The 121,361-nt window shown below is 40.7% G+C and overlaps 1 protein-coding gene across 1 annotated transcript; it reads left to right on the top strand.

Annotated features, from left to right (window-relative positions):
• Nucleotides 1-7,379: 7,379 nt before the first annotated feature.
• On the top strand, nt 7,380-117,723 carry COL6A5 (collagen type VI alpha 5 chain). The gene is made up of 42 exons (XM_036030635.1): nt 7,380-7,756; nt 26,579-26,674; nt 28,012-28,598; nt 28,635-28,647; nt 33,500-34,126; nt 39,166-39,726; nt 43,014-43,568; nt 46,114-46,689; nt 49,495-50,070; nt 51,978-52,318; nt 52,431-52,512; nt 54,479-54,621; nt 55,203-55,295; nt 57,385-57,438; nt 59,173-59,244; nt 59,588-59,614; nt 59,719-59,763; nt 59,844-59,897; nt 61,806-61,868; nt 62,508-62,573; nt 62,983-63,036; nt 66,743-66,778; nt 67,199-67,261; nt 68,715-68,777; nt 69,844-69,906; nt 71,509-71,571; nt 73,572-73,622; nt 73,744-73,779; nt 75,148-75,210; nt 76,434-76,496; nt 79,550-79,585; nt 79,698-79,734; nt 82,972-82,983; nt 83,934-84,421; nt 86,570-86,663; nt 87,208-87,867; nt 90,488-90,575; nt 93,332-93,540; nt 103,416-104,105; nt 106,017-106,113; nt 106,832-107,055; nt 116,650-117,723. The coding sequence occupies exons 2-42, from the start codon at nt 26,608-26,610 to the stop codon at nt 116,667-116,669; spliced, it is 7,812 nt and encodes a 2,603-aa protein (XP_035886528.1). The 5' UTR covers nt 7,380-7,756; nt 26,579-26,607; the 3' UTR covers nt 116,670-117,723.
• Nucleotides 117,724-121,361: the final 3,638 nt, after the last annotated feature.

Here is a 121,361-nt window from a genome sequence, read left to right on the forward strand (position 1 = left end):
TTTGTTCATCATCTACCCAATGCTGCACACCTAATGCTGCTGCATACCTAATGCTGCTACCCAATGTGGTATTAGACATAGGTGACATATCTAGTCTTCACAACAACCTGTAGCATAAACATCATTCATGAGTAGTAGATGGGGAATCTGAAACTTAGAGATTAAGTAACTTGCCCAAATCACACAGCTAATAAAAAACAGAGCTGGGTTTCAACCTAGGTTGATTACATTCCAAAGATTATATTCTCAGCCACAATGTTAAAGCACAGAAATATTTTATTTCTTTTTTTCTAATCCTCACCTGAGGGTGTTTTAAAATTGCTTTTAGAGAGAGAGGAAGGGAAAGAAAGAGAGGGAAGGAGCAGCATTGATGTGAGAGAGAAACATCAACTTGGTTGCCCTCCCATATGTGCCCCAACCGGGGATCAAACCCGTAACCTGATTATGTGCCCTGACTGGGAATTGAACCTACCACACCAGCCAGGGCTTATTTAATTCTTAGGACATTGTTGTGTGGCAAATACAATTTTCTCTCCACTCTTTTAAGTCATCGAAATTCACATTATGGTTCAGATGATGTTGCATTAACAGAAGTAGCACTTTCCCCTCAATGGCTTCGAAATATGTAATGGAATCGTTATTCATGTTCCAGATGGGCTTTAAAAAGATATTTTACCATGTTTTTAATACCTTTACAGTTAAAGCAGAGAAACGAAACTGAAATTAGCATTGGGCTGTTAGAAAGTCTCAGAGCTATTATCCTTGCAGGATAAATCAAGGGAACTCCTGTCTGAGGTTTTAGGCTTCTGCCCACCCTGGGGGCTCTCTTGTTATCTTCACACTCACTTTCCCATCCAGGATACATGACGTTTTTTCTCATATTTTTTGAATATCTGAGCTTTTCTTAACCACTTAGGAAGGTGCTCGGGGGAGGTGAGTTGACATTTTTTCACCAGGAACTCTTGGGATTTCTCCTTCTAATTGTTATTCTCAGAGATGAAGTGTTTCTCCTAATGAGACATGGCTCCCCAGTGTTCCAGAGGTAGACTCGGGACACTTGAAGACCCATTTCTCACACTCTTCTTAAGCTTTTATTGATTCTACTGCCCTCAACCCTCCTGCCCCTGACTGCTGGCTTTGTTTTCCGCTGCGATGCAGTAACATGAAACAAATCTTGATTACAGTGTGCTTGTCAGCTGTTGAGTCCCCCACCCCAAAGACCACCAGAAAAACCTGTTGACCAATCAAAGCTAATTAATCAGATTTATTACAGTAATGATGAATACCGTATTGACAGTCTTAGTAGTATCTCAGAAGGGAAGTCAGGGTGGAATGTTGATGGTTTTTAGGTCCTGGGCTGGGTGAATTGCAGGTAGATTTGCCAATCAGAGAACTTGTTAGGCTTGGCAGAATTTATGATGTAGTAGCTTTGGATTGCTGAACAGTGGGAGATGAAAGAGTCGAAGTAGGTCTTGTTGAGCAAGTTGGTTAGTACTGATAAGTAGGCTGTTTTGGTTAGTCAGTTTCAGCTTTTAGGAGCAAGTAGCTAAGTCATTTTTGCTTGTTCTCTGTATGGCTAACATTAAGAAAGGAAAGTATAGCAGACTCCAATATTGTTTAATACCGGGAGAGGAAAGTGTGTTGGCTTTAGTTAACAATGTTACATTTTACATATTAATTTTTTGACCTACTGCTGTACAGGCATGCCATGCATAATTGAGTTACTTGGTGAGAGAAGTGTTTCCTTTCCCCCCCTTCTTTTGATAATTCTGATTGCATCAAGGAGAAAGTCTATCATGTTCATTTAAATCATCTCCCATCCAAAATCATCTTGCATATTTCTGCTAGTATGTGTTTCACCTTTGGAAATACCATCAATTTTTCCCAGTGGGAACTAGGGAGTGCAGAGTGGAGCACAATTTAATGTTGCTCGCTCTAATGTAGTGATAGTCAACTTTTCTCATCCCATAGTATGTGTAAACTAACTACTAAAATTCTGCAGCACGCCAAAAAATATATTTTTTGCCAACCTGACAGAAGATAGGTACAATTTTGATTCATTCATACTGGATAGCTATTGTTGTGTTGGCTGTTGTCATTTTTTTTTCTTTGACAGTCTAAGGGAAAAGAGGTCAGTGCCCCTGACTAAATAGTCAGGTATTGCAGATTCTAAAAACTTTTGCAGCATACCAATTACAAATTGCTGCTCTAATGTTATCTCCTTATTTAAAACAGTTGCAGAAAACCCAGGCTGTAGGAGCTGGGCTAGAGAAAAGCAAATATAACTAGTAGTGAATTCTGGGAGAACAAGAGCCACAATTTTGAAATTCTGGATTTCTTTTCTTTTATTCAATACCTTTTCCTTTTCTAGAAAAAAATGGCAAGTGAAGTCAAAGTCAGATAAGTGTGATGAAATTCAATCAGGTTATTTTCTGTGTTAGGAAATTGAAAACCTGGTAATTTTAGTGCCTGAATTCCTTCAAATGTTGAGCTTAAAACTGCTACTTTTGGAAACATACTAAATTAGATTAATAGATCCTTATTAGAATAAGTGTACTTTTCAATGAAGGATAAATTTTACATTATAATATCTTAAGGGGAAAAAAACCTGTTTCAAATTTATAAGCAGAAGATAGGAAAAGGAAATATTGAATTCTGTGGAAAAGATCGTAAATTCCCAAAACCACTCTTTCATTGTATTGTGATTGTGAAACCTAAATTGTAATTGTGTTACAAGTATAATAATCTCTACCATAATGTTTTCCAGAAAAGTTACTCAAAGAAGCCAACTTCCATTTGACCCCAATGGCCTTCTGACTGCTACTTCATTAAATTGTGAGGAAAGAGCCCCACCCTTCTCCTGAAGTGCATTAGGTCTCCTTCCTTCCCTTGGGGGAAGGAATTTTACTCTGAGTTGGGGAAGAATGTTTCAATTAATAAATCTTTGCACAGCGTGCTATTTGGACACAGTATGAATAAACTTTCCCCTGAGGCCAAGCACAGAAGTGAACTGAAGTTATGTTCTGTGCCCAAGACTCCAGCTTCCCGAACTTCTGGCTGTCGGCATCACTCAGTATGTCGTCTGATGGTCAATGGCACATTTTCCATGAAAAGCCTGGACAGGATCTGAGACTCACTGATAGTACAAGATGAGTCTTGGGTGGGTGGGAGTGCATCTCAACCAGGGAAACCATTCTTTGGCACCTTGAGGTTTTTTTTTCAAGGTATAAATATATCACATTATGTTTATGGGTATCTATCACAAATATATGAATTGTGTCAATTTTTACAATGAAATTCTAATAAAAATTCCAGCACAGCTGATTTTAGAATTTATATGAAAGAGATAGTAGCCAAGAATAGCCAAGATAATTCTTATGGAGAAGAACTTCATAGAAGGACTCACTTCACCAGGTGTCAAGACTTATTATGAAGGTACAGAAATTAAGACAATGGGACATTCGGACAATATTAGATGAATGAATTACAGAACCTAGAATCATACCCACACAAATGTGGAAATCTTTTCTTTGACAGGGGTGGTATTACAAATCAATGGAGAATAATTAAAATATTCAAAAAATGGTCCTAGGAAAAGATATGCATATAGAGGAAAATGGAAAATAGATCCCTATGTCATACCATAGCAAAAATCAATCACACATAAATTAAGCATTTGAAAGTGAAATACAAATTCTTAAACTTATTAGAAGAAACTAGAGAAGAATATCTTTATTACCCCACAGGTAGGAAAGGAAGCTCTTAAATAAGTTATAAAGAACACAAGACATAGAAAGATTAATATATTTTACTATATAGAAATTCCGAATATTAACCATCAAGTGCATTATTTTTTTTCCATTTTCTTCTTTTAACTACCTAATGAGTTCTAGGCCCATGGTAGGCACTGGGGATTGAATAGTGAAGAAAACAGTGTGGGGAGCAAAAGATATATTTGGTAAGTTTCAGTAGTGCAGTGTTAAAGGTGGACGGCAGAGGGCCTTCACTTGCCTGGAGCACCAGGAAAGGCTTGTGGATAGAAAGGACTGAGAAGGACTGAGCAGGACTGAGAAAGAGGGAGCTACGGGCATTGAAGCAGGAGGAACAGAATGCTCCCCGCCAAGGGGAGAGAAAACTCACAGGTTCTGACACTCTACGATATGGCCAATGAGTTTGAAGTGAGGAGAGCTAAGGGGTGGATGGCACAGAATGAAAGAGAAGTGGCAAGGCCAGATCATGCAGAGACTTGGGGCCATGGATAACATTTTGAATTTCACTTAAGAACCACAGGAGCCACTTAAGAAAAAATTAGGACATTGGTGATCACACTGGCATTGTCAAAGAGCAAACAGAGAAAGCAAGGGTGGATATGAAAAAAGCACACATCCCTTCCCCTTAGATGCTATTTCTCAATTGTGTTTTAGAAACTAGGGCAGTAAGGAAGCTTTAAAAAGAACAACATATCACATAAACAACATAATAGTATTGTTAATGACTAATAATAATAATTAATCATCACAATAATAGTTAATATTTCCAGAATACTTAACCCAGACCAGAAGTAGTTCTAAAGACTTTACATATATTAATTCTTTTAATTATTTTATGAAGTGGGTATTATCCTGGTTTTTGTTACAGAAGGAAGTTCATTAGCTTGCCCAAGGTTACCCAAGAGCTTGGAATCGAATCTGGGTATTTTGGTTGTAGAGTCCATGCTCTTAACCACTACACAATTTTGGCCAGAAATTAGGAGAAATAATAGAGCAACTGTTTGTATGCACTCTACTGAAAATTGCTTTCAAACTAAGACCGAATGGACATACAGTGCTGCTTCTGGTATAACCACAGAGGTCGGTTATGGGCATGACGGGGCCAAGTGCTTGCCTAGCCAGAATGGCTGACCTAGCACTGAGATGCTCCCAAAATCGATGAACAGTCTCATTAGTGTACTCAAATAAAATCTGAGGCACACTTGGGCAGAAGTTCTGTTCGTGAGCCTAGTTACAACTAAGAAAATCAAATTTATCATCTTCGCTTGACTGTACCAAATGCTGCTCTGGCCTAGAATGTTGCCCATCCACTTCCTTCAGCAACTGAGGCGATGCTGAGATTGTGTGGATAATTTCCACGACAGCCATGCTTTAGATGTGAACCAAATTGCACACCTGCAAATGCAGTAGTACCCAGGTGTGCACATATTTACTCACAGAAATGCTCACGTTCCTGTGAACAAGATTGCCCTATGGCTTGGGAAGACCTTGCCCTTCCAGAGTCCTATCGCAAGCCACCTCTCAGGAACAGTTAGGGTCTGTGTTCATAGCCACTGCCACAGTCCACAGACCTGCTGGGCATCTGCACAGGATCTGTGAGGTTACAGGAGACTAGGAGGGTTTGTTGTGAGGAACTGTAGACTGAGGTGGCTGCAGGAGGAGAAAGCACATTGTAAATGTGGAAGTGGGGGGCACTTGTGGTGGCTGTTGTTTCAACGTGTTCCTTGATAGCACTGCTCCTTTTCATTCACTGTTACTTTTTACTTCTCTCTATCCATGGTTAGCTGGGTTGCAGCCAGGAGTCCTTTCTATGAACTGCCTCTGATTGGCATTGGCTCAGATGTCCTTTGTCTGTTGAGATTCCAACTAGATGTGATTTCTGATGGGAGGCCAATGGTTTAGATGTGGATGGCCAGGAAAAACAATTACAAACATGGTTGGCAACACTGGTTCATTCCTCTGCATGGGGCTGTGAGCACACAGGTGTGCACACTGCACACTGCCTTTCTCTGAATGCCCTATAGTACCTATTATAGAAGTGTGATCACTGCTTCTATTTTGACTAGGACTTTCCACTTAGCCATTTCACTCAGTCCAATAAGCAGTCATCTCAGCTGTGACAAATAAAGCATCACATTATCACATTGCCTTCCAAAGAAGCCACTGTTTACTCCTAGGAATGAAGCAAGCAAGTCACTGATGCCCAGCAATAGGTCTCTCACAGCTGAATCGCATCAACAAGAACTCAGCCTGAGAAATTTTTCGTTTCCAGTAGGCCTGCTCTTTGTACTCACAGGCTCTATCTATGCTCCAGAGGCTAGGGGCAGAAAGGCACCCAGTACTTCCAGGAAGGAACTGCATTGTCTGGCTTTGGGGCAAGAGCTGGTGGAACAGCTTTCTCCTAGATAAAAAGCTTGAGTTGATGATGATGATGATGATAGTGATCATGTCCCAGAAACAGCACTACGTGGTCTTATACAAAGAGCACAGCCTCCCATCTTCTCCCTCCCCCTATACCATGCTGCTTCCATTGGGTTGAATTTATGTTTCTTATTCCATCTCTTTGGGGACTGTTGAGGGGGGTCATGTTTGACAGCTAGAATTGGCCTGGAGGATGCTGCCAGGGGCAGTGAATACTCATCTCCCTACACAAAAGAGAAACCTTGTGAGAGAGGAGCCAGGTTTTAGGGCTCTGGTTCAGGCCGAGACCACCTCACAGAATTGAACATAACTGTGTTCTATTCTACGCAGCAAATAAAATAGTGGGTTCCAGACGTCCAGAACACTTTGGCTTAGAGCAAATACACTTGTCTTCTGAGGAAAATCATTTCCCCCTTAATTTAAAAAAAACACACACACAAAAGAAGGGTTTTTTTTTTTACACATTTGTGTGTTCCTTGTGAAAAAACAATAATGAAAGGCAGAAGTCCTGACCGCCTCATTCAACTTCTCTCCATCCTTCCAACCCTATTCCTTCTGAAAGAAACATGGAAACTTTCTAATTACCTCGGGGAGCAGCCCCTGAATCAAGAGGCTTGGTGCCTGAGAAGTCCTTGCTGAGCAAGGGGGAGCCCTACGACATTTCTTAGTGGTCTTTTAATAAACTTTCACGAGCGTAAGCAACTGTAGCTGGTCTCCTCGTGGCCAGTCCGATGAAGCCGGCAGACTGATTTCAATGGCACAAGCCGGGACCACATTTACTCATAAAACCTCAACTGTGAGACATGTTCATGAGAAACAAACACGCCAACAAGCAAACAAAAAACAAGCCTTTCATCTAAGAACAGACAATGCTTTCCAAGTTTTTCTTGCGATCTCTGCTAAATCCTTATGTTCATTTCTGTTGCCCGCTCCATCTCCCAACCTGGCCCGTCTTGGAAGCTGCCGGAGAGAACTGCTGCCGCCCTGAGCAGGGGTGCTCACTCCCTCTCCTTCCAACCCCGGCTTCTCCCGACCTTGCTCCTGTGGGAATTTTCTCTGGTTCTCTGCAGGCTGGCTCTCAGGAAACCTCCGAGTAAATAGCGAGACCTCAGCCCAAGCAGCAGCAGTGACCTCAGCTCCGTGTCTGGCAGATAAAGGCTGCCCCCGGTTTCTGAAGAACTCTGCGGTATCAAGTTCTTTTGGCAGCCCGCGGCTTCCCTCAAACGGCCGCAAGCCGCTGTGGACAAAGCCAACAGGCAGCTGGAGCGTCTTTGCACACTCACTGGAAAACTCTCAAAGGGTTAAAAGGTCCAGCCCGCAAGGGAGAGCCAGGGCAAGGTCAAGGGTCAGTGCCGGCTTTAAAGAGCGGCTCCGCAAAGGCGGCGTGTGCTCGGTACTCACGTGCCGCTGTGCAGCGTGGACCCCGGGTTCCCGGGCGCTCCCTGCTGCCTGCTGCGCCCTGGGCGCGGAGAGGTTTACAGCACCCAGGCGAGCTGTGCAGCCCTCTGGAGAGCTGGGGGCCGCCTCTGGGGTTCTGAGTATCCCCAGACACTGGGGAGAGTTCGGTGAGTGTGGGGAGCGGGGGCTGGGGGCCTCAGGTGAACGGAGAAGGGCGCTGAGGACAGGTATGCAGGTGTGCTTCTGCCGTATCCCTTTCGGTGATTTTGCACCTGCATAAAATCCCGGACTGTAGAGAGTTTTGCCAGTTGTGAGACTAGGTTTTTAAAGGATAGACTTAAAGTTGGAAAGTACTGTAGAGCAGTGCTGTTCAAAGTGGGATCTAAGGACTAGTGGCATCTCTATCCCCTGGGACCTTGTTAGACATGCAAATCCATATGCCCCATCCTAGACATGCTGAAACAGAATCTCTGGGTATGGAGCCCAGGAATGTGTTTTAATGAACACTCCGGAAGATTCTCCTGCAGCTAAAGTTTGGTAACCACTGACTTAATTAGAGGCTAATTAGGCTAACACTTGGGCCCATCCCTCAACCCATGCAGGAAACCTCAAATAAACAGCAATGGGTGCACAGACAGTGAGCAAAAGGCATTAGACTTTGGGGTCTGTTCTGAGATAATAAAAGCTTAGAGATGCCCGTGGCTTGTGGAAATTGCTATTCTGTTTCTAACTATGAACTGCGATTTTGAAATGTCCTCAAAAACAGCACTCATGGCTTCAACAAACATTTCTGAGGTTCTGCTATGTAGAAAGCTCCAAGTAAGGTTCTTTCAAAGTGAAGGAGGGAGTTATGTACTCTTAAATCTCCAAGCTAGTGGCATATTTTTTTCTTTAATTAGGATCTTTGTAACTTGGTGTAGTTAACTCAGAATGTCAGATGTGATATTTTGGAAGAGATGTATTTATTTTGTGAGCTCTGAACAAAATTCCTTGAGAAAAATTCACATTGGCAAGATATATATATTTTTATCTTTGTATTGATGTTTACATGATGCATTTTACAAGTATAATAAAAGGGATCTTGAGATTTCGTATTAATCATAGTGACAGACCATTTGTCACCTTCCCTGAAGAGTTCATTGCCAGAGTTGAACCTCATACAAACTCTGAGAAGGTATCAGTTGCTACAGACCCAAATTATGCTGGTCATTCCCTGTTCTCCAAGGTTCTGAACGATTCTTGCAACTGAGGCAGGCTCTTCACTGCTGGGAGTAACTTACTCATGAAATATTTGATGATGAAGGTTCTATGACTGGCTTGCTGTCGGTTGTGTCGTTTTGGTTATTCTCCTTTGGTGGCTTATCTTAAATATTAAATCTAAATCCACTGTTGAATCTTCTGAGACTCTGGAGCAAATCTTTGCAGGTATTTCTCGGTTTTCTCCTCTCTTCAGTGAGCGGAGGCAGGATGCATGATTTTGATGTGACACCTGCTAGCATTATTCCAACGTTTCTACCCAGAATTCCCTACCTGCTGTATGGTTACAGTGATGAATCTTTATTAACATGTTAAAGGAGAAAAAATCCTTAATAAAGTGATCATATATTTAACTATGTATGCATGTGTTAAGTTAAAACATCTAAAAGGTTTTGTTCACAGATTTTGACCGCTAACTTCTGTTTGAAAACAACTTTGGAAATGTTGGTAAAATTGACAGGAATGTCATGCACCTTTGAAAATAAAGTTTGCTGCTGCAGATAGTCCCTATCCTGACTCACAGCTGCACACAGATCTTGTTCATGAGCAATGAAAGTACATGTATATACTCAGCATTCTTCTATAGTGAAGTATAAGGTTTACAAATATGTCTTGTTTTTATGGTTATTTTTTGTTGCATTATGGCCTCCTTCAAGTTCAAATCACTTTCCAAATGGAATGATTTTTAACTCTGTAATGTTTACCCAGAACTCGCTTGCTCTGACAGTGGAGAATAGAAATTCACCGAAGATGTGACCCTTTCTTGGCATTACAATTTGCTTTAAGGACGCCCCTGTCAATCTTGTAAGATCTCAGATCCAGGTCCTCTCCAAGCAGGTACAGAATAGGAGGAGGTGGGCACTGGCCAAAGCAGGGACCTGACATACAATGAAATGCATGCCTACCTTATAAGGAAGGGCTAGCTGGTGGAGCATTGGCATTTACCTACATTTTTGTCACCTCTGTCAGCCCTCAGTACCCTGTGGTACTGCCTTACATTCCTCTGACCTGTTTCAATTCTGATCCTTCAAGCCACTTTTTGGGGGCTACTGTCATTCAATACTTGGTCTCTGAGAGGCCACTGTAAAATTCCACATTACTTGATGGGCCTGGGTGACACTTTGAGATGCCTCCCTTAGCATGATTAACTAGTAATTATCTCGGAAGATAATAAGACACACGAAGAGAGCAGAATAATGGGATGAAAGCTTTATAAGGCAGTAGTACAGTGGAAATAACATCAATTTTGCAGTAAAGAGACTGCAAGCTCTTGGGCAAGCTATGCTACCTCTCTGAGCCTCAGTTTCTTCATCAGTAGTATGACATAAAAAGACTTACTTTTTTTGCTGGATCATCCACCTTCTGAGTATATTTCATTGGCCAACCTTAGCTACAAAGAAAGTTTGGAGATGCGTTTTCATAGCTGATCACATTGCCCCATCCATCAATATAAAGGTTCTATTAATTTTTTAAAAAGAGGGAATATCGGGTAATAGATGAGTAACTGGAAGTCTCTGTAATATGAATGAAGAACAAGAATGGTTCTTTGGAGAATGGCAGGTGACAATGATTGTGGTGGGTAATGGTGTGTATGTGTGTGTGCATTGGGTAATAGAAAATGGTAGAGAAAATGTGACAATCACGAGTTTCTGGGCAACTGGATGGCTTGAGGATATTCAAGTCAAGCAGATAGGCTCCTGAAATAGACAGATACCTGGCTGCGAAATTGTAGTAATAACTGCATCTCTGTCTAGGTCTTGAAGCACTTTGTATACACAGTTATATTTAAATATGACACTAATTCTGAGAGGTAAAAAAAAGATGTATTTATTACCACTTCATTGATGAGAAAGTTGAAGCTCAGAATTATTGAACCCTTGCCCAAGAGTACAAGCCCTGTTAGTACTGAGCTACCCTAGACCTTAGCTTTCCTGACACCCAGCCAATGGCCTTCATGGATCAGGGGAAGGTTGAAGAAGAAATGAAAGGATAAAGATAACTTTGCATACTTTATCTTAACCATTGCAATTATGTAAGAAACATAATTTGGAAAGAGGGAAATAACAATCAAATTTTGCAAACTGTATTATGACTTAAGAGCCACCTACCTGGATTTACGTCAGCACGTTATCACTTACTAGCTTGTGTGAACTTGGGTAAGATACTCAACGTTACTTTTTTCTTCTATGTCATGGGCTAGTAGTACTCACCTCATAGAGACTTTTTAAAGATAAAGAACAAGGAATAGTGGTGGGCACATAATAAGAATTATGTAAGCGTTTGTTGTTTCAGATAGGCCATAGCTAAAAGAAACAATTGAAAATGCAGTTGAAATCGCTGACTGCAAAATAAATCCAGAAAAAAACAATAGCTTTTCTATAAAGTAGTAACAAGCAGCTAAAAGTATAATGAAAGGAAAATGTCATTCTCGATAGCAATAAAGTACAAAATAGCTGAAAACTGTAAATGTGAAATGTGTAGAACCAACTTCTGCTGCATAGCGGTGCCTGAACGTTGTTCTCCCCACTGCCCCAAACACACATTCAACAGCTGCACAGAAAACCCAAGCACCATTATAGCTCTTATGCAAAAAATACTTTCAATAAAAAGGGAAACATTTGTTGAATACTAGAGGTTAAGAATTATTCCAGGAAGCAGAAAAAATTACACTAAATTCTAAAGCATTAGAGAACACATGTTTTATAAAGCAAGGCTCAAAGAAATGCAAGGGATAATGAAAGACAAAGCCAATGAAAACTCAGAAGAAAAATAAAGATTTTAGAAAATGAAAACCCAAATTAAAAGCAGCTGGTTACAAGTCAACCTTGTAGAAAATTGAGTTTTGACTTAGAGGACAGCTTTGGAAAAAAAGTTCATAGAATGCAGAAGATAAGGACAAAGAGACAAAAATGGTTAGGGAGAATAGTAGTGATGGAACACAGAAAAGACGTAGGACTAGGTGGACTCTGGGAAAAGAAAAGAACATAAGGAATGAATAATGTGGTATTTCTTTGACCTCAAATTATTATTAATTTCAAGATTGCACCACTGATTTAAAAATATCTCTTCAGGAATAAATAGGCATGATAATAAATATATTAAATGCATGTGTCACTTACAAGACATTTGTTAGTTTGAGAAAGATTAAAATATGAAAAAGAAATATTTTAGTAGAAGAAATGTAGAACTAAATGAAAAACTTTCCAAAGTAAAAGAACATCAGAATTGGCAGATCAAAAGTCTCATCATGTTTCAGAAACAAAAACAAAAAAATAAATGAAGAGTAACACGGTGTTATTTAAGAACAAAAGATAAACTATTGAGGCAGAAAAATAAGAAATTAATTAGGCTGGCCATGCACATTAGCTCAGCAACATCAGATTCCAAAAGACAATGATAAAGGACTTAGAGGGAAAATGAAAGGAACGAGCCCCGGCTGGTGTGGCTCAGTGGATTGAGTGCTGGCCTGTGAACCAAAGGGTCCCTTCCCAGTCAGGGCACATGCCTGGGTTGCATACCAGGTCCTCATGGTTTGGGGCACATGAGAGGCAACCGCACATTAATGTTTCTCTCCCTCTCTCACTCCTTTCCCTTCTCTATAAAAATAAATAAATAAAATCTTTTAAAAAATTAAAAAGAAAATGAAAGGAACAAGACCCAAGAATTTTATAGCCACATTCTATATATGGCTTGTGTTATATTTCTATTAGGCAGCATTGATTTAGATTGCTCTAGATGTCAAGTTGAAAAGTATCAGAAAGACATTTTCAGTTATGCCAGAGCACAGTAAATATAGCCTAATCTATTGCCACCTAAGTATTTTCAGAGGACCAGCATCTTCTAGGAGCTTGTTAAAATGCAGAAACTCAGGAGCCATTGCAGAGCAATGTATCAGAGCCTGCATTTTAACAAGATGCCCAGGTAATTTTTGTGCATATTAAAGCTTGAGAAACACTCTCTTAATTTACCACTTCCTAAAAGTCATCCAGCCCAGGGCTTTCTAACTGGTGTATATTTCATGGACCATAGATGTGCTGAGACATTGATCTTCTTAGCCTGAGCTGTAGGGTGGAAGACCTTGGGCTGAAGAGCTAAAAAACATCGCCACTTTCTGTGCGTACACTGATCTATAGTTTTGCTGTGCAGCGTGGTAGCCACTCACCATCTGTGGCTATTGAGCAACTAAAATGTGACGAGTCTGAGTTGAAATGTGCTATAGGAGTAAAATATATACCAGCTTTTAAGAACTTAGTAAGAAAGAAGAATGCAAAATATCTTAATTTTTTTAATTGGTTACACATTGAAATTATAACATTTTGTATATATTGAGTTAAGTAAAATGTATTATTTAATTTCATCTATTTCTTTGCTAATGTGGCCACTAAAACTTTTCAAATTACATATGTGTTTTGCATTCTATTTCTATTGGACAGTGCTGATCTGGTTGCTTTAGATGGCAAAAGAAAGAATGACAATAAAGAACCTAAGAATGTATATGGACTTATAGGGCACATTAATTCCATAAACTTAAAGAATTCTACAGTTCTTCAAAGTTAGAAATAAAATATAAATAGCTGTGGTACTTTGGTCACAAAGCAAGAAAAGTGTATTCTTGAGAAAAAAACCCCATAGAATAAAACATGTAAAGTTTATAAGATAATTTTATCATAATAGATTGGGAGGCTTCCCTTGCCCCTATAAAACGCAAACAAAAAAATTAAAGAAGAGGAACGAAATGTAAGCAGACTAATTTTCTTATCTTTCATATGTGGGGGTCATAAATACCATTGTTTTATTTCTACAGTTGATGTATTTAGAAATTTAAAATATTTTATTTACAAATAATTTTATTTAGTTTGCTCTAAGTACAAATCTGGTATATATTATTCCAAATTAATGATTACTGAAAAATAAATAAAAATAAAAGAAAATAGATGACAAGCCAAAAAAGTTAAACAAACGAAAAAACAGGGAAAAGTAAAGGATAATAATATAAAATAAAAATGACACAGGGAAACCCAAACATATATTGTATAATATAAAATGAAGTGTTTTAACTCTCCTCTTTTAAAAAAAAGAGTTACAGATTGACTCAAAAGGCTGAATCCAGCCAAATGTTCTATACCAGAGATACATTTAAAATAAAGAAATTTAATAGTTGTCCTTAATGATTCGCTATCCAAGAGAAAGCAGGGATCACAATGTTACATCAGATAATGTTGTGATCAATAAAATATATTAAGTGGAACATTGTGCATGCTTTTCTACCTCCTTCTCTTCCTTCCTAATTTTTTTTAACCAATATATATTATGTTAGCTATTGACCAGGCACCAGTAAAGGCTGGGAGAGACAACATTGAGCCAAGGCAGATGGCCTTCTCTGATGGAGCTTATGACCCAGAGGCAGCCCAAACTATAGTCAAAGGTCACGTAATAATGGTAAACAAATGACGAGTATAGTCCATGATGAAGATACAACTGTCATTAACCTTATGAAATAACTGGCATGGTGTAGAAAAATATAAAGCAAAAACTGTAGGAAATAAGGGAGAGTTGATAAAAATACAGTGTAGGGGAAATGTCGATGCACTTAGATCAGTCCTTGAGAGATTTGATAGGTAAAAATAAATACTGATGACCCAATAGATAAATAAAGAACTCTATGTTATCTGTAAAAAAAAGTATCTCCAAATAATATACCCTTCCCCAGACATCAGTTGTGAATAAGCATCTGCTCAGTGTGGCAGGAACGTAAGTGGCCTCAGGAATAATCCAGCAGGTGACAGTGCTGAGAGCATTGTTCCTGGAGTCTAATACCTGTTGTTCATAATTCTGCTGTTCAAGTTTTAAGAAAAGAATAATAGCTTACAAGTTTGGCATATAATTTTGGATTTATTCTTGGATTCCCTCAAATTTGCACTGTGATGGGGCTGTTTTAGCTTTGTCCTCAGTTTTAATGTATTTTAATTTTAATATTCAGACAGTTGGCTAATATAACGATTCATTGATCCATAGGAAAACTTCTAGAAGAATATATGTAAACAAACTGGTATGAGTTTTATCTCTAGGGAATGAGTCCCATACAGGGTCTGGCACAAACAACGCCTGTTTTAATTACAAAATCATAAGCATGTAATTCTGTAACATGACAATATGGCACTCAAGCACATCATGTGACATTTTAGGTGAATGTTCAAATTGCCGTCCATCTCATGTGAGGCATTCACATACCCTACCAACCACACCCAAGCAAGCCTTACCTCTGCCAGACACTGTGTATTGGTTGATGTACCAACGTGGAGGTATGGTGGAAGGAGTTCATGCAACTGGGAAGGAATAGACTGTTAATGACATTGATTAGAATTGCCAGTTTATTGGGGTAATAAAAAACAGGTCAAGTTGGTTTTATTACTGTGTTTAAAGTCCTTATGAACCTCTTCATGCCTAACTCTTGTCCATCTACTCCCACCACCTTCCCTGGTACACCACTCTATGACTGCATAATATATCATTCAAACTGGGTACTTAAAGATTATACATTTATTGAGGTATAATTTATATGCAGTATAATGCATCCATTTTAAGTGTACTTAGGAGTCGTTTTGGCAAATGTGTTCTTCCATGTAAACATAATCAATCTACAGAGTATTTCCATCATCCTTAAAAGGTCCCTAATGCCCAATCTAAGGGCATGTTTCTAGGTTCACAGCAAAATTGAGCAGGAGGTCATTCCCATATGCTTCCTGCCCCCCCCCCACACACATACAGCTTCCACCACTCTCTACATCCCCCACCAAAGTGATACATTGGTTACAGTTGGTCAACATACACTGACATATAATTATTATGCAAAGTCCATTGGGCACATAGGGTTCACGCTCTGGGGTGTGCTTTCTGTGGGTTTGACAAAGGTGTCATGTAGAACAGTTTCACTGCCTTAAAATCCTCTGTGCTCCGCCTATTCATTTCTCTTCCCCCACAAACTTTGGTGCCTGCTGTTCTCTTTATTATTTATACAATTTCCTTTGCCAGAATTTCATATAATTGTAATCATACAGTATGTAGCCTTTTCAAATGGGCTTCTTTCACTTATTAATATGCATTTAAGTTTCCTCCATGATGTTTCCAATTTGGCTTGATAGCTCATTTCTTTTTAGTTCGGAATAATATGCCATTGTCTAGCTGTACCACAGTTTATTTATCCATTCACCAACTGGAGGACGTCTTGGTTGCTTCAAAGTTTGGTAATTATGAGTAAAGCTGCCATAAATATCTGTGTGCAGGTGTGTGTGTGTGTGTGTGTGTGTGTGTGTTGACATACGTTTTCAACTCATTTAGGTAAATACTAAAGTGCACGATTGCTGGATTGTATGGTAACAGTATGTATTGTTTTGTAAGAAACTGCCCAACTGTCTTCAAAAATGGCTATACCGTTTTGCATTCCCACCGGCAATGAATGAGAGCACCTATTGCTTCATATCTTGGCCAGCGTTTTGATTGTCAGTGTTTCGGATTTTCACCTTTCCAATAGATGTGCAGTGGTAGCTCATTGTTTTAATCTGCAGTTCCTTGAGAACACATGATGTGGAGTATTTTTCATATGCTTATTTTCCTTCTCATACATCTCCTTTGATAAGGTGTTTGTTTAGACTTTTGGCCCATTTTTAAATTGGGTTATTCATTTTCTTATTGTGGAGTTTTAAGAGTTTGTTGTATGTATTGGATAACAGTCCTTTAGCAGGTATATCTTTTGCAAATATTTTTTCCCAGCCTGTGGCTTGTCTTTTCATCCTCTTGACAGTGTCTTTAGCAGAACAGAAGTTTTAAGTTTAATGAAGTACAGTTTATCCATTATTTCTTTTATGTACTTTGCCTTTACTGTTCCATCTAAAAAGGCATTGTGAAACCCAAGGTTATATAGATTTTTTTCTGTTACCTTCCAGGAGTTTCATAGTTTTACATTTCACATTTAGGGGTGTGATCCATTTTGATTTAATTTTAGCAAAAGGGTATAAGATCTGTGTCTAGATTCACTTTTTCTTTTTCTTTGTTGCATGTGGATGTCAAACTGTTCCAGCACAACTTGTTGAAAGGACTATTATTTCTCCATTATATTGCCCTTGCTCCTTTGTCAAAGATTGGTTGACTCTATTCGTGTGGGTATACTTTCCTATTCTGTTGCATTGATCTATTTGCTTACCCTTTCATCAGTACTACACTGTCATGATTATTATAGTTCTATAGGAAGTCTTGAAGTCAGGAATGTCAGGGCTCTGACTTGGCTCCTCACCTTCAGTATTGTGTTATCTATTCTGGGCCCTTTGCCTCTCTGTACGCATTTTATAATCAGCTTTTCAATACCCACAGGTAACTTGCTGGAATTTTTATTGGGTTGTGTTGGATCTCTACATGAAGTTGGAAGAACTGACATTTTGACAGTATTGAGTCTTTCCCTTCCCCCAGTTTGGTTAGGCTCTGGTAAAAGAGTTTCACCTGAGGGCAGGTCTTGTTAAGAACAGAGTCTCTTTGGATTTCAAGAGGGTTCTTTTCTCCTCCCCCTACTGGAAACACTAGGGGCTTTTCTCAGATCTCTGCTGTGAAACCTGGGAAGGTAAAACTTACAAAAGTGTAGGTGCCACCCTATGCCCTATCACGGGGCCATGGCTTAGAGTTTTTAACTCTAAGATCTATCCACACCCAACATCCAGCAATTTTCAGTTACAGTTCATATTTTTCTGCCCAGCACTGGTTCCCACAGAGGTTTTTGCTCCTTTATATTGTGATTTTCCATGTCTGCAGGTCTGTCTCCAATTTTGGGACAGTAGTTTAGCCTGTGGCCTCACTCCTGATGGACATAAGAAGAGCTGATGATTTTCAGTTTCTTCCACTTTTTACATGCTGTTAGGAGGACAGAGGAAGTCAAGGAGCTACTTCCAAGCTCCTTACATGCCAGACCAGAAACTGGAAGTCCTAGGACAGTGTTAAGAGAGAAAAAAGGTACTGTTAATCATTACACTGGGACAAAAGTCATATAGTGGCATTGTCCTGGGAAACCACATCCTATATTTGAGATGTTTTTTCTCCTCAATTTTATTTTGCTTTACTCAGGAAAATGTAATTTTTTATTTAAGAATAAACTAAAAATATCCTTAATGCTGCATCCTAGAAATAAACACACTTGACAGTTTTTAAAAATTGGAATCATACTTTATATACTCAACTGTATATTTACCCCCTGAGTTACTGTATGCATTTAACTAAATTTAGCAAGCATTTACTGGCTTGGGATTTTATTTAGGAGAATCCTAAATAGAAGAAAACATTGTCCATTCTCTTAAAACTCACTCTAAAGATGGATGACAAAACACATACACAGACATAAAAGAATACAGCTGAATAGAATATGTAACTCAGCTTAAAAAAATAATGGTATAGACTGAGTGCTGGGGGCAGATGGGAACATGGAAGGTGGGTGTGGCTACAGTAGTCAGGGAGTAGGCTGGGTGGGTCTTAAAGCATAGCTGGAATTTGAATTTGTTCATGCAGAGGGAAAAACAGTGTGGATACCGTGGTGTTCGGTCAGCTCCAGAGCGATAGAAACTTTGAGAGCTTTCCAGCGAGTTCTGGGAAATTGCAACAGGGAGGAACCATCATAGAAGCCCCACTCTTGGATTGCCCAGCAGGTCTGGTATTGAAGCACCATCAAAGGTGACCAAGTGTATACTAGACAGGACTCTTTCACATGGAAATTATCAAACTAGGTGAACACAAATAGATACCTAAAAAAGTCCAGGGATTGTTTTGACTGATCAAGATTTTGATGCCATCATACATCTCTCTCTTGATCTTAAGGTTCTCCTTCATGATGGCAAGATGACTCCAGAAACTGTAGGTTTTTGTGGAGCACAGATGGGGAGATGACTGGCCCTTTAGTTCTTACCGTCTTTCAGGACCTCTTGCTCCTTTGGCTGCAAAAGGAGAGAAAGAGAAATTAAACTTCATGCTTTTAGTGTGCTATTCATGCCATGTTTGATTTAGGATTTAGCAGTATAAACCTCCAATAAACTGTTTACATACTTATTTCCAATCCAGCAGGCTCAAGACTTAGCACCAGTGCCTTTGGTGTGTTATTATAACTTACTAAAAAATCACCATTTTCTTTTGGTGTTTGAACCTGTCAGAAGGTTGCAAGCTTTTTATTTCACTAAATTAAGCTTTTTTGTTTTCTTGTTTTACCAAGTCACTTTTAGAACTCATGCCTTATATTATATAAAACAGACCGCCCCATACCAAATGCAGTTTACCATTCGGAATGAACACAATTTGTCTTCACAGACATTTACAATCAGAGGAATATAATCAAAAGAAAGAAGATAATTAATCATTATCTCATTATTACTCTCTTATTTTGTCTCCTGGCAATGGCTGTGGAATTTTGTTCCCTGTCTCTGCGTGGCTGGCCTGCATGTGTTGAACATCCCACAGGAAATAGCAAGGCCAGCTGGTTGCTGCCCAGTATTCAGCATGCAGAGCCTTCTCTCCAGATGTGCACTTTGGCTGTTGATCCCCCCTGCAATGGGTTTGGGGTGCCCTTCCCTCATCAGGGATGATGCTAGCTTTGAATTCCAATCAGCCTCTGAGATTCTGAGCATTTGAAAATGTAAGAATGGGCAGCTTAGTTCACATGGCAGCTGCTTGATCTTGGAGCTTCTCTGTGCCCTAAGTCTGGTTTGGGGTATATATCCTCCAAAATGGCCCATTAACTTCCTGGACATATCACTTGTTCATGCCACTGTCTGCTTCAGGACCTTCCATCATTACATCAAGAGATGAGGGACTTTGGGGCTAGGAGGAAGCTTACAGATGTGTTTCAACCCTCTCATAAGTGCTAGCCCCTCCCACTCTGATGTCTTGGGACCACTACTTTCCAATCTTTTCTTCACTTTTTCTTTTTTTAAAATATTTTATTGATTATGCTATTACAGTTGTCCCATTTCACCCCCTTTACTCCCCTCCACCCTGCACACCCCCTCCCACCCACATTTCCCCCTTTAGTTCATGTCTATGTATCATACTTATAAGTTCTTTAGCTTCTACATTTCTCATACTATTCTTACCCTCCCCCTGTCTATTTTCTACCTACCATCTGTGATACTTATTCTCTATATCTTTCCCCCCCTCTCCTCCTTCCACTCCCCTGTTGCTAACCTTCCATGTGATCTCCATTTCTGTGGTTCTGTTCCTGTTCTAGTTGTTTGCTTAGTTTCTTTTTGTTTTAGGTGTGGTTGTTAATAATTGTAAGTTTGCTGTCATTTTACTATACATGTTTTTTGTCTTCTTTTTCTTAGATAAGTCCCTTTAGCATTTCATAAAATAAGGGCTTGGTGATGATGAACTATTTTAACTTGACCTTATCTGAGAAGCACTTTATCTCCTCTTCCATTCTAAATGAGAGCTTTGCTGGATAGAGCAATCTTGGATGTTTAATGGATGTTGCCTTTCATGACTTGGGATACTTCTTTCCAGCCCCTTCTTGCCTGTAAGGTCTCTTTCGAGAAATCAGCTGACAGTCTGATGGGAATTCCTTTGTAGGTTACTGTCTCCTTATCTCTTGCTACTTCTAGGATTCTCTCCTTCATTTTTACCTTGGCTAGTGTAATTATGATGTGCCTTGATGTGTTCCTCCTTGGGTCCAACTTCTTTGGGACTCTCTGAGCTTCCTGCACTTCCTGGAAGTCTATTTCCTTTGCCAGATTGGAGAAGTTCTCCTTTATTTGTTCAAATAGGTTTTCCACTTGTTGCTCTTCCTCTTCTCTTTCTGGTATCCCTATAATTTGGATGTTGGAACGTTTAAAGATGTCCTGGAGGTTCCTAAGCCTCTCCTCATTTTTTGAATTCTTGTTTCTTCATTCTGTTCTGGTTGGATGTTTCTTTCTTCCTTCTGGTCCATTCCGTTGATTTGAGTCCCAGTATCCTTCCCATCATTATTGGTTCCCTGTACATTTTCCTTTATTTCACTTAGCATAGCCTTCATTTTTTCATCTAATTTGTGACCAAATTCAACCAATTCTGTGAACATCCCGATTACCAGTGTTTTGTACTGTGTGTCTGATAGGTTGGCTATCTCTTCATCACTTAGTTGTATTTGCTATGGAGCTTGGATCTGTTCTTTCTTTCATTTGGGCCTTTTTTTTTTTTGTCTAGGCACGCCTGTTATATAGTGAGGGGCGGAGCCTTAGGTATTCACCAGGGCGGGGCAAGCCAGTTGCTCTGTTATGATGCTCTATTGTGGGGCAGGGGTCTGAGAGGGAACAATGGCACTTGTTCCACTCTCTGCCGGATATCAGTCACCCCCCCCCATACCCCCAAGCAAATTGGGCCCTTCTGGTGCTGATACCTGTGAGGGTGGGTTTGTGTACATTCTAGGACCCTGTGGATCTCTCCAATGAACTCTCCTGTGAGGCTGTAAGTTTCTCCCAGCACCTCAACCCCATAGGTGTTTTCAATTGGTGTTTTGAGGCTTTATTTCCTTGAGCTGGGAGCCTGGGTTGCTTGGTCTGTCTCACTCCCCAGTTTCACCTAGTTTATCTATGTGCAAATGTAGGACTGCTCGGTCCACCAGATGCCTTGTGTGCCACACCCCTCATCTCCTTCACTTTTTCTTTATTTTTGAAAAGTTGGTGATTCAGTACTGGTTGCTAGCTTCCTGTACCAAGTGTCAAGAAGCCACAGGAAAGAACAGTAAGTTGAGCCATCAAGAACCAAGAGCCATAGATAATTAACCAAGGATGGCTGACCAAAAATAACAACAGGGCCTGGGGTAGAAGTACTTAGATAAGAGGTAGGCTGGAAGGGCATTGGGAATGGTGAGCTTACATTACAGCAAAAGAGGGAGGCTACCCTCTTTTATCCCAATCTTATCCAGAAGAACACAAGCATTCACCCTATCTTCAGGGGTACATTACTAGCCAAGGAAATGGAAGATGACTTTGAACACACTCAAAATTCAGATTTCTCTTTAAGGCACAAGCAATATGAAGGATAAACCAATAAGAACCATTTATACTAAGGAAGCAGAAGTAATGGAAAAGGCAAAATAAGAAGGTAAAGTGAGAGACGTTGATTGGTAAGATGGCCCAATAAAACATCTCTCACTCATTGCCCTCTTCAAAAACAATAACTTGGCATCCCTCTCTGAAGGAAAGTCTTTGTGGGAGCTTTGAGAACCAGGTAGGAGTCTATGAAATCAGGTGCAGTTCAAGGCTGAGGAGACCCATTTTGAAAAGGCAGAGGTCACATCCAGATAGTTGACTCTTTGACTGTGGTCTATATCCCTGAGGGCTCAGGTACATCCCCTTTTGTCTTTGGTTCTCTCAGCAGCACCATATGCCAAGGGACATGGGAGGAGTGAGTCCCACCTGTAGACCATGAAATGGCCTGTGAACCAGCTCTAGCTCCTCTTGGACACAATCCAGGAACCCCTGGAGGTGACCTCATTAAGATGGCAACATGGGTTGTTCCTGATTTCAGTCCCCCTCACAAGAAGATCAACTATGGTAGCAACTAGTCATAGGCAAGACAACACTGTGAAAATTCCAGAACCTGAGGGTGAGGCAGAAACAATCCCTGGATCACGGAGACCAGGAAGGACCATATTTGAAGGGTAAGAGGAACAGCACCCACACAGAGGGGGCTGGTTCCTCCAGTGGGAAAAGAGCCTAAGGGGACACCCAGCTTTCCCAGCATTGTGGGGCATTTCCCAGGAGGCCCATTCAAAATTCACCTCATGGGGCTCACTGGGGAATCTGCAGGGCTTGACCACTGGGGATCAGATAGAGATTGAGAAGGGGAATGGGGCTTATAGCAACCAGTGCTCAGATCTTGATGCGCCACATTCTTCTTGCAGCAGTATCTGGGCAGAGATCCCAGCCAGGAGCTCTGCCTATCTACAGAGCCAACTCCATAGCCTGTATGGCCAGGGTGCTTGGTTGGCCATTATGCCCGATTTGAGTCCCCAGCCAATAAGCTACACTGGCTGTGGAGACCATTCTATTGCCCCATCCCAGCAAGGAAGCAAACTGCAGCTCCATCTAACTACTGAGCAAAGCCTCTAGTCCTGCATACAAGAAGCCTGGACAGAGAACCTGGGAAGCTGTGGAACCCATCCTATAGCTCTTCTCAGGCAGGGAACTAAGGCAGCATCCCTGCCCAGGTGGTGAGCATAGTCTCTGGACTCACATAACCAGGGAACCTGAACAGTGGCCCTGGGTAGTCTTGGAGCACAGCCCATGGTACCACCCAGCAGGGAAGCCTCACCTACAGCTTTGCCTGATTGCCAAACACAGCCTGCCCAGGCAGGAAGACCAGCCAGGGACCCTGACCTACTATAGGGTAGAGTCTGCAGATCCAACTGACCAGGGAGCCTAGACAGTGACCCTGACCAACCACAGAGCACAGTCTCCAGTATATTCCCCACAACCCCAATTGCAGGATACAGTGGAGGTCTTGCCTAACTAGAGGGCCTGAGCAGCAACATCACTAAGCAGTGGAGCACAGTTAGCAGACTACCTGATTGTGAAGCCTGCAACCTCACAACTTTGAGGTACAGCCCATGTCCTGGCTTGACTGCAGAGCATAGCCCTGTTGTACTGTGAAGCCCAGACTGTGGCCATGCTTAAACATGAAGTCTAGGTGGTTGAATCATTCACTTGGAAAACACAGCCTGAGATTTCACCAGACCAAGGGCAGTTGCAGAGCCCAGACCATAGACCTGCCCAGCTGTGCAGTCCAACCATTGGCATTGCCCTGCTAGGGAACATAGCCCGTGACCTTGCCAGAATGGAGGTGATAATGGAGTCCAGCTAGTGGCTCCAGAAAAAATGTAAACAACATACCCAAACTTCTGGAATATAGCAAAAATAGTTCTAAGAGGAAAGTTGTGTATTAATAAAAATGCATGCATTAAGAAAAAAATCTCAAATAAACAGCCTAACTTAATATGTCAGGTAACCAGAAAAGGAGAACAAATTTAGCCCAAAGTTAGTGGGAAGGAAATCATAAGGGCTAGAGCAGAAATAAATGAAACAGAATAGGAAAACAATAGAAATGATTACCAAGATAAGAGTTGGTTCTTTGAAAGATAAACAAAATTGGCAAACTTTTAGGTAGACTCACAATAAAAAAGGACTCAAATAAATGAAATTATAAATGAAAGAGGAGACATCACTATTAATACCACAGAAATACAAAGGATCATGAGATTACTGTGAAAGATTATGCCAATAACTTGGATAACTAGGAAGAAATGGATAATTTCCTAGAAACAAATAACCTACCAAGACTTGATCTATTTCCTGGAGGAAATAGAAAGTCTGAATAGACCAATGATGGGGAAAATATCAAATCAGTAATCAAAAATGGCAAAGCCCAGGAAGAGATGTCTTCATTGGTGAATTGTACCGAACATTTAGAGAAAGATTAACAATAAATCCTCAAATTCTTCTAAAGAATTCAAGATGAGGGAACATTCCCAAACTCATTTACAAGGCTGGCATTACCTTGATACTAAAGCCAGACAAGGACACTGCAAGAAAAGGAAACTATCAGCCAATACGCCTAAATAATATATATGCAAAATTCTCAACAAAATACTAGGAAACCAAATTCAACAGCACATCATTTGGGTGCCAAGACAATTCAGTACCCAAAGTATGTAAAGATCTCTTACAACACATCAGTACAAAGGCAAATAAATTGTCAAATTATTTAATATATATTTCTCCAAAGAAGATATACAAATGACCAACAAATACATGAAAAGATGCTCAACATCATAATCATTAGGGAAATGTAAATCAAAACCACAGTAAGATACCCATTTACCTACTAGAATTAGTATAATAAAAAAAAAGGCAGTAATGAGTGTTGGTGAGAATATCAACAAGTTAGAACATTTATACATTGCTGGTGGAAATACAAAATGTTGCAGACAATTTGGTAGGATCTCAACATCTTAAACAAAAAGTTACTATAAAACTAAAAATTCCACTCTTAAGTATTTACTCAAGAGAAACAAAAACATGTATCTACAAAATACTTGTACATGAATATTCATAGCAGCATTATTCATAACAGCCAAAAAGTAGAAACAAACTCAATGTTTATCAACTGATCAACAGATTTTTTAAATATATATCCATACAATAAAATGTTACTCAGTGATCAAAAGGACTGAAATTCTGGTTTATGTTACAACATGAATAAGTGCTAAAAACAGCATGTTAACTGAAAAGTTCCAAACACAAAAGGCCATATATTATGTGATTTCATTTATATTAATGTCCAAAATAGGCAAATCCATAGAGAAGAATGTAGATCAGTGGTTGATGGGCCTGTGGTAAGGGGAGAATGAGAAGTTACTGCTAACTGGTATGGGTTTTGTTTTGGGGGGGGTCATAAAAATGTTCTGGAATTAGTGATAATGGAGAAAATTCCTGTGGCTATAATAAAACACATTGAATTATATACTTTACTGGAACAGGGGTTGTGGGTGGGGCAGGGAAGAGCAATGGGCAAATATTGGGACAACTGTAATAGAACAACAGTAAGCCCCCCCACCAAAGAAATAAATTCTAGGGTGAAATTTGGTACCTTTAACAAAAAAGAGGTTAAGATTTATAGTATGTGAATTATATCTCAATAAAATTAATGACTAAAATACATGGTATATTACAATATGGTGAATATAGATTTGAAAGTCATTGTTGACATGATTCAGGCACTAACTACTGGGGCACCTAGTTGGTGGATCCCCCTTAGCAAATTAAAGTTTAGCCTAAACGATCTATAGGATCTATAGGGTCTCTTCCAAGTCTAGCTTCCAATGATTTCTCTCAGTTTCCTGGCTGATCAGCAGCTTTAAAGAAAGGAACTGCTGGAAAATTCAATTCTAGAGTGAAAACCTGCCCTTATACCTTTGGTATCTCATTTAAAGCAGCTGTATTTTTTAGTATTGCTCATTTGATCTATTTCCCTTTTTATAAAGAACAACTCAGATTTGGTAGGGTTTCTGTAAGATTATAATTTCCCATGGAGATTTCTTATGGACTATAAACTATGTGGAGAGAAATGCTAAAGGTAATTTGTAAAACTGATTATAACCATAAATGAGAGAACAGTTTCGCAAATGTTCAATAAAGGAAACACATGGATAGCTGTTGGCTTTCTTTGGGCCAAGTTGTGAACACATACAATAGTCAGTGTTGGCATAAAAATAGAGGGCAAAGAATAGTGACCATGTGCATTTGGTGAGGACACAGATTTTACATAAAGTTTATTGCACAGTGGTTAAGAACTCGGGCTCTGCAACCACCTTGCCAGGGTTAGGATCCTGGCTCTACCACTTAGCAAGACACTCCTCCCCTATTTTCCTATCTGTCACATAGCTATAGTAATTATACCTCCATGGAAGGCTGTTGTGAGGATTAAATCCGATGAGAGCTGTAAAGCACTGAGAAAGTCTCTGAGCTATGGTAAGGGTTCAGCAAACATTAGCATTATCAATTTTCGACTAATACTCTGAATGCTTGGGGAGTGTTTTAAATATACTTGGTATTGCTTGCCAAATACTTGTTTTGTGTACAGTGCATTGTGTTCTAATCCAAGTTTCCCAATAGTTATTTCTTATTATACATTGAAAGTTTTTCATATTGTAAATAACTTTTTTTTTACAGAAGAAAAGCAGGAGACCTTCACTAACAAAATGAAGAACCTGCTAATTACATTTGTCCTAATCCTTTGGACTGAAACACTGGCTGATCAGAGCCCAGGTACCAGTATGTTTTATGCTTATTATTATTATTTAGGAAAGTAAACAATTTTATCTCTCAAAAAACCTTTAGTAAATAGAGAAACAAGGTATTTATTTACTAAAACATCAAAGTACATAGCACTTAGTTGTAGTTGGAGGTACGCAATATCAAACTAACTTAATCTCTTAGGAGATGACAGAAAACCATGGGCAAAAGTCATGAATTATGCTACACCTGGCTAGGAAAGCTTTAATTATTCACTGATTTGCTTACATCTCAGTGTTTACTGTCCCTATGAATAGAGTCTACTCATTTGTTTTATAGGTCAGTTTCCATCTTGGCCTAAATAAATAAATAAGATGGATAGAAAGGAAGGAAGGAAGGATATAAGAAGGAAGGAAGGAAAGAGAAAGAAAATAAAAGCTAGGTTTTTCTACTTTCCTGATACCCTAGAATTTCCTGGTGAATTTCTAAGTTACTTTGAAAGGAGGTTGTTAGACATTTACCAGAACCTCCCTAATTTTGAGAGTGCAGTTAGCTGACCATGACTGCTCAAGCAGGTGCTAGTGCTGCCTCCCCTGGCCCAGACTCTTTTTTTCAGGCTGGGTCATCGGCCCCCACCCCACCCTCACCCCCACACTACCAACCACTGTGAATATTGCCATGTTGCCTGCAGTGGCTCTTCCCCACTGTCTCAGGAGGATTGTTCTCAGCTTTCCCAGAGCCACTTTACTCAGGAGGTTATGTCCCTGACCTTCTGCTCCTTCCCTCCAGTTCCCTGTGATGGTTTACAGCCAACATGACTGATAAGAGAATACAAAAAAACTATCTCTCTTGTCTCAAAGTATAATTGATACTCTAGTATAAGTGATACCCCAGAGTCCCCTTCAATCAAGCCAAGGGAAGACATCTTCCTTGGCCCATCTCCTGCTTCCTTTACCCTGCTTTCCCCCAGTCAAGACCTTGGCCAACTCCCTGTCTCCTATCTGCTTCTAATCTTCCAACCCAAGACAGCTGATTACTTGATACTATTTTTAAAAGCGGCTGTTACTCCACAGATGACTTGGAAACTTTCTGGTATCATGTTTATTCTTTAGTACAATATCAGTTTGGGGGGTCAACAACCAAAAAGACAAAAAAATGTTGATTCCTTCTGGCATAGAATTCAGAAAGAAAAATTTATTGCCTAATTTACTAAAGTCCTTTTATTTGGCATTTTAGTAAAAACAAGTACAGTTTCTTTTGTTTGACTTCCAGAAGACACTTTCCTTGGGGGCTCTAAGTTGCCCTTAACATGAACTAGGACATAGTCTGAAATATAACAGCTGAGTAACCACTGCTTTTGGGTTTGATAGACCCAGGACCTCAGTATGCAGATGTTGTGTTCCTGCTGGACAGCTCGGATCACCTGGGAATTAAGTCCTTCCCTTTTGTGAGAACATTCATCAACAAGATGGTCAACAGTCTCCCCATAGAGGCCAACAAATACCGCGTGGCCCTGGCCCAGTACAGCGACAGGCTCCACAGTGAGTTCCAGCTGAACACCTTCAAGAGCAAGAACCCCATGCTGAACCACCTCAAGAAGAACTTCGCGTTCATGGGCGGCTCCCTGCGGGTAGGGAACGCTCTCCAGGAGGCTCACAGGACCTACTTCTCCAGCCAGGCCAACGGGAGAGATAAGAAACTGTTTCCGCCGATTCTGGTGGTCCTGTCTTCAGCCGAATCCGAGGATGACGTGAAAGAGGCTTCCAAGGCTCTGCAACAAGACGGGGTGAGAATCATCTCGGTGGGGCTGCAGACAGCGCCTGAGGAGGACCTGAAGGCCATGGCCACGGCCCAGTTTCATTTCCGCCTCCGGACAGTCAGGGACCTCAGCGCCTTCTCCCAGAACCTGACACAGATCATCAAGGACGCGGTTCAATACAAGGAAGGGGCCACTGACACCGACATTGACATTGACGTTGACATTGATGCTGATGCTGAAGTAAAAGGTAAGAAAGCCCTTTGGTTTGAGTGGCACCCAATCCCCATGTGATCAGATCTGCATCTCACCTCCCTCATCTCTTCCAGCTCCTCTTCCAGGCTTCATAATTAACCAGAGTGAAGTGCTGGAAATTTCTATACAACACAGGATACTCTTACTCGTGTCCACCTTTTGCTTGTGCCATTTTCTCTGGCAGGAATTCTCTTGTACCCCTTAGGTTTCTTGGAGCTTGAATTGCTTCTGTCATCATTTAAATCTCAACCATACTGTCATATCCTCTTGAAGGGCTTTCCATTCAAATATCTTTTGGGGTCTCACAGTTCCTTGTGCACATGACGACAGCAGCACTTCCCATGCTGCATGATTACCCATTTCTGTGTTTGTCCCCCTCCCCATACCAATGAGCTGGTAGCACCTTGAAGGATGAATTGGCAACTTATATTTATTTATCTCTGAGTTCTTTGGGCTCACACAGTGCCTGACAAGGAGCTGGTGTTCTATTTCTTAATGAGTGAATGTGTGCAAGTCTTACAGGTAAGGAAGTAAGATCCTCGTCTGTCCTCTTTTCCTCACAGTTCTAGCACTGTGTGAGCCACACAGTAAATATGCAATAAATGCCTGTCGATGAATAAGTAGTGACACTAACTGGGAACAATATCCTTAGAATGAGGCCAGGGGGAGAAGAGGATACCTTCAGTTACACAGTAATGCCAGGCAGGAAGCTGCCTTCCTGAGCCCAACGTATGTTGTATTGGCTCATTCCCTCCTTCACTGTTATCTTTTCCTTCGTGAGAATCAGGATCTGCTGAAGCCAGATGTTTTGTTCATTCTCACTCCCAGCCCTAGAGTCATTTTTTAAAAATATGGTATTTATTTGTTTTTAGACAGAGGGGAAGGGAGGGAAAAAGAGAGGGAGAGAAACATTTATGTGTGGTTGCCTCTCACATGCCTCCTACTGGGGACCTGGCCTGCAACCCAAGTATGTGCCCTGACTGGGAATCGAACTGGCAACATTTGGTTGGCAGGCCAGTGCTTAATACACTGAGCCATACCAGCCAAGGCTGGAGTCATTTTTTGCTTATATTTTTCACATCAAAGAAAGCATTTTAACATTTTTTATATTAGAATATGCCTTTCAGTTGTGCTTAAAAAAATCCTGAAGAGCTGCAATTCAATAACAATGTATCTTATAGTAGACAGGATCTTGGAATTGAATTATTGAAAGTATTTCTAACAAGCCTATGGATGAATGAGATCAATTAAAAGCAGCTCAAATGGAACCGACTCAGTGCACTCACCTATATAAGTCATGCCCTCAGCTATCATATCCCCTGATGTAAAATTCTCCCTGACTTCCTTTTGGAGTACCATTAAGAATGTCTCCAGTGACAGCAGAGACCTGTCCTCTCAGGTGCCATTATGCATGTTGATGTCTTTGTGTGCAAAGCTGCTTGAGAGCAGCACCTCATCCCAGTCATTGTAGCTGGTGTCCTTTGGGGAAATGCTGATTCCAAGGCCAGGTAGCCATCTATTATCTCTGCAGTTCCACCCACCAGAACTGCCAGTTGCCACAACTGCCTTCCTTTCTGCCCCTGGGCAACCGCTGTATTTCGTGCAGGAAAGTAGATGGCCCCCTCATCCACTTTCATTCTTGATTCCTGAGGCTGACAGAACTACTTTTTCCTCCATGACTCACACCTTCTCACTTGAAAAATGCTTTATTTGTGTCTTAAGCAAGTTTTCTATGAAGGCTCCGAACCAGAAGACTCTTGAATACAAATAGTTTGGTTGGAAAAGTGATCCCAGGAAGCCTTAGTAAGGAAAAGGCAAAATGAGACAGGAATCTCTGCATGTGGTATTGATGAGCAGGTAAAACAGGCCAGTATAGCTGAAAGGAGGTCCTTAGTGAGTGTGCTGTACTGGCGAGAGCCTCCAGTCATTTTCTCCAGAGTAAGGTAGAAAGAGTCCCCAGCATAATGGATTTTCCTGGCTGCTTCTGTATTCAGTTTGCCATGGTGGGCTATTCTGAGTAGGTACTATCTACTTCTAAGACCCAAAGAAGTCACCTGGCATGGTACAAAGTACCCTGAACACAAGGTCAGAAGACCCACACAATGCCACTTGCTAGCTGTGTGAACTGGAAGAGGCAATGTCATCTCTCTGAGCCTTGCATCAGCATCATATGTAAAGTGTGGGAGTGGGGGTGAGCTTGGAACTCCCTTCCTGCTCTACCATTCATTAATTCTATGGCTATAGCTATGGGCTGATTTTGTAGTCAGACCAGGTTAGGTCTTAATAACAAATAGACTTCCTGAATGATAAGAAGCTTATTTATTTCCCTTGTAATACCATAGGGCCAGTGCTCCAGGTGACCAGTTGTGTTTCTTCTATTTGGATACTTAGGTTGGTGGTGGCTCTTCTGTATTGAAATAAGACTTCCAAGGAGTCCTGGGAATTGGTATAGAGCTTGTTGAAGGGAAGGAAGATGGAAGATGGTTTTATGGGCTAAGCTTTGAAGTGATTCACCTTTCATTAGCCAGATCTTAGTCCCATGGCCCTCCCTAACTCCAGGTGAGGCTAGGAAATCAGGTCTAGCTCTAAGCCCAAGAAGAGGAAGTGGATTTTAGTGGGCATCTAGAAGGCTCTACCACAGTTAGTATGATCCCTGAGGTGCCAGAGAGTCCCTTCCCCTCCACTCTCCTCATCCCTCACTCTTCCTGTCTTGGGGGAAATAGAAAATTCTTATGGCAGGTGTGTATCTTCTCCCAGAGCAAAAGCCTTCCTGTTACCCTCCACCTCAGGGACCTAGGAGATGCTTCAACCCCGTAGGAGGCTGCTTAGCATGAGTTCTCTGGGACAAAAGGGCTTTTCCACTTTCTTAGAGGGTTCTGTGTGCTGAATGTGCTTCTCTCACTCCTCCTAATTCACTTCACAGCAGTATGGTACAAGGTTATCCTTGCTTTAGAGGTTAGGAATGAGGGCTTTACTTTGGAGCCAGGAAGGCCTGGGTCAGACCCTGGCTTGACCTTCAGGGCCTTGAGTAGGTTATTTAACCTCTAAGCTTCAGTTTCCTTACCTATAAAGTGAGGATAAAAGTGATTACCTTATGATATGGGGAAGGTTGTTTGTATGGCATTTGACAGAGGTTACTACTATTAATAATTTACAAATAAACACTAACCTAGATGATCATGCTGAGGGTATGTTTTAGCCAACTGTGTAGGGTTCAGAGTACACTGGCAGATTATTGAGAATTATTTTTAATTCCACAAATATTTTTGGACTCCCACAAGGCACCAGTAGGTAGGGACTGAGATAAGTAAGATGTGCCATTTGGCTTCTAGAGTTCATAATCCTACTGGGTAGTTCTTGGCAACACTGAGCTTATCTCTTGGCTACACTTTCCTCAGTTGTGGTTTCTCCACCTGTGCTTGGAACAGGAGTTTTATGTGCATATGGTGTACTCTCCCCTCGATTCCAGATTCATATAACCAACTGTTTACCCAGTATCTGCAATAGTATTCCATTCTTAGTGTGTCTGAAATGGAATTCTTGAATTCTCCTTGCAACTTTTCTTCCCACCATCTTCCCTATCTTGAGAAAAGACACCATCAACATCTCTTCAGCTGTTCAAGTAAAAAAAAAAAAACTAGGAGTTTTCACCACTTCCTCTTTGTCTCTCAATACTTACATTCAATTCATCATCAGATCTTCTGTGTTCTACCTCTAATTCATGTGTCAAAACTACCCTTGTTTCATCTTATCTACTCTTATCCTTGTCCAAGAACCATTATCTCTTGTCTGGACTAGGAGAGCTAGTTCTTAATTGAGATTTCTGAATTCATTAATTCCCCTCAGTGACTGGGATGACATTTAAAAGACTTAATTAAGATCATATGACATCCTTACAGTTTGGTCCCCACCTCCCCCTGACCTCATTCATCACTGTTCCCCTCACTCACTGGCTCCAGCCACTCTGGGTTTCTCACTTGTTCTCACCGCCTACTGTTCATTTGCCAGAATTCCTCTTCCCTCAAAACAACATGTGGCTGAATCCTTCTCTTCATTCATAACTCCACCCAAATGTGATCCTCTCAGGGAGGCCTTCCTTGACTTCTATCTCAGAGAAGTTAGTTCCCATCCTATATCCCCTGCATAGTAACTCATTTGAGTCACTTTTACTTCCTTGCTAGCACTTACTACTGTCTGAAATAATATAATCTGCTTATCTGTCCTCCCCCTAGAATGTGAGCTCCCCAAGGTCAGAAATATTTCTAACTCATCCCTGTATCACTGTACTTGAGAATGGTGGTGGTGGATGTAGAAGTGGTGGTAAAAGAGGTGGTGGCGGCGATGGTTTTGGTGGTGGTGGCAGTGGTGTTTGGTTGGTTGTTATTGTCGATGGTAGTTGCTGGTGGTTGTTAGTTGGTGGTAATAGAGGTGGTGGTGGTGGTAGCAGAGGTGGAAGTGGTGGTGGCAATCATGAAGATCATGGTGGTGGTGGGTGCGGTAGGAAAACTGGTAAGAAGCATTCTTCAGATAGAGGGAACAGCAATGCAAAGCATCTAAAGTCAATGACCTTGTATGTCTTATTCATAATTTTTATCTTTTGCTTATTTTATTTAAAAATTTTTTATTGTTCTATTACAGTTGTCCCCATTTTCCCCTGTTCCTCTCCCCTGCCCTGCTCACCCCCACCAACAATGAAATACCTTTTGTTTATTAAAAGGAAACAATGCTAATCTCATCTGCCTTGAGTACCTATATTTTCACTAAAGCCTTTTGGCAATCTGTAAAGTGCTTTTCTCACCCTGGGCTGGTGGTTTGTGCTGATTCTCATACTTTTTCTCTTTTCATAGTTCCCTTGCCATGTGAAAAAGATTCACTGGCTGACCTTGTGTTCCTGGTGGATGAGGCAGTTGGGACAAGACAAAATCTAAGGAACCTGCAGAGATTCCTGGAGAACATTACCTCCTCCCTGGATGTGAGGGACAACTGTGTGCGGCTTGGACTTATGAGTTACAGCAATAAAGCTGAGACTATCTCTCTTCTGAGATCAAGTACAAGTCAATCTGCATTTCAGGAGCAAATCCAGAAGCTTGCTCTCCGGACTGGGAAATCCAATGCTGGGGCTGCCCTTGATAAGCTGAGAAGAGAAGGCTTCTTAGAGTCAAGTGGCAGCAGAAGGGCCCAGGGAGTGCCTCAGATCGCAGTTCTGGTCACTCAGAGACCCTCAGACGATGATGTGCGTGAGACCGCGATGAAACTTCGTCGGGAGGGCGTAACCATATTTGCTGTGGGCATCCAAGGGGCTAACTATACCCAGTTAGAAGAAATAGTATCTTACCCTCCAGGACAGACAGCTTCCCTACTGCAGTCCTATGCAGACTTGGAAACTTACAGTAGGAACTTCCTGAAAAAGGTCCAGAATGAAGTATGGTCCAAAGTTGATATTCGTGCTGAACAAATGGATCTTGACAAAACTGGTATGTTTTAAAATAGACTTTTCTTATTCTAAAAGTAACATGAGTAATTGCCTAGGGCTGGGGCAGGAGCGAGGACTGACCTGAATCAGATAGAGAACTGCAGAAGTTATGAAAGTGTTCTGAAAGACTGGACTAGATTTTGGTGATGGCTGCAAAGCTTTATAGAAAGACTTACTAAAAACCATTCAATGATTACAATGGGTGAATTTTTTTAGCATGTAAATAAATTATAACTCAATAAGATGTAAAAAATCCTGAAATGTGTCAATTATAAAATAGTTCAATAGTATTGATGAACATGAAGAAGAAAATAAAATAGTCTGGAGTCCAGTCTTTCAGATAAAACCATTCTTAACATTTATTTCCCTTGTCTTTTAGATTAGTCGTTATATCAATTACAATTACATTCAGGTGTGCCTAACAAAAGAAAAAATAATGATTTTTTAAAAAATTATTTATTTATTTTAGGGAGAAGGAGAGAGGGAGGAAGATTTATTGTTCCACTTACTTATGCATTTATTGGTTGCTTCTTGTATGTGCCTTGACAGGGGATCAAACCTGCAACCTTGATATATTGGGACAATGCTCTAACTGAGCTACCCAGCCAGGACCAAAATTAACAAGGATTTAAACAAAATAAAACTAGTTTCCTGTTTTATAAATAAGTCTTGAGTTAAGCAGACTGAGCTGGTGTGCTACACCACAGTGTCAGGGACCCTGTCTCTTTTTTTGTGCTATTTGTGGCCTTTATTCCCAGGATCATAGTCCAGGTTAACTGTGCCAAGCATCACATTCACACCCAGCACGCAAGTAAGGGAAAGGCAGCCCCCTACCTCCTTTTCTTCAAGAATAGTCTCAGAAATTATATATACCATTTCTGTTTATATTCCATTGGTTAGAACTTTGTCACATGTCACCCTCAGGGATAAAAATGGAAGCCTAAAAAATACAGTCTTCATTTGGGACAGCCAAGGTAAAATTTTTACCTAGGTAAAAATTGGGGGTCCAATTAGTTTAGAAGAAGGAGAGCATGGATATTGGAAATAATGACTATTATCTGCCTTACCCAATTTCCTATCAACCTGTGTCATGAACTTTTGTACCATTCCTTAAATATTCTTTTGCAATACTTCTTTTAATATTGGGAGCACTATTCCATCATATGGATATAACATAAGTTGTTTAACATATCCTAAATTGTTGGATTATATATATAGGTCATTGGCAATATTTTGCTCTCATAAAAGTCTTGCAGGGATTATCCTTATATGCAACCATGATAATTTTTTTTTTGCTTTTTAATATTTTTAATTTTTTCCCTTCCATCATTCTAGTCAAGATACTTTGTGAATCTGCTATAGTTTTACTGAGCACTTTTCAAAGGTACACACCAAGAGATACTTGATGTGACTTTGAGTTTATCTAATTCTGAGATACCTACTGTCTTCACACATTTACTGTGCAGATAAAGTGCTTCCAGACAATTGGAACTAAAATTTGGCAGCACTCAAGTGGAAAATAATGATCTTCCAATGATATTAAAGGCTAATTTTAAACTTAGACCAGTCTGTTGAAGGTTTAAGGAATGCATCCTGAGCCATCCTGGATTTCCTCTGGCACGTACACATTATCAGGCAGTGGCAAGAAACAAGGTTGCTATTACCTCCTGAGTGATACATAGAGGACACCCTCAGAGTGACAGCCACCTTGGTCTAGTACCAACCATTGGGGCATAGGAGGAATGTGTAGTGTGGTCTCAGGGAGTTTCCAGTGATGTGACAAAAAACTGTTATTGTCATTATAGAATTTCTAAATGGGAAAATATGGGACCAAGCCTAGGTCAAGGGCCACCCAAGGGGATGGCTATGTTTTATAAAATCTCAGTAGGTGACTTCTTATTAATTCAGTGGCTCTTAATATCAATACCTAACTTAGATTGGGTTCCTCAGAAACCAAACAGAAATTTTTGTGAAACTGATGTATTAGAAAATATACCTAGGAAAAACTGGAGATTGGTAGGGAAGGGAGGAAGTTGGGGGCAGGAAGGAAGGATAATAAGCAAAGCTCTGTAGAGGGTCAATTCCATGGTGCTAGAGACAACGTGGGTTCAACTTTAGGGTTGTGCCAGTCAGGGTCAATGTAGCTTAGAGAATTTATATCCTAGCACACATGAGGGAGTATAAATTTCAAACACTTCTAGTTCAAGTACCAAGAGCAGCCTACCCACAAACAGACATTGGTGCTACCTGTTGGAACAAAAACACTGGAAACCAGTGTGCATGACAATGGTAAAGAATTTGAGGGGTTACAGGCAGAACACCAACAGTATCTGCTGTAAACTTAGCAGAGTTTCCCAATGAGATTGTAAATAATTTAGTGGCCCAAGCCCTACCCTAAACCAATGACTCAGTCCCTGAGGGTAGGTTCTGGGTGCCCTGCATTTTAGTAAGCTCCCCAACAAGTTCATGATAGCATGTTTGAGAACCACTGCTCTAGTGAATTTGCCATGGTCTAAGAGGGTGGTGGCCAACTTTATAATTTCCGAATGGTCAAACCCAAAGAAGCAATCCGTGTTGACTTAGTCACTGCCGTATCTGCTACTTCTGGCACACAGTCACATTCAACTTATTAAAAAGAACTCCATTAAATCAAGGGGAGACTCACATTAGCAAAACCAAGGGACTACTGTATAGGAAAAGGATGATAAATATCTTTATAGTGAAAAGGATCAATGCCCAGGGCCTGGACATTCCTGTCTTCTGACAAGTTCATTCTCTCCCTGTAGGCCTGCCAAGTGAGAAGCTGACTTGTAATCAAGACTGTCAGGGGTTGTGGCATTGAAACAAGGGATTTAGGTTTATCACCAAAATGTCTAGTGGCATCCAATTGAGTGGATGACTCTATTTCAAAATCAAATATATAGATCGATATTTCCATTTCTCTGTACAGCTATATGTCTCCATCTCTTTATATAACTGTATATAACCCCTGGGGCCAGGGGACACGTTCTTCTTCAACTCTGTCCAATTGAACATTTCATGAGGATGGAAATGTTCTATAATTGCCCTGTCCGATGTGATAGCCACTAGCCACATGAGGCTGTTTGAGGCTGTTTGGCACCTGAAATGTGGCTAGTGTGACCAAAGAGCCGATTTTTAAATTTCATTGCTTTTTAAAATGGTTTCATTTTGAGTTTACATTTTCATAGCAACACGTGACTAGTGGCTAGTGTGTTGGCCAGCCCGCACTAGGTTGGTGGGATGGGTGTTGCCACAGTTACCCACAGTGACTCACAGTTTACTCTCCTCCACTGATGAGCACCCCTGTCGTGTTTCTGAAAACACCGAATTCTTCTTTATCATGAATACAAAACAACTAATTCTGGTTGCTGTCAGGTTTTGCTGGCCTGGGATCAAATCTGTATTTTGCAAGTAATTGCTTATCTTTGCCCTGATGCTTTATATGTTGATTTCATAGTTTAATTCTCAATGTCAAACTTAAGATATTTCCAGTATTTTGATTTCTTAAACACCAACTCCTCGTAGCTTGAAGTACTGTCAGTAGCTTATAAATTCCCAAAAAGCTGTCAAGAAAGAAAATATTTCTGAAATGACTAAATCGTCTTATGTTTTAAAGATCTTTGCATGTACTCAACCAGATAATTGCATAAATAACTTAAATTTTATTTTATTTTTTTAAAAGATTTTATTTATTTATTTTTGGACAGAGGGGAAGGGAAAGAGAAAGGGAGGGAAAGAAACATCAGTGTGTGGTTGCCTCTCATGTGGCCTTCACTGGGGATCTGGCCCACAACCCAGGCATGTGCCCTGACTGGGAATTGAATTGGCAACCCTTTGATTTGCAGCCCGTGCTCAATTCACTGAGCTACACCAGCTGGGGCAATAACTTAAATTTTAAAAGTATGCTCTTTCTCATACTCAATTGCAATGAATGACTAGATAGAGTTGTAAATAGACAATTAGAAAAGTTAAAGCACTTTTTTCATAGTGTCTGCTCTCAACAAAGGAAGGAACATTGAGAGCACTTCCATTTAAAAATTTTTATTGAAATCTTGTGATGTCAGCCCTACTGGGCAGAGAAGCAGAGAGCTAGGCCAGTCTCTGCCTTGATGGAGCTGATGTTCTGTGGCAGGAAACAGGCTGTGTTCGTAAACAAATTAATAAGAAAATTCCACAAAGTAATGGGTATCATAAAGAAGATAGGGTAATAGGAGAGACAATGATTGATGTACTTTGGCTGGAGAGAAAGAGGAGGTCTTTTTGAGGAGCAGCCATCTGAGTTGGCACATTCACGACGACATGAGAAGGAATCACCCATGTGAACCCTTGGGGGGAAGAGTATTCCAGGAAGAGAGGAGGGCAAGTGCAGAAGCCCTATGGTGCATTCGAAGCCTAGAAAGAAGCCCAGTGTGGATGGAGCACAGTGAGTAAGATGAGGAATTGCTGGAAATAGAGTCAGAGAGGAAAGCAGGGGGAAAGATCAGGCCAGTTTTTAATTTTTAAATTCTAAATGCAATGATAAATCATTTAAATAGAAATGTAATGTGATCTGGTTGTAGTTTTAAATATACTGTCCTAGTTGCTCTGGGAAGAGGAGGTTGGTTATCAGGGAAGTAAGAACAGGAGGTCATCTGTCCCACTGTCTTTCTTAAGAAATGATTACGCTTAATTGTCTAAAAAGGCGGGTGTCAATACTAGAAAAACTATTTGACATACAGCCTGGAGACTTGGGAATCTGGTTCCTACTCTGTAATTTACAGGCTGTGTGTCCTTGGTCTTAGACAAAGCACTGGGCCTCACTCTGTTTCAATGTCCTCACAAGGTCATTGCAAATTTCACAGGAGAAAATGGGCTCGATGAAATGTATAGGCTCTAGGACAACCTGAAGTGCCCTTTTTCTTTAGAAACTTCACAGCCTCCTGTTCTTCTACAAACCCACTTGCACATTTCTCTTCAGGTTCTCTACAATTAATGAAGGATTCATTTTCATTTTTTTATTTTCCTTTTTTTTTCTTGCAGGCTGTGTGGATACAAAAGAGGCTGATTTATATTTCCTCATTGATGGCTCAGGCAGTATCCAGCAAGAGGATTTTGGTCAAGTCAAGGCATTTATGTTGGGGGTAATAGACATGTTTAGCATTGGCCCAGACAAAGTCAGAGTTGGGGCTGTGCAGTATTCAGATAAGAGGCAAGTAGAATTTGATATCCATATTTATACCAATGAAGTGGACTTAAGACAGGCTGTTTTAAACATCAATCAACTCGGAGGTGGAACTAAATCTGGGACAGCGCTGGATTTCATTCTGCCAATAATAAGGGAGGGAAGGAAGCATAGGTCAAGCGAGGTTCCCTGTCACCTCATTGTGCTGACTGATGGGATGTCTGAGGATGGAGTCCTGGAGCCTGCTGAGAGAATCAGGGCTGAACAAATCACCATCCATGCCGTTGGCATTGGGAAGGCTAACAAAACACAACTGCTACAGATTGCTGGGAAAGAAGAAAGAGTTAGCTTTGGGCAAAACTTTGATTCTTTAGAAAGCATCAAAAAGGAAGTCATTCACAGCATCTGCACCGAAAAAGGTAAGCAAAACAAAAAGGGCTTTATTTTCTGCCCTTCCTTAGTTGCTTTAGACTGATGATAGTCAGGTTGAAGATGGGGTGATGTGACCAGCTGTCTAGTTAACACTGTGCTAACTTCCCTTATCACCATGGAAGGGTTCAGCCCCACACTTTTAAACCAGTGGACAAGACTGGAGAATCTCTCTATAATAGACAGCTGCCCTGGGGCCATCTTGAAAGTCAGGAGTAAGGAAGTTGCTAAGAATGCTGTGGCCTTGACAAAGCCCACTGCTGTGGAGTGTAAGAGACTGTTCTCTGTGTGTGTGTGCACATGCACTAGCTGAGGCAGATAAATAACAGTGGAAAGAAAATGGGCTCTGGCTTTAGGCAGATTAGGGTTCCACTCACTTTTCTACTAGAGCTTCAAACTTCCTTCTCTATGGAGATAACACCTACACCAGGGAATTCCTATAGGTTTAACATATTACACACCAACCATTATTTCTCTATTATGAATATATATCCTCATATATGTGGAACTATTATTATTTATTGTTATATATAACACATATTTACATTTTTGTTCAGACTAAAAAGTAACAAAAGTTAGGAAGAAGAAATCCTCAAATTCCTGTGCCTGATTATCATTTATCTTCATAATAGCTGCTTACTCACTGAAGATAGTATGTGTTGATTGCTAGTATTAGCACATGAAAATACTGTCTACTGAGAAGCATAGGAGAAGGGATGCTGGAGCGAAAGCATTCAAATTAAGATCCCAGCTTTATTAGTTAGTTGTGGGCCCGGAATAGGTTACTTACTGTCTACTTGCCTTGCTCTCTTGCGTGTAGTCTTATTGTGAAGCTTAAAGGTAATTGTGCATTTGGAGCACTCACAGAAGTACCTGGCACATAGCAAGTGCCACATAAAAGTTAGCTGTTACAGAAGTTGGTTAAGGTGTTCACAAATGAGGAAAGGAAAAGAATTCTCACTTATTTGAATTTACAAAAGTGAAAACTATGTTGCAATTTACTCTACTCTGAGTCACTCAAATCAAAACTAAATGTATAAGCAAATAAATAGCATTCATGACAATATTCTAAGTCAAAATTTTGTTCATTGTTTTTTCTGTTATGGGTAGTAATGTTATGGACAGAGTTAAGTCTTAGAGTACAAGAGTAAAAGGCCCCCAACGTTTTGGGGGGTTGATGTCAAGAGAAGTAAAAGGGTATTAGATAACATAACGTAAAATAAAGGGTGTTAGATAACATAAAGTAAATTGTGTCTCAGGTCCTCTTGAGGGAGAAGGTTCTAGACCAATATGAGGAGCTGCAGTGCATCTTGTGCAGGTCAGGTAGTTGCAGTTCAGGTGCCTGAACACTGGTACACCTGTAGGAGGAGACAAGCTATAGACAAGGAAATGAGCCATAAGATGGCAGGCAGAGAGGCAGAAAAACTAAGGGGTCTAAGCCCAAGGGCCTAGAAAAACACTGACTAGTCTCAGAGCAGATATGGATGGAGCAAGACACAGTGTATTGGTTAGGGAGCTGGTGAAGCAGCTGTAACAAAAGGCCCCAAACTGCACAACACAGAATATTTCTTTCTTGCACAGCAGTCCAAGGTGAGCAGTCCAGGTCTAGTAGAGAGGCTGTTCCATATTCAGTACATAACTTCCATCTTTAAGTCGAAGTGAAGTCCAAGTTCTCATGACCTTCCATTTGTGAAAAGGGGGAAAGGGCGAAGGGAGCCCACCATGCTTGTTTTAATGTTAAGACTCTTTCTTATGTCTATTGGCCAAGACTTAGTTACAGCATCACTCTAGCTTCAAAGAAGGTTGGGAAATATTGTCTTTAACTGGGCAACCATCTACCTAGCTGAATTGTCACAGATGAGCAGAACAGATGTTAGAGGACAAGAAATAGTCTCCATTACAGATAGATACAAGGAGTTAGAGACTGTGAATACTAAACTGCATGTAAAAGTTCTTAGAAAGTGGTGAGAGAGCCTCTATACTTCACAGCAGTGGGGCTTTGCCAAGGCCACAGACATCTTCATCTACCTCCCTGTTTATGACTTTCAAGTTGGCCCCAGGGAAGTTTGGGTCTCAAATGATAGTTATAATTTCTTGTGGTGGGCCTCACACAACAACACAAGTGATGGAAAAATTCTTAGCATCTTTTCATTCTTCTATGGCTGATGGTAATTGTTCATTTTCAAATAGTATGGTGTAGACTCTGAGTGTTGAGAGAGGGGCTGGTAAGAGAATGGCAGTGATATGAGATAGACAAAAGGGATGAGACTAAATAAATACATGCTAAAGACAATATATTAATTAATTAATTAATTAATACACACATACAGTTTTTTGTGCCATGAATTAATAACACTGTTTTTTTTCTATGGCTTTATAGAAATTGGTCTTCCATGGGTATGTATGTGTATATATGCATATGTATGCCAATTCCCATCAGGGTATCTACAAATTTTTGTATGAATTAAAAAAAAAACCCATGTTGAATTTGGTATGTGCTTACTAAAGCACTTGCCTCTAGTAAAAGCTTTTTACCCCAATCTCTTTCTTTTTTTAAAAGATTTAATTTATTTATTTTTAGAGAGAGGGAAGGGAGGGAGAAAGAAAGGGAGAGAAACGTCAGTGTGTGGTGGCCTCTCATGTGCCCCCTATAACCTGGCCTGCAGCCCAGGCATGTGCCCTGACTGGGAATCAAACCAGCGACCCTTTGGTTCACAGGCCAGCATTCATTCCACTGAGCTACACCAGCTGGGCTCACCATGATTTTTAATGTTGACTTATAGTGTTTCTCAAGTTACTTTAAGTTATTCCAGAAAATAATTCTATGTTAAGATTACTTAAAATTTTATTTTAAAAAATGTGCATAAAACATTGGAGTATTTGTCATGTGAGTGCAAGGAATTGATTACTTATTCTCTGATTTCTTCTTTTATTTTTTTTGATTGTTGTTGCATCTTTAACAAGTAGCTTTATCATTGGCATTTCATGGACTTAAACAATTATAAATGAATAAATGAATGAAGCATGCATGCATGAATGAATGAATACACACTTTGGAAGTTACATCTCTTCTTCAAAAATTCTTGGATAATCTTCAGTAGATTTCTGATCTAGGGTTCCAATCAGCAAACTTTTACTTAAGAAGTGAATAAAATTTTCAAATGCAATAGCAGTTACTTGAGCTAATTTTCCATGTTTTCTAATTAATGCATTTATTTCTACATATTCTGAGACCTTGCCAACCTAATTTGTTTCTGATCTTTTTGATAACATGCAGGATGTAAAGACATGAAGACTGACATCATGTTTCTGGTGGACAGTTCTGGCAGTATAGGAGCTACTAACTTTGAGAAAATGAAAACCTTCATGAAAAATGTGTTAGCTAAGATTCAAATTGGCCCAGACAAAAGTCACATTGGTGTTGTTCAGTTCAGTGGTTATGCTAAGGAAGAGTTCCGACTTAATCAATATTTCACGCAAAAAGAAATTTCTGGTGCAATAGACAGAATGTCTCTCATTGGTCAAAACACTTTAACTGGAAGTGCACTGACCTTTGTAGAGAAATATTTCACCGATCCCAAGGAAGCCCGTCCTCGGGTCAGACAGTTTCTTATTCTCATCACGGATGGAGAAGCACAGGATGATGTGAGAGATCCTGCCAAAGCTCTTCGGAACAAGGATGTGATTGTCATCGCTGTGGGGGTGTATGGCTCCAACCGGACTCAGCTCGAGGAGATCAGTGGGGATGGCAACCTGGTCTTCCATGTTGAGAAGTTCGATCATCTAAAGGCATTAGAAAGTAAACTCATCTTTCATGTGTGTGCTCTTCATGGTAAGTGACCCAGCTACCCTCCAGGACTCAAGGATGTGAGCTGTTGGCTTCATAGTTGGGGGAACAGTGGGTTGTACTCTGGGCTTGGCCTCTAACTGGACTTTGGTGCTAAGTTTTAGTCTTATCTATGTTATATGTTGAAACACCCATGACCTCCAAGGGTATTCCAGACGAACAATTTTGTCAGCTAGTTTGGTAAAAAAATCATATGGCTTTGGTGACTTCAAATACATTCCAAGAAAGGTGGCAGAATTTTACATTACACTTCCAACTTCTTAGTACCTGCACGGCTAGATTTTCCACAGCCAATTTTTACTACTAAGTGATTCCCCTGAATTATTTCTATAACCATTTTTTAAAAGATTTTATTTATTTATTTTTAGAGAGGGAAGGGAGGGAGATAGAGAAACATCAATGTGCGGTTGCTGGGGGTCATGGCCTGCAACCCAGGCATGTACCCTGACTGGGAATCGAACCTGCAACACTTTGGTTCGCAGCTCATGCTCAATCCACTGAGCTACACCAGCCAGGGCTCTATAACCATTTTAAAGCAGGAATTAATTAGAAATAGAGATTTATCTTCCTCCTAGTTGTTAAATTCAGTACCCTAAACACCCTCCTCCCTCCAAAACCCCTCTGTATTTTAAAGGTATAATATGTATTTTCAATACCTCATATTATTATTCTTAACCTTTATCAGCTAGGTATTTTTCTTTTGCCTATTCATGTATCTATCTCTTTGGAAATTTTAATGTGTTACTTTTTTATGATTGCTTGGGGGAATCATCATTTTCATTTTACAAATTGTAGTCCTTTTCAAATTTTATCCAGCAACCTTCAGTGTCAGCCTGTCAACTTGAATGACTCTTGAATGAGAACTTAACATAAATCCACAACTAAGACTAAAAACACCTGTGCTTTTAAATCTATTATGTGCTTTGGATACAAGAGAACAGACCAAAGTATTCATAACTTTGCTGTATATTGTTCCCTTGACAGCACAGAGACCTCCTTTGGGCTTCATTCTTCATAATTATGTGTGTGAAATTTTTAGGAAGATAACAGGTAAAATGTCTCAGTATAAACTCTGAGTTTTAGACACTGGTACTCAGATTTCCTTTCATAACTTAAGTTTTTTCTTCTTCTAAGAATGGCAGTGATTTTAAAACTTGTGTTTGAGACGTTCTAGGAAAGGCTTACCTTAACACCACAGCCCCACCTTTGAAATCCACAAGGCTCTTCCTGGCATTTCTTCATTTTGATAAATATAATGTTAGTTGAGGCCTTGTCTATACATAAGGTGAAATTTCAGCTAACTCACACATTAGATAGACTCATAAAATATTATCAAGTCATGAGATTACCAATCCCATTGTTGACTAGATATGACTTGATAAATATTTATGTTCAGTTTGTATATCTGTGGGAACCTGGGTCATTACCCCGGGTTCCTACATAGGTAGGCTTGGATCATCCACAGCATCTTAGACTTGAAAATGCACGACCTCGTTGCCAGAAATAAGGATTGGAGGTCCGATGGGCAGGTGGGAAGTGGAGAAAGCCAACCTTGGGAAGGCATGTGCTTACATTACTGAGGGAGGGAAAAGAGAGGTAAGGAAGTCCACACTTTGGAGACCCAGCCTGAATAGTCACTTGGCTTTTTAAAAAAGATTTTATTTATTTACTTTTTTGAGAGAGAAGTGTAGGGAGAGAGAAAGAGAGGGAAAGAAACATCGATGTGAGAGAGAAATATTAATCGGTTGTCTCTCCTATGAGCCCCAATCGGTGACCAAAACCACAACCCAAGTATGTGCTCTGACCATGAATCGAACCAGTGACCTTTTGCTCTGTGGGATGATGCTCAATGAACTGAGCCATACCAGTCAAAGCCATTTGGCTTTTAATGTACAGGAAGGAGGGTTTGGGCTAGGGGTGAGGTGATAGGAGCCTTAGATATAACCCAACTTGGGACCACTCCATTTCTGAGTTGTAATTCGGGTTGTCAGGGAAAGGAGCACAAATAAATGTGGAGTGGCATGGTGCACATGGGAAGGTTTGCCTATCAGAAGCTGAGAAGGTAGCTGGAGCCAGAGGAGTAGGCTAAAACCCCAGATTTTGCAGTGAGCCCCTGAGCTGTATAAAACGGTAGGGCCAATTTGGCCACTGTCAGTCATGTTTCACCCTTATACTGACTTTGAACGAACTACCTCCTGACATTTCCTTCCAACTGACAGTCTACTTAGCAAAAGGCATTTCAGGTCCTCATGAGATTTAGCAGAGCAGAGTGGTGTGGCATAAGCACCCCCTGCTAGTGGAGTAGCCTAGGTAAGGATACAAATGTCCTTGGCATCATAAGCTGGGCAAGTTGTATATCTCTGAGTCACAGCTTCTTCCTCTGTAAGATGGCAACAGCCACCTCTAAGAACTGAGATGCAGTGTTTGGCACATAGTAGGCTCATAACAAATGTTAGTGTGCTCCCTTCCTGGCGGTCTGTGTAGAGTGCTCTGTGCAAAGTTTGTGATGCTCACTTCCTTCTTCTTTCAGATTGTAAAAGCACCAGACAGTTAGACATTGTATTCGTGCTGGATCATTCTGGCAGCATAAGTGCAGACCAGCAAGAAAGCATGATTAACCTGACTGTCCACCTGGTGAATAAAGCAGAAGTTGGCAGGGACCGAGTTCAGTTTGGAGCAGTCAGATACTCGGACCAGCCAGAGGTCCTCTTCTACCTCAATACGTACCCGAACCGATCAGGGATCATTGAGAATCTGAGGAGGCGCAGGAGCCCTGGAGGGAGGACCTACACTGCCAGGGCTCTCAGGCACACAGACACCCTGTTTACAGAGGAATACGGCAGCCGCATCAGGCAAGACGTGAAGCAGATGCTGATCATCATCACTGATGGAGAGTCCGATGACCGAAATATGCTCGGTGACACAGCATTGAAATTAAGAGAGAAAGGCATTGTCATCTTTGCAGTGGGTGTGGATAAGGCCAAACAAGAGGAGCTTGAGACTATGGCAGGGAATAAAAACAATACTATCCACGTAAGCGATTTTGACAAACTGAAAGATATTTACCTGCCTGTACAAGAAAGTATGTGTACCAATGCACAAGAGCGTAAGTTGTAATTTTTAAACTTTTGATTGGGGTAGCAATACAAGTTTAAGCAAAACATAATTTACGTTTTGCCTTCCAATTACTTTCTCGGCTGAGGCTACATGTTTTTCTCATCTCTAAAAGAAATGTGCTGACTGAGCAAGATCCTAAAGATCCCTTCCCACCTCAGTATGTATGGAAGAGATGCTAGGAGGTTTCAGAGCTGCCTTGCTGCCTTGCCACCTTGCTGCCTTTTACTTGGTGGAAAGGAGCTCTCCTTTAGATCATATTGACCTTACTCCCTTTTCTGGCTTTTGTGTGCTGCTCTGTTTGCTTAATGGTCTCAATGCAGCCCCTGGGCATCCTTGTCAGGCCAGACTTAACTGGAGAGTTTCATGGTTTAAAACAGGTAAACTTTTGTCTTCAAAGATCTGGGGCCATCTAAATGAGATTATAGGCATTCTGTGGGGCCATAGGAAGTTCGAGGGGTTAAATGTCCTTTTTTGGATGAGAGTCACTAATGCAGAGAGAAGAATATGGGAATTCAACGTGAGATAATGAAGACTGGCTGCTAGGAACAAGGAGGGAAAGGGGTCTGAGCTGATTTCATGAGATACCATTGGGTCAGGGTAGGCTGCGAGCATCACTGCCAAGTGGAGAGAGGGTGAGATTTGCCCTCTGCTGCTCAAAGCAGCAGAGATGGAAAAGTCATCTAGGGAGGTCTCCCTGGAAGATGAGACTCCTTGCTGAGTGCTGACCCAGTCCTTTAAACCTGGCAAATGAATCAATCAAATGATTTTTTTTTCTTCTTTCCTTCTTCACTCCCTTCCCACAGACACCCTTCTCTTCTTCCTTGTCTCCTTTCTTCTTTACTCTCTACCAGTTTGAAATCTACTTTTGAATCCAACACAAATCATATTTCTAAGACTGGCATGAACCCACCTCCCATCTCTGGAAGCAGTCCAACCCCAAACAAAACCTTTCCCCCAATCCCCTGTCAGATCAGCATGTACTGTGCAAATGAAACTGTGTCTGACCACCCTAGCTCTACCTTACCTAAGTAAGCAATAAATTCATCTTTGTGATGCCAGACACTGATGGTGGTATCATCTTTAACTAAGAAAAAAGTATGACTTTTTCCAAGATACCAGGACTACTTGATTCTTCCACCTGCTCTGGTCTGTCTCAGGACTCACACCCTCAAACCTGGTCTCCCTACAGTCCCCATTGCCACCTTCCAGCTCACTCTCAACACCAAGTGGTCTTTGTAATAGACCCTGGACCATCACTGCTCTGCTTACCATTTACAATTTTTAAACTCCTGAGTTCCATCTGGCACCTGCCCACCTCTCTAATTCATTTATTGTCCTTCCCCTCTTCAGAATCTCTCCTGTCATTTTGAAATTCCTTTGGAGCTTTGCAAGTACCATTCTACTCACCATGAACATGCCAGCCCACCACTTCTTCGGGCTACATTTAGCTTGTCTGATATATTCCAGCCTTTGTTTGCTAGTTTCCTGATCCAACACTTGACAGTGTCCCCACTGTGTCCCCCAACTCCCATACCTTCTATTTCTCCTGATGGTAGCACATAACACACTGTTACTATTTCCTTATCTGTATCTATCAAAAGACTATGAGCTCCTTGGACAGGCTTGGGCTCTTGTTTATCATTGGGTCCCAACCAAAGCTAGTATACTGCAAAGACTACAGCCTTTTCCTAGCAATGTGGGGGCTGGTTTATTATTCTCATCTCCCATGCCTACCTTTAGGAGGTAGGTGCTAAGGTTGAGATTGGGATGCAGGAAGCTTATTAGGGATCCACACCTGTGAAAGAAAGGGGGCAAGCAGGATGGGCAGAAGTCAAACAGTGATACATGCTTAACAAAGCTTCAAAATGTGGCAGGAAGCTCTGGAGTGAGTATTGTTCATCAGAGTTGCATCAGACTAAAACAATGAGGTCTTTATATGCCCTCCTCACTTAGTCCCCTGATGTGGGATGCCCTGGTAAGGGCATGGCCTTTGGCAAGTCTTCACTCTGCAATGAGACTGACCCTGAAGGAGCTGACAGCTAGAGGCTGTCTGGGCAGCAGGTCCTTCCTTGAAGATCTATCTGGGTTACCTGTCACTTCGTCTACTATTCTGTCCTCACAAGGAATTGTGTGACAGTAGGCATTTCATTGTCTCAATTACCTTTACTAATCCCTTTAGTGCTGCCCCCTACCCCAGCCGTGGCATTTGATTAGAACTGAGTATGGAAGATTATTCCTTGGGGCATTTCACAGTGAACTTCGGGAAGATGAACCCCTGCCCTGTTGACAAGCCATTAGCACTTGTTCCATGAAGTTTTAATATTTGGGTGATGATAATTACTTTTAAAAATTTACAATAGGAAAAAGTGCTGGATTTAAGGATAAAAAGGACTGAGAGGTCCAGGTACTAGCTATACCGCTTAGTAATTGTGTATTCTTAGGAAAATTACTTATTCTCTGAATTCCATTTCTGTATCTTTCAGATTAGAATAATTCTTCATAAGGTGGTCACAAATATTAACTGTTATTGTATGCCAAAACATTTAACTTTCTTTCTCTGAGTAGTTTTTATTGTTAAATGAGTCATATAAATAAAATCTGAAACAAAGGCTATTACCTTTCTCCTTCCTGCTATTTTTCCTTCTCTTTGGGGGCCAGTGATTCTCTGTTTTGTTAACTTATCTCAGTTTGCTACTAATGTGGGTGTTTAGTAAAACAATTTGAGTGTTTGTGTAAAGGGAAAAGTTAGAATGATTCATGACGGAAATAATTGATATGTTTTTTCCAATTGCAGCCTGTGGCATTCGAGAAGCTGATGTGATTTTCCTTTGTGATAGCTCTAGCATGATATCTGATTCAGATTTTGTTATCCTGACAAAATTCTTGTCAGACTTAATTGATAATTTTGACATTGAGTCACAAAGAATGAAAATTGGGATGGCTCAGTTTGGGAACCTCTACAATGAAATTGTTGGTTTGGGAAACCCTCTGACTAAAACCCAGTGGAAGACTCAAATTCAAAATATCACCAAGGGCAAAGGGCCTCCACAAATCAATTTTGCCCTTAGGAAAGTCAACTTAATGTTTCATCCACACGCTGGTGGAAGAGGAAATGCTGGTGTCCCTCAAACTTTGGTTGTGATCACATCTGGGGATCCCCAAGAAAATGTGGCAGATGCAGTAGAAATCCTGAAAAAAAGTGGAATTTGTGTCCTGGTTTTTGGCATAGGACATGTTCATAAGGCACAGCTCCTGCCGTTAACAGGCAACTCTGAAAAAATAATCACCTTTCAAGACTTTAATAAATTAAAAGATGTGGACGTGAAAAAAAGAATTGTCCGGGAAATCTGCCAGAGCTGCGGGAAAACCAGTAAGTGTTCCCTTGCTTTTTACTTGTTTTCATTTAATTGCATCTTCCCAGTTCTCCATTTCTTAGGGTGTCTTGTGGGCCAGCTTTAAGCAAAACATATTTTTAGAATAGTGTGCAGTGAGGATAGACCTCTCTGCTTCCAGGGAATTTGGGATCAGTCAGGCTCCCTGACAGACAAGGAACAGGATGCAGAGGCTGGAGGAGGGCCTGGGTTGTCCTTTGGTCAGCCCTGTCCCCTCACTGCAATGCAGTATGTATGTGCCTTCTTAGCACTTGGAATTTGGTCTAATTCTGTCTCCCCACTTCTGGAAGTCCTAGAGCAATGCCTTGCATCCAGTAGGAACCAAGTAAGATAAATACTTGCTGATGGGAAATTTTACTATTTTAACCTGGTTAAACTGTCTTGTAAGGGATTCTATGTACGTGTGTGTGTGAACATAACACACATTTTCTTCTTTTTTTTAATAAACTCAGTCTTTTTTTTAAAGATTTTTATTTATTTATTTATTTATTTATTTTTAGAGAGGGAAGGGAGGGAGAAAGAGAGAGAGAGAGAAACATCAATGTGCAGTTGCTGGGGGCCATGGCCTGCAACCCAGGTATGTGGCCTGACTGGGAATTGAACCTGCGACATTTTGGTTCGCAGCCCACGCTCAATCCACTGAGCTATGCCAGCCAGGACATTTTCTTCTTTAAATGATAGCATTCATATAATCCTAACAGAGTAAAGATTTGCATTGTCCTTAGTCATAATTTCATTTCTAGAGGTCACAAACACAAATGGCTACAGAGGCCAGGTGGATAATGTGAATGAGTCAAGGGGGCAGGGAGTGAAAAAAATGAATGGAGAGCAATGGAGACCCATGTGGTGGGAATGTTGCTGTTCAGCTCCACCTGAGAGTAGCCGTGTGGGACTCCGGTTCTGTACTCAGGGCTGGGCATTGGGAGAATGGCACATCCAGAAGCAGCAGTGGGTGACATTTTGTAGAATTTGCACAACATGCAGATAGTCCTCAGAGTGCTCCTATTTGTAGAGTTGTTATGCTTGCAGCAACTTCTTTCTCATAATGTGCTGTCTTCCCAAGCTCTCTAAATCTTTTACTTCTGGTCTGGATGCTGAGCTGGAGGCAGGTTACAATGGTAGACAGAGCCTTAGCCCCAGAATTGGAAAGCCAGAGTTTTAACTCCGTTTATTTGCAGCAACCTTCATAAATTGCTCTCTCCTCACATGTAAAAGGAACAAGTGGACAGGGTCAGAGGTGACCAAATGGCAACTTGCATCTGAATCATGTCTGTCCTTCCAGTGTTGACAACTTGTTAAATTAGTTTACAGCTCTTAAAAGCTGGAGATTTCACATTAAAAATATAGATTTCAGGTTTTTCTTTGAAAAGTCCATTGATCTGACAAACACTGAGCCTCCTTTTTCACATGGCTACTCACAGCTGGAGCTGTACAGTGAACAGATGGGTCACTGGTCTCCATTCATTGTATTCACTCTCTGCCCACTTAGCTCATTTACATTATATTACCTGCTTGGCCTTTGAGTTTGTGACATCTGTTATAAATAATCCCTAAGGACAATTCAAATATTAATTTTATGATTACATGAACCATAATATGTCATCATTAAAAGAAGAAAAGACACACAAACACACACACAGAGAAAGCCAGACACTGAGAATGAGGCTAAACCATGACTGGAACTTCAAGTAGCTATTGGACCTTGTGTTAGAGGAAACACTGGTGTCACGTGTTGATCGAGCAGCCAGTGTCTTCCTTCTTGGGTACTTTTTGGGTACTAGAGACCCCTCAGCCCCGGGCCATGACCACTCTCCTTTTCCTGCCCTATCTGCCCTCCTTGCTTCTATCTACTCATTAATCTGGCCTCATTCCCCTTGGTCTACAGGTTGCTTTGTGAATGTAGTGGTCGGGTTCGATATTTCCACTCACCTGCCAGGGCAGCTGTTGTTCCATGGCCACCCCCGGCTGGAATCATACCTCCCAGACATCTTACAGGACATCACCTCCATCAGGGGAGTGAGCTGTGGAGCAGGTGCAGATACACATGTGAATGTGGCCTTTAAGGTGAACAATGACCAACAATTCCCTGCCAAGTTCCAAATCTACCAGGAAACAGTATTTGATAGCCTGCTGCAAGTCACCGTCAATGGGCCAACCCACCTGAATGCACAGTTCTTGCAGCAGCTGTGGGATACATTTGAGAATAAACCTGCATCCCAAGGACAGGTATCCTCGTCACATTCTATCTCCCATCTCCACATGCTTTCATGTGTTTCTCCCTCCCAGTTATATATTTCACTTTCACATTCACCCCTTCTCTGCTTTCTCCTTTCTCTAGGTGTTACTCATCTTTTCAGATGGTCTTGGGAGTGAAAGCCTCATGATGCTTGAAAATCAATCAGACAGGCTCAGAGAGGCAGGTATGTACCGAGTTGAAAATTTAAATGATGAAGCATGAAATGTGCTGAACAAATCCTTACCCTATTTATGTGCCCTAGATCTTGGGATCTGTCTGGCCACTGGTAGTAGATGCTATTGTGTTGGTGCCTTGCCCAACCCCCCTTGACCAGCCTGCACACTTACCTCCCAAGTGCTGCGGATACTATGGCCAAGTGCTTACAACAGTGACCTTCCACAGACATGGGCCCCTGACTGACCTGCTGCTTTGAGGGCGGGGGGCAAGGTTGTACCACATCCCATCTAAGGGTCGAAGCGGGGCAACCATTAATATAGGGATACAAAAGCCTGGGGTTAACTCTGATACAATTTATTCAACTCATGAATGAGGTTAAGGTGAGGACTTCACTTGAGACACATTCCTGTTGATCACTTCCCCTTCCTTCTCTTCATTCTCTTTCTCTCCCCCTCAGTAAACCACATGCACACAAATTCCTCTCTCAAATTCTGCTTTTTGAGAATGTGACCTAAGACATTTTCTATTATTTTTTATTTTTCATGTGAAGGATGGCCACATGGATTTTGGAAAGCACGTCTCACTGTATACTCCCTGTTCATGTCATAGTTTCAGGCTGAGCCAGCAGATAAATGTGGAAGTTGAGAGTCATGTGCAGTGACAAGAGGCTCCACTGACTGTCAGATGGGGGTACATTGTTGGGAACTTCCTGGGTGTAGGCCCATACTGGCTTCTGGGGTTCAGCTTTCATGAGCAACCTCCCTAGAGGCCACAAAATGCCCTGCTTCACTTCTGGGTTATGTCACCCCGTCTTCTCAGATTGCTTCAACACTTTACCACTGAAATTGGGATATCAAATTCCTTAGTATGGACCATGATGCTTGGCAGGATCTGGCCCTGCTCCCTACTCCAGCTTTACATCATTCCTTACATACATTGTTCCAGGTGTACAGAACTTTTTCCATCTTTCCTCCAATGTACCCCACAACTCCACCCTCCCAGTCCTTGCATACACTCTTCTCCTTTGCCTAGAACTCTTCCCACTCTGACCAACACCCCCCCCTCCCCGCCCCCTGCCATCTTCTCTCTACCTTGAATCCCTGGTTCATTTTCTTGACCAACTTCCATTCATTTTTTAGGAGCAGCTTAGACATCAGTTTTTTTGTAGAAATTTCCATGACCTTCCAAAACTGAGATAGGAGTTTCTTGTTTAAATTTTCATAGCACCCTGATGTTCCCTCTCAGGACACTTAGCACTTCTCAGAGCAACTATCTGATTCCTGTTCACCTCCTCCACTAAGCCATACCTCTGAGAAGGGAAGGAGCATGCCTATCCTATTCATCTTGTATCCCTGGTACAATGATGAATACATAATAGGCTCCTAATAAGCAAGAATTTGGTTAATGAAAGGATGGACAGAGTAAATGAACTAGTGAATGGATTAATAAGTAATTGAGTGAATGAGTGAATAAATGAATAAATGAACCCCTGGGTATGGCCAAGAGTTCAGCCGAGACTGAAATTACCCTGGGCTTTCCACAGGCTCTCAAGGCCTGGGCTCCCAGGGGTCTTTGGCATTAGAGAGGACTTGAGAACTATCATTAACTCACATTCAGTCAAATTCAGAAAAACTCGGAAGATAAGCAAGAACAATGCAGTTTCTTAAAAACTGCTTTTAAATGCCTAAGAATTGCATTAAAATTTGTGGTGAGGTATTCAACAATTTTTATTAGAATATTTGTAAATACTTTTTGTTGGGTGGTTTCATGCTATAGTCGGGGATCAATGAGTAACTAGTGTACATATTGACAACACAGGCAAACCTGCATTTGGGTTCTTCATGTGTCAGGAGTACTGCTTCCACTTACGTTTTCTTCCTTCTTTCTGATTCTTTGAATAATGTTCACTGAGTGGCTTTTCTTTTCTTGTGAACACCTCCTTTGGTTTTGCATCTGTCATTTTTACTGCATAGGACTTGATGCCCTGCTGGTAGTGTCCCTAAACCCGACTGCTCATGACGAGTTCTCCAGCTTTGAATTTGGAAAAGGATTTGATTACAGGACTCACCTGAACATTGGAAAGAGAGACCTGGGCAAAACACTATCTCAGTATCTGGTGAGTTTTTGAACAGAAAAATCCAGTTATTCAAAATGCCATGGGAACGAAATTGGAATCTTGCCGACTATTTCCAAAGACTTCCTTGTTTGCACTAAATTCAGTACATGGACTTCAGTATATAAAAAAGTGGGCAAGACCAGAGCACCGAATTTTTGTTTTTGCATGCCCTTTCATCCTTTGTTATTTCACCAAATGAATGCACAGGGAACCGGAAAGCCAACCAATCCTAATCAAATAAGAAAAGCCACCAATAGTTAATGCTACGGAAATCCTAGGAAACAGGAAACTGTCAACTAGGAACCAACTAGTCTTGTGTAAACTTGGTCTGTGGCCATCTGTGTGGCAGGCATCCTTCCTATAAACAGAAGTCGTTTTTTTGGAGAGGATTTGTTGCCAACACAATTGCTAACCTGGTACCCTCTCTAAGGTGTTTGGTCAAAAGCACCTCTTACGCTAAGTAGCCCCTCACCCACAGAGAGAGCATGAGCTTGTGGGTGGTAGATTATGATTAGTGTGAATCCACTTCATACATATGAAGTTCCTGACAACTGTTCCTCACTCAAGTCTGCTTTTTCCAGGGAAACATTGCAGAGAGGACGTGCTGCTGTACACTCTGCAAGTGTCCAGGGACTCCAGGACCTCATGGAACCCAAGGATTACAAGGCCCGAAGGTGTCTTTCAGTTGAAACTATTTTACTTAACCGGCCTTGGGTTCGTGTGGGTGGGGCTGTAGCTGCATTTGCCACCTTCATTTGATGCTGATGCAATTGCCTGGGATGTTTTGTTTGACTTCTGTGGTGTAGGAGCAGTGCAAAGGGGCTCACTTTTGATGCTGCTGTTAAGACTACCTCCATTTTATCTTCGATCTCCTTGGTGATATTGCTTCTTGATTTTGCAATTTATACTTTTTACCCACTTTAGACAGTTTGAAAGGTAGCCATTTGTACATCTTGTTGGGAGAAATGTCTGTTCAGTCCTTTGCCCATTTTTTAGATCAGGTTGTCTGATTTTTGTTGTTGTTGAGTTACATGAATTCTCTCTATATTTTGAATTTTAACCACTTAACAGAGGTATTTGCAAATATCTTTTCCCATTCAGTTACATGAACCATATGATTTGATTTATATGTGGGATATAAAAGAGAAAGCAACAAGTGGCCAAGCAAAAACAGCTCATAAAAACAGGCAACACAGTATGGTGGTTACCAGAAGGGAAGGGAGATGAGGGGGGATGAAGCAGGCAAAGGGGGTCAAATACATGATGAAGGAGACTGGGGTGGTGAACACACAATGCAATATACAGATGACATATCATAGAATTGTACATTTGAAACTTATATAATCTTATTAACCAGTGTCACCCCAATAAATTTAATAAAATTTTAAAAGGTGGCAAGGAGTGTTTGAAATAGTGAGGAAAGTTGTACTTCATCAGCAATGGAATGTGACTGAACTGCAAAAAGAGCATAGCATGGCGGATTAATAACCCTCCAGAAAAAGAATTATAGAAGATCAACTGCACAACAATAGCGTAGATAAGTATATCACGGTATTTCCATTCAATAGAATGCTCTAATGGGTTGAAAATGAATGGACTGCAGCTACTCACACATGAATAAATTTTATAGACACAGTAACGGCCCCCCCAAAAAAAGCAAAACACAGAAGAATATATACAGCATGATTCCATTTATATAATTTTTGAAAACAGGCAAAATTAACCTGTAGTGTCTAATGATGAATATTTAAATAACATAATACTTAAAAAGGAAAGAAGTAGTCTCATGAAAGTCAGGAGCCGCCTCCCTGGGGTGGGAGTGGGAGTGGCCTGTGGCTGGGATGGGCACTGCTTCTGGGAACCAGTGTTGTCTTCTTTCTTGGCCTGACAGTGGTTACACAGATGTAACTTTATAATATTAAGCTGTACTTTCATATTTTATTTACTTCTTTGTACTCTTTCAAATGGGTTTTCAAGGTGACAATTAAAAAAGTCTAGTTTGCTTTATTTGAAGAGATCAATTACAGTGCTTGCTCCTGAGCCCAGACTGTCCACACTTGTGCAATGGTAATTTATCTTGGACATTTTATTGAGTTACGATATTTTGTTTAGCACAGTTTCCTCTCTCATTACTTTGCTCAGGTCAGAATTAGAGTTATATTCCAAGAGCACAGCTCCTTCTGTATACTGAGCAGACAGCTAGGTAGGGCCTGTGTTAGAGGAGGAAAGAAAACCTCATCTGAAATCCCTGCCACACATAAGCCGTGAGGCAGTTAAGCCACATGTGGCAGAGAGAGAGAGAGAGAGAGAGAGAGAGACGGTCACCATTTAAACACAGGTAACCTCGTTGTTGGGAGAAGTGCTTATTCTTCCTTGAGCTCTTAAAAGAGCAGAAGAAAATAAAATGGTCTGTGTGGACATGTTATTGATTGGCCTGCTAAAAGAGTTGTGGTGGCCACCGTTGTCCTTGGAGCAAATCTCCAAGTCACAGGACCGGGCCTGACACTCCGAGTTGCAAGGAGGATTCCCAAGGCCAGTCTCCTGCAGGTATCCGGAGGGCCGCCTTTTGCAGAGGCCTGCAGGGATGGGTGCGAGGACTGAAGCCATCTGCAGAGGTTGCCAGACTCTCCCCAAACTCACAGTCACACCTGCAAAGACTATAACCAAGGTGGAGGGAAGGACTTACTTAAAATGCCCAATGATTTTGCAAGTTTGAATGGATGGAAGATGGCTAAAATTTATTTATTTTTTCTTTCCTCCCAGGGTTTTCGGGGTCTGAAAGGCACCAGAGGACACAGGGGAGAGGACGGAGACCCTGTAAGTTTTTGTGACTCACCCCCTCCCCCCACACACATACACACACTTACTGATTGTGTTTTTTATAGAGAGCTTTATTTTCTTATAGGAGAGGCGGTTGTGTTTTGTTTATATATTTTGGGGGGAAAATGAGTGGTTGCTTTTCTCTTCCTTTTTCCTTGTCTGATTCATAAGGCACTTGCTAAACCTATTTGCGGGGAAGGGGAGGGAGCAAGCTTATCTACCTGTTTCCTGGCACACTTGTATCAGTGGCAGGGGGCCAGGTATGCCCCTCTCTATCCTGACCCAGTGCTCAGTACATGGAAAGGGAAGCAGGCAGAGCACTCCAAAGTGTGGGACCATGGTGGCGTGGTTCACAAAGGTTTTAATATCTCAGTTTTTGACCCTAAAACCAGAATTCTCATTTGACTCATCAAATGTTGGAAATGGATTTGGAGGAACTGAAACCACATGGGTGGCTCCAATGAGGGTGGGCAAAGTTCAGAAAGCATCCAGCCTGCCTCTCTGTCCCCTTAGACTAAAGGCCAGCTCCTCATCTGGGAAGCAAGTTATGATTAAAAGCACAGTCTCCTGATCAAACAGTCCAGGGCTGACCTAGATGTGAAACCATAGCTAGAAACTGAACTTCTTGACCTTCCGTCTCCTCATCTGTAAACATGTAGAAAGTCCTCTAAGACTGTAGTTTACAAAACGAGCACTTAGGGGAGTGCTGTAAGCCACCCACGCTGTACCTGCAGAGAGGTCTTGGAGCCCACCCTGCTAGCGTGGAGGGACTTGGGTGTGGGGACTCGTGTCCTGCTGCTGCCTGGCTGTGAGCCCATAGCTGGCCGAGAGTCCAGTCAATGGGAAGCCAGAGTGTGTAAGCACTTCTCAGCAACCTGTGGCCACAGGCCAGGCCTACTTTTCTGGGAGTACTCCTCAGAATACAGAAAGCAAAATGGGAAAGTAAAATCATTTCTCTTCTCACCTACCAGGAAGGAGAGAATTAAGTTCATTGCTTAAAGTTATTTATCCATAGAGTAAACGTTTAGCAACTGCTCTGTGCCCAGGTTTGAACCAGGCATAAGGGACTCCATGGAGAAAGAGACAGTCAGGGGTTCTGCTCCCAAGGAGAACAACAGTGTTCTTCTTGAGATTCGTTGTACTCTAGCCTTATGTGTATTTAAGTATTTCCTGGGAGAAGCAGGATTGGGGGAAGATGCATACGCTGAGTGTTCTTCCTGTGTGGCTGGTCAGACTCTGGGGATCTTTAATCTGGTGCGCCTCTGGTGAGCACTGGATTAGAGTAGTGTCACTTCCCATCAACTGCTTTTATCAGCCCCAGTTCCCCAGCATGGACCTGCTTCTGTACCATAGCCATGCTGACTTTTCCAGGGCAGCACTGAGGCCTTAGACAAGAGGTCAGGGCCAGATGTCTTACCAGAGTGTTTGGAATGCGGCTGGCAAGTGGGGCGGCTTCCGAACCCTTGGCTGTGCTATGTGATGAGGCTGTGAAGTAGCTGAGCTCACCCTGCACCTTGGCATGATCTTGGATCTGAAAGGAAGCTCCGAGGTTGACAGGGAGAATGTTTGACTAGAGGGGCACAACAGAGCTAAATGAATGAACTGTGGGAGGATTTGTTTGTCTAAAGCTCAGAGTGCCCATGTGCTTGAGCTTCACTCTCAAGAAGTAAACTGCTGGCAGCTTTTGGCAAAAAAGTCACCTGGGATACCTGTTTGGGTGCCTCCTTTTAGGGAACTCGAGGAGAAATCGGACTCCCAGGAGATAAAGGGATTACAGGATGTCCAGGGCAGTTGGGTCAAAAGGTAAGACTCTGTTGGAAATGTTATTTTAAATTCTCCACAACGCCCTCGCCCTCTGTCCTTCATTCCTTCCCTCCCTCGTTTTCTGTCTTCATTTCCCCCACTCTTCTTCTTTCTCCAAGTACATGTTAGTTTGATCATCTTCAGATTATTTTAATTACTCATCTCAAGTAGTTTTGAGCATTAATTATATTCTATCTATAACCTTTTTGTGGTTGTAGAGCCAAAAGCCACTAAAGATATACACAATCACTGTCTTGAGGGAGGCAGCCCCTTCCTGCTCCAACAGACCAGGATGCACAGTCTGTCTCTGACATGTCATTGAGAAATGTTTACTCTTTTGCAGGGAGTCAGAGGAATTCCTGGAAATAAGGTACTGTAGTTTCTTCTCAAATTGCATGTCCTTGTGGAATGAGTTTCCAGTAAGCATGAGGCAGAGACCTCTTTCCCTGATTGCTGCCTATGGTTGTCTCTCAGGGAGAAGAGGGAGAAGATGGCATTGATGGACTCGATGGGGAAGAGGTAAGCCATTTTTCTTCAAGGACCGGAAAATCAGCATGTGGCTGATATTTTTTTGTAATGCGAATTTTGTTTTCCTTTAGGGCTTTCATGGGTTGCCTGGGAAAAAGGGAGAAAAAGGTGATCCAGGATCTCAGGTAACACTTTTCAATATATCAGAGCAGGAGAACTTGGTGACAGAGACAGTCTCCACTGTTGTGTGTCAGTGGTTATTAGGGATAAAGCTGACAGCTGACTTAACTACATAAGGAGAGCCTATTAACACTGAATAGGTGCTGCACCCAGTTTGGAGCAAGTGGGTGACTGTAATTTTCAAGAATTTCCAGCTAAAAATGTCAAGGCATGTAAGAATCCTCTACAGGCATGTTTTTCAGAAGTCTGAAAAGGAATGCTTTCACCCATCAGCAGCTTTCATGTTGTCTTTATTGCATGAGAAAAAAAAAGGACAAGAGAAAGAAACAAAATTATTTTGGTGGCCTTGGTACAGCAAATCATAGTGAAACATTTTTTAATTTTAAGTCCATTTCAGTAGTACTCATTAATACGTGCTTACTTGGTTCCAAGCAGCTCTGCTTTTATGTTCTGATAATATTATTTATTAAATAGTTTTGAATACCTGGCGTGTTCCAGGCATTGAGTTGTACACCAGAGAATCAGAAATGAACCACACTGTCCTTGTCCTCAAGGCTTCTACCGTGTAGCCGGGGAGACGGACACATCAACAGCTAACGGCAACACAGAATGGGAGTGGGACCATATTGCAGACATCTACATGGGAGTCCAGAGAATGGTCCTAACTCAGCAGGCAGGGAAGGAGTTCAGGAAATCTCCCTGGAAGAAATGGTCCCTGAGCTGAAGATGAACAGGAATTAGCAAGACATGAAGGAATGGCACTGCAGATAGAGGGAACCACATAAACAAAGACAAAGAGGCTTGGAGACACTATAGTTGTTCTGCCTGGTGGGAGTATTGGAGTAAAGGTAGGGGGAGGTCAGGTTTCAGAAGTGGTGGGAAGAGACCAGGAAGGCATTGGTAAGCCATGCGGATGAGCTGAGCTTTTAACCATTAGGGAATAGGGAGCCTTTGAAAGATTTTAAGCAAGGGATCACAATTGATTTGCAAGTTAGAAATATTACTCGGCAGTAGTGTAGAGAATGTGTTGGAGATGATATAGAAGCAAGGCAAAGATGAGAGGGGAAGCTGTAAGAACCAAGGTGAGAAGCGAGGAAGCCTTCAAGGAAAGCAATGGCAGTAAGAACAGAAACAGGACACATTAAGGGCATGGCAGAACCCGGACTGGAGTTCTGCCATGCCCTTTGCACCTCGTGTGCAAAATTTAGGGAAGCCCTCATTATGCACAGAGTATGTGTTTTGCTAGATTTTGCACCAGAGGTGACTTGCTTACTTCATCCTAGTTCTGGCTTTGGGAGATAGGAGCTCCAGGTCTAGGTGACTAGAAGAGAAGGAAATTAGGAGTCCATCCAAATGCCTGTAAAGATGCTGGCATGGGCAAGTTCAGTTGGAAAAAAAAAATGAGTTTGAGGTAAGAATGGAACATCTCTGTAGAGGTTTCCAGCTGGTAGTTTAATTATAGGTGCCAGAAGTTGCTAGACACAGTCCCCAGTCAGATCAAATACAGTACCCAGTAGCAATATGTGAGTATTAAGTTCAAATGAATTAAAGTGATAAATGCTGCCCTTTGGTTGCACTAGCCACATTTCCTGCATATGACTAGCAGCTACCATACTGGACAGTGCAGATCAAGAACATCTCCGTCACTGCCAAAAGTTCTGTTGGACATCACTGTGCTACACTATGAGAATGTTTCCCATTTCTCAGCCTCGCTATGGATCATTCCAGCCATTGGCCTAAAACTAGGCTTAGTTCTGCTTGCGAAATCTGAGGGAACCTGGCTGGGATAAAAGAATGTGGATCATTTTATCTGATTGTTTTCCTCCCCTCCAAACACACACAACACTTGACATTTTAATATCGTTATAAAACCCTCCTACAAGCTTACTCAGAAACTCGTTTTATTTTCTCAGGGCAGCCCAGGTTCCAGAGGCCCCCCTGGGGAATACGGGGCGAAGGGCTTCCCAGGGGACCCTGTAAGTTACTAGAGTCTAGCTGGCTCTGAACTTCTTGTTGCTCGTTTTTTTTTTCTTTCCCTTGTGTCTCCTGCTAATTTTCAGGCAAAGACTTGTCTTGAGAGTGGGGGAGGTAGATTGACCGAGGCTTATTTGTTCGGAAAAAATTTGCATCTGATTTGGGCTGATTACGTACAAAATTCAGAACTGAAAACTGAAGTTCCATCTTATTCATTCTTGTGGTGTGACTTTCAAGTTCATTTGGAGGGGAAATTCCAGTAGTTTTGCTTGTTGGGCTTCCAATCCTGCAGCTTCCCTTCTTGTAGATGTGACTACAGGGGAATCTTACTGCATGATTGAGGAAGTAGCACAGGCGGGTTTGGACAAGTGCATCAGTGAAGCTGCCAACCCAGAGAAAGATAATCACCATGGCTTCGGCAGGCACTCTGTGATTCATCATTCATCACCAAGACCCTTCAAACTTGGAGAACTGTTACTTTCATTTTTTCAAAAATCTACGAGTTTCAAATATGGAGGATTTTCTCACAACCCTTATCACTCAATCCAAGTTACCTTAGCACTTGAAAATTGTACCGATTTACAAAAAAAGAAATCTGATATTTTTTTTTATTCTGAAATACTTTTTAAATCTTCCTCTAGGGTAATCCCGGACAAAACAATAACATCAAAGGACCGAAGGGCTCCGAAGGAGAACAAGGAAGACAAGTAATTGGATCCGCTTTACATACGAGTTGTTTAATTCTGTTACTGAGCTGAGGCTTTCATAAAGTCTAAATTAGTTATGTAGTAAAATATGTAATCCACCTAAATTGAGCAAACACCCTTAAGTTCATATTGAAAAGGGCTTTATGTCTGTAGTAGGTTACACCTCTATGTGCAAAATTTTTATGATTCTGGCAGGTGATATATAGGGAAACTGGGAGTTGCCATGCATGCTGCTATACCATTTTCCTCTTGAATGGATATATACCCAATATTGTTAATAGGCAGAAAGATTCTAGTATGACCCTTTAGTGCTGCTGTTTTAATAGTGCTTGAGGTTTTGATGCTAATGCCTTTGTGATTTATTTAGAATCTTTTGCTTTACGATCTTGGGAAAATGTTGTGTTTCTAGGGTAGAACTGGACGGAAAGGGACACAGGGCAGCCCTAGTTCCAGAGGAAGCAGGGTGAGTATTTTTGTGGACATTTATTTTCCCTCCTTACCTCCTGAAGATGCCACAGAGGCATTCAGAATATTTGTTGCTGCAGAATCAGCTGATCCAGGGCTGATACATGGTACTATTGACATTTGGGGCCAGATAATTTGTTATGAGGAGCTATCCTGTACATGAAAGAATATTTTACAGCACCCCTGGTCTTCACCCACTAGATGCCAGTAGCACCTCCTCCCCCCGGTTATGACATCCAAGAATGTCTGCAGATATTGCCAAATGTCAGTGGGAGATGGGGGAGTGTAGGGGGAGGGCAACATCACCCCTGTTTGAGAATCACTGTGATACAATTTGCTTGTCCTTTTCTGCTTTGCAAAAGCTTTTGAATGTCTTTGAAGAGAGTCAATGAGTTTAACACGAAAGCCTTCCTCTAGTAGCTTAGCATGTTTGAGCTTATATAAGAATAGTCCAGACTGGGTAGATGCTCTTCATATGTGACAAGGGGAAAGGAGAAACACAGATAAATTCTTCCCAAAGGAACCCGACCACTGACAATTAGCGGCAAACTCAAGATCCTAGTGTAACTGGATAGCAGCTCCTCATGTGATATCAAGCCTGAAACAATGATGCTAGATTTTCCTTTCTTCCTAAAGAACAACCAAGAAATCACTTTTCTGTTTGTGGTCTACCAAAGTTAGAGGTGATATTTATACCCCTTTATCACATGCTCAGCATGGAGATCATAAAAAGAGAAAAATGTACAACATCCTAGAGGTAGCCCTGAATTTTGTTCAAGAGGGAATGGAAAATGCTTGGCTTTCTTTTCTGTTACAATCTTGGAATCTTCTTATCACTTAGAAGGCTGTGACTGATTGTCTTTCTCTCTGGGGTAGATAGTGGATAAATGTGTTTTAATTTTCTCTTGCCTTTGTTTATCTTGAGTCATAGTTCTTAAGGGGAATGAGCTACGGTAGGATGGTTCAGTCTTCCCAGTGCTTCTAGTAAAATTCTTTGGGACTTTGCCCTCTTTTACACACAAGAGAATTAAATTAACCAGAAGAAGCAAGAGAGCAGTGAGATGAGCCAAATGCTATAAATCGTAAAGCTAATAATATATTTTTGTTAGTTTAAGAGAAAATACTTTGAGTTTCAAATAAACTTATAATGATCACTAGCAGGCATTGTTTTCAAGGCTATATTTATTTTTTATTTTAAAATTTAACTTTATTTTTATTGTTGACACTATTACAGATTACTTTTTAAAAAGAGATGCTAGGGCTGGGGCAGGGGGTTACAACTTGGATGCACCAGCCAGTTACTCTAAGTCAGCAATTTTCAACTGGTGTGCTGCAAGAGCTTTTAAAATATGCAATGCCTGACTATTTAGTTAGGGGCACTGACCTATTTTGCCTTACATTGTCAAATTAAAAAATGACAACAGCCAACACAACAGTAGCCATCTTGTGTGAGTGCCCTGTCTTGTACCATAAATATATAGGTCATATAGTAGAGTCACATCTTACGGGTCACATTGCATAATAAGGTTGCATCTGATTGGTTAACTTTTGGTACCAGAAATCCTTATATACAGATATAGGCATCTGATGTTATAAAAAGGCACTTTGGAGCAAAAAGGGTAGGTAACTGCTATTATTATTTTTTTTGTGAAGTCAGTCAAAATTATACCTATATTTTGTCAGATGGGCAAAATATATAATATACAGGGCACGGTAGAAGTAATTCCTGCTTGATTGTGATTGGTAGGGTAATGATATGGGTGTAATAATTTATAGTTTTAATTTGAACATTTCACCTAAAATGTCATATGATGTGCTTGAATATATTATGTACAGAATCACGTGCTTATGATTTTGTAATGAAAGAGGGGTGTTACTTGTGCCAGACCCTTTATTTTTGGTATTCTGCAGAACGTTAGTAATTAGTTTATGCATGCCAGGAGACAAGAAAGGCTGGGAATCACTGCTCTCAGTTGCTCCAAGGACAGGAAGTTCTCTGCCTCCCTCCCCCATCTTCATCTACTTCCCCACCCATCTATCTCCTCCTTGTAACCTCTTTTCTCCACAGTCTGGGCTCCTAGCCACCCTGACAAAAGTTGATTGTGCAAATGCTCTGTGCCACAAAGGCTATAATGGGCAGGGTTGAGTTCAAGACTGCCTGACTCCTAGAGACATGCCCCTCACCATTGGGCAACACTGTCTGAGCACAGAGCAAATTCTATTTAGTCCTTCCTTTTTAATGGGGGCAGAATTATGACATCACGCAAACAGTGGCCTCAACCTTTCTTTACCGTTTCTTCTTTGCTTTCATGCTCCAAGAGCTCTATTAGTCAGTCACATCTAGGTACAAACAGCTGACAACAATGGGGAACTTCTCCCAAAGTGTATTTTCATGTTAAAAGCAAACAGTACCAAAATAGAACCAGAGGCACAGAAATAAGTGATGGCCTGGAGGGGAGGAGGCGGGGGATAGTGGTGGAAAGAAGGGGAAGGGGCTAGACAAAGAACATGTGTGAATGACCCACGGACATGGACAACGGTGTGGAGATTGACTGTGAGAGTTGGGAGTGGGAGTGGTGGACTGGGCAGAGGAGGACAAAGGGGAAAAATTAGGACAACTGTAATAGAATAACAATAAAAGAATGGAACTTGAATGAATACAAAAACAAAACAAAACAGAGTACCTGAATTAAGGGACACAACCTCAACAGAGGAATTCTAATCATCAGCCACCCTGGTGGAGGTGATATTTGGTCAGGTAGTTTATTCTAAGGAACTTCAGAAGGTAGTCAGCCCTTTGAAATGACAATTTCCATGGCTACCTTTATGAATGAATGAATGAATGAAAGAATTTTAAAAAATATTGTTTTGTACCTGATGTAATCATAGTTGTTTATCACAACAGGAAGTAAATTGGTAGCTGAGATGTCCCATGGCTCTCTCAGAGAGGCAGGGGTGGTAGGTGGGGAGGTGAGGCCGTGGCCCTTATTATTGCTGCTCAGGAAAAAAGAAGTTGGGAGCTGGGGCCTGCATCTCCTCCCAGCTTGTCTACCTTCTGGAAAGGAGATGGTGTGGCAAGGACAGCCACTAGGTGGAGAGCCTGAGCCAGCAATGTGAAATCGCTTCTGGGTAAATGCAGACTGATTTCAGCTTCAGAGATCAGCCCAGCTTTTCTCAGATGAACCTGGAGGTGTCGTTTGGATGACAATATGATTGAACAAACCCCATCAGCCATTTCCTCCTTGTAGAATTCCACAGGAAGCACTGTATCTAACAACTTTTTTATTCTCCCCCACGAGACAATCAGGGGCACAAGACGGAGAGATGGGCGTGGCATGAGTTGTTCTCACACAGGAAGCCTCTGATTAGCAGACAGCACTCTGTGGGATTTGCCAGAGAGGAAACGGAGAAGACAGGTTCTTCAGGATGGTTTGATTCTCCAAACAGCCTCCTGGATGATCATCAGAGGTTGTCAGACTAAAGCTGGGTCAATGATGATTGTTAGTTTGCATTCAGTCCCCCTGAATGTTAATTCATAATTAAGTGCCTCATGTGAAATCTCATCTTTGGGAAGTGTCCGAAGGAAGCCACGACTTTGAGCTGCTTGTTACTTATGTGTCTATCAGAATGAGACAGGCTGATTTGCCTGTAAGGAACCTCCCCCCTGGCGCCTATACACTAACACTTTGGTTCTTCTCTTCCAGGGAAGAGAAGGTCAAAGGGGGCACTATGGTCCCCCGGTGAGTGTCTTCTGTTTCCTCTTCTGTCTGGTAGTTGAGGCCAAAGAGATTCTCACATGCAAATGCACTGGCAATGGGCAAGCATTTGACAAAGATGTTGTAGGAAGCTCAAGCATTGGACGTGATCCCCACTGGCAGGGAACAGGGAGGGGGATGGGTTCGACTGCCAGGAACAGGATGGGTGTGATGTAGGCTTTGCCTTCTTCACAGACACTTCGCAGCAAAGAGGATCCACACAATCCCAAATGCGTTGCATGAGAGGGCTTTTTACATGCCCTGGGAATGCACTGCAGTGGAGTAAAATTCTTTCCTAGAATAGGAAACAACCTTTGTGTACTGTAGTACTAGGTACTATAAAGAGAAGTTCTATATGGGAACTGTGTGGAGAAAACCTTTACACTGAAAACTCTCATTCATCAGGGGCAGCCGGGCGACGCTGGGCTTGAAGGTACACAGGGAGCTGAAGGATTACAAGGCCCACAGGTGTGTTGGAATATTTCATAAATGTTGACAAATAATGCTGAGCTGTTCTGACGGGAAGATGGCAAGTCGTTCTGTATACAAAGAAATGACTAAGAAATCTGTACTCTGCCCCCACGGTACGTGTCCCTGGAGTTCTCCATTTCCCATCGTGGTGGGGGGTTTGCTCCATCTAAGCGACTCCCACGTTGGCAGTGAACTGCCACAAGAGCCCAGGCGGGTTCTTGTGCCCACCTGGTGTTCTGTCTGTGCGTTAGTAATATTGAATTGTTAAGACCCTAGTATTCTATTAGTAACCAATATGAGGATCAACAAATTGGTTTTCCTTAACTGAGGTCCTGCAGTCTAACTCTCATGAAAGCACATTGGGAACTGGAAGCTGTTATTCAGCTCACGTAAAGCTAGCTCCGCAGGGGGTGACCGTGCTTTATGTGAGCCATTTGTATTTTTTCTGAGTCATGTCATTAGTTAAAGGGGCATCTGAGTCTGTGTTTCTTCCATGTCAGAAAGGTGCTAGGATCATTCCGAGAGAATGGCTTTGTAACATGGAGGTATTTAGTCACCGTATGGAGTCCACTTGAAGCCAGAACTTGTCTGGAAGGGCCTGTGTAGATGGGTCTATTCTAAGCCCTTCCCAAGAGTTCATTTTTTCTTCTAGAAAGTTCCAGATTATTAATGCTAAACTGGAATTTGGGATTCTCTTGTGTGGTTCTGCGGTCCCTGAACCAAGCCATCAGGTAGCAGATCCTCTAAATAACCATGGGACCAGTGTAGATCCCTTCCCAGGCCTTGTGAGGAGAGGGGTGACACTCCCTCGGCTACTCCAGGGTCCTCTGATACTTAGGCAGGGAGCCACAGCTAGCCCACTGGCTCCAACCACCATTTGCATGGGGCAGCCAGGGCCATTTTATAGCTGGTGCTTTCATAGTGAGAAACATTACCAGCACCTCTGGTTTTCTTTCTGACAGACCAGTGTGAGAACCATGCATTGGATGGTAACTATGGCAGAAAATGTGCCTTCATTCCTCTGATGGGGTCTCTATTACAATGTCCTTTTGTGCTAACCTGAAATAACTTTGCTTTCTATTTGACACATTGAAAGCACTTTGGGCCAGGGAACCTGCCCCATGAAAGGAGCCATTTGACCATCATTCGTGTCTCACTTCCTTCTTCTGTGGGTTTAGTTCCCCTCTTCAGTGTCTTCCCCATGTCTGCCTCTCAGAGGGATGAAGGTTTTATACTGGAGCTGGGAGGCCCTCAGTAAAATCCGTACTCCTGAGGCTGGCTGTCTCCTTAATTCCTTTTAAAGTAATGCTTCACCTGAGAGGTAAAAGGCTGTGCGAAGGGTTAGACCATTGCTTTTCCATGCCTTAACATGGGGTATTTCAACAGCACACTTGAAGAAAGCAAGTTCTCATTGACTTCCTTGCACTGTGTTTCTTCTGTTACCACACAGGGGCTACCCGGAGCTCCCGGCAGGAGAGGAGAGAGTGGAGGCCAGGGGTACAAAGGACCTCAGGTGAGTGACTCAGAAACAACAGTCCTTTCTCTCCAATCTTTATTTTCTCCTTAGTTCAGAAGCACCTTCGTATATAGTTTATTCTATATTATCTACATAGGGAGTATTTCATTTCTGAATTACCTTGGGGCAAATGTGGAACAAATGTTCAACATAACTCAGAATCCTTGTGTATAATGAGGAGCTTAAGCATACCTCACTCTCCTTCACCGGGGTTTCCCTGCAGAAAGCGCAGGCCCCTTGTATCCACCTGCAGAAAGCCTCTGGAAGAGTACGAATCATGCTGACTCGTGGACATTTCAAAACCTAATACATTATTCTGGTCTTTCTAACTTTTAAAAATTCTCTGGGCCATGCATGTTTTCATTGACTGTAGATATTTGAAATTGCCTCTAAAAACATCCCTTACTACTGAAATTTATTTAATTCCCAAGTTCAGCTTTGAATTCACCCTCTAAATCTATTTGGTTCCTGAGTTTCTGACAGTGAGTAATGAGACTTTGGATGGTGAGGAATTTGTATGAAAAATGCTCAGAATCTGTTTAGCTCTCCCGCTCAGCTAGTGAGAGTTCAGAAGGCTAAGGACGCCAGCCCTTGCTCAGTTCTCTCCCGAGCACATTTGTAAAAGGCCTTTTTGTCCATTTTCGGACTGGGAAACCGAAACTCATTCAACACACTGTTTCGTGTGTGCGCACGGTGCAATGCACATGTGTGCCAATGACAGCACAGTATGTTGTTTTAACAAAGTCGGTGCATTACAACAAACGTGTCACATTCATAAACAATGTGTGTTGAATCCAAGGCGCCTTTTCTGTTTCTCCTAAGGCCCCACGTGGCCAGTGTGCCCTTGAAGATGAGGGCTTGTGGTCCTCCTACCAGGACTGTAGCCTGAGGCGTCGGGCTGTAGCCTGCAGCCCCAATCTCTCTCTACCTTGGGTGGCTGGGTTCCTTCTTAAGAAAGCATCAAGGAGTTGTGGGAAGTGACATGAAGAAAAGCAGGACTGATCTAATGGGCTTTCTAAGAATTGCTGCAGCACCAGCATCTCCATTTTCCATTGTCTTTCAGGGCACTCCTGGGCCAACGGGAGCTAAAGGGAGTGTTGGCAGACCGGGGCCTTCAGGGAAAATGGTATGTGTTATTCTCAAAGATTTCAAATAGTGAGAGGAAAATTATCTACATTCTTGTCTTGATTTTTATGTTAATTCGTCACGTGTTTGAATCCAGGCACCATTAACCACCCATGAGTTTTCTGCTCATAGATTGATGGGACTTTAAACATTTATTTATTTATTTATTAACTTATTTATGTCTAACTTTATTGGGGTGATATTGGTTAATAAGATTATAATTAAGTGTCAAGTTTACAGTTCTACAATACATCATCTGTATATTGCTTTGTGTGCTCACCAAAGTTTAGTCTCTTTCCATCACCATGCATTTGACCCCTTATCCCTCGTCTCCTCTGGTAACAAACAAGCAAACAAAATAACTCATTGACACGAACAACAGTGTGGTGCTAATACATTCTTTTCCTCCCATTGAGAGGCAGCCGCTTACCTCTCCATGAAGCTGTCCCATTTCACTAGGAGAGACACAATGATCTCACTCATCATAAAATGACTCTGAAAAATCTTTTCAGCATCCCAATTTCCTGAATGCATGAATGCACATGGTGACAGAGTTGGGCCAAGGGTGGGGGAGGATCAGAGCTCAAATCTACTTGTGCGAATAGTTCTCTGTTCAGCTCAGCCCACCTCCTCTGAGGTGGCTTTGTTGGAGATTATCTGAGAGCACACACTTGGCCTATTTAGAATCTCACCAATCTGCTTGCAACCCCTCAGGAGTTCCCTGCCCCGGGCCAGCTGAGGGATCCAGAACCTGTGCAGTCACACAACGGGCCTAGCTTGGAAGGGCCCCATGCTTGGTTGAACGCTGTGCTGTCACTATCTTGAAAGTCTTAATATTTGAACAAGAGGCCTGTGCTTTCACTTTGCACAGAGCCCCACAAATTATGTAGCCAACCTTAACTTCCCCAGGACCCTTAGGAAAATCTCCAGACTATAAAATAGCTGAGCAGACCCTTTGCTGATGGACTGTATTTAATTCTAGGACCCTGTAGCTCCTCGCCCTCCTGCGTGCCTGGCCCAGGCTTCTCACCAATGTCTTCCCTCTACCTGGATATTCTCACTCATCTTTCAGTCCTTCTTCCAGCTCATATGATTCATCCTTCAATCCTCAGCATCCACACCCCTTTTCTCCAGGCAGCCAGCCTCCCAGCCCAACCAGATCTAACTCAGATTCCCCTTCTCTTTGCTGCCATAGCACCCTGAAATTTATCACACAGGTTTAGAATTGTCTGCTGCCTCTTTCCAACCAGGACCACACCTATCTTGTTCAGTGGTTTATTTTCTACAACAATAAATAGTTATTGGTTGGGAACAGTTTTCTCTAGAGTATATTTTCTGCTCTTTGCCTTCTCCTTCACTGCTTCTACAACACTGGGGATCAGTCCTTGAGTCCAGCTGGTATTTCCTGCTTGAGTCCAGTTCTGATGATGTTTTCTGCTTGTTTTGGGGGGGAAGACCATGATTTGTTTTCCACACCCCATCTCCTAATACATGTTGATTCCTCACTGAGAACCCTGTCTTCCCTTCTAGTAGACAGAGCTCCCTATGGTGGGAGCTAGGTTTGATTTTACCAGTCTGACACTTTTCTTGTCCCATTTGCTAGGGAGAACCTGGACTTCCTGGGGATCCTGGGCCAGTGGGGCAACCTGGACAGCGAGGAAAACAGGTATGAGGTTTTAGGAACCTTACCCTTTCCCAGCTCCAAGTGCTTAGTTTGAGGCAAAGAAAAGGAGGCGTACACTGTCTGGGGCAGTGAAGGCATTTCAGTACCTCCTAGGAAGATGTGGGGACTTTTCTCCCCTCCCTGCAGCTGTCATTATCTAGCCAGTCTGTTCAAGTGAGGGCGAACCCCAGAGGGAAAGGGGGCATGCAGAGGGGATAATGGGTAAGTTAGAACAGGCCTTTTCAATATTTTAACAACCAACATGGCCATATAGACACCTTCCCCCATTGTGATACTCTAGGGTGACAACAAGAAGAGGGCGATGGGGCCAAGAAGTGGGCATCTGTTCTAGTGGCTCTGGCTGTACGAGGGTGATGTGGACTCCAGCCAGCGGGGTCCGTGTGTTGTGGCTGCAACAAACAAATTTACACAGACTACAGAAATCCTGTGGAGAAAAACGGACAGCACGGGTGCTTTCTAAGTGAGAGAAAGGGCCCCGACCCCTACCTGGACAAACTTTTATTGCTTTTCTGGGCACATTACATCAAGGATGGTCCTCATTTACTATGCACAGGTCTGCTGCAGGTGATTACCATTTACAGATAACAAAGGAAAGAATTTTGCTAATTACTTCAAAGAAAAGGATGTTGCAGACGCAAGGGGGAAAGTGGTTGAACCAGTCACACTCCATACTTGGGAGGTTTAGGTCAGATTTTAGGAAGTTACAGTAAGCACTTGTTGCCTCAATCCAGGCTGAGGGAGTCTCATAGCAAGTCTCATTGCAAAAGCAAGTCTCATAGCAGCCTAGGTACGATGCAGGCCTGATTCCCCATGGGAGAATCCATCCGTGGGCTCGGTTCCTGTGTGCTGACTCACTCCCCATCGGTTTTCTGAATCAGGGGCTAGGCTGCATTCACCACTGCCATGTGGATAGGTTCCCTATACAAGGGTCTCAGTCCATGGAGCATCCAACATAGGAACAACTTTTTTTATACCTTTTTAAAAGCAACATTTATTACAATTGTTATGCAAGATATTATTAAAAAAAACTTCCCAAGCATAAAAGGTGGGAAATAGGGAACAAAAAAAATTACTTATAATTCCAGCATTTTGAGATAGCTATCATTAACATCCTATAGAGATACTTCCCCCACCCCAAATCCCTTTTTCTTTCTGTTAACAACATATTAGGAGCGTATTTCTATGTCATTACATTACCCCTCAACATCACTTTTAATAACTTCAAAATATTCTACTGAATGTGTACGTACCTTAGTTTATTTGGCCAGTCTCTTATTGGATATTTCATTTGTTTTTAGTTTTTCACGGCCATAAACAGCAACAGAAATGAGCATTCTTGTACCTAACTAAATTGTTTTTGAACAAAACTGTAATTCATCTCTACATAGAAATTTTGAGATGTAGCACAGTGGGGTCAAAGGTTAGGTGCACATCTAAATAAGGCTTGACCTCTATTGCAGAGTGCCCTTCGGAAAATCCCAGTGATACATGCACCCATGTGTTACTCAGCAGCATGCTTGCCTCAGGGCATTTGTACCAACAATGGCTATTGTCACTTTCTTATTTTTATCTTTATCAATTTTATTGACAAAAAATATGGTACCTCATTATTGTTTCAAATTGAATTTTTTGGTTACCAGTGAGTTTGACATTTTTCCATATGTCTAATGGGCCATTTATAATTTTATTTTGGGGGAATTCTTTACCTCTGTTTTTTGGACCAGCTCCAAATTCTCTAGGCAAGTAACAGCCACTGACTCCCTAAGTCCTAAATGACTACCCCTCTGTCTCCTGCAAATTTGCAGAGTGGAGCTGGCCAGGAAGTGAGGAAAACCTGACAACGAGCATGTTGCCAGAGTTCAAGGTCACTGATTAGGTCCCCTCTACCCAGAAGTCCCCAGTGCTTCTCTCCTAACATTATGACCTCCCCAGTATAGATTACAATTTCAGTTTTGAGAAATTGAAATGAACTGTGTTCACAGGGAGATTATGGCATCCCAGGCTATGGTCATATGGGACAGAAAGGAGTAAAGGTAAATATGGAAAACAATTATTTCTTTCATTGATGGATCAAACCTAAATAATATGAGAAAAAAATGATCATATTACAGAAATGTTATGTTGATTCATTTATGTTTCTGCTGAAAATTATAGGGCCCAAGAGGATTACCTGGAGATATGGGGCAAAAGGTATTATGCACATGACCTTCTTTTGAAATTACCATGATCTTAACCTTTTATTTGAGAATTTAGATAAGCTGGTAGACCTCAATGAAGCAAACAAAAAGCAGGGCATTTGTCTTACCTGAGCTTCATGAAAAAAGGACCACACTTAACTCTATGAATCTTTACATTGGAAAAGATTGTCCTGTTCTTCATTGCCTGATGTCACGTGTCTTGAAACCCTAACTCTAGGCATCCTCTCAAGTGTAGTCCTTTGTCCCCTTCTTGACTGTTCTGCCTCGGTGATCGCATTCAAAGCTTTTGGCTTTAGCTCTTGTTATTTGTCCTTCATTTCTGTGGCCTTTATTGCTTCTTGCTGGAAAGATTACAGTATTCTTCTCACTGGTCTCCTACTTCTCACTTCCTTCTGCATCAGTTAATCCCAAACACTACTGTCACTTGATTTTTTCTCCCAAAGCATAGCCTTAATTTTGTTACCCTTCTGATTAACTATCTTCCAGAATTCCTCATCACCTAGTAGCTTGAAACCCACCTCCATGCTGTAGAACTGGATGCACCTGCCCATGTCAACCAGAGTAGATCACGTTGTATCTGTTTTATACACTGAAATTATGCAATCAGGTTTTCTTTTTTTAAAAGTATCCTGTCTAGAAGAGTATCTTCCACTTTTTTAATGTGATACTCAAACTGAGGCTTAAAATATGGATTTAAAAACTGTCTAAAGAAATCAAATCAACTATAGGAAAAGAGACAAGGTTTAAATCCTTTTAAAAGTACTTTTAATTGATCAATTAACAAAAGAGATTCTTTCCTTAGGTGGAGAAAGGTAAAGAAGGGACCATATAAATAACTGTTAGTACAAGGGTTCTCATTGCAGAAGACCAATTTTTTGATTTACAGATAAAGGGAGAAAAACAGCATATTTCATTGTAGGGTTAAATGTGAAATCAACATATTTTTGGCATAAATAAATGCCAAAACTAGTCTTACCAATGCCAGAATAAATTTTTTTAACCTTCCACTTCTTCAGAAATGATACGTAAATTTAGGAAGTAATTCACTATTTAATATTTTATGTAGTTAATATTCTATATGTTTTCTCTGATTTTTGAAGCATTTTTCTTAGGTATTTTTATTAGATAGCAATTATACATACTTATAAATAAATTTAGAAAATTTAAAATCATTTATAGAATATCTAAGTATATCAATGACTTAGTTCCAAATGATAGGAGAAGATAACTTTTAGTGTTTAATATCTGGTATAGTTATAAAATCAATTAGGTTTTGGGTTAGAGAGAAATATTTTTATTCTTTCATGGCAAATATTTTAACATTTGATTAAAGATTGATTTCTTACATCTGAATCCTCAGGGTGAAATTGGCAATCCTGGAATTCCTGGGGCACCTGGACCCAAAGGATTTCGGGGACTACGAGTAAGTGACATATAATTCCAGGAATAAAACATGTTTCTTTGAAAGACTCTGGCTTTTCTGTTGCAATAATAAATGTGGGTTATTGTTCCATCCCAAGGACACCTGCAATGCCACTTCCTGGCTCTGTTCTCAGGGTCTCTATTTGTACAACTTGAGAGTTGAACTTAATGACATGAAAGGTCAATTTCAGCTCTGAAAGCCTGTGGTCCCATGACTCTGAACCATTATAGAGATTTACAGAGGGGTAACTGGCTGTTCCAAGGGCTGTCAGTGCCTTCCGGTCTTTTTCTGCAGCACTCGTGACAGCCCAGAATATCGATCCTGTGAGTGGAAACAAAGCTGACATCTTTCTGCTGTGTTCCTGCGGGTTTTCTGACAGTCCCACTACCCACAACCAAGGTCATCTGGGGTAGCCATTGACATGACTTAAAAGGAAGGCTGTTGAGATGTTCTAATTAGTGAAGTGCAGAACAGAATGTTATATTTATTTAAAAACAAAATGCTGAGACAAGCATCCTTTCATTTTAAACTTTGAGTGTAATAGCTGTGTCATTATCAGCGTGAAAGAATTGCAATTCAACAGCTACTTTTCGTCTGGCTGTATATATTTCATTAGCACCCGTATCCATCACCTTCAGATGTGGGAATGACACAGGCCTCCCAGGCCCTCTCATGTATGTGGGTGATGATATTTTGTATTTGACCCTTTGCAATTGGGAGGGTTTTTATTAGATGTCTGTGTGCCCTAGCATATTGGCTGGCTTTCTTTCTCTCTTTCTCTCACTCTTTCTTTTCCTTTCTTTCTTTCTTTCTTTCTTTCTTTCTTTCTTTCTTTCTTTCTTTCTTTCTTTCTTTCTTTCTCTTTCTTTCTCTCTCTCTCTCTTTCTTTCTCTTTCTCTCACCCTTCCTTCCTTCCTTCCTTCCTTCCTTCCTTCCTTCCTTCCTTCCTTCCTTCCTTCCTTCCAATCCTAGTTTATAACTATTTTAGATTTAAATGCATGGCCAGTGCCAGAGCTAAGTATGTTACCAAATGAAGAGGCTCAGAGGGAAATGGATGTTTCCTAGTGATTAAGATGGCTATTTATATTACAAGTAAGGAACTGACTTGAATGAATAGTTGTTTTCTTTAACAAAGACATTTTTAATTGTAAGGTTGAAATAGTGAAACAGTGATAGCCCCATGGCTAGATGATGTGGAAAGTAACCCGTATTTCTGTTTGCAGCTCACTAGAGGTTTGAGAGGTGGGAAGGGATCTCGAGGACCTCATGGACCTCCTGGACAGAGAGTAAGTATACCCATGTGATCTAAGTCCCATATATTACCCTGGCTTCTAGGATGTTCAGTGGAATAGGCACAGAATTTAAAATCAGAAGCACTGGATTCAAGTCCAGATTCTGCTCCCTACTGACTGTGTCCTTGGACCAGTCGCTGAGTCTCTCAGCTTATCTCTAAAATGGAGATGACGTGTCTTGTGATAACAACCTCAAAATGCAGCTGAGAGGATCACATTGTTACAAGTGAGCACGCTTCGTAAACTGTCCAGTTCAATGCAACTATTAGTTATTACTGTTATTTTTTACTGAAGTTTAAAAAATAGAGATGGAATTGCATAAAAGCATCCTGGCAACATTCCATCATGCTAGGAAAGTTGATAGAATTTCCCAAAACCATTGGTCTTGCTTTCCTATCCTCCAAATTTGAACTCGAGAGATATTTGGAAATGTAACTTCAACTTTCCACTATGATTCCATCAAAAGAGAAATGTCACCTCTGGAAGCATTCCTGGGCAGTCAGGCCCATCTCCCTCTGACGAAATACCCATCTCTCCGTATTGGTCTATCTCATGTTATTGTAATGATTTATTTACATGCTCTCTTTCCCCTAACAAGCACAGTCGGGTAAGAACCATGTGAATGTTGCCAGCACCTGTGTTGCACGTAGGAGGCGCAGGCAGCATTGTGTGAGGAGTGGAGAAACTGCTTACCTTGTTTTGTGCTTTGTGAATGTGTTCTGACTACTTGAGGGAGTCCTCTAACTTGGGACTTTATAAGGGACACAAACAACGTGGGAGCTTGTGGAAGACTGAATTCATAGTACAATGAGAATCATTTAGCTATAATGGATATTCTGATACAATCTTTTATTTCTTTTGTATTAAGTGGTAAATATTCTTAGTCATGTGGGTGAGAATCTACTCTGTGAGCCAGTCCCTACTCTGGACTTATCTCTTGTCCAGATTCTGGAGCTCCCATATTTTCCTGGTCTTGTACTTGACCCTACTGATCTGACAGAATGCGCCTTCTTTGTCTCAGGCCCTTGATCCTCAGCTTCTGCTTAAAAACTAGCTCAAAGTTACAGTTAAGTCCTTTAGAACATACTCTCTGAAGTTCTAATCCTCTGCAAGTTCTTGGCCGCTTATCCTATTTATTGGCCAGAAGCTGTTCCTCTCTCTGTTAATGTGGCTGCGCATTCTTCTCTGTTTTCTGCCCTAAGTTGTAAAGGGAAGGACATGAGTCAGCATCATTTAGTGAGATGCACAGTTTCCTGATTTGGGTCAGGAAGAGAATATTCTCCCATGGGTAGAATTGTGGATGCCGCAACTGTGCTGGTTGACACCAGCGGCCTAGAGTGGGGTGCGTCGGCATGCAGCAGGCACTTCCCTGATTATCAGATGAATGGGTGGAGGATGACCCAGCTGACATTTAGAACAAAGATTCTTGCCCTGACATTCATGGTCGAGCAGCTGGGGAGCTGGTAGAATTGCATGAGTATGAGCTTGTAATAATAGCATTTTCTGAAGCCAGCATCCTGGCTGCCCAAAGGGAACCATGTAAGCAAATATGTTAAGAATCAGCTGCCAAGGCAAACCCTGATCCTAATAAAAGGAAGGAAGAAGGGGAAAAGAGAAAAGCTGAAGCTGTCAAGAAAGGACGGCCTTGTCTCAGGAAACTTCTCGAGTCATCTCACTGATTACCATATTTTGCTGTGTATCGTGTGCACTTTTTTGCCCACATTTTTGAGGGAAAAACAAGGATGCATATTATGCATGGGTAGTACCTGAAATACTTTGTATCTGTTCTTGTGTTTTGTAATTATTTGTTGCATAAAGTTTCTTGTACCATAATATGTACAAAAACAAATGCTAAACATTCCTTTATAATACAAACAAAAAACACAAATTCTCTAAATAAAAATAAATATTTAAGTAAAAAAATGAAAACAAGAGATTTTTTCCTGAAATTTTGTGGGCCAAAAATGCGGGTGCACAGTATACATGGGAACACCTTATACACGGCAAAATATGCTCCCTGTACTCCTTTTTCTTACCACCTCTCAGCATTTCTGAGCACAGCGTGTCTGCTCTTCTCTTGTATAATGCTTCTTTTCCTGTGTAATTGTCTTTGGTTCTTTCACATCTGTAGAGTCTGTGGGCTGCTGCTTGCATTTGAAACTCCTGCATTTGTCATAAACCTGTACCTCTGAGTTCTCAATAAATTCCTCTCCTGCCTGCCATGCTTTGGGAAGTCTGCTGTTTACGATTTTAAGTTGTCTAGTAAGAAAAGCCTTGTAAGTGTTATATCTTTAGTACAAATACCTTTAAGAAAGAAAATAATTCCGTTTACTCTGGGCGGACTTTAGCTTTATTGATCCAACACCTAAACAAAAAACTCTTACATGGGGAAAGAGCATTGTAACCCACCAGGTCAGGAACACTTACCGTTCTCTGCCAGCTGTGCTTTCAAGAAAGAAAGAAGGTTTTCCACTACCATGTATTTGACCCCATTTGCCCTTTTCCACCCCCCAACCCCCCTTTCCCTCTGGTAACTGTTGGCTGTGTCTGTGAGTTTGTGTTTGTTTGTCTGGTCTGTTCATTTGTTGCTTTCAGTTTTATATCCCATCCACAAGTGAAAGCGTATGGTTCTTGACTATTTTTTATCTGACTTATTTTACTTGGCATGGTATTTTCAAGATCTATCCTTGTCACAAATGGCAGTATTTCATCTTTTCTATGGCTGTGTAGTATTCCATTATATATATGTACCACATCTTCTTTATCCAGTCATCTATCAAAGGATTCGGGTTGTTTCCATGTCTTGGCCACTGTGAATAATACGTGTTGCAAATGTTTGTACTCCACTATTTTGAAAATTTCCCCAAAATAACCAACTTAGAGTCATTCAAATTCATATATTTCTCTTTCTGAAATAAAATAAACATATGCAAAACATCACTTTTAACTTAAAAAAAAGAATGAAGACTTTTTCCCTTCTGCTTTTGTTTTGATATGAAAAACTCCAGTTCATATACCAATAACCTTCTCTGGTTTTGTTTTCCTAGGGCCCGAAAGGCATGGCAGGGACACCTATATATTCTGTACGTATCTGCTTATTCATAAAAGAAAACCCAACCAGTCCACTGGAAAATAAATATGGCCACTCAGATGTCACCATGCTCATGTTTCTATTCTCTATTTTTTTATTTCTAGGAATGTGATCTGATCCAGTTCGTGCGGGACCACAGTCGTGAGTATCTGTGCGTCGGGGAAGGAGAGCATCAGTGATTGGTGAGGGCACTTAGGATGAAAGCAATGTGGGCGTGCAGGATCAGTGGGCTGAATTCACTGGTGGAGAAGGCAGATATCCTCTGCCACAGGCTTGTCATGAGAGCCTTCTGTGAGAACAGCTGTCATCAAAGGTGGGAGATAAAGGGGCATAAGTAATGACATGTACTTTAACTTAGCTCATGAGGCGCAATTCATACAGGAGCAAAAACGTGCCTATGGGAAACAATTAGAGACCAACTCAAATGGTGTGTGAATGAGCTCACATTCCTGTACAGTTATGTACAAAGTTGGAACTGAGAGAACATGGTATTAAAGGGATGAACATGGGAGTTTGGGGTTCTTTGGTTAGTTACTTAGTTAATGAAAGCTCCTTGGATGTGAGTAATTGAATCCCCACTATGAGGATGTGATGGGCAGAGGCAAAATAATAGTTTCAGCAAAGGAAAAAAAGCAGAAGTCAACAAATAGAGGGGTTGTCGTTGGTTATGAAAGAAGGAGATAAGGTAGGAAACACCCAGTAATCTCATTTCTGAAAATTTATTCAAAGGAAATAAAGCAAAACAAGGAAAAAATTATAGGTATAGATGAATGTTGGAATATTCATTAGAGCAAAATAACTGTACACTTAGACTCTACACTTATAGAATAATTACATTATGGTGCATTATCTTCTGAGAAAATATTACACAGATATGGTTTTTATGAAGACAATCAGAATATGAAAGATATTGCCATAAAAAACATAAAATTAAGTTGGATTTTCTTTTTTCCATATAGGTAAATATAATACATACAAATAAATAGTAAAGGCAAAGCTATCAAAGAGTGACAACTTGTGTTGGGGTAGTAGAATTTTAGGTGATTAGTCTTCATGTTTGTGGTGAAATTCATAGTCATGCTTATACAACCACAACCAGAAAAATGTAAAATGGGAAAATCAGAGACTTTACTGAGGAACACTGAATGAGAATGCAGCCATTGCAAGCATGTGGCAAGGACAGAACAACAACTAAACCAAGTTCAAAATCCCTTTAAGGCCAGACAGGGAGAGGCTAAATATCACTGTGAATCAGGAGGCAGAGGAGGGGTTATAAAGGGGAATCAGCTGGTAGGAAAACGAGATGACTGGAAACATTTAGAGGTAGAGTAGTGTTGGGTAGGCCCTATAGTGACATGAAGTGCAGGCAGCTGATGAAATGGATGAGAGTAGAAAGGTGAGAGTCAGGGAAGCAGATTCAATGTTGAAGTCACTCAACTGTCTGTTGTCCTTAGAGCCACATGTGTGGATGAGGTTCCAAAGAATGGGAATCCAGAGAGACAGAAACAGAACCCCAAGGGATAAACCCAGGAAGACCGAAGGACGGGGAATGGCATTGCAGAGATGAGGAAGTCCTGCCAAATGCGGGCAACTTGAAAAGGAGCAAGAAGAAACCAGTGCAGAAAGGATTCAAAGGGAGGGGACCTCATGAAAGGCATAGCTTGAGAAGTAGTAAGGCTCTCTGGCACAGGGAAGAGAGGAGAAATAGGCCTGGGGTCACAGTGAGAGGACAAAGACAGAGCCATAGTAGGGGAGGTGTGTGGTCTGGCTCCCTTCAAGGTGTTGCTGGTTCTCAGTGAAATCAAGGGATGTCTTCCCAAGAAAGAACAAAGGAGACAGAAGGAACTGGGTAGATGAATGCCTGCCCTTGGAGGGTTTAGGATTTGACGGTAGTTTTCCAACACTGAATGAAAGGAGTTAGCTGGGAAATTAGGGGGCCAGGGCAGATGGTGGGCTCTGTAACCAGGCAGGTGCAGATCAGCGAGCATGAAATCCCAGAGTTTGGATCTTAGATGAGGATTTCGGTGACAGGTCTTTAGAGCTAATTCAGAGGAACTCACTTTATGGACAACATCACCGAGGCCTTGTATGTTCAGACTCCTGCAAACACGTTTGTTCTTCAAATCCTGCAGTAGCTGTCTGCCACACAGGGAGGAGGGCTGGGTCCTGACCTGGTGGCTAGGACCCTTACCCCGGAATCAAATAAGAGACCTAGGAAGCTGTGGGGGGTGGGGAATGAGGAGAGATGAGCATGGTTGAGAATTAAACAGGAGGACCCAGATGATTAGAGGTTTGGAGGGAGAGGCATAATTAAAGAGGATTTCTAGAAAAAAATAAACATAAAGAGAAACACACTCAAAGAGGTCGACTAGTTTCTCCCAAGTCATCCAGATTCAAACCCAGACAGATGTGCCTATTGCCAGCTTCTAGCCTCGTAGCTGGGTTGGAGGTTAACGAATAAAAAAGTTCTCCATCAAAAGAAAAGGCATCTGCTTCAGGCCTTGCAATGCAGAGGAGGCTGTGAGTTCTCTGTGCTGTCTGCTGGCAGAGGCTAAGGACAAAAGATGTCAATAGGGTTGATGGTAGGGGAGCCCAGCTGTGGGGCAGCGGGATAGAAGGCCAGTTTGCTGTCAGCGCTAATACTGTCTTTCATTATATTGGAGTGACTCATTTGCTTCCAAGGAACTGAGTAAAATAAACACAAAAATTCTCAGGCCTGTGCTTACTTAAAGATTTCCCCACTTCATCTGACAGCGGAAATCACTTAGAGAAACCAGATGCTATTCTACTCAGTAGAAACCCTTAGGGGGAGGGGAGGTTCCTTTATCTCTCTAGATATAAAGATAACTCACAGGAGCTGCATATTTAGCAGAGACAATGTTCATTTGGCAATCCTCACAGTATTTATTGCAGGGAAATAGAGGTTCCCAGGGTGTTTATCAGGGAGGAAAATAAAAACCCATATTTTAGCCTTGCCTTGCTGAATGATGCTTAGAAGGCTATAAGAAGAGATATAAAACAAATTAAATGTCAGCTATCTCACCGTTTAATCAGAGGCTTATCTATTCTGTTTCTAAGACAAGTGATCAGTGTTTCAGGTTTCAACCAAAATTCTGCTAAGGTCTGCCGGCCATGACTCACAAGGAGAAAGGGTCAGAAGTTTCACAAATCAATGCAATTCTGTGTACGTCTTTCTCCAGTCTCCAGCCTTCGGCCTTGGCTTCCCATAACTTAGGTGTTAGCTTCATGTGCACTTATAGTCAAAAAAATTAAATTTTGTTGAAATTTTTATTGTTTTGGATTATTTTTAGTCTGTGTTCCAAAAGTGTAATAAAATCTTCTCTTTCTCTCTGTCTCTGTCTCTTCTCATTTTTATAGCTTGTTGGAAAGGTGAGTATTCCTACCATGCTGTGTTTCTTGATGAAATTATTACGATATTCTGAAAAGACCAACTTGAAAGAAACTCTCACCCCGTGGGAATAAGGATGTCTTCCTTCTATGTAGACACGTCTGTCTTGATTTGGACTGCGACTGACCATGTCGTCATTGGACCTGGTTGTAAAATGGGCCCTTCACTCTATTGTTCTCTCTAGGTCCTGACCCAATTCATGACCCAGTTTGTTCATGGAGTGGGCCCTGTGTTGCTGAGAGACTCAGTGACAGGGCTCTTTCACTGGCTGTATTCTGTTGCCCTGTTTGCTGCTTGACCCCATGGACACCACCTTCTTGGATAGGCGATGTGTCCTCTATTCCCTCTGACCCACACCTTGCATCTCAACACGCACACACCTATCTTCTCATCACATACCCTCCACTTGCCAACCTGACCCTGTCGTGAATGGTTTTCCCAGGGCCTATACCACAATCAGTGTTGCAGGGCCTTACATCCCTTGTATGACATTGCCAATAAAGGCAGTTATGTCAACTTCAAGAGCACCCGGTCTCCTACAGGGCTGCTGAAGTAAACCCGCAGGGTCTTGGAGAGTTTATTACCAAGTATGGCACCATTTACTTTAATTCTGAAACAAAACAAAACAAAAACTTTGGACATGTAAGTGCCCTATACAACTCTATGAATTAGAATTACATCTACCAGGTACCCCGGTGGGGACTAGGAAAGAAAGGCTGTGAAGTCCACACTTTATATAACCAAATTTTAATGCTCTATTTTTATGCAATACACCTTCAAGCTAAAATGTCAGTACCTCCAGTTGTAGAGTTGTATGTAACACTTGCATTTTCCTAGACCTTGGTGTGAACCAGCCTTACTGGAGTAAAGGGATTGGGAAAAACTTATGATCCAGTGATATCACTTATACTTCTGTTTTTCATTTTTGTAGAAAAGTGTCCACTATATCCAACAGAACTGGTATTTGCCTTGGACCAGTCCTATGGTATCACAGAACAGAGATTTAATGAAATGAGAAATATCATCACTTCAATTGTCAATGACCTTAACATCAGGGAAAACAACTGCCCTGTAGGAGCAAGAGTTGCTGTGGTTTCCTATGATTCAGGCACCAGCTATCTCATCCGTCGGTCTGACTACCATAGCAAGAAGCAACTCCTCCAGCTTCTTTCCCAAATAAAATATAGAAGCCCCACGGCAGCTCAAGACATTGGTAATGCGATGAGATTCGTGGCCCGGCACATTTTCAAGCGGACGCCTGCGGGAGCCAACATGAGGAGAGTTGGTGTGTTTTTTAGCAATGGGCAAGCATCCAGTAGGTCATCCATCATCACTGCCACCATGGAGCTCAGTGCCCTGGATATCAGTCCAACAGTCTTTGCTTTTAATGGAAGGGATTTTCTTGATGAGGCTTTTGGGGTAAGAACTATTCTTGGCAACTTCTTCACTTTTAAGATAGTAGTACTAACATCAGGAAGGGAATGGTGGGGAGTAGGGGGAGATATGTGGCCTCTTCAGTCCCTCTGCAGTTTACATGGCTGTATTGTCGGTCCATGAAATGTAGTATCAAACAATAACAGAGTCAACAATAATTGCAGCCACATTTGCTCAACTCTTGCTATGTGCCAGGCACTGTCCTTAGAGATGTACATACAGACTCATACATTGTCACAACTCTCTGAAGTCAATGCAGTTGCTATCTCCATTTTAAAATGAGGAGACTGAGGCCCAGAGAGTTTGAGTGACTTCTCCAATTTTGTACAGCTACTAAATGGCTAAAGAAGATTCGACCTCAGGTTTGTCTGATTGAAAGAGCTGAGAATATGGTGTTCTCCCAGCCCTCTGCTGATCTGTGTCTCAAACCTGTCATCTGCTCTCTGTATCTCATTGAAAAGCTGGTCTTAACCTGTGGTGGGTGGAGTTTAGGGAATCTTTGAACCCCCAATGTATGAAGATTATTCTCAGGAAATGCTCTTTCCCTTTTGGAGCCACAGATCCTTATGAAATCTATGCTTCCCTTTCCCTACCCACCACACTGAAGAACTTATCCATGTACTGTTCTACTATTTTTAAATATATTCAAATTATCCATGAAATACATGTTTTTGGACCTGGGTGAAGCCATCCTGTCACCCAAGAGGCTATAAAGCTCTATTTTTATACAAATACTCATATTTCTACTGTAAAAAAAATAATGATGATAATCAATCTGCTCATGTCATATCCAAGAATTTTTTAGAAATAGGGCCCACTGGGAGAGTCACAATAGATCCTGACAGAAAGAACTGTAGGAAGTCAGTTTTTTCCCTAAATATAATTATCTCCCAACATAATAGATAATTGATTTATTTGTTATGTTATAGTATATGACCCCCAACAGCCATGTAGAGGTAGAGATTTTATCTGCTTTGTTCGCTTCTGTGCCCCTGGCACCTAGAACAGTACCTCTAACATTATAGGCATTCAATAAATATTTGTGCATAAGTGAGTTAATGAAGAACCTGTGGTTCACTCCTATGGATAAACTTCCTTGATTTACCAAGGCAGTATTCAGTCTTTACATGGGGGACCAAGAAGGTCAAATACAAAGGAACACCCAGAGCATCCAACTTCATAAAATTACTTTTATGAAATGCAGTAAATACTTTCTAACCATAAGGGTGAAATGATTATAATACTTCAAATGCTCATTTCACAGTTTACAGAAAAACAGAGGATGTGGCTTTCCTAACCCTTTACTTTCCCAATGGAGATGGAGAAAAAGCATGAGCATGTTTGTGGGTTGAGAGATACCTTGCTCACTATCTGGGAAGACTAGATTTATTTCACTGCGATAAAAGCTTCTGCCTTGCACCGTGCCTCATGCAGTAAATGCCCAATAAATAGTTCTTGACTCAAGGAATGAGTGAATTAATTAATTAATTAATTAATGCTACACACTGTCCATTCCAGTGAGTATTAAAGCAAAAAATGTAATCAAGAAACACAAAATCAGGCAGCATACTAACAAGAATTTTGCATAGACTTAGTGTCTGCTGTCAACTGCCTTTTGAAATACACTTTTAATTGGAATTTGTGAGTGGCAAGTCCACAGGTCGTAGATAGTGTGATTGGGGTGAAAGTAGTTGGGATCACTACTTAAAAAGGCCAAAGAAAACTTACGAGTGTAAAATTTCTGTAGGACCCAACTTCAGAAGCTGATGTGTGGTACTTAATCAAAAGCATGCAAAAATTCAGTGCAGAGTTGCAGGCCTGGAAATAAGAGTGAGATTTTAACACCTGCCCTATTGGATGGACCTGGTGGTTATCTTGTGGCAGTTTTCTCATCATAAAATAGGGATGCTGACACCTGCTCTATATTCTTTTCTGCATTATGTTCAGGATAAAAAGGGGATTGTGTACATACATGTAAAGATGCACTGGATAGAGCAAAGGCTATAATACAAGATAGTGGTAATTAGTGGGGTGTTTTTCAAATTAGTCCTTAAAGTGGGTGCACAATGGCTTCCTGATAATGACTAACGAAAATGAACAAAGGAGCACGTGCTTTTTGTTTTTTCAACACAGTTTGACGACACTGGGACATTTCAGGTGATTCCACCTCCCTTAGATGGGCAACGTGAATCGTCAGAAAGACTTTGGCGCTGCACACTTTGCTATGGTGAGTCTAGTGGGAGAACTGACTGTCCTGAAATGCTTAAATGTCCTCTGGATGAGTTATTGAAGCTGGCTTTATCAGAGATTTCTCCTTTTGATTGCAAGTTTTGTTTTAAGTTTTCCTGTTTTCCAAAACCATATATCAGGGTTTCAATCTCTGTAATGTTTGCAGTTTCCACAGAATGTGAAAATTGGTTTAGAAGATTATTTTAGTCAGTGTGGGTTTTCTTGGAGACAGTTTGGTAGTTTGTGTCAAAAGCCTCTAAAATATTGAAAATATTTTCTGAGTTGGGACATGACTCAGATTTTGAGTACATATGCTGCCCACATCTGGTTTTAACAAAGACCTTCTCAAATTGTCTACCAGTTGCTACAGAAATGTTGGGATGTTGAAAATTCCTCATTAAATTAAATTAAATTATGTGAGATTAAAGAAGTGTTGGTCAGATTATTAATTCTTGGTAACTGGTCACTGGATCACCTAAAGATCAACAACAGCCTTGTGCCAACATTAAACCAATGATGCCTCTCGCTCTATGTATTTTCAGATAAATGCTCTCCAAATGCTTGCATCAAAGAGGTTCTTTTACCTGAAAATTCACACATGGATGTAGCTTTCCTCTTAGACAATTCTCAGAATATAGCAAAAGATGAGTTTAAGGCTATGAAAGACCTGGTGACCTCAATGCTTGACAACTTCAACATTGCTTCGGACCCTTTAATCCCAGACTCTGGGGACAGGATTGCCTTGGTGAGCTATTCTCCTTGGGATGGCTCTAGGAGAAAGAAGGGTACAGTCAAAACAGAGTTTGAGTTTACAACTTACAACAACCAAGTCCAAATGAAGAGCTACATCCAGAATTCCCTCCAGCAGCTAAATGAAGAAGCCACCATTGGCCATGCCCTACTGTGGACCCTAGAGAAGCTCTTCCCAGAAGCACCCCACCTGAGAAAACATAAGGCCATCTTTGTGGTCTCAGCTGGAGAAAACTACGAAAAGAGGGAGTTATTAAGGAAGGTGGCCCTGAGGGCCAAGTGTCGAGGCTATGTCATGTTTGTGATTTCCTTGCGCTCTCCACATAAGGACAGCTTGGAGGAGTTGGCCAGCTACCCACTTGATCACCATCTGATACAGCTTGGGAGACTTCATAAACCGGATCTGGATTATATTATGAAGTTTCTAAAGCCATTTGTATACACAGTCAGACGTGAGTCATTATTTTGCTTTTCCTGTTGGTCTGAACAAATTAGTTTGTTAATAATATTGATAACCTAACTTGTTTTTGTATCTATAGTTAACCCAAGTATATGATTTAGCCTGCTAGTGAGTTGGGGAAAGGGGTGGGGCTTATCTGATTATACCTTGTTTATACCTTGGTCATTTGTGGTGAGGCCTTCCTTTTTTGTGATGGGATGTCTCTTAGTCAAAAGCTTGGCACTTGAGAAAGCACAGAGTCACCGGAGGTCTCCTGAGCCACACACACTCAACTAAAGGAATTTTAGCCACTCTTAGGTGGTCTTCAGGATGAGCACTTAAATAAAAGTTTTCTCTGCTACAGCAGGTTTTTTTCCAGCCTTGGCCCACCCTGGAGATGTATGTGAGGGTGTAAGGACAGCCTACTCCTGTGCTGCTCCCAAAGAATATGAGCATACAATACACAGCTGTTGAAAGGCAGGTTCTGATTCAGTATGTCCAGGATGGAGGCTGAGATTGTGCATCTCTAACAGTTTCTCCAGGGATGTCAATACATTCTTCTGTCCAAGAATGACACTTTGAGTAGCAAGGTGCTCCAGTGTTACCACTGAATTGGCACTAGCTCACAAACTGAGCTATGAAGAGAGAAATACAGAAATTGAGAGTAAGCATCTAGAAACATTTAAAGCAATGGGATTTGTCTTATTGAATAAGATAACAAAATGTATCAGTCTGCAAAGGATTAGAAATAGAAATACCTTGTCCTTTACCACAAGTGGCTTGAGAAACACTCTTTCTACAGCCGTGGTTTTCATCTGGGGATAGTTTTGCCCCTCAGGGTGCATTTGTAAATGTCTGGAGACATGTTTGATTGTCACAATCGAGGGAGAGGGTACCACTGGTACCTAGTGGGTACAGGCCAGGGATTTGCTAAACATCCTACAGGGCACCGTATACCCTCTCAGCCCCCACAGCAAAGAATGATCCAACCCAAAATTGCAAAAGCACTGAGGTTGAGAAACCTTGATCTAGGGGATCCCAAAGAATTTGAGCTGAACCTGCTCTTTCTGGAGATGTGCCAGGTTTGGAGTTAGGTCCTGTTGAAACCAGTCCCACCCCCTAGAATTCCACAGTTGCCCTGCTGTTTAAGGAATCTCCAACACCAGCATGGTGACTGAATCTTGAGGCTTCATTCTTCATTGCAAAGAGAGCTCTACCTTTCTCCTGTAGCTCACAGTTGATTGAAGAAGCAAGTAATTGCCCACTTGGGAATATCATGTTATTTCTTTAAATCTAAATGCCTTCAATTGTATGATGCATCATTACATTATGTAAAAAGAATGAAAAAATGCTTCCAATGAAATGTTGATAGTAACTCTCCTTTTAGAGCACTTTGTTTTATAGTAATTAGAAAAGTTCTTTTAGACAGACCATCACATATCACTCATGCTGTGAAATAGGCATCCCTGGAACTTGTTATTCAGAATTTGAGTCTTGTGAGCTGTTTCTTGACTCAGAGTCATTGATATTCACCTTTTTTCCCCATTCATTATTGTTCTTTGTGCCATTAAGATTGATGTTGATGCAGCACTTTTAAAGGCTGTAAAATAACTCAAAGCTGGCCTCTTAAGTGGCTTTGCAATTATGTAGAGCTTGCTTACTTTTGATTTCCACCTGAATGATGTTGCTAAAACATCCAGTTCACTGCCCTCCCATAACCATTTGGTTTGCAGGGGTTAGAAGACTCCTCTCCTAATACTTCCGGAAATTTTTAAACCACTGACACCAGTGCCATAAGATTTGGTGCTGGCACGTTTGCTGCTCCTGCACGCACAGACAACTGCCTCACAACTCCTAACTCACTAACAGCGACTGACAAATGCAACTGATTAAAAGGCATAGTCTCATTTTGAAGAAATAGAAAAAAAACTGTTCATCTTAGAACCAGAAAGTATGATTATTATAAAACCATAAATATTCTCCATAAAAGACTCTCATAAAAGACTCCATGAGGTACTTTCATGGAGTCTTAGATCATTCAGTGTTCCAAGGCCTCTTTTAACTAAAAAGTATTTGTTTCCCTGAATGTGGGGTGAACGGGTACACTCCTCAATAGTTCTCAGATTGTGGAACAACAATGGCAAGGGATAAAGGGATTCATTTAGGTCAGTAAGCTAAAACCCTTTCTGTGATTCTTTTCTTCCTTGAAATCAGAGTTAATTGGTGCAGAAGTAGAATCATGTAATAAAAAAAATACCTTTTCTGCATTTGATTCATTAGCATACATCTGAGTGGAAAAGCTTTATAGAGTTGGAATCAGATTTCCCCTAGATTATGTTAGCCTGGGCATACAGAAACCGTTGATCTCTGCATCACAGTCAACCCTCGAATGAACAATTTGAGGTGGTTTCTTCCCCTGATCCTGGTCATTCTTTGACTTGCAAAACACTCTAAAATCAAGTTCTAAATGCTATTTCTAGTTGGTACTATTTTCTGTTTTCACTGTAGCCAAATTTTGCTGAAATGTTTTAGTGACATTTATTGATTGAAGAGTATTCCTGTTAGGGTTCTCTTTACCTAGCTTACCCAACTTCTAGTTTAAAAATCTAACTATAACTTTACTCTCTCAATAGGAGGATTCAATCAGTACCCACCTCCAATGCTTGAGAATGCCTGTAGACGGATCAGTTTACAAGATGACAATCAAGATCTCCATTTCTTGTGAGTTAGAAAGCTCTTACATTTACAAATGAGTGTTAATGCATGGACTGCTGGGTGTGTGACTGGCAGTTAGCAGGTTATTAGGTTAAGAAAGCTGATACAGTCTCTGAAATAAAGGCTTTGCATGCATTTCGTTTTCCGTAGCAGAAGTTACATATCAAGCATGCTTTCTGGATTGATGTTTTTAAAACAACCTCATGAGCCTTATTACAATTTTGCCTTTAAATTCATGGCTTCCTCAGAAATTCCCACACTGAAATGTATCCCGGAATTTAGAAAGCCCAATTTAGCCTCAACCCACCTCAACCTCACTTCCCATCTCTCCCACCATGAGCACTGAGTTTCAGCCACACTGGTCTCTTGTTTGCCTTGTGTGAACTGTTGACTCATCCCCTGGGCCTCTGGTCATGCTCCCTAGGACCCTGTCTCTTCCAGGGAACCCCACCCATCTTTTATGTCCTGGACTGAAGCTGTCTCCACCTTCAGGCCTGTCTTTACTTTCAAACAAAATCCATAATTCCTCCTTGTTTGTACCTTAAAAAAAAATCCTCACCTAAGGATATGTTTATTGATTTTAGAGAGAGAGGGAGGGAGGGAGGGGGAGAGGGAGGAAGAGAGAAAGTGAGACAGAGAAAAACAACCATGTGCGATCCCATAAGCACCCCCACCAGGGATTGAACCACAGCCTTTTGGTGTACAGGGACGATACTCCAACCAACTGAGCCACCTGCCAGGGCTGTTTGCACCTTTTTATACATGTGCTGAGGTTATTGTTACAGTTTATCCCAATGTCGTGTCTCACTGAAGCCTAGGGCTGCGTGATTCACAGTTTCATCCCCAACACAAAGCAGAAAAGACCCCACAATACAGAGTTGCACATGTACATAATTTTCCTTAAAACTAGATCCTAAATACAGATAGAAATAATTAATCTGAATGAATCTTGAACCTCAAACCGAATGAGAGTGGCCCATTTGGCTGCCCTCTGCTTCTCTCTATACTCCCCTGAGCTTGGGTCCCAGACTGGAGGCTTGTGGAAGCCCCAGGTGGGGGCCCTGATGCCTCCGTCCTCTCAGGTGGCAGTCAAGCGAAGAGCTTCTCAGAACAGATAAGGTCTCTAACATCCAGAAGTAAAATGGCAAGATGAAGTTGCCTCTGAATTCCCGCAAATCCATGTTCCTGTAATGCTATATTTCGTTTACTTGGTAGTTTAGCAAGGAAGCGTCCAACAGCCAACACCTTCTGAGGGATAACATCACACTGATGTCACGTGAAGCAATGTTTCCCAGCATTGAATAAGTCATAAACCCATTTAAAGCAAGATCAAGTCCTGCAGAATTCCCAGCAAAAAATTATAATGTTATTTAAACATGTGCAAATAAACATAAATTGAGCTGCAACCACCCTATGCTTATAGTTCTTATGCAACTATCGGACCAAAACAAATTTGTGCATCAAATCCAAGCCAATGCAACAAGACACAATTTTTTTGTCTTTGTCTTTTCTTAAAAATTGTTTTGTTGTTCAATTAGAGTTGTCCTCATTTTCCTCCATTGATCTCCCCTGCCCTGCCACCCGCCATCTCCCACATTCAATCCTTCACCCACCCCATTCATTGTCTAGGGGGCCTTTATTTAAAAATTTTTTAATATTTTTATTTTTAATTTTTTAAATTGTTGTTCCATTACCGTTGTCCCACCTTTCCCCCCCATTGCTCTCCCCTACTCCATGGGTCCTTTATACACATGTTCCTTGACTTGACCCTTCCCCTTCTTTCCCCCATTATCTTCCTCCCTCCTCCCCTCTGGTCACTGTCAGTTGTTCTTTATTTCCATGTCTCTGCAAATTTAAAACCCTAATTGAATGTAATGGATGATTCTACTTTGCCAAAATAGAATTCCTGAAAAGTAAAAAAATACGATATGGGTACAATGTGATGCACACTGTGGAGGTACCCGTGCTTTCAGGTTGCCTGTCTCTGTTGCGGAGGACTCAGCTTGCGTGTTGTGGTATCATTTGGCTTTTACTTGGTGTGAATGTGTTAGTCATATACATGTATTATACCTGACTTTTTTTCCTTTCTTTGTTAACTCTAAATAGTTAAAGTAGTACCAGTGGGTACCAAACACCAGTATCAAATACAAATGTAAACATGGACATTGAAATGTATGCTTTATTTACATGAATTGAATAACAATAAACTTATATTAAATATGGTTTCTATCATCATCTAAATAAAAAGCATTCTCAAATTATCATATGGAACTCTTAAATGCCTAAGAATATAAATATAGAGACTGAATCTTTTAAGATGTGTGATGTCAGAGATGTGTTTTATACAGTCTTATTCTTCTCAGAGCAGTTCTTGGTAAATTGCATGACTATTTTTTGTATGGTGATTGTTATCAATCTGAGACATTATTTGGTTGTTACAAATAACTTGTCATTGACTTGTCGTGTATCTAAAACCCTGTGGCAAATTACACTTGGTTTATTCCAAAGTAACACTTCATGTGCTATAAGCAGATGCAGGAAAAGGGAGGATAAATGAGGATTTTTTAATTTACCAGTTTATACTTTTTAAATAATAAGTATAATCAGTATTCATGAACTATTTGACTGAAATGAATTTAGACTTTTACCAATCATTTTTTCTATGATATAACTGAATAGCTGTATTAATTTTGTTGTGATATCATATTTGCATTCCCCAAAGTTATTTGCATTTATCTAAAGCTTTCCTTTTTATCTTCTAGAGTTACTCCTGAGCCACGTGGGACTTTTCTAGAAGAGAGCAGCTACATTGACCAGGAATTAAGTGCTGAGATGGATTCGTCTTTTATGTTGGATGGCAATGGAGATGACCATTTGCTTCACATTCCAAGCCAGATGTTAATGCCACCAAAAATAATAGTTAAATATGAAAAAGATCAGGATACTGGAGAAATTGCAAATCTCACTTCTGGTAAGGAAATGAAAAGTTACAATGGAAATTTTTAGATAACTGGGTCCTTGTCTTTTAACACTAGCAAAGAATCAAATACAATAAGGCTGGTATCTAAAGCAACTGTTTTCAGGTTCAAAGTGGTAGCTACAACCACTATTTTAATTGAAAGTGAAGGTTTAAATGGTGATAGGTGTTACTAAGGAAATCGCTAATATAAGCTCTAAGAAATGTCCCTGATATTCTTATCAAATTTAAGGGTTATCTGGATTCCACAAGTGTCGATAAGAACATTAGGAGGTTAGTGTGAAATAGAAGAAGGTAATATAGAGACCATCAAAGCACAGAAGGGATTAAAATGACTTTAAAACTTGGCCTGGCCAGCACCCCAGAAATCATGATTATATGATTTTGTATGAGTTATTTTTGAGAGACCTGGAAATAATAGAGCATCATCTCTCCCACTGCCTCCTCTGCACACCTGAATGGCAAAGTAGTAATACCTTTTGTCAGAATTCAATAGTTTAAAGTAAGTCAGATACATAGGATATTAGTATTTCTATGAAAAAGAATGATATACTAAACAGACTATTCAGCCATTCCATCTATGCAAATAGAATCTCCCAAAATGCTCCTTAGGCCAGAATGCCAGCATTTAAAGTACTGTGTCACAAATATCATGCATACTGTTAGAATATTTAAGTTAAAAAGAAAGAAGGACCAATTTCATGCCAATTAGTCATCAGAATGAATAATGCTTATTCTTAGTAGCTCCTGAGTAAATTTTCTTTTCCTTGCATTCAACACCAGAAAATATTCCTACCTTGTCCCCCTATTTCTGAAGTATAAATATTTGAACTTTATCTTTAAAACAGTCAAACTTTCCACAAAGAAATACATTTCTCTAAAAGCAGTTAGAATTAAGAATTAAAAAGTCAATCAATCATTAGTTAAAAAATAACCCTTAAAAAGAGGCAATGCAGTAAAACTGAATGGATGTAGTACCATGGCAGTAATGTACTCCAGTGTGTATATTTTTAGTTAAAACAACTTTTATTGTCATATAGACATAGCTTAAAGGATAAAATAAAATATTTGTTCTTTTTAATGGGCGTAGTTAATGCAGGGTGTTTATTTTAATGGTATGGGAATAATGGCAGCCCCAAAGGGACAGGAATTTGTTATGGTTTGGTTTAAAAGGAAGAAAAAGGAAGAGAGAAGTTGTTTTTGGCTGTGTTACAATAACAAACTGCCATTTGTGATAGTTTTGTTAGAGGTAAGCATTCTAAAGTCTAATCATTCAGAAATGTGAACCTTTTAAGGAAACATAGATATGACTGGATATTTCATGAACTATAGAAATGATCCCTGAAAGCACAGTTTTATGGCTGGATATTTAAGAAAGGACAAAAAAGAAACTCATCTTTGCAACCGTCTTTAATGACCATTGTTCAATAATAATAGAAAGACTTTTTATTTGGTTTTTCAGATGTCTGGGAATCAAGATACCCGTAGCTATCATAAGATCCAATTTGGCTGAAGAAGTAATTGTACGTGGCTCTAGTAAGAAAAAATGTACATTGTCAGTTACCCCCACCCCACCCAGTTACTCCTGGGTTGAAGTGTGCTGGGAGTTCCGTGAGGATTATGTCAGGTTGTGACAGCCTGGAAACAGTGAGTCTCAGACCTAAGGCTAATATATATTTTTTATCCTTTAAAATAAACCTTAGTCTCAGATCATAAGTATTATCTAGGAACTTTGTGTTATTCATTTTTCCCCCTAAAATCACCTTTAGCCAACTGCCAAAATATACTGAGAGCTTTCTGTACAATGTGCCATCCTCATGGAGAGTAAATCGTGGCTCTAATATTTTACTCAGTCACTAATAGTTGAATGTTGATAAGTTCCAGATGTATTGCACAAATAAAAGGTTGATAATTTGCATAAGCGCCTCCATATGTTCTGTTTATTACTCATTTATAATGTGATTCTTTTGGCTGAGAGCTGATCTTTCTGCCCTTGAACTGAGAATCTAGAGGGAAAGTCAAAAATCATAACCATTTAAGAAACCCAGAATCCTGTGGCCTGGTGATGAGTTGGGCATCATCCTCTTTCATAAGAAGCACACCCACTGTCTTTATGCCAATGCCCCATCTCTGCTTCTTCTCTGCTCCGATTCCCAAGTTCATCTTCAATGCCATCACCTTTTCTACCTATTCCTACTCCTTACGGGAGCTCAAGGACAATCTCTGTCAAAATCACTTGGAATGGAAGTCCTTCATAAGCACAGAGTTCTAAGCCCTCCTCAGAACTACTGCTTCATATTTAGAGGTGTGAGGGCAGGAAAAACTACAGGCTTTAAAACCACCACCAGTAATTTCTGTATGTCCTCAAGTTTGAGATCCACTATCCCAGTGATTCACAAAGTGTGGTCCCTAAACTATCAACATCGGCATCTTCTGGGAACTCATTAGAACCGCAGATTCTCATCCCAGACTTACTGAACCTGAAACTTGGGCTGAGGCTCAACAATCTGATGTAGCACGCAGCACATGTGATTCTGACACAGGCTAAAGTTTGGGAGCCAGTACTCATTCCACCACTTTGGCGTGCCAGATTTGTTCTGTGTTCTTAATGGAGCTGAGAGCAATTACGTATCTAGCATCACAGAACAGAAGGGAGAATTTGTTGCCGAAGGGTTCCAGATGCACTTGGCTGCAATATTATTTTGTTCATTGAAGACCATTGAACAGTCCGTCCGTCCGTCCATCCATCCATCCATCCATCCATCCATCCATCCAAATGCCTCATTCATAGCTTTAAGCAGTCCCAGGCCTTAGGATAGCTTCAGCTGATATTCTTTTCAATGAATTTTATTGAGAAATTAGAAGCAACAACACTTCCCCCTTCGAGTGAGGCTGGAATCAAATTCAAGACAATTTGCACAGGTTTTGTTTTACATTTTTGTCTACCTATGATTCTCATATACAAATTAGCTCTTTTTAAAAAGCCAGTATGTCTTTTGACTTTGAATGAATTATAGGGTATTAGAGTTGGAACAGTATTTAGTGATCACCTCTCACAAATCCATCGAGGGGCACCTGCCCTAGCAGACACTTTGCAATGTCTAGAGACAGTTTTGTTGTCACAATTGGAGGGTGCTACTGGCTTCTGGTGGGCAGAGGCCACAGATGCTGATAAGCATTTTGCAGTGCACAGGACAGCCCTTGCAACAAAGAATTACCCAGTCCAACTGTCAATGGTGAGAGAAACCCTGTTTTTTTTTTGGAAGAAACTTCATGCACCCACAGCAATGGAACTAGAATTTTAATGGCGGGAGTGGTAGGTCCTACACCCTGTGGACTGTCTCTCCATTACATCCTCAGGATTTGCTAGTTTTAAAAAAAATTATGAAAGCACCATTACACCATATAAAATTTTGATGTGCAGAGGCCCAAATCAAACAACTTAGCCAGCTGAGCTATTTGTGTGGTATGGAATATATGCTTTGCTTTTTCCCTCGGCATATAGGTTTGCCTAGTTTTATTCAACTGCATATCATGCTTTTCATGCATAGTATTGTCATACATTTTACATATTGCTTCAAGCTTCATACTGACTTTTCTGTGTCCTTATAATGTTACTTTTAATAAATGTGTGTATTTAGCTATTTACCCCTCGTTGAACCCGTAGCTTGCTTCTAACTTTGTTGTCATGTAGTGAACTTGAATATATAGTTTTACTTCTGCTAAATTTAAATCTTTACCAAAATTAAATTCAGCAGAATTGGCTTCTGAGTCATCCACACAACACCAGCTGAATGTCCTGCTTTCATATCACCAGTGCACATTCAGAAGAAGTCAGCAGTAGAAGTGCGGTCATGTCTAAACTTGAATGACATGTGTCAGGAGCTGTCTAGGAAGTCTCAGCCACCTTGATGATCTTTGGGAATAAACTGAGTCTCCTGTTCATTGTAAACTGTGGACTGAGGTTGTTGCATTTACTTTTCTTTAGGAATTTATTATATTGGGGGTTTGGGAGAGAGAGGGGTGGGGCTTAAGATTTTTGCTCTGTGTTTCCACCTCAGGGATGCTTTTCTGTTTGCTAATTTAAAAATAAGATGTTGATGAGAATATAACCTAAAGTTTTTAATGAAAGTGACATTTTGTCATCCCCTGCTTATATTTTGTACCTTCCTTCAGAAAGCATGGAATTAGCTCTGGGAGGAGCATGCCTAGAAATCAGTACCTTTGCTGCATTTGACCTCGAGCCTCTGAAAGTATTGACTCCTCAGTATAGTGAGCATCGGTCACCCTGGTTTTATTTGTAACAGTTGGGGCCACATGGTCATTCCAGAATTGTTACATATTTTTCGTGTACAGGTTACATGATGCAGTTCTAATTTAATAGCAAACACTGTTTTCATTCCGCAAATGGCTGTTAAAATCAGAGGAATCAGGAAAATCAGATTTATTTGGGCTTCTGCTTCTTCCTGAATTACTTTGGGGGAAGATAAATGCCAGATTATTTTTTATTGCTGGACTCTATATTTAGAAACTACAAAAAATGTGGAATACCCTGAAAGACTGTCACAAAGATACAGTTCAATCAGTTCGATTCAGACTCCAAAAATGCATTATCACACAGTCTCCTCCCCATCCCAGACACCGCTGGGCCTTCCTTTCTTTCCCTCCAACCTCTGTGCTCTTGCCAGGCCACTCAGATGTTATCTACTGCATGTCTGACATAAAATTCTGAAAATATTATGACTATGAATTACTTGTTTTATTATTAAATCAAAACTCATAGCTCAGTTTTATCATCTTAATAGTCCTTTATTGTTTAGGTTTGCTGCTCATTAATGCACCTTATTTATTTATGTGTGAGGTCTAGAAAAATTCTAACCATTGTTAATATAATGAGAATGATTTGCACAACATCAATGTATCCCGATAGCCAAGGAGTGTGGACTGGAATGCACATGTGTGAACAATGATGACTTCACTGTACTAGTCAGTGGGGGCAGTAGATGCCATTGAGAGACCATGTGTACTCAAATTCAAAATGACTGAGCAAGTAGAGCAACAAATCTGCATCAAATTTCGCATTAGGCTTGAACATTCCTCCGTGGAAACTATTTGGATGATTCAGAAGGCTGCTGCGATTGGCAACTGGTGATTGGCAGCTTCATCACAACAATGCACCCACGCATGCATCATGTCTCCTACAGAGTTTTTTGGTGAAACATCAAATCACCCAGGTGACTCAGACCCCCACAGCACAGATTTGGTATCTTCGACTTCTGGCTTTTCACAAAACTAAAATCACCTTTGAAAGGGAAGAGATTTTAGACCATCAATCAGATTCAGGAAAATATGATGGGACAGCTCATGGCGAATGGAAGAACCGCATAAGGTCCCAAGGTGCCTACTTTAAAGGGAACTGAGGAGTCATTTTCCTGTGTACAGTGTTTGTTGTATCTTGTATCTTCCTCAGTAAATGTCTCTATTTTTCATATTACATGGCTGGATACCTTCAGGACAGACTTTGTGTTTATTTATGTATTTATGTATATATTTTACCTTATGACACTCTTCTCCCATATCTCCCACTCCCACTCCCCACCTCTGGCAACCACCACTCTATTCTCTGTATCGATGAGCTTGTTTGATTTTTTTTTAATTCAGATTGCACATATAAGGAAGATCATACAGTATTGGTTCTCTGTCTGACTTATTTCACTTAGCATAATGCCCACAAGTTCCATCCATGTTGTTGCAAATGGCAAGACTCCATTTTTTATGACTGAACATGGATGTTTACTATTTCCATATCTTGGCTATTGTGAATAATGTTGCAACAAACATGGGGATGTAAATATTTTTTGAGTTAGTGTTTCTGTCTTCTCTGGATAAATACCCAGAAGTGGAATTGCTACATCATATGTATTTCTATTTTTAACTTTTTAAGGATTTTATTATATTGTTACTGTAGTTTTGGTTGTCTTCCTTGAAGGTTTTACATGTGGACAAAACTAACGTGAACAGAGAGTTCAAGGTATGTAGACTATTTGAATTCAAATGTACACTGAAGTTGCTTCTGTATGTCTCATGCAATCATTTGTTGCAATTAATAAAGCCATGTTCTAGACTATTAGAGACATTTCATCATGTGGACCACTTCTAATGGATAAAAGTTGGATACTTGAAGTAGTAAGTTGGTGATAGTAGCGATGGTGATGGTGGTGGACGGTAGTGGTGATAATGTTGGTCTGGTCACTGGATTGGTGAGGACAATGGTGGTGAAGGTGTTTGCTGCCGCTGCTGGTGGTGGTGGGAGCAGCAGGTGGTAGAGATGTTGGTAGCAATGAGATTGCTGGTGATTGAGACAGAGGTAGAGGTGTGAGGGTGGGTGGTAATGATAAAGGTCATGGTGGGGAGGTGATTGTGGTGGTGATAGTGTAGCAATGGGGATGGGAGAATGGGATGGTAGTGACAGTGGTGGTAGAGGTGACGGTGGTAGAGGTGACAATGGCAGGCTCACTGAGTGCTTATTATATGAAAGGGCTCTACTTAGCATTCACATGGACTTTCCCATGATTATTCTAATACCTTTTTATGTAGGAAATATGTATTTGATTCCTATTCTGAGTTAAACCATAAGTTAGCCTCTTCAAGGGGCTAAAGAAGTTTTTTGTTTGTTGGTTTGTTTGTTTGTTTTAAAAGAATCAGGGGCCCTATCCTCAAGGAGATTGTATTCTGACAGGAGTATATTTTGTATGTATAAAAAAGTATCTAAAACAAGTTAGAAAGTAATCAATTCAATAAAAAGTACTGATGGAATGCTTTGGGGGCCAATATTTCTATCATGCTATTGAATTCTCAAAGCATTGCCTACTCTGTCTTGTTTGCTGATCGAACAGTGTAGGAGGAATAACCACAGAAGCTACTGCTTCTTGAGTGCAACTATGTGCCAGGCACACTGACCAGCACTTTATTACACAATTTCATTTCATCTTTACCCAAAAACCTGTCATTATTATTATTATTACATTTTGTATTTTACAGATGAGGACACCAATGCAAAGGTTAAGAACCACAAGCAAAGTCACAGCTTGTAAGGGGCAGAGCCAGGATTCAAATCCACACCCATCCACACACAAATGTTAACTTTTAACTATATGCCATGTTTTGTGGTGATGGCTTTGGCAGCATTTACAAATGAGGAAATAGTTTCAATTGCCAAATTTGAGAATAGTTTGGGAGAGTTACTTTAAATAATTCTGGTGGTATAATTTTTTAAATTTTATTACATTTTTTAAAATCCTTGCTTATAAACTCATTCAGAGGACAAAACACAGAATAACACCATAAACACTGAAGTTCAAATCCAGGTATTGGGTATAAATAACTCCTGGCATGCACCACTCCTTCTCTGTACACTGGTACCTCCTGCAAACTATTGTTTCAGAGTATAAAGTAGATGACAAGGTGAGTCTTCCAGACTTAAGTGCCACATAGAAAAGTCTAGATCAAGAAAGACATTTATTTTAAGTTTTGAGGAACCAGGATAAAATCTATTATAAAAGTTACTCCTACTTTTTCAGGCAAATGGGGGAAGAAGGACCTCATACAATAAAACAAGAGTTTAAATGTGTCTTTATTTCCCTTTGGCCTAAAGTCAATGACATGCTGTCAGACACACACTCTCATGCCTGCCTACCTTGCTGGCCAGCCTTAGAGCTTGACTGCTGACCTCACCAGATGGGGAGAACAGGCCTGGGATGGCCATGTCAAGTGGAGAGTTGTGGAAGTTATTGCCAACCCCCTTGCAGTTACGCATGCATAAGCACAACAGAATGGGCTTCCTGATTTCTGAGAGTGTGTGTGCACTTATACCTGTGCATGTGAGTTCTGTTCCACTAATACCAGTCAACTTTGTATTTTTTCTTATGGAAATTCTGATTTGCAAAATATAGTATCAGAGGCAGGATTTTCAGATGTCTGAGACTTATTTGAAGTACTTGGGATGCTCTAGGTACTGTGCAAACTTTATTTAATTCCCTAAAAAACATTATGCAGTGGTAGTATATTATTACTATTTTTTTAGGTAGCAAAACAGGTAAGGAGCAAACTTTGGGTGATAGAGCCAACAAATGGCAGACAGGACTCAAACAAACTGCTAATAAATGGTTCTGCTATTAACCATTGCTCTGCAATGCCTAGAGAAGGAAAATTACAAATTTTATTTAATTCATATAAATTGTCTACTTTGGAAGAAAACTTCCTCTAGGGTTTCAGTCAGAAGTAACAGCAACTGACCAAGATACTCATTCTCCAAACAAGATTCCAGGGGCCTTTGGTGAGGTGGTTAATGTGCCCCTTATTGTATCTGTTCTACCCTCATATCTGATGACAGATTCTTCTGAAGGTGTTCAAATCCTACCTTTTCTACCAAGCTGTCATTTTTTAGCCAAGTCATTCACCCTTTCCAAACCTCAGCTTGTTCATCTGTAAAATGAGAATGATGATAATTCTGCCCTCATAGTGCTGCATGGAAGATTAAATGACAGAAGACATGCGTAGAGCTGAGCATAAGACCTGATGAACCGAATGCTCAGTTAAATAGAACATGTAAAAGTGAAAAATAAAAAGTAGTGAGCATTATCGACCTCATGAGATGTCTTATTATAAAGATCAACTTGAAAAATATCTACTTATGTGGAAAGAAACATGCATATAACATAGTGTCGGTTGTACATGTGGTTTACCTAGGGAGACTGCATGGATAATCTTGGCCCATGGACAAATTCCAAGGCAGATTGGAACTTGCATATCCTGAGGTTTCCCAAAAATGCCATGAAAGGAAGCATAGCTACTTAACAGCATACTTAATCCCAATCCAAATGATTTAGGTCCTATAGATTCTCTCTTCTCCCTAAATTCCCTTTCCACCCTGCTTCTCTGTAAAGATACTAGAGTGCATTTGGCATTGTGGCTTAAATCTGAGCCAAAGTTAGGCTAATCTCTTGGGGTGCTTCCCTGGAAATTCCTCATTTCTTCCAAGCCTTGTCAATAATAAAGGGAGCCAGCCCTTTCTCCTCTGCCATTCTGAGGAAATTCTTCCATAAGCTTGAAGACAGGAATTTGGCTTGGTGACATTTCTAGAAAGTACACAGCATAGCTGTGTACATTTTATCCACACTTCTGCCAGGTTTTCTTGAAGGAAAATATTTTTGAAGGTCCAGTCTCCTCAAAGAAGATGAATTTAGACTCAAAGTAAAATAATCACACCTTATGTTTCACTAAATTTTAGAGTTTTCAAGAAATAAACACCTACATGTAGCTTCTTGGATTCTCATGCTAATCCTATAAGTAGGCAGAGAACCTATATTTAGAGATTTTGTAGGTGAAATATACCCCTTTAGAAAATAGTTCTGTTGGGTCCTTTGGAAAAGAATTAAGATGTTCCTCATATATAAAGAGAAAACTGGGGGGAAAACAGCAATATTTCTGGTATGGGCACGTGTGAAGAAGTATGTCACTAATATGGTAAGTCAACCCTTTCTCTTCTATCAGAATACGTATGAAATACCTTTTCTTGTGTTTTAACAAAGTGTGTTGATCAGCCTTTGACAAAGATCTGGGGTGGGGTAGTAAATAACATTTATTTTCATGTAACAACTCCTGTCAAATGGTAATGGCTCTCCATGCACTGTGTAAGACGTAATTGGAGAGTGAATCTGGGAACATGTACTGAAATTGATCAATGATGTCTGCCATGGGTGTGGGAGTGAAGCATGGCAACCCCATGCTGTGTATTTATCTTCCTTGGCTAGGAGTTCTGAGTTTATTCTTCTACTAAAAGAACAGTGATTTGAGTTATTCTGTTGCAGGACATGAAAACCATAGCAGAAAAGAAGAACTAGGTTCTACCAACCAACCTGGAGACGCCTCTCTTCAAGAGTATTACATGGATATAGCTTTCCTCATTGATTCTTCCCAAAGAGTAGGAAATGATGAGTTTAAGGAAGTGAAAGCTTTCATAACCTCAGTGCTTGATTACTTTCACATTGCTCCAGATCCACTGACTTCCACCTTAGGAGATAGAGTGGCAGTCCTGACCTACTCTCCTCCAGGCTATATGCCTAACACTGAAGAATGCCCTGTCTACCTGGAATTTGATTTGCTTACTTATAACACTATATACCAAATGAAACATCATCTCCAAGACTCTCTTCAACATCTCAGTGGAAATGTTTTTATTGGTCATGCCCTGCAGTGGACAATTGACAATGTCTTTGCAGGAACCCCCAATCTGCGGAAAAACAAAGTTATCTTTGTTATATCTGCTGGAGAAACCAACCCCTTAGATAAGGAAGTCTTAAGGGATGTATCTCTGAGAGCCAAGTGTCAGGGCTACTCCATATTTGTGTTTTCATTTGGTCCTGTACACAATGACAAGGAATTAGAAGAATTAGCCAGCCACCCACTGGATCATCACTTAGTCCAGCTTGGTCGAACCCACAAGCCAGACTGGAACTATATCATCAAGTTTGTCAAGCCATTTGTCTATTCAATCAGACGTAAGTCATTATATTTTTTCTCTTCTGTTGATTTTTTTTACATTCTATTTATCTACCTGTTTATTTTATTGAATTTATTGGGGTGTCATTATTTCATAAAATTATATAGGTTTCAGGTGTACATTTCTATAATATATCATCTGTATGTTGTACTGTATGTTCACCACCCCAAGTCAAGTCTCCTTCCATCACCATTTATCCCCAGTTTACCCACTCCTCCTTCCCTCTACTGTTGTCTGCCTATGAGGTTTGTTTCTTTTTTTTGCTTAATCTCTTCACCTTTTTTCACCTAGCCTCCAACCCCCTCTCCTCTGACAGCTGTCAGTTTGTTTTCTGTATCTATGAGTCTGTTTATATTTTGTTGTTAACTTTTGTTCATTAGATTTCACATATTAGTGAAATCATATGGTATTTCTCTTTCTCTGACTGGCTTATTTCACTTAGCATAATACTCTTCGGGTCCATCCTTGCTCCATGCTGTCACAAAAGGTAAGATTTCCTTCCTTTTTTATGGCCAAGTAGTATCCCATTGTGTAAATGTACCACAGCTTTTTTTAACCACTCATCCACTGACAGGCACTTGGGCTGCTTCCTTCTATTGCTTTAGTAATACATTTAATGTCTCTGTGTCCACTCTACCATATGACATAGTAACATGATCCTCACTTCAATCAAGTGTGGTAGAGTCTAGGATCTGACTAAGAGGCAGTAAGAAAACCACAGAGAAAAATCTCAGGCCTTACTGACCTTGAATTTTACTGCTACACTATCAAGATATTTGTCAGAAAAGCCCTACTTGGTTAAAAAGTGTCTTTTAACCCTAACTGTGAGTGTTTACTACATACAATGTTTTTTTCAATGGATTTTATCCTTAGTATAGCCCTCAAAGAACAGTATTATTTTCCAAGTTTGAAAACTAGGGTTCAGAGACATTAAATAAATTACTCAAAAGCTCACAGTTAATGGTTGGCAAATTCTAGACTCAACTCCATGCGTTCTGACCCAAGATTTGTGCTCTTGTTCATTAAACTATACTTCAACTCCTAAACCCTTAATAAGAGATACTGCTGTAATAAATACTATTCCACCAGCACCACCTTCCACCTACTCCAAGGACTTTAATCTTACCTTGTCGTTATGAATTACCTTTGGTTCTGACTTGAATTCTTATAAGCTGTGGGCACAGATATCTTCTAGAGCCTCTCTGCCCCACACAGTGGGCTTGGGCACAGCCAGGCAGGAGAGTTAGGGGTGTCTTCACAGTAAGGCTTCGAGAATGGCTCCCCCAGCCTCTCTCCATGTGTTGTCATTTTAGACTCGTGCATAGGGCAGTAGCATACCTAAAAGCTTGTAGCAGCAAGCAAGTGCTGGCTGGTGCTGGGGATTAGGAGTGGGTCCAAGGCATCGTACAGTTGTCTGCAGCTTCTGCAAGTTTATGAGGGACTCTCAGGGCTGCAGATTTTCTGGCACTCAGAAAATCCTAGGAATCTTGGTACTCGTGATTTATATTTACCAGCAGGTTTATCATTTGCAAAATATGTTGCCTCCTTCCAACCCTAAGATAAATAGGCCCAGCAATTTCAATAGCTAAGGGTGTCTTCTAGAAAGATCCTCCCTTTGTAGGGAGAGAAACAGATGATCAAAGAGGTTAGGAGCTGCCTTTGAATTATACCACAAGCTTGTGACATACAGAGCCTAAGAATTTTTGACTCAGTCACCGCTGTATCTTGTTGACTTTGCCAGTGAGGTATTGCCATGTCAGAGAGTGCCCACTTTGCTGAGTCGTTTATAAAATGAATTTGCTCTTGAAAACACATCCAATCACAGGGAGAGATGAACTGACCTTGGGTAATACCCAGAACGTGGGAAGGGTAAGATTTAGATTCACCAGCCTACTCTCTCTCTCTCTAGGTGCCATCAATAACTACCCTCCTGCAGATCTGAGACCCAAGTGTGCGAACGTCACTTCTCCCAACCCAGAGGCTGCAGGCACAGGAAACACTGTCTTGTGAGTTGACAGATTCACAGTTTGGGTAACACTGCAGCTGAAAACAGCCCTACAAAAAGTAATTTGAAATGCAGGGCGTTTAGTTTTTAGGATGCAAGAAGTCCGGTCGTGGGTTGTGCACATGGGTGCATGCGTGTGTGGTTAGTGCTCCTGCTTCGTGATGACAGCACAGATCTGGTGTTAATAAAAATCACATCTGACGCATGTCAGCAAGAACCATGTTTCCATTTCTTTTGCTTTTACAAAAAAAGAAGAGGCCCTTAAAATATCTTACTAGTAACCCTATATTACCAATGTAGGTTACTAGTGTTGGGTATTACCAAACATAAATGATCATATCCAAGATTTTAATGTAACAGTCTTAGAGCAGCAGGAGAACATGAAAAAGAAAAAGTCACAAAAGCTGCAAAAACATTTGCCGTTTAAGAAACACAGCCCACATGAAGACTGGTAGGGGTCTTTTAAGTTTGATTTTGTAAAGTAAAACCCTAATTACTCAATGAAAATCCAGTGATAAAATAATACTGGTTTGGAGTCCTCAATCACTGACACAAATGTCTAATTTTCCCTCTATCAAATTTCATTCACAAACTGCATTTGGACCATTCCAATCACATGCATAAAATTGGTTCCTATTGTATTATCTGACTGTATTGACATTAAATCTTGCAAGGGACTTGACTAATGTATTTTTCATCTCTTTTCTCTGTCACTTCAGCCTTATTCCTGAGGTGTATGAAATAGAGACAGAAAGCAGTGAGCTGTTTGGTGAATCTGGTGCCCAGGAGCAGCACATCTTTGTTTTAGGGAGTGATCATAGTAATGGTTCTGGGACGGCTACTGATTTGCTTCAGAAGTTGTACATGCTCTTGTCAACGGGGGATCTGATGGTGAAAGATGAGAAAGAGGCACATTCAGAAGAAAGTACAGCTCCAGCAAATGGTAAACAATGAGATTTTTAAAAGGTAACCTTGAATACAATAGAACTGAAGACCCCAAAGTACCTTTTTTGTTTGTTTGGATTTTTCCCTGGTGGAAGATGAACAGTGAGAACTCACTGACAGGTAGAGAAGATGAGGTCCCCTGAAATAAGGAGGCAAGGGAGATAAAACTTCAGAAAGGCAAAAAGGAAATCAGTGGTGCTGACAAAATTATAACTAGAAGAGGTATATTTTCTTGGTGGGGGGTCAGGGAATGGAGACATAAAAGGAGCAAGATCAAGGACCACAGGTGCTGAATAAGAAGGAGGGCCCTGCACCCTTTTGCAAGATGGTGGCAGAGAGAAACTGTGCAATGAGCCTCCAGCATTGAACACTTAGGGTCTGCGTTGTACCTTGGCAACCAGGGCTTCCTGGGTCAGACATGCAGGCTCCTAGCTCACCCCCAACCTCAGTGGTGTCTGGAGAGAACAAGGCTGCTATGGTTCTGAGATCTCTGTGGTGGCTGAGGGCAGCCTCTTAGGCTGCATGAGGAAATAGTTATGGACCTACAGCTAAAGAGAAATTAGGAGATGGAGAACAGGAAGCTACAGTAGGCTCTAGGGCAGCCCCCTTTAGTCTTAAAATAGAGTAAGCCCACACTGCCTATGTCTCCCCCAGATTAATTACAATGGAAAACTGGACAAAACACAAAATGCAACTATTATACCTGAGAACTCTGCAAAGTACACAAAAGCAGGTACATTGTGAGGGGGCTTGAGTTTCCCACTTTCTTTTCTTTTTTCTTTTGGAGTTTTGTGCAGACAGCAGGCCCCAGCAAAATTCAGTACTAACCCTGTATCTCTGGGCAAAAGAAATGGGAACAGGGCCCCATTTGTCTAAGATGGTGGAAGAAATTCCCAATTTTCCCCCTTTTATCTCATGATGTTGCTATGAAGGTGGGCACAGTTTGGAGCTGAGTGAAAGGCCAGACAGCTAAAATGGAAGAGAAACCGTCTTTCTAGCCAGAGGAACCAGGAAGAGAGGCCCTGTTGGTCAGCATGTGGGGGTAACCTCAGAGAGAAGAGAACGTGAGAAGGGGATCCTCTAATTCTAATTATGGGAACTCTGGGAGTCCTGGGCTCTCCCCTAAGTTGTACATGGTTGGGAAAGACTAAAAACAGGATAGCAAAGGCTTTGGATGGTAAATTGAGATTGAAACCACTGGCCACAGAAGTGAGACAGCACCTGCATTCCAAACCTACCTGGTTGATTGCCTGCTCAAATTTTTTAAAAAATTCTGTAGAGAATTATAATAGGACTTAGAGCAGGGATGTCAAACTCATTTTCACCAGGGGCTACATCAGCCTCACAGTTGCCTTCAAAAGGCCAAATGCAGAACTCCTTGCCCCTAGTTAAGGAGTAGTTACATTACACAGTCCCAAAATTACATTCTGCCCTTTGAATGCAACTGAGAGGCTGGTGTGGCCCCCAGTGAAAATGAGTTTGACACCTTTGACTTAGAATCTATACAACATAATATTCAAAATGTTCAGGATAAAATCCAGAAGTATGCAGCTTACAGTGAAGCAGGAGATGTGAACTATTTTCAAAGGAAAAGACCGTCAACAGATGCCAACCTCAAGCTGACTCAGAAATTGCAATTATCCAAAATATTAAAGCAGCTATTTAACTATCCTCCATGAGATAAAAATAAACAACTTGAATTGAACAGAGACATAGACATCGACATCCTCAGAAGAGAAATAGAGATAACAGTAAAGAATCAAAAGGAAATTTTAGAAGTAAAAAATACAATATCTGAAATTTAAAAATTCACTGGATGGGTTTAATAGCAGAGTGAAGATGACAGAGGAAAGTCATGAACTTAAAAACAGACTAATTATATAATCTAAAGAGAGAAGACTTTTTTAAAAAATGAGCAGAGCCTCAGGAAGTTGTGGAACAATATCAAAACATCTAATATATGTTTCATTGGCATTCTAGAAAGAAAGTAGAAAGTTAAATCCATTCAGAAAAAAAATATTTGAGGAAATACCAAACACCAAATTGGTAAAAGATGTAACTTCACAGATTTTACAACTTAACACATCATAAACTGCTGAAAACAAAATATAAAGAAAAGTATTGACGTATCTAGAGAAAGACTACATGTTACAAAAGAAAGGAACAAATTGTCAAGTGACTCTTGATTTATTATTTGAAACCATGGAGGCTAGAAGACAGTGAAATGGTAGATACAGAGATAGATAGATATTTTAGTGCTGAAGGAAAAGAATGATGAACACAGATTTTATATCCAGTGAAAATAGCCCTCTGGAATAAAGGCAAATGAAGAAATTCTCAGCTAAAGGAATATTAAGAGAATGTGTTGCCAACAGACATATTCTGAAGAATTATAATGGACAGTCACGGAATTGGATTGAGGGGGGTCAAATGACTGGGGACTGGAAGGGTAAGAAAACTGAGGAAGGGACTCAAATGAGACATGAAGTAGGGGATTGGAAGGGAGGCTGATGGAGCAAAGAAAAGTGTGAGACACCAAATACAGCTTACCCATGTACAGAGCGGTACTGTTTGTGAGGCAATTTCACACACATGAGCTCATTGGATTCCCCCCAAAACCCTGTGTGGGGGACAGGAATTTATATCCTTCATATGCAGGTGGAGAAACTGAAGCTCAAAGAGGTTCAGTGCCTTACTGGGACTTGACCCAGTCTGGCCACTCCTAATTCAGTGTGCTCTCCCAATACAGTAGGAGGGAATTGGAGTAGATCAGAGACAGAACGGGTAGGTGTAAGAGCAGATGTCTTAGTGAGCTCAGACTGCCGTAACAAATACTATAGACGGGGTGGTTTAAACAGTAGTAATTTATTTTCTCACAGTTCTGGAGGATGGAAAGTCCAAGATCAAGGCACTAGTCAGTTTGGTTCTTGGTGAGAGCTCTCTTCGTGGCTTTCAGACAGCCACCTTCTTGCTGTGTCGTTCATGGTGAAGAATCTTGGTGTTTCCCCCCCCCCCCCCCTTTTTTTTTATAATGGCACCACCTTAATTTGGTCAGGGCTTCATCGTATGACCTGATTTAACCTTAGTCACCTCCTTAAAGGCCCTCGGTCCAATACATTCACACGGGGGTTAGGGCTTCAAGATAGGAATGGTGTGTTTGGTGTAACCACAGGAAAGAGCCCCATTAATCAGCATTTTCCAAACTTGTTGATACATTATAATCACTTGAATATTTGTTGACATTTCCATTGTCCAGCCCACACTTCATATCAATTAAATCACATTCTCTAGGGATGAGACACAGGCATTCATTTTTTTTTTTTGAAGCTCTACAGGTGATTCCAGTGTGCATGCAGGTTTGGCAAACTGCTATAAATCCCAGTTGAATTGGTCCTCTGAGCTATGTTAAGGTGGTTTGCTACTGAAATAAGATTGGTAGAATCAAAAGGATTATTGTCAAGTGAGCATTACCAATACTTCTCTTGTTTAATATCATTCCTCATCATTTCTTTCCTTCAAAAGCTTTCTCCATTTTCCTGTTGATATATCATACATCTTGAAGTGGGCAATGTCTTTAATCATTCCCTGAGAGGGTGGCATTTGGCGACATTTGGCTAGCCCTGCTCCATGAAGGCAGTCTGAGTCTCTTCAGAAAATATCAGTGTGGCTTTCTTCTTGGAGTGATGGAAGGTTAGAATTTGAAAACTGGAATGCCTTTAGAAATCAGTGAGTTTTACTATATCTTTTTACAGATAGAGAAATGGGAGCTAAAGACAACTGAAGTGTCTGACCAAAGAACATTCCCATCACCTGGCCCATGACTCTTCTGTCACAATGATTCATACTCTGTAATTATGCTGGTCGAACACGAGTTCACCCAAATTTAGGCCACAATAGGTGATAACAAAACCTATCTCTGGGATGTTGAAAGGTTGGAGATGATGCATGTGCAACTCAGAATATACACTGTGCCCGGCATATAATCAACCGGTGTTATTTCTATACAAATTAACTAAGGCTGGTAACTTATTTGACAATTAAAATAAAAATATATTGTGAAGAATTATAAGCCTTTATATTACTTTGCTTATCTTTTATTTTCCAAAAGAGAGTGTGCTTTCTTGTCATCTGATGATTTTTCTAATATTTTTACTTTACCCATCTACTTAACATGCAGACTGTCCGTTTGGTTATTATAATGTACATTTGCAAGATTTCAATGTGGATTTTTAAAAGTGTAGCTGTATTTATTTCCCCATTATGCCCACCCAGGGCTTGTTTCTTAGTCTTTATTTCTCCAACATCAAGTGCATTGTCTCTCTAAGTGTGGTTGTGGGACCAGCAAAACCAGCATTAGCTAGGGATTCTTTGGAAATGCAGATTCATACTCACTTAGTCTAAAAGGTATTAAATTTAAAGGATATTTGTAAAATTCTATTATGTAAATAAACAAATATTGTCTCCAAATACCAAGAGCTTTTGCAGGTAAGTATCAGAAGCTAGAAAGTACTGTGTTTGAAATAATGCATACTTGTCAAACATGTATAAACATGTCCATTGGTGACATCCTTCAAAAAGGCTTTTTAAAAAAAACTGGGTACTGTCATCTGCCCATTTACTTTGGAAAGAAATGCATGGTATAATTTATTGAGCAGAAATCTTTAATTTTGGTGTAGTCTGATCCATAAATAAAAAGTTTTATAATATGTTTTTGGGTTTGCTTAAAAACCATTGACTTTATGGTTTTACTTTTCCCATTTAGATCTTTAATCTATCTGGTGCCCAACTCACCATACAGTTTTTAGGAATTAATCTGCTTTTATTTCTATATGACATAGTGAGTCAATCTATCATAGTGTCAGTAACTTTATAAATTTAGAGGCTCAAGTGTTTTGTGATGGATATTTAACTTTTCTAAAAATCTTACCAGATTATAACACCCACATTCCTTTGTCTCATATTTTTTTCTTGGCATATCTTTCAGATTTTATAAAAAGTATATTTTATTGATTATGCTATTACAGTTTTCCCAATTTTCCCCCCTTTATCCCCTCTCTGCCCTGCCCCCCAACCCTCCAGCACTACCTTCACTTAGTTCATGTCCATGGGTTGTACATATAAGTTCTTTGAATTCTCCGTTTCCTATACCATTCTTAACCTCTCCCCATCTATTTTATGCCTACCAATTATGCCTCTTAGTCCCTGTACCTTCCCCCCATTGCTCCCCTCCTTCTTCCCGCTAAAAACCCTCCATGTGATGTCCATTTCTCTGATTCTGTTCCTGTTCTAAGTTCTTGTTTTGTTTTTCTTTTTTTTAGGTTCAGTTGTTGATAGTTGAGTGTTTGTCTTCATTTCACTGTTCATAGTTTTTGATCTTCTTCAATTTCTTAGACAAGTCCCTTTAACATTTTATATGATAAGGGCTTGGTGATGATGAAGTCCTTGAACTTGAACTTATCTGGGAAGCACTTTATCTGCCCTTCCATTCTAAATGAGAGCTTTGCTGGATAGAGCAATCTTGGATATAGGTCCTTGCCTTTCATGACTTTGAATACGTCTTTCCAACCCCTTCTTGCTTGTAAGGTTTCTTTTGAGAAAACAGCTGATAGTCTTATGGGCACTCAAAAAGGCTTTTTTCTTTCTTTTTTTAAAATATTTTATTTATTTATTTTTAGAGAGGGAAGGGAGGGAGAAAGAGAGAGAGAGAGAAATATCAATGTGCAGTTGCTGGGGGTCATGGCCTGCAACCCAGGCATGTGCCTTGACTGGGAATCGAACCTGTGACACTTTGGTTCGCAGCCCGCACTCAATCCACTGAGCTATGCCAGCCAGGGCAAAAGGCTTTTCTCTGTATGTGTGTTTTAAAGTAAAGATGGTATAAATGTAAGACAACTTGTGCTAAGCTATCAAATAAAAAAAGTAGTTCTGATTTTCTACCTTCACTAACAATTAAAACCATAGATAGTAAATAGAAAGAAAAGAAATACAGATTCTTGGATCCCACCAAAGACCTACGGAATCAGAATCAGAAGCTCTGGGGTTTCAGCCCTCCAGATGATTCTGATAGGGGCTAGAGTTTTAGAACTACTGACCGAGAGAGCCTAAATTAGTTTTCTTTAATGGGGGTTGTTATCTTGATATTAATAAGTATTTGGGAAAATATCATTTTCCTATAAAGCACTAATAATTATGTCCTTCTTATAGGACATCTCAATTCCTTTGATAGGCTAATATGCATTGTGATTCTGGGAGAGGGACTCTAGTCAAAACAATTTGCAGATTCTTGTGCCAGGGAGCATCTTGCTGAGCTAGTATTATATAGAAACCACTTTGAGAAATAGTAGTTGAAAGAATGAATCCTGGGGTCAGACTTGGATTTGAATCCTGTTTCTGCAGTTACTGATCATGTGATATTGGGCACATCACTTGGCCTCTTTGAGCTTCCATTTCCTCATCTGTAGAATGGGGGTAATAACAGAATCTACATCATAGGGTAGTGTGAATAGTAAATCAATGTCAAGTGCTTCCAACAGCACTTTGAATAGAATAAAAGCTTAATAAATGTTAGCTATTATTTAAAATGATGGTGAGGAAGATTGGATGTTGATGATGACAGTGATGATGACAAATGATGTATTAGAGCATATGGCCATGGTAGAAAGAATGCCAGACTGGGAATGAGGAAATCCAGAAGCTGGTTTTGGTTCTGTCACTAACTCTGTGATGTCCAAAAGTCATCAGATTGCCCTGGTCCTCAACTTTCTTATTTGTATAATGAGAGCTTGGGCAAAGCGAGTGATATTCATACTGGGGTACAGTGCTGCGGGGGGCGGGGGGAGTCACACAAAGACTTTCCAATGCACAGATTTCTAAAAACTAACCTTAAAGGGGTGTATCTATCTGAGAATGTATGTGTCTGAGGAATCACAGAGGGTCTCCTTTCTTGTATCCCCTTGTCCAGATGCCCCCCACCCCATGTCACACAAATACTGGCCCATTTTTCAATTATTCTGAGTTTATTTACGGTACTTCACCTTGATGTAAATCCCTCCTAGGGAGGTGTGGGTTGGGGGTGGGGCCTATTGTCAAACAAGGAGTCAGTTTAGACAGTGGATCTTAGTCCTCCCTTAAGCCAGGTAAGACTTTAAGTCTTTCCCATCCCCTATTTCTGTTAAGGAAGAAGTATGTTGCTGGAAATGGGGTATTTGAATTCATGTTTGAATGTTATAAATTCAGATATATTTATAGATTAAGGATAATAGGAGTGATGATGAATTTCACTTAGTAATCTGACCTGTTCTATTTTCTATTTCTCAACTCTTGTCAAAGGATGCATCTCTCCTTTGTGAGAATTCCATGAGAGCAAAGCGAAAAGCATATAGGAGAAATACTGATGGAGAGCAAGCTTTGTTTCATGAGGCCCCCAGAAATCATAGCAAGAGTCTTAATCACTTCCCTATCTTGGAATAGAATCATAAGTAAGACTTCATCACAGAGACGCTCAGTAACATGCTAATTTCAGTAGGAAGATGAAATCAGACTCTTTCTAAGTCAGAGGTGTTGATTAGTTTTACAATAAGGACTTGTTCTGCCAATTAGGCAGTATGGGGGATATGTCCCAGAAAGCAAATGAGCTAAATTGCAGCTTCAGAATTCTGAAGAAAAAGTATGTAACACAGACTATAAGAAATATTATTTTATCAAAAAAAGATAGTGATGATTCACATGTCAAGTATGCTTAATTTAGCAATATTAAATTCTTCCAACCATATTTTATTTTCTCCAGTTGAACACCATGTCTGTGAGTGAAAGAGTGTGATTAATAGCCACTTGATAAGGATGGTAAAGCATTTTTGGGTACATTTTTCAGGAATGGGAAAATATCATCTACTAACTTGGGTAACAGTTATCTATTGTAAAACTTTTTGAAAGGCTACTGGGTAGTTTTTCACACATAACTCAGAAAGGATGGAAAGAATTATTTGACATTGCTATAATAAAATTTCTTCAAAATCTATTTATAGCAAACAATATTTGTCAGTGCTTAAGTCTTTGGCAATATCTATTAATAGAATTGATACTAAACTTTACCTTACTCTAAAAATAAATAATAATAAGTAAAAATAATAGGGGGAAAACTACCCATCTCATGATATAAATGCATTTCCAATAAAAATGTTTACTTTTTGTTTTGATAGAATTACCATTTAAAATATATACTGTTTGATAAATTCTAATGGTAATTCATCTAAAAAATCTTTAACACTTAGGATCTTATAATCATAGGAAGTAAAACATATATTTAAATATGTATTTTTTGCTCAAGAGACTCGATTAGGTAAACAATAAAAGATTTTAAAGCATATAAAAATATTACAGTTAGAGTGAAATTCCATGAGTGAAGTATAATAGAAATAGATGTTTAAGAAAGGAAACTACAAACTGTCTGACTTTTAACTGTGAGCATGTTCACATAGATTTTAAATGAATAATGACAATCTCAAACTACCATGATATTTAGATTCCATTGGGTAAATCAAAACAGCAATGTGGAAGTTTTATATTTACATGTCACTTTTTACAATATGTCACAAACTACATCCTTTTCAACTACTTCAACTCATAATGAAAAAAACATTTAGATGTTAAACTTTAAAATATGCAAGGCAAGAGTACATCCATTTTTCCCTTTGAGGTGGGTATGTGAGGAAAAGTGTTTGAAGAGTAGATAGGTGGGATCATCTCTAAGGTTCTGTCTTGGGCCCGGTTCCCCACCCGCCAACCCTGAGGTGAGGGTTTGTGTGCCCATAACTTATGGAGGAGCCACTCCTGGGAAACCAGGAAGAGAATGTAGGATGCAAGACAGGGAAGGACTGGAAGCCAGACAAGGTGTTATCTGGGACAAAGTGCCATAGAGGGCAGCTTTAGATTGCTCCTTTCAGCACTTAGGCACTTACTTGAGTTTTGCTGAAGAATCATCCCACCCCAAGGCAAAGAAGTTGGATTTTCTCACTCATAGATCTCTGATTGGTCACCCGGTAGGCTGCACTCTCCCAGGCACTCAGGCTCAATGGTTAAAGCCACTCCAGTAGCTGGACAGCAGCCCTGAGAAGAATAGTAGGTGTTGATGCCAGAAGCAAAAGCTCACATGAGAGTGGGGATAGGGGGGATGGGGGTAGGGGGTGGCAGGGAGGAGAGAGGGATAAGAGAAGGAATGTTGTCTAGAAGTTAATGCTAAAAAAAATTCAGAGGGATTCTGGGCAAGGCCCTAGCTTTGTCCACTGCACATTTCTTCTAGTTTCAATTCAGTGATACCAGTCACTAAATGTGCTAAGCATGGAATTTCAGATCATGGACATATTGTACCAATGTTCTTACAGAAAGAAGTATATCTATACTAGTTGTATTTATGTGTTGCTCATTTATATCTATTATGTCATTGCCCTGCACTGGACTTTTATTTTGACTATTGAAAATGGCAAAAACCATGTGTGTTTGTTTCATACGTAGTGTATGAAGGGATAGGTTCTAAAGATAATGTTTTAAATAAATCTAGCAACATTAAGAGTGATCATATTTTGATGTGTTGCAGATGGTGAGGACACGAGATAATCACAGCAGAAAAGAGCTCCATTGACATGTGCAATTCCCTGTGGTTCTAACCAGAAAGTATAAATAAATTATCTATTGAAGGTATGGAGGGGTGAGTTGCAGGAATTTTTCAATTTTTACAACTGGCTAACCATATGCTAAATTTGTTCTGTTTCAAATCTTCGGGAAAGACTTTTTTGAGTGGAGACATCAGTGAGCAGAATTGAGAAACTAGGGATGATTTAATTTCTCCTGAGAACTGAGACAACTGACCTTGAAGAGTTAGCTAACTGAATCTTTCCTTTGACAACTCTGTAGCGTTCGGGACTCAATTCCGATGATATATCTGCCTACAGAAGATTTTTGTCATAATTTTCATCACATCTATATCTCACATTGGGCTCTTGAGTAAAAAGCAGTTAGAATTTCTTATTGAATAGGAATGTCTTCTATTTATTCACAGAACTGGAAACCCATGTCCTTGTCTTTGGTTCTGCTATGACTCTACTGTTGCCTCTCTTACTGGTTCCCCTGTGAAATCCTCCCCCTTAGTCAATGCTTGCTCTTTCCCTGGGCATTTGCAAAAGAATGGAATTTGTGAGAAAGCAAAAAGTGAGAGGAGGCTAATTTGATGAGCTGCTATTTTGCGCTCTAATCATTTGCTCTGCGTTTTAGCATGCTTTGTGTGTACTTGACTTTGCTGCAACAAAACAAAACATTATGGAAAAGCGTGAATACTCTATATGACCAGAGCTTATTCTGTTCACTTTTATTTAACTGTAGTCTAACTCAGACCCACTGAGAACACCACTACAGGATTAAACATATTTGGAAAATAAAACATGAATGTAAAATAAATAAGTCCATAGTGAATTCATTTCAAAAAAGTCATTCCATTTTACTAAGGCAGGAAAAATGACTAAGTTAATGAGTATATATTGCCTATTTTTAAAGTGACTGTGTGAATGGGGTAATACTATAAGGAGTTTTGTACTTTTTCCATGTAATTTTCCTTAACATTACCCTTGCTGTTTGAACAATTTAAAAATAATCTAATCAATTATTTCTAGGCTGTCAAAAATTTTAAAGTAGCCATTTTATTGCTCTCTGGGAAGTTCAATGAATAAATTAAAGTTATGTTTTTCCCAAAGAATCCTGGTGTGTATGTGTGTGTTAATATATGTAAGAGGAATATATCAGATCTCCAAACCTGAAAGTAACATGAGTTATCAAGAATGTGAAACCAGAAGAACTCACACTCTGGGGATGGGGGTGTAAACTGTTCCACTTTGAACACACTTTAGCAATACCTAGTTAGCTCGATAATACACATACCCTATGGCCCAGCAATTCCACCAGAGATCCGTGTGCCTACAGAAGCTGTCACATGTGTACATAAGAGAGCAAAGGCAAACATGTTCACTGCAGCATCTTGGGTTTTTAGTGAAAACTTGAAACCAACCTAAATGTTCTAAATGGGGTATATTTATATAATAGAATATGATACAGCAGTTAAATTGATAAAGTAGAGCTATGTCTATAAATATGGGCACATCTCAAAAATAACCTTGAACTGAAGAGTTGCAGAAAGATACTTCATGACATCATTTACACATTTTCAACCCTGAGAAGCAATACCATGGATTGTTTATGAAAACCCTCAATGACAAGAAAAGCATAAATGGGATGATAAACACCAAATTCATGCCAGTGATCATCTTTCAGTGGGGAAGGGTAAAACATGTCATTATAATGTTTCATTTCATATGCTGAGTGATGAAACATGGGTGTTTCTTATTTTTAACTTTTAAATACATTTCTGGATGCTGACATATTCCATAATTTACCTGCAGCTCAACAATACAAAAAATAAAAAATAAAAATAAAAAATAAACCAAGTCATGAAAAGAAGTGCAAAATTCAAGTAAATCCTTATGCTACATCAAGAGCCATGTTAAGAATTGTGTGGAATTAAAAAATACTTATATAACTATTCTTGCCCTTGAGTTTTCATTAAGTCAAAGTCTCTAGAGTTAGGTAACATTCTAGAACAATGGTTCTTCTTGAACCCCAGGCCCCAGGGAAACTTGTCCCCTACTCTGGTATGTCACATGATTTTGATCAGTGTATAAAATTAGTTTATGTTACCACTGAGTGTGCATTTACTTTGAATGTAAATTTTATGTCTCAGTGGTCACTTGAGGTCAGACTGCAGTTTCATGCATAAGAGGTAACGGGGGGGGCGGGTAACATTAAGTGACATTGTTTCACTGAAGAAATAATGACACTGTAAGTATAGGGAACTTTTAAATAAATGCATTACATATTTTGAACATTCAAGCCCAAGATACAATGCTTGAATGTTTGCTGTGGGCACAAAAAAAGTTGAGAACCAACTGCAGAGATTGAACATAGGATGATAAAAGTACTGAGCAGGAATTCAGAGTAAGGCTGCTAAGTAGAGCCAGTAATTGCTTTGGAAATCAAAGAAGGGGGGCAGGGAAGTACATGATATTTAAATAATTGGAGAAGACTTCAAAGAATAAATGAGATTCACACTAGGTCCCGCCTTACAGATCCTTAATACTCTTCTGCCACTTCCTTTGAGATTATTCCTTCCATGCTTTATAAGACCCTGCAAAATCTGACCTTTGCTCACCTTTCCAGCCTAATCCCTTTCCATTGCAAAGAACCTTTTCTCCTCTCTGCCTCTTATTCATTCTTTTAGGCTGGCTCTCATCTGCTTGGAAATTTCTTCCATAAATTTCCCAAAACTGGGCAAGGTAACCCTCACCCCCCTATATATTCTCCTAGTACTATATTTTTCCCTCTGGGTCCTCACTAGGGAGGCTTATAATGATTTGGCCCATTCACTTATCTATGTCCCCAAAAGGCACTCAAATGAGACTCCCCATTTGTTTATCACTGTATCCCCGGTGCCCAGGATGGTACCTGGCATTTACAAGGCACTCACCAAAGATTTGATGAATTAATACACAAACTCACTTGAAAGATAAATGTGCTTTGGTTTGATGGAGAGGAGAGGAACCGGAGTGAGCAGTGACAAGGAAACAAAAGCTAGCTAGAGCTGTGTGTGTATTTGTGCCCTGAGGGGAGTGGGGAGATCCGGAGTGTGTGGCGGGCTTGTAAGGCACTGAATTGGAAATCGAGGGCTTAGTGGAAGCTGAGGCCACCGCAAGTGTGAGTTGCTGAAAACCCTTCCTTTTTTAAAAATTTTAAAAAACCCCAGCAAACTTGAAAAATAATCTCAAACCATCCCACAACAGCCAATCTATGACTGTGAAGTGATCCGTAAGCAAAACCGCATGCCTCCCAAAGGGAGCCACAGCACAGGCAGTAAGTGCTCATTGTTTCCAGGGCTGTGTGAAGAAACGGTCCATAGCCAAGCCACCACCGTCTCACGGGACTCGGACAGTGCACTGCGGAACAGCTGGGCAGAATTATGGATGACTAAGAACCCTGCGATATCTCCGGAAAACGTCCTCTGACATTTTAAATCAGATTCCTAGATCTTTAATCTGAGTGTGGGCAGAGGGGTTGAGAATCTGAATAGTCACAGTTGAAAATTTGAACAGCCCCTACTGAACTTCCTAAATTAGAAACTTTTTTTTTTATCTCTAACCCAGAGCTCTGGAAATTTTTTTTTTTACTAAAATTCTTCTCCAGTTTCTCATTATCCACCTTGCCAACCCCAGGGCCTCGCACCAATAGTACGCTGGGAACTTAATAGGTGCTCAATTGCTATTTTCCTTTGTGCACAAAGGAATGAATGAATAAGCCCCATCTTGCTGGCTGCTATCCTGTTGGCCTCCCTCTCTTCTCTCCAAAAGTGAATTTCGATTCTGTGTTGAGAAAAAGCCCAATGACAGCTAGAAGTTGTCCCCTACACAAATGAAATGCTGCTGCTAAGGAAGTTTTCACCTCCTGCAGTGAGGACAACAGCTGGGTGGAGGAGACCTGATTCATTAGACAACTGTTTACAAATCTCTTACAAAAGACTCTATTAGACTCCAGGATGATGGACTTTATGAGATTAGTCTAGTTAGCTGCATAAACCATCTCTTGTCCTCTCAGTTGCTAGCACTTCTGCAAAGCAAAAATATGTTCTTTTCTAATAAAATAAAATTGATCAGCAGGTGACCTGTTTCCTGGCTTTTGGAGGCAACAAGCCCAGCTACTTGAGGTGTTGCTGATGGGCCATGTATTAGCAGTACTGGCATCACCTGAGTGTCTGTTAGAAATGCAGAAATCTTGCCGCACACCCCACCCCCCATCAATTGATCAATTGGATCAGAATCCACATTTTAATTATCTCCAGGTGATTCATATGCACACATAGGTTTCAGAAGTGCTGGCCCAGCATTCACTTGCTTGAAACTCTGCCAATGAATAGATGCATTTTGCAGGTTTTCAGTTCAGCTTGGCACTGTACATTGAGCATCTACCATGTAGCATGTATTATGCCAGACAGAGGGAATATAAAGACACATAAAAGGTAGCATATGCCTTGAGCTCATGGTCCAGCTGGGAAGACTGACTCAGAAAAAGATCATTCCAATTTACTGTAGCTGTGCTCAGGTGAAGGCATGCAGAGAGCAATGCAGGAATATGGAACAGGACTCCTTCCCCGAGACTGAGGTCCCGGAGAAGATGTCTTTGAGAAGAGGTCTTCTGATCTGAATGAAAATGATT

This window comes from Phyllostomus discolor, chromosome 7 (genome assembly GCF_004126475.2).
Source record: "Phyllostomus discolor isolate MPI-MPIP mPhyDis1 chromosome 7, mPhyDis1.pri.v3, whole genome shotgun sequence".
Classification (NCBI taxonomy): Eukaryota; Metazoa; Chordata; class Mammalia; order Chiroptera; family Phyllostomidae; genus Phyllostomus; species Phyllostomus discolor.

What these genes read in the sequence shown, in the direction of transcription:
- COL6A5 (XM_036030635.1), top strand. Translation starts at nt 26,608, where the DNA reads ATGAAGAACCTGCTAATTACATTTGTCCTAATCCTTTGGACTGAAACA. An exon ending in ATGGACCTCCTGGACAGAGA is followed by an intron (nt 76,497 to 79,549) that starts GTAAGTATACCC and finishes TTGTTTTCCTAG; the next exon opens with GGCCCGAAAGGCATGGCAGG. An exon ending in AATCAAGATCTCCATTTCTT is followed by an intron (nt 90,576 to 93,331) that starts GTGAGTTAGAAA and finishes TTTATCTTCTAG; the next exon opens with AGTTACTCCTGAGCCACGTG.